The sequence below is a fragment of the Populus nigra genome, chromosome 19 (assembly GCF_951802175.1).
Source record: "Populus nigra chromosome 19, ddPopNigr1.1, whole genome shotgun sequence".
Classification (NCBI taxonomy): Eukaryota; Viridiplantae; Streptophyta; class Magnoliopsida; order Malpighiales; family Salicaceae; genus Populus; species Populus nigra.
In genome coordinates, this window is record NC_084870.1 from 13809 (window position 1) to 157987 (window position 144179).

General features: G+C 50.4%; 1 protein-coding gene across 1 annotated transcript in view; it reads right to left on the reverse strand.

Moving 5' to 3' along the window:
- LOC133679550 (uncharacterized) overlaps positions 1–1508 on the reverse strand; it is a 4505-nt gene extending 2997 nt beyond the window's left edge. Inside the window, exons 1-2 of the mRNA XM_062102172.1 lie at positions 126–1508; positions 1–27 (exon numbers count right to left, since the gene is read on the reverse strand). The exon at positions 1–27 is cut by the window's left edge and continues 36 nt beyond it. Coding sequence (XP_061958156.1) covers positions 1–27; positions 126–1508 — 1410 coding nt within the window. The remainder of the gene's footprint in view (positions 28–125) is intronic.
- Positions 1509–144179: the final 142671 nt, after the last annotated feature.

A 144179-nucleotide genomic window follows, 5' to 3' on the forward strand; every position in this document is an offset into this window, starting at 1 on the left:
GTTTTTTGCCCATGCATGGGCAGTTTTCTGTTTATTGAGGCCATTAAGACCCCATATGTTCCAACTTCCAACTATGAACATTTATTCTGATGATATATACAGCAAGCAAATTAATGGCCCTTGGCCTCCTTGCGCTTCCGCCCTCCCTTCTTTTTCCTAACTGTCTTAGGAGATGGAGAAGGAGATTGAGACACAATGGCAGTGCGGGGTGCAGAAGTTGGTGAATTGCCTCCCAATACTTCTAAAGCAGTAGAGGATGTGTCACTAAGGGTTCGTAAGGAATCCATTTTGCTCTCAACACATGCATCAGTATTGAGGTGGTGATTATCAAATGCAGAAAAGTCATGATCTGCAGCTTGGCTAGATTCACAGTCGTCCACTGATACTTGTGGAACTGGCAGGGGATCATGAGTGGTGTGTGGATGAGGTGGTGATGGTAAGGGTAGTGGGGTTGGGAGAAGGGGTATTGTGGGCAGGGTGTATGGTGTTGGTGATATTTGTGGTATGATGGCAGTGTTGGAGGGGGGTAATGTGGGTTGGATGTGGGGAGCTGGTATCGTTTGTGGTATTGTATCCATATTTGAAGTGGCCATTTTGGGAGACTGGTCAATAATTAGAGGATCATGTAATGGGAGAGGCTGAGCATTCATAGCTAGAATGGGGGACAATGTTGTAGGTGTTGGGATCGGCTTAGAAAGTGAAGGATGAACATTCGTGGCTGGTGAAGAGGGTGGGTTTGGGATTAATGTAGGAGGACAAGAGTGCCCAAAAAGTTGGCATTTTTCACAGCGAGATGGCTTCCACTCATATTCCACAGTAACAGTGATAGGCTCAGTAGATAAAGGACAATCAATCTCAAAACTATGAGTAAATGGCAGTGCAGCATCAATTTCAACACACAGTCTTGCATATTCTAACCTGGTGCAGCTATAAGTGAGTTCATCACAAGAAAGTGAGCGGCCAACCATGATTGCCGCTAAGCTTAATCCTTGTTTGGACCAAAGAGGAAAAGGCAGTCCATGGAGACGGATCCACACTGGTAAAGTGGATATTTTCCTTTTGTCAAACTTGAAACGTGGGTGCCATTGTTGAAGGATAATGTTCTTGCCTCCAAACATCCATGGTCCCTTCTCAAGGACAGCATGCAATTCTTCTTTCGTTTTAAACCGAAATAACATGAAGCCATTGGTTGTTGTCATTACATTCTCAAGTCCATATGGACGCCAAACCCTAGATGCAATTGTATTCACGGCATGAAAAGGCATTTTAAAACCTGGAAAGAAACCAACCATACATCTCGTCCATTGTGATGTATTCTCCAATAACATTTGCTCTGTGATCTTAAGGCAATGCCCCACCGGTTGTCGAGGGATGGGATCTAAAATGAATCTAGTGCTAGAGTCTGAAACCCGAACTCTATCAGCCCATGAAGTCTGGATGGCAGTGGGTGCAGGTTTGATGGCATGGTTCTTGTTGTTTTGGTTTTTTGTGGTTGTGGTGTTCAACATGGTGGAGAGGATTGAGATCCTGGGGAATGGTTGTGAAAGATGGTGGTTCTGAGGGAAAAGAAAAAAAACGGAGGGATCGGTGAAAGATAGTATGGAGGCTGTTTTATGTGAAGATGGTCGGTCAAGGGATAAGGCAGTGGTGGTAGAGTGTTTTGGCAGAGGGATCAGTGCAGATGAAGCTCACCGGCGATCAGGCTAGAGGCAACAGTCTTCTTCTTCGCAGTCGCTCGCAGTCGCTTTCCTCTCACCAATTTTTTTTCCCTAAACCCTAAACCCTTCCTCCCTAAACCCTAAACCCTAAACCCTTCCTCCCTAAACCCTAAACCCTAAACCCAGTTCGAAAGGGCCATAACTTTAAATCCGACCGTTGGATCGCGATCAAACTTTTGCTGGAGTTTCCAGAGCCTCTTTTCCATGGACTGCATGTGGAATCCATACTCGGTGAGTTGGTGGTCTGGTAGCGACAGGCTTGAGTAACAGTTCGAAAGGGCCATAACTTTTGATCCGACCGTTGGATCGCGATCAAACTTTTACTGGAGTTTCTGGAGGCCCTTTTCCATGGAGTGCATGTGGAATCCATACTTGGTGAGGTGGACGTGTGGTAGCGCCAGGCTTCAGAAACAGTTCGAAAGGGCCATAACTTTTGATCCGACCGTTGGATCGCGATCAAACTTTTGCTGGACTTTCCGGACGCCCTTTTTCCATGGAGTGTATGTGGAATCCATACACGATGAGGTGGAGGTCTGGTAGCGCCAGGCTTGAGTAACAGTTCGAAAGGGCCATAACTTTTGATCCAACCGTTGGATCGCGATCAAACTTTTGTTGTAGTTTTCGGAGGCCCTTTTCCATGGAGTGCATGCGGAATCCATACACGGTGAGGTGGAGGTCTGTGAACGCCAAGCGTGAGTAACGGTTCGAAAGGGCCATAACTTTGAATCCGACCGATGGATCGCGATCAAACTTTTGCTGGAGTTTCCGGAGGCCTTTTTTCCATGGAGTGCATGTGGAATCCATACACGGTGACGTGGGGAGGTCCGAGAGTGCCAGGCTTGAGTAAGGGTTCGAAAGGGCCATAACTTTGGATCCGACCGTTGGATCGCGATCAAACTTTTACTGGAGTTTCAGGGGGCCCTTTTCCGTGAAGTGCATATGGAGTCCATACTCGGTGAGGTGGAGGTCTGGTAGCGCCAGGCTAGAGTAACGGTTCAAAAGGGCCATAACTTTTGATCCCACCGTTGGATCGCGATCAAACTTTTGCTGGACTTTCCGGACGCCCTTTTCCATGGAGTGTATGTGGAATCCATACACGGTGAGGTGGAGGTCTGGTAGCGCCAAGCTTGAGTAACAGTTCGAAAGGGCCATAACTTTGAATCCGACCGTTGGATCGCGATCAAACTTTTGCTGGAGTTTCCGGAGCCTCTTTTCCATGGACTGCATGTGGAATCCATACTCGGTGAGTTGGTGGTCTGGTAGCGACAGGCTTGAGTAACAGTTCGAAAGGGCCATAACTTTTGATCCGACCGTTGGATCGCGATCAAACTTTTACTGGAGTTTCCGGAGGCCCTTTTCCATGGAGTGCATGTGGAATCCATACTTGGTGAGGTGGACGTGTGGTAGCGCCAGGCTTCAGTAACAGTTCGAAAGGGCCATAACTTTTGATCCCACCGTTGGATCGCGATCAAACTTTTGCTGGACTTCCGGACGCCCTTTTCCATGGAGTGAATGTGGAATCCATACACGGTGAGGTGGAGGTCTGGTAGCGCCAGGCTTGAGTAACAGTTCGAAAGGGCCATAACTTTTGATCCGACCGTTGGATCGCGATCAAACTTTTGCTGGAGTTTTCGGAGGCCCTTTTCCATGGAGTGCATGCGGAATCCATACACGGTGAGGTGGAGGTCTGTGAGCGCCACGCGTGAGTAACGGTTCGAAAGGGCCATAACTTTGAATCCGACTGATGGATCGCGATCAAACTTTTGCTGGAGTTTCCGGAGGCCCTTTTCCATGGAGTGCATGTGGAATCCATACACGGTGACGTGGGGAGGTCTGGTAGTGCCAGGCTTGAGTAAGGGTTCGAAAGGGCCATAACTTTGGATCCGACCGTTGGATCGCGATCAAACTTTTACTGGAGTTTCAGGGGGCCCTTTTCCGTGAAGTGCATGTGGAGTCCATACTCGATGAGGTAGAGGTCTGGTAGCGCCAGGCTTGAGTAACGGTTCTAAAGGGCCATAACTTTTGATCCGACCGTTGGATCACGATCAAACTTTTACCGGAGTTTCCGGAGGCCCTTTTCCATGGAGTGCATGTGGAATCCATACTTGGTGAGGTGGACGTGTGGTAGCGCCAGGCTTCAGTAACAGTTCGAAATGGCCATAACTTTTGATCCGACCGTTGGATGACGATCAAACTTCTTCTGGAGTTTCCAAAGGCTCTTTTCCATTGAGTGCATGTGGAATCCATACTCGGTGAGGTGGAGAGGTCTCGCAGCGCCAGGCTAGAGTAACGGCTCGAAAGGGCAATAACTTTTGATCCCACCATTGGATCGCGATCAAACTTTTACTGGAGTTTCCGGACGCCTTTTTCCATGGAGTGCATGTGGAATCCATACACGGTGAGGTGGAGGTCTGGTAGCGCAAGGCTTGAGTAACGGTTCGAAAGGGCCATAACTTTGAATCCGACCGTTGGATCGCGATCAAACTTTTGCTGGAGTTTCCGGACGCCCTTTTCCATGGCGTGCATGTGGAATTCATACACGGTGAGGTGGGGAGGTATGGTAGTGCCAGGCTTGAGTAACGGTTCGAAAGGGCCATAACTTTGGATCCGACCGTTGGATCGCGATCAAACTTTTACTGGAGTTTCCGGAGGCCCTTGTCCATGGAGTGCATGTGGAATCCCTACTTGGTGAGGTGGAGATCTGGGAGCGCAAGGCTAGAGTAACGGTTCGAAAGGGCCATAACTTTTGATCCCATCGATGGATCGCGATGAAACTTCTACTGCAGTTTCCAAAGGCTCTTTTCCATGGAGTGCATGTGGAATCCATACTCGGTGAGGTGGAGAGGTCTCGCAGCGCCAGGCTAGAGTAACGGCTCGAAAGGGCAATAACTTTTGATCCCACCGTTGGATCGCGATCAAACTTTTGCTGGAGTTTCTAGAGGCCCTTTTCCATGAACTGCAGGTGGAATCCATACTTGGTGAGGTGGAGATCTGGTAGCGCCAGGCTTGAGTGACGGTTCGAAAGGGCCATAACTTTTGATCCGACCGTTGGATCCCGATCAAACTTTTACTAGAGTTTCCGGAGGCCCTTTTCCATGGATTGCATGTGGAATCCATACTTGGTGAGGTGGACGTGTGGTAGCGCCAAGCTTCAGTAACAGTTCGAAATGGCCATAAGTTTTAATCCGACCGTTGGATCACGATCAAACTTCTACTGGAGTTTCCAAAGGCTCTTTTCCATGGAGTGCATGTGGAATCCATACTCGGTGAGGTGGAGAGGTCTCGCAGCGCCAGGCTAGAGTAACGGCTCGAAAGGGCAATAACTTTTGATCCCACCGTTGGATCGCGATCAAACTTTTGCTGGAGTTTCCAGAGGCCCTTTTCCATGAACTGCAGGTGGAATCCATACTCGGTGAGGTGGAGATCTGGTAGCGCCAGGCTAGAGTAATGGTTCGAAAGAGCCATAACTTTGGATCCAACCGTTGGATCGCGATCAAACTTTTGCTGGAGTTTCCGGAGCCTCTTTTCCACGGACTGCATGTGGAATCCATTCTCGGTGAGTTGGTGATCTGGTAGCGACAGGCTTGAGTAACGGTTCGAAAGGGCCATAACTTTTGATCCGACCGTTGGATCACGATCAAACTTTTACTGGAGTTTCCGGAGGCCCTTTTCCATGGAGTGCATGTGGAATCCATACTTGGTGAGGTGGACGTGTGGTAGCGCCAGGCTTCAGTAACAGTTCGAAATGACCATAACTTTTGATCCGACCGTTGGATGACGATCAAACTTCTACTGGATTTTCCAAAGGCTCTTTTCCATGGAGTGCATGTGGAATCCATACTCGGTGAGGTGGAGAGGTCTCGCAGCGCTAGGCTAGAGTAACGGCTCGAAAGGTCAATAACTTTTGATCCCCCCGTTGGATCGCGATCAAACTTTTGCTGGAGTTTCCGGACGCCCTTTTCCATGGAGTGCATGTGGAATCCATACACGGTGAGGTGGAGGTCTGGTAGCGCAAGGCTTGAGTAATGGTTCGAAAGGGCCATAACTTTGAATCCGACCGTTGGATCGCGATCAAACATTTGCTGGAGTTTCCGGACGCCTTTTTCCATGGAGTGCATGTGGAATCCATACACGGTGAGGTGGGGAGGTCTGGTAGTGCCAGGCTTGAGTAACGGTTCGAAAGGGCCATAACTTTGGATCCGACCGTTGGATCGCGATCAAACTTTTACTGGAGTTTCCGGAGGCCCTTGTCCATGGAGTGGATGTGGAATCCCTACTTGGTGAGGTGGAGGTCTGGGAGCGCAAGGCTAGAGTAACGGTTCGAAAGGGCCATAACTTTTGATCCCATCGATGGATCGCGATGAAACTTCTACTGGAGTTTCCAAAGGCTCTTTTCCATGGAGTGCATGTGGAATCCATACTCGGTGAGGTGGAGAGGTCTCGCAGCGTCAGGCTAGAGTAACGGCTCGAAATGGCAATAAGTTTTGATCCCACCGTTGGATCGCGATCAAACTTTTGCTGGAGTTTCCAGAGGCCCTTTTCCATGAACTACAGGTGGAATCTATACTCGGTGAGGTGGAGATCTGGTAGCGCCAGCCTAGAGTAACGGTTCGAAAGAGCCATAACTTTCGATCCGACCGTTGGATCGCGATCAAACTTTTACTGGAGTTTCAGGAGGCCTTTTTCCGTGAAGTGCATGTGGAATCCATACTCGGTGAGGTGGAGGTTTGGTAGCGCCAGGCTAGAGTAACGGTTCGAAAGAGCCATACCTTTTGATCCCACCGTTGGATCGCGATCAAACTTTTTGCTGGAGTTTCCGGACGCTCTTTTCAATGGAGTGCATGTGGAATCCATACACGGTAAGGTGGTGGTCTGGTAGCGCCAGGCGTGAGTCACGGTTCGAAAGGGCCATAACTTTGAATCCGACCGTTGGATCGCGATCAAACTTTTGCTGGAGTTTCCGGAGCCTCTTTTCCATGGACTGCATGTGGAATCCATACTCGGTGAGTTGGTGGTCTAGTAGCTCCAGGCGAGACGAACGGTTCGAAAGGGCCATAACTTTGGATCCGATCGTTGGATCGCGATCAAACTTTTACTGGAGTTTCTGGAGGCCCTTTTCCATGGAGTGCATGTGGAATCCATACTTGGTGAGGTGGACGTGTGGTAGCGTCAGGCTTCAGTAACAGTTCGAAAGGGCCATAACTTTTGATCCGACCGTTGGATCGCGATCAAACTTTTGCTGGACTTTCCGGACGCCCTTTTCCATGGAGTGTATGTGGAATCCATACTCGGTGAGGTGGAGGTCTGGTAGCTCCAGGCGAGATGAACGGTTCGAAAGGGCCATAACTTTGGATCCGATCGTTGGATCGCGATCAAACTTTTGCTGGAGTTTCCGGAGGCTCTTTTCCATGGACTGCATGTGGAATCCATACTCGGTGAGGTGGAGGTCTGGTAGTGCCTGGCTTGACTAACGGTTCGAAAGGCCCATAACTTTGAATTCGACCGTTGGATCGCAATCAAACTTTTGCTGGTGTTTCGGGAGGCTCTTTTCCATGGACTGCATGTGGAATCCATACTCGGTGAGGTGGAGGTCTCGTAGCGCCAGGCGTGAGTAACGGTTCGAAAGGGCCATAACTTTTGATCCCATTCGATGGATCGCGATGAAACTTCTACTGGAGTTTCCAAAGGCTCTTTTCCATGGAGTGCATGTGGAATCCATACACGGTGAGGTGGGGACGTCTGGTAGAGCCAGGCTTGAGTAACGGTTCAAAAGGGCCATAACTTTGAATCCGACCGTTGGATCGCGATCAAACTTTTGCTGGAGTTTTCGGAGCCTCTTTTCCATGGACTGCATGTGGAATCCATACTCGGTGATTTGGTGGTCTGGTAGCGACAGGCTTGAGTAATGGTTCGAAAGCGCCATAACTTTTGATCCGACCGTTGGATAGCGATCCGACCGTTGGATAGCGATCCGACCGTTGGATAACGATCCAACTTTTACTGGAGTTTCCGGAGGCCCTTTTCCATGGAGTGCATGTGGAATCCATACTCGGTGAGGTGGAGGTCTGGTAGTGCCAGGCTTGACTAACGGTTCAAAAGGCCCATAACTTTGAATTCGACCGTTGGATCGCGATCAAACTTTTGCTGGTGTTTCGGGAGGCTATTTTCCATGGACTGCATGTGGAATCCATACTCGGTGAGGTGGAGGTCTCGTAGCGCCAGGCGTGAGTAACGGTTCGAAAGGGCCATAACTTTGAATCCGATCGTTGGATCGCGATCAAACTTTTGTTGGAGTGTCCGGAGGTCCTTTTCCATAGAGTGCATGTGGAATCCATACTTGGTGACGTGGACGTGTGGTAGCGTCAGGCTTCAGTAACAGTTCGAAAAGGCCATAACTTTTGATCCGACCGTTGGATCGTGATCAAGCTTTTGCTGGAGTTTCCGGAGGCCCTTTTCCATGGAGTGCATGTGAAATCCATACACGGTGTGGTGGAGAGGTTGGCAGCGCCAGGCTAGAGTAACGGTTCGAAAGCGCCATAACTTTTCATCCGACCGTTGGATCGCGATCAAACTTTTACTGGAGTTTCTGGAGGCCCTTTACCGTGGAGAGCAAGTGGAATCCATACTCGGCGAGGTGGAGAGGTCTCGCAGCGCCAGGCTAGAGTAACGGCTCGAAAGGGCAATAACTTTTGATCCCACCGTTGGATCGCGATCAAACTTTTGCTGGAGTTTACGGAGGCCCTTTTCCATGGAGTGCATGCGGAATCCATACACGGTGAGGTGGAGGTCTGTGAGCGCCAGGCGTGAGTAACGGTTCGAAAGGGCCATAACTTTGAATCCGACCGATGGATCGCGATCAAACTTTTGCTGGAGTTTCCGGAGGCTCTTTTCCATGGAGTGCATGTGGAATCCATACACGGTGACGTGGGGAGGTCTGGTTGTGCCAGGCTTGTGTAAGGGTTCGAAAGGGCCATAACTTTGGATCCGACCGTTGGATCGCGATCAAACTTTTGCTGGAGTTTCAGGGGGCCCTTTTCCGTGAAGTGTATGTGGAGTCCATACTCGGTGAGGTGGAGGTCTGGTAGCGCCAGGCTAGAGTAACGGTTCGAAAGGGCCATAACTTTTGATCCCACCATTGGATCGCGAACAAACTTTTGCTGGACTTTTCGGACGCCCTTTTCCATGGAGTATATGTGGAATCCATACACGGTGAGGTGGAGGTCTGGTAGCGCCAGGCTTGAGTAACAGTTCGAAAGGGCCATAACTTTGAATCCGACCGTTGGATCGCGATCAAACTTTTGCTGGAGTTTCCGGAGCCTCTTTTCCATGGACTGCATATGGAATCCATACTCGGTGAGTTGGTGGTCTGGTAGCGACAGGCTTGAGTAACGGTTCGAAAGGGCCATAACTTTTGATCCGACCGTTGGATCACGATCAAACTTTTACTGGAGTTTCCGGAAGCCCTTTTCCATGGAGTGCATGTGGAATCCATACTTGGTGAGGTGGACGTGTGGTAGCACCAGGCTTCAGTAACAGTTCGAAATGGCCATAACTTTTGATCCGACCGTTGGATCACGATCAAACTTCTACTGGAGTTTCCAAAGGCTCTTTTCCATGGAGTGCATGTGGAATCCATACTCGGTGAGGTGGAGAGATCTCGCAGCGCCAGGCTAGAGTAACGGCTCGAAAGGGCAATAACTTTTGATCCCACCGTTGGATCGCGATCAAACTTTTGCTAGAGTTTCCGGACGCCCTTTTCCATGGAGTGCATGTGGAATCCATACACGGTGAGGTGGAGGTCTGGTAGCGCCAGGCTTGAGTAACAGTTCGAAAGGGCCATAACTTTTGATCCGACCGTTGGATCGCGATCAAACTTTTGCCGGAGTTTTCGGAGGCCCTTTTCCATGGAGTGCATGCGGAATCCATACACGGTGAGGGGGGAGGTCTGTGAGCGCCAGGCGTGAGTAAGGGTTCGAAAGGGCCATAACTTTGGATCCGACCGTTGGATCGCGATCAAACTTTTGCTGGAGTTTCCGGACACCCTTTTCCATGGAGTGTATGTGGAATCTATACATGGTGAGGTGGAGGTCTGGGAGCGCCAGGCTTGAGTAACGGTTCGAAAGGGCCATAACTTTGAATCCGACCGTTGGATCGCGATCAAACTTTTGCTGGAGTTTCCGGACACCCTTTTCCATGGAGTGTATGTGGAATCCATACACGGTGAGGTGGAGGTCTGGAGCGCAAGGCTGGAGTAATGGTTCGAAAGGGCCTTAACTTTAGATCCGACCGTTGGATCGCGATCAAACTTTTGCTGGAGTTTCCGGATGCCCTTTTCCATGGAGTGCATGTGGAATCCATACACGGTGAGGTGGAGAGGTTTGGTAGTGCCAGGCTTGAGTAACGGTTCGAAAGGGCCATAACTTTGGATCCGACCGTTGGATCGCGATCAAACTTTTGCTGGAGTTTCCGGACGCCCTTTTCCATGGAGTGCATGTGGAATCCATACACGGTAAGGTGGAGGTCTGGTAGCGCAAGGCTTGAGTAACGGTTCGAAAGGGCCTTAACTTTAGATCCGACCGTTGGATCGCGATCAAACTTTTGCTGGAGTTTCCGGATGCCCTTTTCCATGGAGTGCATGTGGAATCCATACACGGTGAGGTGGAGAGGTTTGGTAGTGCCAGGCTTGAGTAACGGTTCGAAAGCGCCATAACTTTTGATCCAACCGTTGGATCGCGATCAAACCTTTATTGGAGTTTCTGGAGGCCCTTTACCATGGAGAGCAAGTGGAATCCATACTCGGCGAGGTGGAGGTGTGGTAGCGCCAGGCTAGAATAACGATTCGAAATGGCCATAACTTTTGATCCGACCGTTGGATCGCGATCAAACTTTTACTGGAGTTTCTGGAGGCCCGTGTCCAAGAAGTGCATGTGGAATCCATACTTGGTGAGGTGGAGGTCTGGGAGCGCAAGGCTTGAGTAACGGTTCGAAAAGGCCATAACTTTGAATCCGACCGTTGGATCGCGATCAAACTTTTGCTGGAGTTTCCGGACGCCCTTTTCCATGGAGTGCATGTGGAATCCATACACGGTGAGGTGGTGGTCTGGTAGCGACAAGCTAGTGTAACGGTTCGAAAGGGCCATAACTTTTGATCCGACCGTTGGATCGCGATCAAACTTTTACTGGAGTTTCCGGAGGCCCTTGTCCATAGAGTGCATGTGGAATCCATAGTTGGTGAGGTGGAGGTCTGGGAGCGCCAAGCTTGAGTAACGGTTCGAAAGGGCCATAACTTTGCATCCGACCGTTGGATCGCGATGAAACTTTTACTGGAGTTTCCGGAGGCCCTTTACCGTGGAGAGCAAGTGGAATCCATACTCGGCGAGGTGGAGGTGTGGAAGCGCCAGGCTAGAGTAACGGTTCGAAAGGGCCATAACTTTTGATCCGACCGTTGGATCGCGATCAAACTTTTACTGGAGTTTCCGGAGGCCCTTTACCATGGAGAGCAAGTGGAATCCATACTCGGCGAGGTGGAGGTGTGGTAGCGCCAGGCTAGAGTAACGGTTCGAAAGGGCCATAACTTTTGATCCCACCATTGGATCGCGATCAAACTTTTGCTGGAGTTTCCGGACACCCTTTTCCATGGAGTGTATGTGGAATCCATACACGGTGAGGTGGTGGTCTGGTAGCGACAGGCTAGTGTAACGGTTCGAAAGGGCTATAACTTTTGATCCGACCGTTGGATCGCGATCAAACTTTTACTGGAGTTTCCGGAGGCCCTTGTCCATAGAGTGCATGTGGAATCCATACTTGGTGAGGTGGAGGTCTGAGAGCGCCAGGCTTGAGTAACGGTTTGAAAGGGCCATAACTTTGCATCCGACCGTTGGATTGCGATCAAACTTTTACTGGAGTTTCCGGAGGCCCTTTACCTTGGAGAGCAAGTGGAATCCATACTCGGCGAGGTGGAGGTGTGGTAGCGCCAGGCTAGAGTAACGGTTCGAAAGGGCCATAACTTTTGATCCGACCGTTGGATCGCGATCAAACTTTTACTGGAGTTTCCGGAGGACCTTTACCATGGAGAGCAAGTGGAATCCATACTCGGCGAGGTGGAGGTGTGGTAGCGCCAGGCTAGAGTAACGGTTCGAAAGGGCCATAACTTTTGATCCCACCATTGGATCGCGATCAAACTTTTGCTGGAGTTTCCGGACACCCTTTTCCATGGAGTGGATGTGGAATCCATACACGGTGAGGTGGTGGTCTGGTAGCGATAAGCTAGTGTAACGGTTCGAAAGGGCTATAACTTTTGATCCGACCGTTGGATCGCAATCAAACTTTTACTGGAGTATCCGGAGGCCCTTGTCCATGGAGTGCATGTGGAATCTATACATGGTTAGGTGGAGGTCTGGGAGCGCCAGGCTTGAGTAACGGTTCGAAAGGGCCATAACTTTGAATCCGACCGTTGGATCGCGATCAAACTTTTGCTGGAGTTTCCGGACACCCTTTTCCATGGAGTGTATGTGGAATCCATACACGGTGAGGTGGAGGTCTAGAGCGCAAGGCTCGAGTAACGGTTCGAAAGGGCCTTAACTTTAGATCCGACCGTTGGATCGCGATCAAACTTTTGCTGGAGTTTTCGGATGCCCTTTTCCATGGAGTGCATGTGGAATCCATACACGGTGAGGTGGAGAGGTTGGTAGTGCCAGGCTTGAGTAACGGTTCGAAAGGGTCATAACTTTGGATCCGACCGTTGGATCGCGATCAAACTTTTGCTGGAGTTTCCGGACGCCCTTTTCCATGGAGTGCATGTGGAATCCATACACGGTAAGGTGGAGGTCTGGTAGCGCAAGGCTTGAGTAACGGTTCGAAAGGGCCTTAACTTTCGATCCGACCGTTGGATCGCGATCAAACTTTTGCTGGAGTTTCCGGATGCCCTTTTCCATGGAGTGCATGTGGAATCCATACACGGTGAGGTGGAGAGGTTTGGTAGTGCCAGGCTTGAGTAACGGTTCGAAAGGGCCATAACTTTTGATCCGACCATTGGATCGCGATCAAACTTTTGCTGGTGTTTCCGGAGGCCCTTTTCCATGGAGTGCATGTGGAATCCATAAACGGTGTGGTGGAGAGGTTTGGTAGTGCCAGGCTAGAGTAACGGTTCGAAAGCGCCATAACTTTTGATCCAACCGTTGGATCGGGATCAAACCTTTATTGGAGTTTCTGGAGGTCCTTTACCATGGAGAGCAAGTGGAATCCATACTCGGCGAGGTGGAGGTGTGGTAGCGCCAGGCTAGAATAACGATTCGAAATGGCCATAACTTTTGATCCGACCGTTGGATCGCGATCAAACTTTTACTGGAGTTTCTGGAGGCCCGTGTCCAAGAAGTGCATGTGGAATGCATACTTGGTGAGGTGGAGGTCTGGGAGCGCAAGGCTTGAGTAACGGTTCGAAAAGGCCATAACTTTGAATCCGACCGTTGGATCGCGATCAAACTTTTGCTGGAGTTTCCGGACGCCCTTTTCCATGGAGTGCATGTGGAATCCATACACGGTGAGGTGGTGGTCTGGTAGCGACAAGCTAGTGTAACGGTTCGAAAGCGCCATAACTTTTGATCCGACCGTTGGATCGCGATCAAACTTTTACTGGAGTTTCCGGAGGCCCTTGTCCATAGAGTGCATGTGGAATCCATAGTTGGTGAGGTGGAGGTCTGGGAGCGCCAGGCTTGAGTAACGGTTCGAAAGGGTCATAACTTTGCATCCGACCGTTGGATCGCGATGAAACTTTTACTGGAGTTTCCGGAGGCCCTTTACCGTGGAGAGCAAGTGGAATCCATACTCGGCGAGGTGGAGGTGTGGTAGCGCCAGGCTAGAGTAACGGTTCGAAAGGGCCATAACTTTTGATCCGACCGTTGGATCGCGATCAAACTTTTACTGGAGTTTCCGGAGGCCCTTTACCATGGAGAGCAAGTGGAATCCATACTCGGCGAGGTGGAGGTGTGGTAGCGCCAGGCTAGAGTAACGTTTCGAAAGGGCCATAACTTTTGATCCCACCATTGGATCGCGATCAAACTTTTGCTGGAGTTTCCGGACACCCTTTTCCATGGAGTGTATGTGGAATCCATACACGGTGAGGTGGTGGTCTGGTAGCGACAAGCTAGTGTAACGGTTCGAAAGGGCTATAACTTTTGATCCGACCGTTGGATCGCCATCAAACTTTTACTGGAGTTTCCGGAGGCCCTTGTCCATGGAGTGCATGTGGAATCTATACATGGTGAGGTGGAGGTCTGGGAGCGCCAGGCTTGAGTAACGGTTTGAAAGGGCCATAACTTTGCATCCGACCGTTGGATCGCGATCAAACATTTCCTGGAGTTTCCGGAGGCCCTTTACCTTGGAGAGCAAGTGGAATCCATACTCGGCGAGGTGGAGGTGTGGTAGCGCCAGGCTAGAGTAACGGTTCGAAAGGGCCATAACTTTTGATCCGACCGTTGGATCGCAATCAAACTTTTACTGGAGTTTCCGGAGGCCCTTGTCCATGGAGTGCATGTGGAATCTATACATGGTGAGGTGGAGGTCTGGGAGCGCCAGGCTTGAGTAACGGTTCGAAAGGGCCATAACTTTGAATCCGACCGTTGGATCGCGATCAAACTTTTGCTGGAGTTTCCGGACACCTTTTTCCATGGAGTGTATGTGGAATCCATACACGGTGAGGTGGAGGTCTGGAGCGCAAGGCTTGAGTAACGGTTCGAAAGGGCCTTAACTTTAGATCCGACCGTTGGATCGCCATCAAACTTTTGCTGGAGTTTCCGGATGCCCTTTTCCATGGAGTGCATGTGGAATCCATACACGGTGAGGTGGAGAGGTTGGTAGTGCCAGGCTTGAGTAACGGTTCGAAAGGGTTATAACTTTGGATCCGACCGTTGGATCGCGATCAAACTTTTGCTGGAGTTTCCGGACGCCCTTTTCCATGGAGTGCATGTGGAATCCATACACGGTAAGGTGGAGGTCTGGTAGCGCAAGGCTTGAGTAACGGTTCGAAAGGGCCTTAACTTTAGATCCGACCGTTGGATCGCGATCAAACTTTTGCTGGAGTTTCCGGATGCCCTTTTCCATGGAGTGCATGTGGAATCCATACACGGTGAGGTGGAGAGGTTTGGTAGTGCCAGGCTTGAGTAACGGTTTGAAAGGGCCTTAACTTTAGATCCGACCGTTGGATCGCGATCAAACTTTTGCTGGAGTTTCCGGATGCCCTTTTCCATGGAGTGCATGTGGAATCCATACACGGTGAGGTGGAGAGGTTTGGCAGTGCCAGGCTAGAGTAACGGTTCGAAAGCGCCATAACTTTTAATCCAACCGTTGGATCGCGATCAAACTTTTGCTGGAGTTTCCGGATGCCCTTTTCCATGGAGTGCATGTGGAATCCATACACGGTGAGGTGGAGAGGTTTGGTAGGGCCAGGCTTGAGTAACGGTTCGAAAGGGCCACAACTTTGGATCCGACCGTTGGATCGCGATCAAACTTTTGCTGGAGTTTCCGGATGCCCTTTTCCATGGAGTGCATGTGGAATCCATACAGGTGAGGTGGAGAGGTTGGTAGTGCCAGGCTTGAGTAACGGTTCGAAAGGGTCATAACTTTGGATCCGACCGTTGGATCGCGATCAAACTTTTGCTGGAGTTTCCGGACGCCCTTTTCCATGGAGTGCATGTGGAATCCATACACGGTAAGGTAGAGGTCTGGTAGCGCAAGGCTTGAGTAACGGTTCGAAAGGGCCTTAACTTTAGATCCGACCGTTGGATCGCAATCAAACTTTTGCTGGAGTTTCCGGATGCCCTTTTCCATGGAGTGCATGTGGAATCCATACACGGTGAGGTGGAGAGGTTGGTAGTGCCAGGCTTGAGTAACGGTTCGAAAGGGTCATAACTTTGGATCCGACCGTTGGATCGCGATCAAACTTTTGCTGGAGTTTCCGGACGCCCTTTTCCATGGAGTGCATGTGGAATCCATACACGGTAAGGTGGAGGTCTGGTAGCGCAAGGCTTGAGTAACGGTTCGAAAGGGCCTTAACTTTAGATCCGACCGTTGGATCGCGATCAAACTTTTGCTGGAGTTTCCGAATGCCCTTTTCCATGGAGTGCATGTGGAATCCATACACGGTGAGGTGGAGAGGTTTGGTAGTGCCAGGCTTGAGTAACGGTTCGAAAGGGCCTTAACTTTAGATCCGACCGTTGGATCGCGATCAAACTTTTGCTGGAGTTTCCGGATGCCCTTTTCCATGGAGTGCATGTGGAATCCATACACGGTGAGGTGGAGAGGTGTGGCAGTGCCAGGCTAGAGTAACGGTTCGAAAGCGCCATAACTTTTAATCCAACCGTTGGATCGCGATCAAACTTTTGCTGGAGTTTCCGGATGCCCTTTTCCATGGAGTGCATGTGGAATCCATACACGGTGAGGTGGAGAGGTTTGGTAGTGCCAGGCTTGAGTAACGGTTCGAAAGGGCCTTAACTTTAGATCCGACCGTTGGATCGCGATCAAACTTTTGCTGGAGTTTCCGGATGCCCTTTTCCATGGAGTGCATGTGGAATCCATACACGGTGAGGTGGAGAGGTGTGGCAGTGCCAGGCTAGAGTAACGGTTCGAAAGCGCCATAACTTTTAATCCAACCGTTGGATCGCGATCAAACTTTTGCTGGAGTTTCCGGATGCCCTTTTCCATGGAGTGCATGTGGAATCCATACACGGTGAGGTGGAGAGGTTTGGTAGTGCCAGGCTTGAGTAACGGTTCGAAAGGGCCTTAACTTTAGATCCGACCGTTGGATCGCGATCAAACTTTTGCTGGAGTTTCCGGATGCCCTTTTCCATGGAGTGCATGTGGAATCCATACACGGTGAGGTGGAGAGGTGTGGCAGTGCCAGGCTAGAGTAACGGTTCGAAAGCGCCATAACTTTTAATCCAACCGTTGGATCGCGATCAAACTTTTGCTGGAGTTTCCGGATGCCCTTTTCCATGGAGTGCATGTGGAATCCATACACGGTGAGGTGGAGAGGTGTGGTAGTGCCCTGCTTGAGTAACGGTTCGAAAGGGCCATAACTTTGGATCCGACCATTGGATCGCGATCAAACTTTTGCTGGAGTTTCCGGAGGCCCTTGTCCATGGAGTGCATGTGGAATCTATACATGGTGAGGTGGAGGTCTGGGAGCGCCAGGCTTGAGTAACGGTTTGAAAGGGCCATAACTTTGCATCCGACCGTTGGATCGCGATCAAACTTTTACTGGAGTTTCCGGAGGCCCTTTACCTTGGAGAGCAAGTGGAATCCATACTCGGCGAGGTGGAGGTGTGGTAGCGCCAGGCTAGAGTAACGGTTCGAAAGGGCCATAACTTTTGATCCGACCGTTGGATCGCAATCAAAATTTTACTGGAGTTTCCGGAGGCCCTTGTCCATGGAGTGCATGTGGAATCTATACATGGTGAGGTGGAGGTCTGGGAGCGCCAGGCTCGAAAGGGCCATAACTTTGCATCCGATCGTTGGATCGCGATCAAACTTTTGCTGGAGTTTCTGGACGCCCTTTTCCATGGAGTGCATGTGGAATCCATACACGGTGAGGTGGAGAGGTGTGGTAGTGCCCTGCTAGAGTAACGGTTCGAAAGGGCCATAACTTTGGATCCGACCATTGGATCGCGATCAAACTTTTGCTGGAGTTTCCGGAGGCCCTTGTCCATGAAGTGCATGTGGAATCTATACATGGTGAGGTGGAGGTCTGGGAGCGCCAGGCTTGAGTAACGGTTTGAAAGGGCCATAACTTTGCATCCGACCGTTGGATCGCGATCAAACTTTTACTGGAGTTTCCGGAGGCCCTTTACCTTGGAGAGCAAGTGGAATCCATACTCGGCGAGGTGGAGGTGTGGTAGCGCCAGGCTAGAGTAACGGTTCGAAAGGGCCATAACTTTTGATCCGACCGTTGGATCGCAATCAAACTTTTACTGGAGTTTCCGGAGGCCCTTGTCCATGGAGTGCATGTGGAATCTATACATGGTGAGGTGGAGGTCTGGGAGCGCCAGGCTTGAGTAACGGTTCGAAAGGGCCATAACTTTGAATCCGACCGTTGGATCGCGATCAAACTTTTGCTGGAGTTTCCGGACACCCTTTTCCATGGAGTGTATGTGGAATCCATACACGGTGAGGTAGAGGTCTGGAGCGCAAGGCTTGAGTAACGGTTCGAAAGGGCCTTAACTTTAGATCCGACCGTTGGATCGCCATCAAACTTTTGCTGGAGTTTCCGGATGCCCTTTTCCATGGAGTGCATGTGGAATCCATACACGGTGAGGTGGAGAGGTTGGTAGTGCCAGGCTTGAGTAACGGTTCGAAAGGGTCATAACTTTGGATCCGACCGTTGGATCGCGATCAAACTTTTGCTGGAGTTTCCGGACGCCCTTTTCCATGGAGTGCATGTGGAATCCATACACGGTAAGGTGGAGGTCTGGTAGCGCAAGGCTTGAGTAACGGTTCGAAAGGGCCTTAACTTTAGATCCGACCGTTGGATCGCGATCAAACTTTTGCTGGAGTTTCCGGATGCCCTTTTCCATGGAGTGCATGTGGAATCCATACACGGTGAGGTGGAGAGGTTTGGTAGTGCCAGGCTTGAGTAACGGTTTGAAAGGGCCTTAACTTTAGATCCGACCGTTGGATCGCGATCAAACTTTTGCTGGAGTTTCCGGATGCCCTTTTCCATGGAGTGCATGTGGAATCCATACACGGTGAGGTGGAGAGGTTTGGCAGTGCCAGGCTAGAGTAACGGTTCGAAAGCGCCATAACTTTTAATCCAACCGTTGGATCGCGATCAAACTTTTGCTGGAGTTTCCGGATGCCCTTTTCCATGGAGTGCATGTGGAATCCATACACGGTGAGGTGGAGAGGTTTGGTAGGGCCAGGCTTGAGTAACGGTTCGAAAGGGCCACAACTTTGGATCCGACCGTTGGATCGCGATCAAACTTTTGCTGGAGTTTCCGGATGCCCTTTTCCATGGAGTGCATGTGGAATCCATACAGGTGAGGTGGAGAGGTTGGTAGTGCCAGGCTTGAGTAACGGTTCGAAAGGGTCATAACTTTGGATCCGACCGTTGGATCGCGATCAAACTTTTGCTGGAGTTTCCGGACGCCCTTTTCCATGGAGTGCATGTGGAATCCATACACGGTAAGGTGGAGGTCTGGTAGCGCAAGGCTTGAGTAACGGTTCGAAAGGGCCTTAACTTTAGATCCGACCGTTGGATCGCGATCAAACTTTTGCTGGAGTTTCCGAATGCCCTTTTCCATGGAGTGCATGTGGAATCCATACACGGTGAGGTGGAGAGGTTTGGTAGTGCCAGGCTTGAGTAACGGTTCGAAAGGGCCTTAACTTTAGATCCGACCGTTGGATCGCGATCAAACTTTTGCTGGAGTTTCCGGATGCCCTTTTCCATGGAGTGCATGTGGAATCCATACACGGTGAGGTGGAGAGGTGTGGCAGTGCCAGGCTAGAGTAACGGTTCGAAAGCGCCATAACTTTTAATCCAACCGTTGGATCGCGATCAAACTTTTGCTGGAGTTTCCGGATGCCCTTTTCCATGGAGTGCATGTGGAATCCATACACGGTGAGGTGGAGAGGTGTGGTAGTGCCCTGCTTGAGTAACGGTTCGAAAGGGCCATAACTTTGGATCCGACCATTGGATCGCGATCAAACTTTTGCTGGAGTTTCCGGAGGCCCTTGTCCATGGAGTGCATGTGGAATCTATACATGGTGAGGTGGAGGTCTGGGAGCGCCAGGCTTGAGTAACGGTTTGAAAGGGCCATAACTTTGCATCCGACCGTTGGATCGCGATCAAACTTTTACTGGAGTTTCCGGAGGCCCTTTACCTTGGAGAGCAAGTGGAATCCATACTCGGCGAGGTGGAGGTGTGGTAGCGCCAGGCTAGAGTAACGGTTCGAAAGGGCCATAACTTTTGATCCGACCGTTGGATCGCAATCAAACTTTTACTGGAGTTTCCGGAGGCCCTTGTCCATGGAGTGCATGTGGAATCTATACATGGTGAGGTGGAGGTCTGGGAGCGCCAGGCTCGAAAGGGCCATAACTTTGCATCCGATCGTTGGATCGCGATCAAACTTTTGCTGGAGTTTCTGGACGCCCTTTTCCATGGAGTGCATGTGGAATCCATACACGGTGAGGTGGAGAGGTGTGGTAGTGCCCTGCTTGAGTAACGGTTCGAAAGGGCCATAACTTTGGATCCGACCATTGGATCGCGATCAAACTTTTGCTGGAGTTTCCGGAGGCCCTTGTCCATGGAGTGCATGTGGAATCTATACATGGTGAGGTGGAGGTCTGGGAGCGCCAGGCTTGAGTAACGGTTTGAAAGGGCCATAACTTTGCATCCGACCGTTGGATCGCGATCAAACTTTTACTGGAGTTTCCGGAGGCCCTTTACCTTGGAGAGCAAGTGGAATCCATACTCGGCGAGGTGGAGGTGTGGTAGCGCCAGGCTAGAGTAACGGTTCGAAAGGGCCATAACTTTTGATCCGACCGTTGGATCGCAATCAAACTTTTACTGGAGTTTCCGGAGGCCCTTGTCCATGGAGTGCATGTGGAATCTATACATGGTGAGGTGGAGGTCTGGGAGCGCCAGGCTCGAAAGGGCCATAACTTTGCATCCGATCGTTGGATCGCGATCAAACTTTTGCTGGAGTTTCTGGACGCCCTTTTCCATGGAGTGCATGTGGAATCCATACACGGTGAGGTGGAGAGGTGTGGTAGTGCCAGGCTTGAGTAACGGTTCCAAAGGGCCATAACTTTGGATCCGACCATTGGATCGCGATCAAACTTTTGCTGGAGTTTCCGGAGGCCCTTGTCCATGGAGTGCATGTGGAATCTATACTTGGTGAGGTGGAGGTCTGGGAGCGCCAGGCTTGAGTAACGGTTTGAAAGGGCCATAACTTTGCATCCGACCGTTGGATCGCGATCAAACTTTTACTGGAGTTTCCGGAGGCCCTTTACCTTGGAGAGCAAGTGGAATCCATACTCGGCGAGGTGGAGGTGTGGTAGCGCCAGGCTAGAGTAACGGTTCGAAAGGGCCATAACTTTTGATCCGACCGTTGGATCGCAATCAAACTTTTACTGGAGTTTCCGGAGGCCCTTGTCCATGGAGTGCATGTGGAATCTATACATGGTGAGGTGGAGGTCTGGGAGCGCCAGGCTCGAAAGGGCCATAACTTTGCATCCGATCGTTGGATCGCGATCAAACTTTTGCTGGAGTTTCTGGACGCCCTTTTCCATGGAGTGCATGTGGAATCCATACACGGTGAGGTGGAGAGGTGTGGTAGTGCCAGGCTTGAGTAACGGTTCCAAAGGGCCATAACTTTGGATCCGACCATTGGATCGCGATCAAACTTTTACTAGAGTTTCTGGGGCCCCTTTTCCGTGGACTGCATGTAGAATCCATACTCGGTGAGGTGGAGGTTTGGTAGAGCCAGACTTGAGTAACGGTTCGAAAGGGCCATAACTTTGAATCCGACCGTTGGATCGCGATCAAACTTTTGCTGGAGTTTCTGGAGGCCGTTTTCCATGGAGTGCATTAGGAATCCATACAAGGTGAGGTGGTGGTCTGGTAGCGCCAGGCTTGGGTAGCGGTTCGAAAGGGCCATAACATTGAATACGACCGTTGGATCGCGATCAAACTTTAACTAGAGTTTCAGTAGACCCTTTTCCGTGAAGTGCATGTGGAATCCATACTCGGCGAGGTGGAAGTCAGGGAGCGCTAGGCTACATTAACGGTTCGGAAGGGCAATAACTTTGCATCCGACCGTTGGATCGCGATCAAACTTTTAATGGAGTTTCCGGAGTCCCTTTACCGTGGAGAGCATGTGGAATCCATACTCGTTGAGGTGGAGGTCTGGGAGCGCTAGGCTACAGTAACGGTTCGAAAGGGACATAACTTTGGATCCGACCGTTGGATCGCGTTCAAACTTTTACAATAGTTTTCGAAGGCCCTTTTCCATGGACTGCGTGTGGAATCCGTACTCGGTGAGGTGGATGTCTGGTAGCGCCAGGCTTGAGTAACGGTTCGAAAGGGCCATAACTTTGGATCCGACCGTTGGATCGCGATCAAACTTTTGAAGGAGTTTCCGGACGCCCTTTTCCATGGAGTGCATGTGGAATCCATACACGGTGAGGTGGAGAGGTGTGGTAGTGCCAGGCTTGAGTAACGGTTCCCAAGGGCCATAACTTTGGATCCGACCATTGGATCGCGATCAAACTTTTACTGGAGTTTCCGGGGCCCCTTTTCCGTGGACTGCATGTAGAATCCATACTCGGTGAGGTGGTGGTCTGGTAGCGCCAGGCTTGGGTAGCGGTTCGAAAGGGCCATAACATTGAATACGACCGTTGGATCGCGATCAAACTTTAACTAGAGTTTCAGTAGACCCTTTTCCGTGAAGTGCATGTGGAATCCATACTCGGCGAGGTGGAAGTCAGGGAGCGCTAGGCTACATTAACGGTTCGGAAGGGCAATAACTTTGCATCCGACCGTTGGATCGCGATCAAACTTTTAATGGAGTTTCCGGAGTCCCTTTACCGTGGAGAGCATGTGGAATCCATACTCGTTGAGGTGGAGGTCTGGGAGCGCTAGGCTACAGTAACGGTTCGAAAGGGACATAACTTTGGATCTGACCGTTGGATCGCGTTCAAACTTTTACAATAGTTTTCGAAGGCCCTTTTCCATGGACTGCGTGTGGAATCCGTACTCGGTGAGGTGGATGTCTGGTAGCGCCAGGCTTGAGTAACGGTTCGAAAGGGCCATAACTTTGCATCCGACCGTTGGATCGCGATCAAACTTTTGAAGGAGTTTCCGGACGCCCTTTTCCATGGAGTGCATGTGGAATCCATACATGGTGAGGTGGAGGTCTGGGAGCGCCAGGCGTGAGTAACGGTTCGAAAGGGCCATAAGTTTGAATCCGACCGTTGGATCGCGATAAAACTTATGCTGGAGTTTCCGGAGGCCATTTTTCATGAAGTGCATGTGGAATCCATACACGGTGAGGTAGAGAGGTGTGGCAGCGACAGGCTTCAGTAACGGTTCGAAAGCACTATAAGTTTTGATCCGACCGTTGGATCGCGATCAAACTTTTACTAGAGTTTCTGGAGGCCATTTACCGTGGAGAGCATGTGGAATCCATACTCGTTGAGGTGGAGGTCTGGGAGCGCTAGGCTACAGTAACGGTTCGAAATGGACATAACTTTGGATCCGACCGTTGGATCGCGTTCAAACTTTTAGTGGAGTTTCCGGAGGCCCTTTTCCATGCACTGCTTGTGGAATCCATACTCGGTGAGGTGGAGGTTTGGTAGCGCCAGGCTTGAGTAACGGTTCGAAAGGGCCATAACTTTGAATCCGACCGTTGGATCGCGATCAAACTATTGCTGGAGTTTCCGGAGGCCCTTTTCCATGGAGTGCATTAGGAGTCCATACAAGGTGAGGTGGTGGTTGGTAGCGCCAGGCTTGAGTAACGGTTCGAAAGCGCCATAACATTGAATCCGACCGTTGGATCGCGATCAAACTTTTGCTGGAGTTTCCGGAGGCCCTTTTCCATGGAGTGCATTAGGAATCCATACAAGGTGAGGTGGTGGTCAGGGAGCGCTAGGCTACAGTAACGGTTCGGAAGGGCCATAACTTTGCATCCGACCGTTGGATCGCGATCAAACTTTTGGTGGAGTTTCCGGAGGCCTTTTTCCATGGACTGCCTGTGGAATCCATACTCGGTGAGGTGGATGTCTGGTAGCGCCAGGCTTGAGTAACGGTTCGAAAGGGCCATAACTTTGAATCAGACCGTTGGATCGCCATCAAACTTTTACAATAGTTTTCGGAGGCCCTTTTCCATGGACTGCGTGTGGAATCCATACTCGGTGAGGTGGATGTCTGGTAGCCCCAGGCTTGAGTAACGGTTCGAAAGGGCCATAACTTTGTATCCAACCGTTGGATCGCAATCAAACTTTTGCTGGAGTTTCTAGAGGCTCTTTTTTATGAAGTGCATGTGGAATCCATACACGGTGAGGTAGAGAGGTGTGGCAGCGACAAGCTTGAGTAACGGTTCGAAAGCACTATAACTTTTGATCCGACCGTTGGATCGCGATCAAACTATTACTAGAGTTTCCAGAGGCCATTTTCCATGGACTGCATGTGGAATCCATACTCGGTGACGTGGAGGTGTGGTAGCGCCAGGCTTAAGTAACGGTTCGAAAGGGCCATAACTTTGGATCCGACCGTTGGATAGCGATCCAACTTTTAGTGGAGTTTCCGGAGGCCTTTTTCCAAGGACTGCATGTGGAATCCATACTCGGTGAGGTGGATGTGTGGTAGCGCCAGGCTTGAGTAACGGTTCGAAAGGGCCATAACTTTGAATCCGACCGTTGGATCGCCATGAAACTTTTACAATAGTTTTCGGAGGCCCTTTTCCATAGACTGCGTGTGGAATCCATACTCGGTGAGGTGGATGTCCGGTAGCGCCAGGCTTGAGTAACAGTTCCAAAGGCCATAACTTTGGATCCGACCGTTGGATCGCGATCAAACTTTTGCAGGAGTTTCCGGACGCCCTTTTCCATGGAGTGCATGTGGAATCCATACACGGTGAGGTAGAGAGGTGTGGCAGCGACAGGCTTGAGTAACAGTTCGAAAGCACTATAACTTTTGATCCGACTGTTGGATCGCGATCAAACTTTTACTAGAGTTTCTGGAGGCCATTTTCCATGGACTGCATGTGGAATCCATACTCGGTGAGGTGGAGGTTTGGTAGCGCCAGGCTTGAGTAACGGTTCGAAAGGGCCATAACTTTGGATCCGACCGTTGGATCGCGATCAAACTTTTGCAGGAGTTTCCGGACGCCCTTTTCCATGGACTACATGTGGAATCCATACTCGGTGAGGTGGATGTCTGGTAACGCCAAGCTTGAGTAACGGTTCGAAAGGGCCATAACTTTGGATCCGATCGTTGGATCGCGATCGAACTTTTGCAAGAGTTTCCGGACGCCCTTTTCCATGGAGTGCATGTGGAATCCATACACGGTGAGGTGGAGGTCTGGGAGCGCCAGGCGTGAGTAACGGTTGGAAAGGGTCATAACTTTGAATCCGACCGTTGGATCGTGATCAAACTTTTGCTGGAGTTTCCGGAGGCCCTTTTCCATGGAGTGCATGTAGAATCCATACACGGTGGGGTAGAGAGGTGTGGCAGCGACAGGCTTGAGTAACGGGTCGAAAGGGCCACAACTGTGGATCCGACCGTTGGATCGCGATAAAACTTATGCTGGAGTTTCCGGAGGCCATTTTTCATGAAGTGCATGTGGAATCCATACACGGTGAGGTAGAGAGGTGTGGCAGCGACAAGCTTCAGTAACGGTTCGAAAGCACTATAACTTTTGATCCGACCGTTGGATCGCGATCAAACTTTTACTAGAGTTTCTGGAGGCCATTTTCCATGGACTGCATGTGGAATCCATACTCGGTGAGGTGGAGGTGTGGTTGCGCCAGGCTTGAGTAACGGTTCGAAAGGGCCATAACTTTGAATCCGACCGTTGGATCGCGATCAAACTTTTGCTGGAGTTTCCGGAGGCCCTTTTCCATGGAGTACATTAGGAATCCATACAAGGTGAGATGGTGGTCTGGTAGCGCCAGGCTTGAGTAACGGTTCGAAAGGGCCATAACATTGAATCCGACCGTTGGATCGCGATCAAACTTTAACTGAAGTTTCAGTAGACCCTTTTCCATGAAGTGCATGTGGAATCCATACTCGGCGAGGTGGAGGTCAGGGAGCGCTAGGCTACAGTAACGGTTCGGAAGGGCCATAACTTTGCATCCGACCGTTGGATCGCGATCAAACTTTTGGTGGAGTTTCCGGTGGCCTTTTTCCATGGACTGCATGTGGAATCCATACTCGGTGAGGTGGATATGTGGTAGCGCCAGGCTTGAGTAACGGTTCGAAAGGGCCATAACTTTGAATCCGACCGTTGGATCGCCATCAAACTTTTACAATAGTTTTCGGAGGCCCTTTTCCATGGACTGCGTGTGGAATCCATACTCGGTGAGGTGGATGTCTGGTTGCGCCAGGCTTGAGTAACGGTTCGAAAGGGCCATAACTTTGAATCCGACCGTTGGATCGCCATCAAACTTTTACAATAGTTTCCGGAGGCCCTTTTCCATGGACTGCGTGTGGAATCCATACTCGGTGAGGTGGAGGTTTGGTAGCGCCAGGCTTGAGTAACGGTTCGAAAGGGCCATAACTTTGAATCCGACCGTTGGATCGCGATCAAACTTTTGCTGCAGTTTCCAGAGGCCCTTTTCCATGGAGTGCATTAGGAATCCATACAAGGTGAGGTGGTGGTCTGGTAGCGCCAGGCTTGAGTAACGGTTCGAAAGGGCCATAACGTTGAATCCGACCGTTGGATCGCCATCAAACTTTAACTGGAGTTTCAGTAGACCCTTTTCCGTGAAGTTCATGTGGAATCCATACTCGGCGAGGTGGAGGTCAGGGAGCGCTAGGCTACAGTAACGGCTTGGAAGGGCCATAACTTTGCATCCGACCGTTGGATCGCGATCAAACTTTTAGTGGAGTTTCCGGAGGCCTTTTTCCATGGACTGCATGTGGAATCCATACTCGGTGAGGTGGATGTCTGGTAGCGCCAGGCTTGAGTAACGGTTCGAAAGGGCCATAACTTTGAATCCGACCGTTGGATCGCCATCAAACTTTTACAATAGTTTTCGGAGGCCCTTTTCCATGGACTGCGTGTGGAATCCATACTCGGTGAGGTGGATGTCTGGTAGCGCCAGGCTTGAGTAACGGTTCGAAAGGGCCATAACTTTGGATCCGACCGTTGGATCGCGATCAAACTTTTAGTGGAGTTTCCGGAGGCCTTTTTCCATGGACTGCATGTGGAATCCATACTCGGTGAGGTGGTGGTCTGGTAGCACCAGGCTTGAGTAACGGTTCAAAAGGGCCATAACATTGAATCCGACCGTTGGATCGCGATCAAACTTTAACTGAAGTTTCAGTAGACCCTTTTCCGTGAAGTGCATGTGGAATCCATACTCGGCGAGGTGGAGGTCAGGGAGCGCTAGGCTACAGTAACGGCTTGGAAGGGCCATAACTTTGCATCCGACCGTTGGATCGCGATCAAACTTTTAGTGGAGTTTCCGGAGGCCTTTTTCCATGGACTGCATGTGGAATCCATACTCGGTGAGGTGGATGTCTGGTAGCGCCAGGCTTGAGTAACGGTTCGAAAGGGCCATAACTTTGAATCCGACCGTTGGATCGCCATCAAACTTTTACAATAGTTTCCGGAGGCCCTTTTCCATGGACTGCGTGTGGAATCCATACTCGGTGAGGTGGATGTCTTGTAGCGCCAGGCTTGAGTAACGGTTCGAAAGGGCCATAACTTTGAATCCGACCGTTGGATCGCCATCAAACTTTTACAATAGTTTTCGGAGGCCCTTTTCCATGGACTGCGTGTGGAATCCATACTCGGTGAGGTGGTGGTCTGGTAGCGCCAGGCTTGAGTAACGGTTCGCTAGGGCCATAACATTGAATCCGACCGTTGGATCGCGATCAAACTTTTAGTGGAGTTTCCGGAGGCCTTTTTCCATGGACTGCATGTGGAATCCATACTCGGTGAGGTGGATGTCTTGTAGCGCCAGGCTTGAGTAACGGTTCGAAAGGGCCATAACTTTGAATCCGACCGTTGGATCGCCATCAAACTTTTACAATAGTTTGCGGAGGCCCTTTTCCATGGACTGCGTGTGGAATCCATACTCGGTGAGGTGGATGTCCGGTAGCGCCAGGCTTGAGTAACGGTTCGAAACGGCCATAACTTTGAATCCGACCGTTGGATCGCCATCAAACTTTTGCTGGAGTTTCCGGAGGCCCTCTTCCATGGACTGCGTGTGGAATCCATACTCGGTGAGGTAGAGAGGTGTGGCAGCGACAGGCTTGAGTAACGGTTCGAAAGCACTATAACTTTTGATCCGACCGTTGGATCGCGATCAAACTTTTACTAGAGTTTCTGGAGGCCATTTTCCATGGACTGCATGTGGAATCCATACTCGGTGAGGTGGAGGTTTGGTAGCGCCAGGCTTGAGTAACGGTTCGAAAGGGCCATAACTTTGGATCCGACCGTTGGATCGCGATCAAACTTTTGCAGGAGTTTCCGGACGCCCTTTTCCATGGACTGCATGTGGAATCCATACTCGGTGAGGTTGATGTCTGGTAACGCCAAGCTTGAGTAACGGTTTGAAAGGGCCATAACTTTGGATCCGACCGTTGGATCGCGATCGAACTTTTGCAGGAGTTTCCGGACGCCCTTTTCCATGGAGTGCATGTGGAATCCATACACGGTGAGGTGGAGGTCTGGGAGCGCCAGGCGTGAGTAACGGTTCGAAAGGGCCATAACTTTGAATCCGACCGTTGGATCGCCATCAAACTTTTACAATAGTTTCCGGAGGCCCTTTTCCATGGACTGCGTGTGGAATCCATACTCGGTGAGGTGGGGGTGTGGTAGCGCCAGGCTTGAGTAACGGTTCGAAAGGGCCATAACTTTGAATCCGACCGTTGGATCGCCATCAAACTTTTACAATAGTTTTCGGAGGCCCTTTTCCATGGACTGCGTGTGGAATCCATACTCGGTGAGGTGGTGGTCTGGTAGCGCCAGGCTTGAGTAACGGTTCGCTAGGGCCATAACATTGAATCCGACCGTTGGATCGCGATCAAACTTTTAGTGGAGTTTCCGGAGGCCTTTTTCCATGGACTGCATGTGGAATCCATACTCGGTGAGGTGGATGTCTTGTAGCGCCAGGCTTGAGTAACGGTTCGAAAGGGCCATAACTTTGAATCCGACCGTTGGATCGCCATCAAACTTTTACAATAGTTTGCGGAGGCCCTTTTCCATGGACTGCGTGTGGAATCCATACTCGGTGAGGTGGATGTCCGGTAGCGCCAGGCTTGAGTAACGGTTCGAAAGGGCCATAACTTTGAATCCGACCGTTGGATCGCCATCAAACTTTTGCTGGAGTTTCCGGAGGCCCTCTTCCATGGACTGCGTGTGGAATCCATACTCGGTGAGGTAGAGAGGTGTGGCAGCGACAGGCTTGAGTAACGGTTCGAAAGCACTATAACTTTTGATCCGACCGTTGGATCGCGATCAAACTTTTACTAGAGTTTCTGGAGGCCATTTTCCATGGACTGCATGTGGAATCCATACTCGGTGAGGTGGAGGTTTGGTAGCGCCAGGCTTGAGTAACGGTTCGAAAGGGCCATAACTTTGGATCCGACCGTTGGATCGCGATCAAACTTTTGCAGGAGTTTCCGGACGCCCTTTTCCATGGACTGCATGTGGAATCCATACTCGGTGAGGTTGATGTCTGGTAACGCCAAGCTTGAGTAACGGTTTGAAAGGGCCATAACTTTGGATCCGACCGTTGGATCGCGATCGAACTTTTGCAGGAGTTTCCGGACGCCCTTTTCCATGGAGTGCATGTGGAATCCATACACGGTGAGGTGGAGGTCTGGGAGCGCCAGGCGTGAGTAACGGTTCGAAAGGGCCATAACTTTGAATCCGACCGTTGGATCGTGATCAAACTTTTGCTGGAGTTTCCGGAGGCCCTTTTCCATGGACTGCGTGTGGAATCCATACTCGGTGAGGTGGAGGTTTGGTAGCGCCAGGCTTAAGTAACGGTTCGAAAGGGCCATAACTTTGAATCCGACCGTTGGATCGCCATCAAACTTTTACAATAGTTTTCGGAGGCCCTTTTCCATGGACTGCGTGTGGAATCCATACTCGGTGAGGTGGATGTCTGGTTGCGCCAGGCTTCAGTAACGGTTCGAAAGGGCCATAACTTTGAATCCGACCGTTGGATCGCCATCAAAATTTTGCTGGAGTTTCCGGAGGCCCTTTTCCATGGACTGCGTGTGGAATCCATACTCGGTGAGGTGGAGATTTGGTAGCGCCAGGCTTGAGTAACGGTTCGAAAGGGCCATAACTTTGAATCCGACCGTTGGATCGCCATCAAACTTTTACAATAGTTTTCGGAGGCCCTTTTCCATGGACTGCGTGTGGAATCCATACTCGATGAGGTGGAGGTTTGGTAGCGCCAGGCTTGAGTAACGGTTCGCAAGGGCCATAACTTTGGATCCGACCGTTGGATCGCGATCAAACTTTTACAATAGTTTGCGGAGGCCCTTTTCCATGGACTGCGTGTGGAATCCATACTCGGTGAGGTGGATGTCTGGTAGCGCCAGGCTTGAGTAACGGTTCGAAAGGGCCATAACTTTGGATCCGACCGTTGGATCGCGATCAAACTTTTACAATAGTTTCTGGAGGCCATTTTCCATGGACTGCATGTGGAATCCATACTCGGTGAGGTGGAGGTTTGGTAGCGCCAGGCTTGAGTAACGGTTCGAAAGGGCCATAACTTTGGATCCGACCGTTGGATCGCGATCAAACTTTTGCAGGAGTTTCCGGACGCCCTTTTCCATGGACTGCATGTGGAATCCATACTCGGTGAGGTTGATGTCTGGTAACGCCAAGCTTGAGTAACGGTTTGAAAGGGCCATAACTTTGGATCCGACCGTTGGATCGCGATCGAACTTTTGCAGGAGTTTCCGGACGCCCTTTTCCATGGAGTGCATGTGGAATACATACACGGTGAGGTGGAGGTCTGGGAGCGCCAGGCGTGAGTAACGGTTCGAAAGGGCCATAACTTTGAATCCGACCGTTGGATCGCCATCAAACTTTTGCTGGAGTTTCCGGAGGCCCTTTTCCATGGACTGCGTGTGGAATCCATACTCGGTGAGGTGGAGGTTTGGTAGCGCCAGGCTTGAGTAACGGTTCGAAAGGGCCATAACTTTGAATCCGACCGTTGGATCGCCATCAAACTTTTACAATAGTTTTCGGAGGCCCTTTTCCATGGACTGCGTGTGGAATCCATACTCGGTGAGGTGGATGTCTGGTTGCGCCAGGCTTGAGTAACGATTCGAAAGGGCCATAACTTTGAATCCGACCGTTGGATCGCCATCAAACTTTTACAATAGTTTCCGGAGGCCCTTTTCCATGGACTGCGTGTGGAATCCATACTCGGTGAGGTGGAGGTTTGGTAGCGCCAGGCTTGAGTAACGGTTCGAAAGGGCCATAACTTGGAATCCGACCGTTGGATCGCGATCAAACTTTTGCTGGAGTTTCCAGAGGCCCTTTTCCATGTAGTGCATTAGGAATCCATACAAGGTGAGGTGGTGGTCTGGTAGCGCCAGGCTTGAGTAACGGTTCGAAAGGGCCATAACGTTGAATCCGACCGTTGGATCGCCATCAAACTTTAACTGGAGTTTCAGTAGACCCTTTTTCGTGAAGTTCATGTGGAATCCATACTCGGCGAGGTGGAGGTCAGGGAGCGCTAGGCTACAGTAACGGCTTGGAAGGGCCATAACTTTGCATCCGACCGTTGGATCGCGATCAAACTTTTAGTGGAGTTTCCGGAGGCCTTTTTCCATGGACTGCATGTGGAATCCATACTCGGTGAGGTGGATGTCTGGTAGCGCCAGGCTTGAGTAACGGTTCGAAAGGGCCATAACTTTGAATCCGACCGTTGGATCGCCATCAAACTTTTACAATAGTTTTCGGAAGCCCTTTTCCATGGACTGCGTGTGGAATCCATACTCGGTGAGGTGGATGTCTGGTAGTGCCAGGCTTGAGTAACGGTTCGAAAGGGCCATAACTTTGGATCCGACCGTTGGATCGCGATCAAACTTTTAGTGGAGTTTCCGGAGGCCTTTTTCCATGGACTGCATGTGGAATCCATACTCGGTGAGGTGGATGTCTGGTAGCGCCAGGCTTGAGTAACGGTTCGAAAGGGCCATAACTTTGAATCCGACCGTTGGATCGCCATCAAACTTTTACAATAGTTTCCGGAGGCCCTTTTCCATGGACTGCGTGTGGAATCCATACTCGGTGAGGTGGAGGTGTGGTAGCGCCAGGCTTGAGTAACGGTTCGAAAGGGCCATAACTTTGAATCCGACCGTTGGATCGCCATCAAACTTTTACAATAGTTTTCGGAGGCCCTTTTCCATGGACTGCGTGTGGAATCCATACTCGGTGAGGTGGTGGTCTGGTAGCGCCAGGCTTGAGTAACGGTTCGCTAGGGCCATAACATTGAATCCGACCGTTGGATCGCGATCAAACTTTTAGTGGAGTTTCCGGAGGCCTTTTTCCATGGACTGCATGTGGAATCCATACTCGGTGAGGTGGATGTCTGGTAGCGCCAGGCTTGAGTAACGGTTCGAAAGGGCCATAACTTTGAATCCGACCGTTGGATCGCCATCAAACTTTTACAATAGTTTGCGGAGGCCCTTTTCCATGGACTGCGTGTGGAATCCATACTCGATGAGGTGGATGTCCGGTAGCGCCAGGCTTGAGTAACGGTTCGAAAGGGCCATAACTTTGAATCCGACCGTTGGATCGCCATCAAACTTTTGCTGGAGTTTCCGGAGGCCCTCTTCCATGGACTGCGTGTGGAATCCATACTCGGTGAGGTAGAGAGGTGTGGCAGCGACAGGCTTGAGTAACGGTTCGAAAGGGCCATAACTTTGAATCCGACCGTTGGATCGGGATCAAACTTTTGCTGGAGTTTCCGGAGGCCCTTTTCCATGGACTGCGTGTGGAATCCATACTCGGTGAGGTGGAGGTTTGGTAGCGCCAGGCTTGAGTAACGGTTCGAAAGGGCCATAACTTTGGATCCGACCGTTGGATCGCGATCAAACTTTTGCAGGAGTTTCCGGACGCCCTTTTCCATGGACTGCATGTGGAATCCATACTCGGTGAGGTGGATGTCTGGTAACGCCAAGCTTGAGTAACGGTTTGAAAGGGCCATAACTTTGGATCCGACCGTTGGATCGCGATCGAACTTTTGCAGGAGTTTCCGGACGCCCTTTTCCATGGAGTGCATGTGGAATCCATACACGGTGAGGTGGAGGTCTGGGAGCGCCAGGCGTGAGTAACGGTTCGAAAGGGCCATAACTTTGAATCCGACCGTTGGATCGTGATCAAACTTTTGCTGGAGTTTTCGGAGGCCCTTTTCCATGGACTGCGTGTGGAATCCATACTCGGTGAGGTGGAGGTTTGGTAGCGCCAGGCTTGAGTAACGGTTCGAAAGGGCCATAACTTTGAATCCGACCGTTGGATCGCCATCAAACTTTTACAATAGTTTTCGGAGGCCCTTTTCCATGGACTGCGTGTGGAATCCATACTCGGTGAGGTGGATGTCTGGTTGCGCCAGGCTTCAGTAACGGTTCGAAAGGGCCATAACTTTGAATCCGACCGTTGGATCGCCATCAAAATTTTGCTGGAGTTTCCGGAGGCCCTTTTCCATGGACTGCGTGTGGAATCCATACTCGGTGAGGTGGAGATTTGGTAGCGCCAGGCTTGAGTAACGGTTCGAAAGGGCCATAACTTTGAATCCGACCGTTGGATCGCCATCAAACTTTTACAATAGTTTTCGGAGGCCCTTTTCCATGGACTGCGTGTGGAATCCATACTCGGTGAGGTGGAGGTTTGGTAGCGCCAGGGTTGAGTAACGGTTCGAAAGGGCCATAACTTTGGATCCGACCGTTGGATCGCGATCAAACTTTTACAATAGTTTGCGGAGGCCCTTTTCCATGGACTGCGTGTGGAATCCATACTCGGTGAGGTGGATGTCCGGTAGCGCCTGGCTTGAGTAACGGTTCGAAAGGGCCATAACTTTGGATCCGACCGTTGGATCGCGATCAAACTTTTGCAGGACTTTCCGGACGCCCTTTTCCATGGACTGCATGTGGAATCCATACTCGGTGAGGTTGATGTCTGGTAACGCCAAGCTTGAGTAACGGTTTGAAAGGGCCATAACTTTGGATCCGACCGTTGGATCGCGATCAAACTTTTGCAGGAGTTTCCGGACGCCCTTTTCCATGGAGTGCATGTGGAATCCATACACGGTGAGGTGGAGGTCTGGGAGCGCCAGGCGTGAGTAACGGTTCGAAAGGGCCATAACTTTGAATCCGACCGTTGGATCGTGATCAAACTTTTGCTGGAGTTTCCGGAGGCCCTTTTCCATGGACTGCGTGTGGAATCCATACTCGGTGAGGTGGAGGTTTGGTAGCGCCAGGCTTGAGTAACGGTTCGAAAGGGCCATCACTTTGAATCCGACCGTTGGATCGCCATCAAACTTTTACAATAGTTTTCGGAGGCCCTTTTCCATGGACTGCGTGTGGAATCCATACTCGGTGAGGTGGATGTCTGGTTGCGCCAGGCTTGAGTAACGGTTCGAGAGGGCCATAACTTTGAATCCGACCGTTGGATCGCCATCAAACTTTTGCTGGAGTTTCCGGAGGCCCTTTTCCATGGACTGCGTGTGGAATCCATACTCGGTGAGGTGGAGGTGTGGTAGCGCCAGGCTTGAGTAACGGTTCGAAAGGGCCATAACTTTGAATCCGACCGTTGGATCGCGATCAAACTTTTGCTGGAGTTTCCGGAGGCCCTTTTCCATGGAGTGCATGTGGAATCCATACAAGGTGAGGTGGTGGTCTGGTAGCGCCAGACTTGAGTAACGGTTCGAAAGGGCCATAACTTTGATTCCGACCGTTGGATCGCCATCAAACTTTTACAATAGTTTTCGGAGGCCCTTTTCCATGGACTACGTGTGGAATCCATACTCGGTGAGGTGGAGGTGTGGTAGCGCCAGGCTTGAGTAACGGTTCGAAAGGGCCATAACTTTGGATCCGACCGTTGGATCGCGATCAAACTTTTACAATAGTTTGCGGAGGCCCTTTTCCATGGACTGCGTGTGGAATCCATACTCGGTGAGGTGGATGTCCGGTAGCGCCAGGCTTGAGTAACGGTTCGAAAGGGCCATAACTTTGAATCCGACCGTTGGATCGCCATCAAACTTTTGCTGGAGTTTCCGGAGGCCCTTTTCCATGGACTGCGTGTGGAATCCATACTCGGTGAGGTAGAGAGGTGTGGCAGCGACAGGCTTGAGTAACGGTTCGAAAGCACTATAACTTTTGATCCGACCGTTGGATCGCGATCAAACTTTTACTAGAGTTTCTGGAGGCCATTTTCCATGGACTGCATGTGGAATCCATACTCGGTGAGGTGGAGGTTTGGTAGCGCCAGGCTTGAGTAACGGTTCGAAAGGGCCATAACTTTGAATCCGACCGTTGGATCGCGATCAAACTTTTGCAGGAGTTTCCGGACGCCCTTTTCCATGGACTGCATGTGGAATCCATACAAGGTGAGGTGGTTGTCTGGTAGCGCCAGACTTGAGTAACGGTTCGAAAGGGCCATAACTTTGATTCCGACCGTTGGATCGCCATCAAACTTTTACAATAGTTTTCGGAGGCCCTTTTCCATGGACTACGTGTGGAATCCATACTCGGTGAGGTGGAGGTTTGGTAGCGCCAGGCTTGAGTAACGGTTCGAAAGGGCCATAACTTTGGATCCGACCGTTGGATCGCGATCAAACTTTTACAATAGTTTGCGGAGGCCCTTTTCCATGGACTGCGTGTGGAATCCATACTCGGTGAGGTGGATGTCCGGTAGCGCCAGGCTTGAGTAACGGTTCGAAAGGGCCATAACTTTGAATCCGACCGTTGGATCGCCATCAAACTTTTGCTGGAGTTTCCGGAGGCCCTTTTCCATGGACTGCGTGTGGAATCCATACTCGGTGAGGTAGAGAGGTGTGGCAGCGACAGGCTTGAGTAACGGTTCGAAAGCACTATAACTTTTGATCCGACCGTTGGATCGCGATCAAACTTTTACTAGAGTTTCTGGAGGCCATTTTCCATGGACTGCATGTGGAATCCATACTCGGTGAGGTGGAGGTTTGGTAGCGCCAGGCTTGAGTAACGGTTCGAAAGGGCCATAACTTTGGATCCGACCGTTGGATCGCGATCAAACTTTTGCAGGAGTTTCCGGACGCCCTTTTCCATGGACTGCATGTAGAATCCATACTCGGTGAGGTGGATGTCTGGTAACGCTAAGCTTGAGTAACGGTTCGAAAGGGCCATAACTTTGGATCCGACCGTTGGATCGCGATCGAACTTTTGCAGGAGTTTCCGGACGCCCTTTTCCATGGAGTGCATGTGGAATCCATACACGGTGAGGTGGAGGTCTGGGAGCGCCAGGCGTGAGTAACGGTTCGAAAGGGCCATAACTTTGAATCCGACCGTTGGATCGTGATCAAACTTTTGCTGGAGTTTCCGGAGGCCCTTTTCCATGGAGTGCATGTAGAATCCAAACACGGTGGGGTAGAGAGGTGTGGCAGCGACAGGCTTGAGTAACGGGTCGAAAGGGCCACAACTGTGGATCCGACCGTTGGATCGCGATAAAACTTATGCTGGAGTTTCCGGAGGCCGTTTTTCATGAAGTGCATGTGGAATCCATACACGGTGAGGTAGAGAGGTGTGGCAGCGACAAGCTTCAGTAACGGTTCGAAAGCACTATAACTTTTGATCCGACCGTTGGATCGCGATCAAACTTTTACTAGAGTTTCTGGAGGCCATTTTCCATGGACTGCATGTGGAATCCATACTCGATGAGGTGGAGGTTTGGTAGCGCCAGGCTTGAGTAACGGTTCGAAAGGGCCATAACTTTGGATCCGACCGTTGGATCGCGATCAAACTTTTGCAGGAGTTTCCGGACGCCCTTTTCCATGGACTGCATGTGGAATCCATACTCGGTGAGGTGGATGTCTGGTAACGCCAAGCTTGAGTAACGGTTCGAAAGGGCCATAACTTTGGATCCGACCGTTGGATCGCGATCGAACTTTTGCAGGAGTTTCCGGACGCCCTTTTCCATGGAGTGCATGTGGAATCCATACAAGGTGAGGTGGTGGTCTGGTAGCGCCAGACTTGAGTAACGGTTCGAAAGGGCCATAACTTTGATTCCGACCGTTGGATCGCCATCAAACTTTTACAATAGTTTTCGGAGGCCTTTTTCCATGGACTGCGTGTGGAATCCATACTCGGTGAGGTGGAGGTTTGGTAGCGCCAGGCTTGAGTAACGGTTCGAAAGGGCCATAACTTTGGATCCGACCGTTGGATCGCGATCAAACTTTTACAATAGTTTGCGGAGGCCCTTTTCCATGGACTGCGTGTGGAATCCATACTCGGTGAGGTGGATGTCCGGTAGCGCCAGGCTTGAGTAACGGTTCGAAAGGGCCATAACTTTGAATCCGACCGTTGGATCGCCATCAAACTTTTGCTGGAGTTTCCGGAGGCCCTTTTCCATGGACTGCGTGTGGAATCCATACTCGGTGAGGTAGAGAGGTGTGGCAGCGACAGGCTTGAGTAACGGTTCGAAAGCACTATAACTTTTGATCCGACCGTTGGATCGCGATCAAACTTTTACTAGAGTTTCTGGAGGCCATTTTCCATGGACTGCATGTGGAATCCATACTCGGTGAGGTGGAGGTTTGGTAGCGCCAGGCTTGAGTAACGGGTCGAAAGGGCCATAACTTTGGATCCGACCGTTGGATCGCGATCAAACTTTTGCAGGAGTTTCCGGACGCCCTTTTCCATGGACTGCATGTAGAATCCATACACGGTGGGGTAGAGAGGTGTGGCAGCGACAGGCTTGAGTAACGGGTCGAAAGGGCCACAACTGTGGATCCGACCGTTGGATCGCGATAAAACTTATGCTGGAGTTTCCGGAGGCCGTTTTTCATGAAGTGCATGTGGAATCCATACACGGTGAGGTAGAGAGGTGTGGCAGCGACAAGCTTCAGTAACGGTTCGAAAGCACTATAACTTTTGATCCGACCGTTGGATCGCGATCAAACTTTTACTAGAGTTTCTGGAGGCCATTTTCCATGGACTGCATGTGGAATCCATACTCGATGAGGTGGAGGTTTGGTAGCGCCAGGCTTGAGTAACGGTTCGAAAGGGCCATAACTTTGGATCCGACCGTTGGATCACGATCAAACTTTTGCAGGAGTTTCCGGACGCCCTTTTCCATGGACTGCATGTGGAATCCATACTCGGTGAGGTGGATGTCTGGTAACGCCAAGCTTGAGTAACGGTTCGAAAGGGCCATAACTTTGAATCCGACCGTTGGATCGCCATCTAACTTTTGCTGGAGTTTTCGGAGGCCCTTTTCCATGGACTGCGTGTGGAATCCATACTCGGTGAGGTGGAGGTCTGGGAGCGCCAGGCTTGAGTAACGGTTCGAAAGGGCCATAACTTTGAATCCGACCGTTGGATCGCCATCAAACTTTTACAATAGTTTTCGGAGGCCCTTTTCCATGGACTGCGTGTGGAATCCATACTCGGTGAGGTGGATGTCTGGTTGCGCCAGGCTTGAGTAACGGTTCGAAAGGGCCATAACTTTGAATCCGACCGTTGGATCGCCATCTAACTTTTGCTGGAGTTTTCGGAGGCCCTTTTCCATGGACTGCGTGTGGAATCCATACTCGGTGAGGTGGAGGTTTGGTAGCGCCAGGCTTGAGTAACGGTTCGAAAGGGCCATAACTTTGAATCCGACCGTTGGATCGCCATCAAACTTTTACAATAGTTTTCGGAGGCCATTTTCCATGGACTGCGTGTGGAATCCATACTCGATGAGGTGGAGGTTTGGTAGCGCCAGGCTTGAGTAACGGTTCGAAAGGGCCATAACTTTGGATCCGACCGTTGGATCGCGATCAAACTTTTGCAGGAGTTTCCGGACGCCCTTTCCCATGGACTGCATGTGGAATCCATACTCGGTGAGGTGGATGTCTGGTAACGCCAAGCTTGAGTAACGGTTCGAAAGGGCCATAACTTTGGATCCGACCGTTGGATAGCGATCGAACTTTTGCAGGAGTTTCCGGACGCCCTTTTCCATGGAGTGCATGTGGAATCCATACACGGTGAGGTGGAGGTCTGGGAGCGCCAGGCGTGAGTAACGGTTCGAAAGGGCCATAACTTTGAATCCGACCGTTGGATCGTGATCAAACTTTTGCTGGAGTTTCCGGAGGCCCTTTTCCATGGAGTGCATGTAGAATCCATACACGGTGGGGAAGAGAGGTGAGGCAGCAACAGGCTTGAGTAACGGGTCGAAAGGGCCACAACTGTGGATCCGACCGTTGGATCGCGACAAAACTTATGCTGGAGTTTCCGGAGGCCATTTTTCATGAAGTGCATGTGGAATCCATACACGGTGAGGTAGAGAGGTGTGGCAGCGACAAGCTTCAGTAACGGTTCGAAAGCACTATAACTATTGATCCGACCGTTGGATCGCGATCAAACTTTTACTAGAGTTTCTGGAGGCCATTTTCCATGGACTGCCTGTGGAATCCATACTCGGTGAGGTGGAGGTTTGGTTGCGCCAGGCTTGAATAACGGTTCGAAAGGGCCATAACTTTGAATCCGACCGTTGGATCGCGATCAAACTTTTGCTGGAGTTTCCGGAGGCCCTTTTCCACGGAGTGCATGTGGAATCCATACAAGGTGAGGTGGTGGTCTGGTAGCGCCAGGCTTGAGTAACGGTTCGAAAGGGCCATAACATTGAATCCGACCGTTGGATCGCGATCAAACTTTAACTGAAGTTTTAGTAGACCCTTTTCCATGAAGTGCATGTGGAATCCATACTCGGCGAGGTGGAGGTCAGGGAGCGCTAGGCTACAGTAACGGCTTGGAAGGGCCATAACTTTGCATCCGACCGTTGGATCGCGATCAAACTTTTAGTGGAGTTTCTGGAGGCCTTTTTTCATGGACTGCATGTGGAATCCATACTCGGTGAGGTGGATGTGTGGTAGCGCCAGGCTTGAGTAACGGTTCGAAAGGGCCATAACTTTGAATCCGACCGTTGGATCGCCATCAAACTTTTACAATAGTTTTCGGAGGCCCTTTTCCATGGACTGCGTGTGGAATCCATACTCGGTGAGGTGGATGTCTGGTTGCGCCAGGCTTGAGTAACGGTTCGAAAGGGCCATAACTTTGAATCCGACCGTTGGATCGCCATCAAACTTTTACAATAGTTTCCGGAGGCCCTTTTCCATGGACTGCGTGTGGAATCCATACTCGGTGAGGTGGTGGTCTGGTAGCGCCAGGCTTGAGTAACGGTTCGAAAGGGCCATAACTTTGAATCCGACCGTTGGATCGCGATCAAACTTTTGCTGGAGTTTCCAGAGGCCCTTTTCCATGGAGTGCATTAGGAATCCGTACAAGGTGAGGTGGTGGTCTGGTAGCGCCAGGCTTGAGTAACGGTTCGAAAGGGCCATAACATTGAATCCGACCGTTGGATCGCCATCAAACTTTAACTGGAGTTTCAGTAGACGCTTTTCCGTGAAGTTCATGTGGAATCCATACTCGGCGAGGTGGAGGTCAGGGAGCGCTAGGCTACAGTAAGGATTTGGAAGGGCCATAACTTTGCATCCGACCGTTGGATCGCGATCAAACTTTATGTGGAGTTTCCGGAGGCCTTTTTCCATGGACTGCATGTGGAATCCTTACTCGGTGAGGTGGATGTCTGGTAGTGCCACGCTTGAGTAACGGTTCGAAAGGGCCATAACTTTGAATCCGACCGTTGGATCGCCATCAAACTTTTACAATAGTTTTCGGAGGCCCTTTTCCATGTACTGCGTGTGGAATCCATACTCGGTGAGCTGGATGTCTGGTAGCGCCAGGCTTGAGTAACGGTTCGAAAGGGCCATAACTTTGGATCCGACCGTTGGATCGCGATCAAACTTTTAGTGGAGTTTCCGGAGGCCTTTTTCCATGGACTGCATGTGGAATCCATACTCGGTGAGGTGGTGGTGTGGTAGCGCCAGGCTTGAGTAACGGTTCAAAAGGGCCATAACATTGAATCCGACCGTTGGATCGCGATCAAACTTTAACTGAAGTTTCAGTAGACCCTTTTCCGTGAAGTGCATGTGGAATCCATACTCGGCGAGGTGGAGGTCAGGGAGCGCTAGGCTACAGTAACGGCTTGGAAGGGCCATAACTTTGCATCCGACCGTTGGATCGCGATCAAACTTTTAGTGGAGTTTCCGGAGGCCTTTTTCCATGGACTGCATGTGGAATCCATACTCGGTGAGGTGGATGTCTGGTAGCGCCAGGCTTGAGTAACGGTTCGAAAGGGCCATAACTTTGAATCCGACCGTTGGATCGCCATCAAACTTTTACAATAGTTTTCGGAGGCCCTTTTCCATGGACTGCGTGTGGAATCCATACTCGGTGAGGTGGATGTCTGGTTGCGCCAGGCTTGAGTAACGGTTCGAAAGGGCCATAACTTTGAATCCGACCGTTGGATCGCCATCAAACTTTTACAATAGTTTCCGGAGGCCCTTTTCCATGGACTGCGTGTGGAATCCATACTCGGTGAGGTGGAGGTTTGGTAGCGCCAGGCTTGAGTAACGGTTCGAAAGGGCCATAACTTTGAATCCGACCGTTGGATCGCGATCAAACTTTTGCTGGAGTTTCCAGAGGCCCTTTTCCATGGAGTGCATTAGGAATCCATACAAGGTGAGGTGGTGGTCTGGTAGCGCCAGGCTTGAGTAACGGTTCGAAAGGGCCATAACATTGAATCCGACCGTTGGATCGCCATCAAACTTTAACTGGAGTTTCAGTAGACCCTTTTCCGTGAAGTTCATGTGGAATCCATACTCGGCGAGGTGGAGGTCAGGGAGCGCTAGGCTACAGTAAGGATTTGGAAGGGCCATAACTTTGCATCCGACCGTTGGATCGCGATCAAACTTTATGTGGAGTTTCCGGAGGCCATTTTCCATGGACTGCATGTGGAATCCATACTCGGTGAGGTGGATGTCTGGTAGCGCCAGGCTTGAGTAACGGTTCGAAAGGGCCATAACTTTGAATCCGACCGTTGGATCGCCATCAAACTTTTACAATAGTTTTCGGAGGCCCTTTTCCATGTACTGCGTGTGGAATCCATACTCGGTGAGCTGGATGTCTGGTAGCGCCAGGCTTGAGTAACGGTTCGAAAGGGCCATAACTTTGAATCCGACCGTTGGATCGCGATCAAACTTTTGCTGGAGTTTCCAGAGGCCCTTTTCCATGGAGTGCATTAGGAATCCATACAAGGTGAGGTGGTGGTCTGGTAGCGCCAGGCTTGAGTAACGGTTCGAAAGGGCCATAACATTGAATCCGACCGTTGGATCGCCATCAAACTTTAACTGGAGTTTCAGTAGACCCTTTTCCGTGAAGTTCATGTGGAATCCATACTCGGCGAGGTGGAGGTCAGGGAGCGCTAGGCTACAGTAAGGATTTGGAAGGGCCATAACTTTGCATCCGACCGTTGGATCGCGATCAAACTTTATGTGGAGTTTCCGGAGGCCATTTTCCATGGACTGCATGTGGAATCCATACTCGGTGAGGTGGATGTCTGGTAGCGCCAGGCTTGAGTAACGGTTCGAAAGGGCCATAACTTTGAATCCGACCGTTGGATCGCCATCAAACTTTTACAATAGTTTTCGGAGGCCCTTTTCCATGTACTGCGTGTGGAATCCATACTCGGTGAGCTGGATGTCTGGTAGCGCCAGGCTTGAGTAACGGTTCGAAAGGGCCATAACTTTGGATCCGACCGTTGGATCGCGATCAAACTTTTAGTGGACTTTCCGGAGGCCTTTTTCAATGGACTGCATGTGGAATCCATACTCGGTGAGGTGGTGGTGTGGTAGCGCCAGGCTTGAGTAACGGTTCAAAAGGGCCATAACATTGAATCCGACCGTTGGATCGCGATCAAACTTTAACTGAAGTTTCAGTAGACCCTTTTCCGTGAAGTTCATGTGGAATCCATACTCGGCGAGGTGGAGGTCAGGGAGCGCTAGGCTACAGTAAGGATTTGGAAGGGCCATAACTTTGCATCCGACCGTTGGATCGCGATCAAACTTTATGTGGAGTTTCCGGAGGCCATTTTCCATGGACTGCATGTGGAATCCATACTCGGTGAGGTGGATGTCTGGTAGCGCCAGGCTTGAGTAACGGTTCGAAAGGGCCATAACTTTGAATCCGACCGTTGGATCGCCATCAAACTTTTACAATAGTTTTCGGAGGCCCTTTTCCATGTACTGCGTGTGGAATCCATACTCGGTGAGCTGGATGTCTGGTAGCGCCAGGCTTGAGTAACGGTTCGAAAGGGCCATAACTTTGAATCCGACCGTTGGATCGCGATCAAACTTTTGCTGGAGTTTCCAGAGGCCCTTTTCCATGGAGTGCATTAGGAATCCATACAAGGTGAGGTGGTGGTCTGGTAGCGCCAGGCTTGAGTAACGGTTCGAAAGGGCCATAACATTGAATCCGACCGTTGGATCGCCATCAAACTTTAACTGGAGTTTCAGTAGACCCTTTTCCGTGAAGTTCATGTGGAATCCATACTCGGCGAGGTGGAGGTCAGGGAGCGCTAGGCTACAGTAAGGATTTGGAAGGGCCATAACTTTGCATCCGACCGTTGGATCGCGATCAAACTTTATGTGGAGTTTCCGGAGGCCATTTTCCATGGACTGCATGTGGAATCCATACTCGGTGAGGTGGATGTCTGGTAGCGCCAGGCTTGAGTAACGGTTCGAAAGGGCCATAACTTTGAATCCGACCGTTGGATCGCCATCAAACTTTTACAATAGTTTTCGGAGGCCCTTTTCCATGTACTGCGTGTGGAATCCATACTCGGTGAGCTGGATGTCTGGTAGCGCCAGGCTTGAGTAACGGTTCGAAAGGGCCATAACTTTGGATCCGACCGTTGGATCGCGATCAAACTTTTAGTGGACTTTCCGGAGGCCTTTTTCAATGGACTGCATGTGGAATCCATACTCGGTGAGGTGGTGGTGTGGTAGCGCCAGGCTTGAGTAACGGTTCAAAAGGGCCATAACATTGAATCCGACCGTTGGATCGTGATCAAACTTTAACTGAAGTTTCAGTAGACCCTTTTCCGTGAAGTGCATGTGGAATCCATACTCGGCGAGGTGGAGGTCAGGGAGCGCTAGGCTACAGTAACGGCTTGGAAGGGCCATAACTTTGCATCCGACCGTTGGATCGCGATCAAACTTTTAGTGGAGTTTCCGGAGGCCTTTTTCCATGGACTGCATGTGGAATCCATACTCGGTGAGGTGGTGTTGTGGTAGCGCCAGGCTTGAGTAACGGTTCAAAAGGGCCATAACATTGAATCCGACCGTTGGATCGCGATCAAACTTTAACTGAAGTTTCAGTAGACCCTTTTCCGTGAAGTGCATGTGGAATCCATACTCGGCGAGGTGGAGGTGAGGGAGCGCTAGGCTACAGTAACGGCTTGGAAGGGCCATAACTTTGCATCCGACCGTTGGATCGCGATCAAACTTTTAGTGGAGTTTCCGGAGGCCTTTTTCCATGGACTGCATGTGGAATCCATACTCGGTGAGGTGGATGTCTGGTAGCGCCAGGCTTGAGTAACGGTTCGAAAGGGCCATAACTTTGAATCCGACCGTTGGATCGCCATCAAACTTTTACAATAGTTTTCGGAGGCCCTTTTCCATGGACTGCGTGTGGAATCCATACTCGGTGAGGTGGATGTCTGGTTGCGCCAGGCTTGAGTAACGGTTCGAAAGGGCCATAACTTTGAATCCGACCGTTGGATCGCCATCAAACTTTTACAATAGTTTCCGGAGGCCCTTTTCCATGGACTGCGTGTGGAATCCATACTCGGTGAGGTGGAGGTTTGGTAGCGCCAGGCTTGAGTAACGGTTCGAAAGGGCCATAACTTTGAATCCGACCGTTGGATCGCGATCAAACTTTTGCTGGAGTTTCCAGAGGCCCTTTTCCATGGAGTGCATTAGGAATCCATACAAGGTGAGGTGGTGGTCTGGTAGCGCCAGGCTTGAGTAACGGTTCGAAAGGGCCATAACATTGAATCCGACCGTTGGATCGCCATCAAACTTTAACTGGAGTTTCAGTAGACCCTTTTCCGTGAAGTTCATGTGGAATCCATACTCGGCGAGGTGGAGGTCAGGGAGCGCTAGGCTACAGTAAGGATTTGGAAGGGCCATAACTTTGCATCCGACCGTTGGATCGCGATCAAACTTTATGTGGAGTTTCCGGAGGCCATTTTCCATGGACTGCATGTGGAATCCATACTCGGTGAGGTGGATGTCTGGTAGCGCCAGGCTTGAGTAACGGTTCGAAAGGGCCATAACTTTGAATCCGACCGTTGGATCGCCATCAAACTTTTACAATAGTTTTCGGAGGCCCTTTTCCATGTACTGCGTGTGGAATCCATACTCGGTGAGCTGGATGTCTGGTAGCGCCAGGCTTGAGTAACGGTTCGAAAGGGCCATAACTTTGAATCCGACCGTTGGATCGCGATCAAACTTTTGCTGGAGTTTCCAGAGGCCCTTTTCCATGGAGTGCATTAGGAATCCATACAAGGTGAGGTGGTGGTCTGGTAGCGCCAGGCTTGAGTAACGGTTCGAAAGGGCCATAACATTGAATCCGACCGTTGGATCGCCATCAAACTTTAACTGGAGTTTCAGTAGACCCTTTTCCGTGAAGTTCATGTGGAATCCATACTCGGCGAGGTGGAGGTCAGGGAGCGCTAGGCTACAGTAAGGATTTGGAAGGGCCATAACTTTGCATCCGACCGTTGGATCGCGATCAAACTTTATGTGGAGTTTCCGGAGGCCATTTTCCATGGACTGCATGTGGAATCCATACTCGGTGAGGTGGATGTCTGGTAGCGCCAGGCTTGAGTAACGGTTCGAAAGGGCCATAACTTTGAATCCGACCGTTGGATCGCCATCAAACTTTTACAATAGTTTTCGGAGGCCCTTTTCCATGTACTGCGTGTGGAATCCATACTCGGTGAGCTGGATGTCTGGTAGCGCCAGGCTTGAGTAACGGTTCGAAAGGGCCATAACTTTGGATCCGACCGTTGGATCGCGATCAAACTTTTAGTGGACTTTCCGGAGGCCTTTTTCAATGGACTGCATGTGGAATCCATACTCGGTGAGGTGGTGGTGTGGTAGCGCCAGGCTTGAGTAACGGTTCAAAAGGGCCATAACATTGAATCCGACCGTTGGATCGCGATCAAACTTTAACTGAAGTTTCAGTAGACCCTTTTCCGTGAAGTGCATGTGGAATCCATACTCGGCGAGGTGGAGGTCAGGGAGCGCTAGGCTACAGTAACGGCTTGGAAGGGCCATAACTTTGCATCCGACCGTTGGATCGCGATCAAACTTTTAGTGGAGTTTCCGGAGGCCTTTTTCCATGGACTGCATGTGGAATCCATACTCGGTGAGGTGGATGTCTGGTAGCGCCAGGCTTGAGTAACGGTTCGAAAGGGCCATAACTTTGAATCCGACCGTTGGATCGCCATCAAACTTTTACAATAGTTTTCGGAGGCCCTTTTCCATGGACTGCGTGTGGAATCCATACTCGGTGAGGTGGATGTCTGGTTGCGCCAGGCTTGAGTAACGGTTCGAAAGGGCCATAACTTTGAATCCGACCGTTGGATCGCCATCAAACTTTTACAATAGTTTCCGGAGGCCCTTTTCCATGGACTGCGTGTGGAATCCATACTCGGTGAGGTGGAGGTTTGGTAGCGCCAGGCTTGAGTAACGGTTCGAAAGGGCCATAACTTTGAATCCGACCGTTGGATCGCGATCAAACTTTTGCTGGAGTTTCCAGAGGCCCTTTTCCATGGAGTGCATTAGGAATCCATACAAGGTGAGGTGGTGGTCTGGTAGCGCCAGGCTTGAGTAACGGTTCGAAAGGGCCATAACATTGAATCCGACCGTTGGATCGCCATCAAACTTTAACTGGAGTTTCAGTAGACCCTTTTCCGTGAAGTTCATGTGGAATCCATACTCGGCGAGGTGGAGGTCAGGGAGCGCTAGGCTACAGTAAGGATTTGGAAGGGCCATAACTTTGCATCCGACCGTTGGATCGCGATCAAACTTTATGTGGAGTTTCCGGAGGCCTTTTTCCATGGACTGCATGTGGAATCCATACTCGGTGAGGTGGATGTCTGGTAGTGCCACGCTTGAGTAACGGTTCGAAAGGGCCATAACTTTGAATCCGACCGTTGGATCGCCATCAAACTTTTACAATAGTTTTCGGAGGCCCTTTTCCATGTACTGCGTGTGGAATCCATACTCGGTGAGCTGGATGTCTGGTAGCGCCAGGCTTGAGTAACGGTTCGAAAGGGCCATAACTTTGGATCCGACCGTTGGATCGCGATCAAACTTTTAGTGGAGTTTCCGGAGGCCTTTTTCCATGGACTGCATGTGGAATCCATACTCAGTGAGGTGGTGGTGTGGTAGCGCCAGGCTTGAGTAACGGTTCAAAAGGGCCATAACATTGAATCCGACCGTTGGATCGCGATCAAACTTTAACTGAAGTTTCAGTAGACCCTTTTCCGTGAAGTGCATGTGGAATCCATACTCGGCGAGGTGGAGGTCAGGGAGCGCTAGGCTACAGTAACGGCTTGGAAGGGCCATAACTTTGCATCCGACCGTTGGATCGCGATCAAACTTTTAGTGGAGTTTCCGGAGGCCTTTTTCCATGGACTGCATGTGGAATCCATACTCGGTGAGGTGGATGTCTGGTAGCGCCAGGCTTGAGTAACGGTTCGAAAGGGCCATAACTTTGAATCCGACCGTTGGATCGCCATCAAACTTTTACAATAGTTTTCGGAGGCCCTTTTCCATGGACTGCGTGTGGAATCCATACTCGGTGAGGTGGATGTCTGGTTGCGCCAGGCTTGAGTAACGGTTCGAAAGGGCCATAACTTTGAATCCGACCGTTGGATCGCCATCAAACTTTTACAATAGTTTCCGGAGGCCCTTTTCCATGGACTGCGTGTGGAATCCATACTCGGTGAGGTGGAGGTTTGGTAGCGCCAGGCTTGAGTAACGGTTCGAAAGGGCCATAACTTTGAATCCGACCGTTGGATCGCGATCAAACTTTTGCTGGAGTTTCCAGAGGCCCTTTTCCATGGAGTGCATTAGGAATCCATACAAGGTGAGGTGGTGGTCTGGTAGCGCCAGGCTTGAGTAACGGTTCGAAAGGGCCATAACATTGAATCCGACCGTTGGATCGCCATCAAACTTTAACTGGAGTTTCAGTAGACCCTTTTCCGTGAAGTTCATGTGGAATCCATACTCGGTGAGGTGGAGGTCAGGGAGCGCTAGGCTACACTAAGGATTTGGAAGGGCCATAACTTTGCATCCGACCGTTGGATCGCGATCAAACTTTATGTGGAGTTTCCGGAGGCCTTTTTCCATGGACTGCATGTGGAATCCATACTCGGTGAGGTGGATGTCTGGTAGCGCCAGGCTTGAGTAACGGTTCGAAAGGGCCATAACTTTGAATCCGACCGTTGGATCGCCATCAAACTTTTACAATAGTTTTCGGAGGCCCTTTTCCATGTACTGCGTGTGGAATCCATACTCGGTGAGCTGGATGTCTGGTAGCGCCAGGCTTGAGTAACGGTTCGAAAGGGCCATAACTTTGGATCCGACCGTTGGATCGCGATCAAACTTTTAGTGGAGTTTCCGGAGGCCTTTTTCCATGGACTGCATGTGGAATCCATACTCGGTGAGGTGGTGGTGTGGTAGCGCCAGGCTTGAGTAACGGTTCAAAAGGGCCATAACATTGAATCCGACCGTTGGATCGCGATCAAACTTTAACTGAAGTTTCAGTAGACCCTTTTCCGTGAAGTGCATGTGGAATCCATACTCGGCGAGGTGGAGGTCAGGGAGCGCTAGGCTACAGTAACGGCTTGGAAGGGCCATAACTTTGCATCCGACCGTTGGATCGCGATCAAACTTTTAGTGGAGTTTCCGGAGGCCTTTTTCCATGGACTGCATGTGGAATCCATACTCGGTGAGGTGGATGTCTGGTAGCGCCAGGCTTGAGTAACGGTTCGAAAGGGCCATAACTTTGAATCCGACCGTTGGATCGCCATCAAACTTTTACAATAGTTTTCGGAGGCCCTTTTCCATGGACTGCGTGTGGAATCCATACTCGGTGAGGTGGATGTCTGGTTGCGCCAGGCTTGAGTAACGGTTCGAAAGGGCCATAACTTTGAATCCGACCGTTGGATCGCCATCAAACTTTTACAATAGTTTCCGGAGGCCCTTTTCCATGGACTGCGTGTGGAATCCATACTCGGTGAGGTGGAGGTTTGGTAGCGCCAGGCTTGAGTAACGGTTCGAAAGGGCCATAACTTTGAATCCGACCGTTGGATCGCGATCAAACTTTTGCTGGAGTTTCCAGAGGCCCTTTTCCATGGAGTGCATTAGGAATCCATACAAGGTGAGGTGGTGGTCTGGTAGCGCCAGGCTTGAGTAACGGTTCGAAAGGGCCATAACATTGAATCCGACCGTTGGATCGCCATCAAACTTTAACTGGAGTTTCAGTAGACCCTTTTCCGTGAAGTTCATGTGGAATCCATACTCGGTGAGGTGGAGGTCAGGGAGCGCTAGGCTACACTAAGGATTTGGAAGGGCCATAACTTTGCATCCGACCGTTGGATCGCGATCAAACTTTATGTGGAGTTTCCGGAGGCCTTTTTCCATGGACTGCATGTGGAATCCATACTCGGTGAGGTGGATGTCTGGTAGCGCCAGGCTTGAGTAACGGTTCGAAAGGGCCATAACTTTGAATCCGACCGTTGGATCGCCATCAAACTTTTACAATAGTTTTCGGAGGCCCTTTTCCATGTACTGCGTGTGGAATCCATACTCGGTGAGCTGGATGTCTGGTAGCGCCAGGCTTGAGTAACGGTTCGAAAGGGCCATAACTTTGGATCCGACCGTTGGATCGCGATCAAACTTTTAGTGGAGTTTCCGGAGGCCTTTTTCCATGGACTGCATGTGGAATCCATACTCGGTGAGGTGGTGGTGTGGTAGCGCCAGGCTTGAGTAACGGTTCAAAAGGGCCATAACATTGAATCCGACCGTTGGATCGCGATCAAACTTTAACTGAAGTTTCAGTAGACCCTTTTCCGTGAAGTGCATGTGGAATCCATACTCGGCGAGGTGGAGGTCAGGGAGCGCTAGGCTACAGTAACGGCTTGGAAGGGCCATAACTTTGCATCCGACCGTTGGATCGCGATCAAACTTTTAGTGGAGTTTCCGGAGGCCTTTTTCCATGGACTGCATGTGGAATCCATACTCGGTGAGGTGGTGGTGTGGTAGCGCCAGGCTTGAGTAACGGTTCAAAAGGGCCATAACATTGAATCCGACCGTTGGATCGCGATCAAACTTTAACTGAAGTTTCAGTAGACCCTTTTCCGTGAAGTGCATGTGGAATCCATACTCGGCGAGGTGGAGGTCAGGGAGCGCTAGGCTACAGTAACGGCTTGGAAGGGCCATAACTTTGAATCCGACCGTTGGATCGCCATCAAACTTTTACAATAGTTTTCGGAGGCCCTTTTCCATGGACTGCGTGTGGAATCCATACTCGGTGAGGTGGATGTCTGGTAGCGCCAGGCTTCAGTAACGGTTCGAAAGGGCCATAACTTTGAATCCGACCGTTGGATCGCGATCAAACTTTTACAATAGTTTTCGGAGGCCCTTTTCCATGGACTGCGTGTGGAATCCATACTCGGTGAGGTGGAGGTTTGGTAGCGCCAGGCTTGAGTAACGGTTCGAAAGGGCCATAACTTTGAATCCGACCGTTGGATCGCCATCAAACTTTTACAATAGTTTTCGGAGGCCCTTTTCCATGGACTGCGTGTGGAATCCATACTCGGTGAGGTGGAGGTTTGGTAGCGCCAGGCTTGAGTAACGGTTCGAAAGGGCCATAACTTTGGATCCGACCGTTGGATCGCGATCAAACTTTTGCAGGAGTTTCCGGACGCCCTTTTCCATAGACTGCATGTGGAATCCATACTCGGTGAGGTGGATGTCTGGTAACGCCAAGCTTGAGTAACGGTTCGAAAGGGCCATAACTTTGGATCCGACCGTTGGATCGCGATCGAACTTTTGCAGGAGTTTCCGGACGCCCTTTTCCATGGAGTGCATGTGGAATCCATACACGGTGAGGTGGAGGTCTGGGAACGCCAGGCGTGAGTAACGGTTCGGAAGGGCCATAACTTTGAATCCGACCGTTGGATCGCGATCAAACTTTAACTGAAGTTTTAGTAGACCCTTTTCCGTGAAGTGCATGTGGAATCCATACTCGGCGAGGTGGAGGTCAGGGATCGCTAGGCTACAGTAACGGCTTGGAAGGGCCATAACTTTGTATCCGACCGTTGGATCGCGATCAAACTTTTAGTGGAGTTTCTGGAGGCCTTTTTCCATGGACTGCATGTGGAATCCATACTCGGTGAGGTGGATGTCTGGTAGCGCCAGGCTTGAGTAACGGTTCGAAAGGGCCATAACTTTGAATCCGACCGTTGGATCGCCATCAAACTTTTACAATAGTTTTCGGAGGCCCTTTTCCATGGACTGCGTGTGGAACCCATACTCGGTGAGGTGGATGTCTGGTTGCGCCAGGCTTGAGTAACGGTTCGAAGGGCCATAACTTTGAATCCGACCGTTGGATCGCCATCAAACTTTTACAATAGTTTCCGGAGGCCCTTTTCCATAGACTGCGTGTGGAATCCATACTCGGTGAGGTGGAGGTGTAGTAGCGCCAGGCTTTAGTAACGGTTCGAAAGGGCCATAACTTTGAATCCGACCGTTGGATCGCGATCAAACTTTTGCTGGAGTTTCCAGAGGCCCTTTTCCATGGAGTGCATTAGGAATCCATACAAGGTGAGGTGGTGGTCTGGTAGCGCCAGGCTTGAGTAACGGTTCGAAAGGGCCATAACTTTGAATCCGACCGTTGGATCGCGATCAAACTTTTGCTGGAGTTTCCGGAGGCCATTTTTCATGAAGTGCATGTGGAATCCATACACGGTGGGGTAGAGAGGTGTGGCAGCAACAGGCTTGAGTAACGGGTCGAAAGGCCCACAATTTTGGATCCGACCGTTGGAACACGATAAAACTTATGCTGGAGTTTCCGGAGGCCATTTTTAATGAAGTGCATGTGGAATCTATACACGGTGAGGTAGAGAGGTGTGGCAGCGACAGGCTTGAGTAACGGTTCGAAAGGGCCATAACTTTGAATCCGACCGTTGGATCGCGATCAAACTTTTGCTGGAGTTTCCATAGGCCCTTTTCCATGGAGTGCATTAGGAATCCATACAAGGTGAGGTGGTGGTCTGGTAGCGCCAGGCTTGAGTAACGGTTCGAAAGGGCCATAACATTGAATCCGACAGTTGGATCGCGATCAAACTTTAACTGGAGTTTCAGTAGATCCTTTTCCGTGAAGTGCATGTGGAATCCATATTCGGCGAGGTGGAGGTCAGGGAGCGCTAGGCTACAGTAACGGTTCGGAAGGGCCATAACTTTGCATCCGACCGTTGGATCGCGATAAAACTTTTAGTGGAGTTTCCGGAGGCCTTTTTCCATGGACTGCATGTGGAATCCATACTCGGTGAGTTGGATGTCTGGTAGCGCCAGGCTTGAGTAACGGTTCGAAAGGGCCATAACTTTGAATCCGACAGTTGGATCGCCATCAAAGTTTTACAATAGTTTCCGGACGCCCTTTCCCATGGAGTGCATGTGGAATCCATACACGGTGAGGTGGAGGTCTGGGAGCGCCAGGCTTGAGTAACGGTTCGAAAGGGGCACAACTTTGGATCCGACCGTTGGATCGCGATAAAACTTATGCTGGAGTTTCCGGAGGCCATTTTTCATGAAGTGCATGTGGAATCCATACACGGTGAGGTGGAGGTCTGGGAGCGTCAGGCGTGAGTAACGGTTCGAAAGAGCCATAACTTTGCATCCGACCGTTGGATCGCGATCAAACTTTTGCTGGACTTTCCGGAGGCCCTTTTCCATGGAGTGCATGTAGAATCCATACACGATGGGGTAGAGAGCTGTGGTAGCGACAGGCTTGAGTAACGGGTCAAAAGGGCCACAACTTTTGATCCGACCGTTGGATCGCGATCAAACTTTTACTAGAGTTTCTGGAGGCCATTTTCCATGGACTGCATGTGGAATCCATACTCGGTGAGGTGGAGGTTTGGTAGCGCCAGGCTTGAGTAACGGTTCAAAAGGGCCATAACTTTGAATCCGCTCGTTGGATCACGATGAAAATTTTGCTGGAGTTTCCGGAGGCCCTTTTCCATGGACTGCATTAGGAATCCATACTCGGTGAGGTGGATGTCTGGTAGCGCCAGGCTTGAGTAACGGTTCGAAAGGGCCATAACATTGAATCCGACCGTTGGATCGCGATCAAACTTATGGTGGAGTTTCCGGAGGCCCTTTTCCATGAAGTGCATGTAAAATCCATACACGGTGGGGTAGAGAGCGGTGGCAGCGACAGGCTTGAGGAACGGGTCGAAAGGGCCACAACTTTGGATCCGACCGTTGGATCGCGATAAAACTTATGCTGGAGTTTCCGGAGGCCATTTTTCATGAAGTGCATGTGGAATCCATACATGGTGAGGTAGAGAGGTGTGGCAGCGACAGGCTTGGGTAACGGTTCGAAAGCACTATACCTTTTGATCCGACCGTTGGATCGCGATCAAACTTTTACTAGAGTTTCTGGAGGCCATTTTCCATGGACTGGATGTGGAATCCATACTCGGTGAGGTGGAGGTTTGGTAGCGCCAGGCTTGAGTAACAGTTCGGTCTGGAGGCTCTTTTGCATGAAGTGCATGTGGAATCTATACACGGTGAGGTAGAGAGGTGTGGCAGCGACAGGCTTGAGTAACGGTTCGAAAGCACTATAACTTTTGATCCGACCGTTGGATCGCGATCAAACTTTTACTAGAGTTTCCGGAGGTCAGTTTCCATGAACTGAATGTGGAATCTATACTCGGTGAGGTGGAGGTGTGGTAGCGCCAGGCTTGAGTAACGGTTCGAAAGGGCCATAACTTTGAATCCGACCGTTGGATCGCGATCAAACTTTTGCTGGAGTTTCCGGAGGCCCTTTTCCATGGAGTGCATGTAGAATCCATACACGGTGAGGTAGAGAGGTGTGGCAGCGACAGGCTTGAGTAACGGTTCGAAAGCACTATAACTTTTGATCCGACCGTTGGATCGCGATCAAACTTTTACTAGAGTTTCCGGAGGCCATTTTTCATTAAGTGCATGTTTAATCCATACACGGTGGGGTAGAGAGCGGTGGCAGCGACATGCTTGAGGAACGGGTCGAAAGGGCCACAACTTTGGATCCGACCGTTGGATCGCGATAAAACTTATACTGGAGTTTCCGGAGGCCATTTTTCATGAAGTGCATGTGGAATCCATACACGGTGAGGTGGAGGTCTGGGAGCGCCAGGCGTGAGTAACGGTTCGAAAGGGCCATAACTTTGAATCCGACCGTTGGATCGCGATCAAACTTTTGCTGTACTTTCCGGAGGCCCTTTTCCATGGAGTGCATGTCGAATCCATACACGATGGGGTAGAGAGCTGTGGTAGCGACAGGCTTGAGTAACGGGTCAAAAGGGCCACAACTTTGGATCCGACAGTTGGAACGCGATAAAACTTTTGCTGGAGTTTCCGGAGGCTCTTTTGCATGAAGTGCATGTGGAATCTATACACGGTGAGGTAGAGAGGTGTGGCAGCGACAGGCTTGAGTAACGGTTCGAAAGCACTATAACTTTTGATCCGACCGTTGGATCGCGATCAAACTTTTACTAGAGTTTCCGGAGGTCATTTTCCATGAACTGAATGTGGAATCTATACTCGGTGAGGTGGAGGTTTGGTAGCGCAAGGCTTGAGTAACAGTTCGGTCTGGAGGCTCTTTTGCATGAAGTGCATGTGGAATCTATACACGGTGAGGTAGAGAGGTGTGGCAGCGACAGGCTTGAGTAACGGTTCGAAAGCACTATAACTTTTGATCCGACCGTTGGATCGCGATCAAACTTTTACTAGAGTTTCCGGAGGTCATTTTCCATGAACTGAATGTGGAATCTATACTCGGTGAGGTGGAGGTGTGGTAGCGCCAGGCTTGAGTAACGGTTCGAAAGGGCCATAACTTTGAATCCGACCGTTGGATCGCGATCAAACTTTTGCTGGAGTTTCCGGAGGCCCTTTTCCATGAAGTGCATGTAAAATCCATACACGGTGGGGTAGAGAGCGATGGCAGCGACAGGCTTGAGGAACGGGTCGAAAGGGCCACAACTTTGGATCCGACCGTTGGATCGCGATAAAACTTATGCTGGAGTTTCCGGAGGCCATTTTTCATGAAGTGCATGTGGAATACATACATGGTGAGGTAGAGAGGTGTGGCAGCGACAGGCTTGGGTAACGGTTCGAAAGCACTATACCTTTTGATCCGACCGTTGGATTGCGATCAAACTTTTACTAGAGTTTCTGGAGGCCATTTTCCATGGACTGCATGTGGAATCCATACTCGGTGAGGTGGAGGTTTGGTAGCGCCAGGCTTGAGTAATAGTTCGGTCTGGAGGCTCTTTTGCATGAAGTGCATGTGGAATCTATACACGGTGAGGTAGAGAGGTGTGGCAGCGACAAGCTTGAGTAACGGTTCGAAAGCACTATAACTTTTGATCCGACCGTTGGATCGCGATCAAACTTTTACTAGAGTTTCTGGAGGCCATTTTCCATGGACTGCATGTGGAATCCATACTCGGTGAGGTGGAGGTTTGGTAGCGCCAGGCTTGAGTAACAGTTCGGTCTGGAGGCTCTTTTGCATGAAGTGCATGTGGAATCTAAACACGGTGAGGTAGAGAGGTGTGGCAGCGACAGGCTTGACTAACGGTTCGAAAGCACTATAACTTTTGATCCGACCGTTGGATCGCGATCAAACTTTTACTAGAGTTTCCGGAGGTCATTTTCCATGAACTGAATGTGGAATCTATACTCGGTGAGGTGGAGGTGTGGTAGCGCCAGGCTTGAGTAACGGTTCGAAAGGGCCATAACTTTGAATCCGACCGTTGGATCGCCATCAAACTTTTACAATAGTTTTTGGAGGCCCTTTTCCATGGACTGCGTGTGGAATCCATACTCGGTGAGGTGGATGTCTGGTTGCGCCAGGCTTGAGTAACAGTTCGAAAGGGCCATAACTTTGAATCCGACCGTTGCATCGCCATCAAACTTTTACAATAGTTTCTGGAGGCCCTTTTCCATGGACTGCGTGTGGAATCCATACTCGGTGAGGTGGAGGTTTGGTAGTCCATACAAGGTGAGGTGGTGGTCTGGTAGCGCCAGGCTTGAGTAACGGTTCGCAAGGCCATAACATTGAATCCGACAGTTGGATCGCGATCAAAATTTAACTGGAGTTTCAGTAGATCCTTTTCCGTGAAGTGCATGTGGAATCCATACTCGGCGAGGTGGAGGTCAGGGAGCGCTAGGCTACAGTAACGGTTCGGAAGGGCCATAACTTTGCATCCGACCGTTGGATCGCGATCAAACTTTTAGTGGAGTTTCCGGAGGCCTTTTTCCATGGACTGCATGTGGAATCCATACTCGGTGAGTTGGATGTCTGGTAGCGCCAGGCTTGAGTAACGGTTCGAAAGGGCCATAACTTTGAATCCGACCGTTGGATCGCCATCCAAGTTTTACAATAGTTTCCGGACGCCCTTTTCCATGGAGTGCATGTGGAATCCATACACGGTGAGGTGGAGGTCTGGGAGCGCCAGGCTTGAGTAACGGTTCGAAAGGGCCACAACTTTGAATCCGACCGTTGGATCGCGATCAAACTTTTGTTGGAGTTTCCAGTGGCCCTTTTCCATGGAGTGCATGTGGAATCCATACACGGTGAGGTGGAGGTCTGGGAGCGCCAGGCGTGAGTAACGGTTCGAAAGGGCCATAACTTTGAATCCGACCGTTGGATCGCGATCAAAATTTTGCTGGAGTTTCCGGAGGCCCTTTTCCATGGAGTGCATGTAGAATCCATACACGGTGAGGTAGAGAGGTGTGGCAGCGACAGGCTTGAGTAACGGTTCGAAAGCACTATAACTTTTGATCCGACCGTTGGATTGCGATCAAACTTTTACTAGAGTTTCCGGAGGGCATTTTTCATTAAGTGCATGTTTAATCCATACACGGTGGGGTAGAGAGCGGTGGCAGCGACAGGCTTGAGGAACGGGTCGAAAGGGCCACAACTTTGGATCCGACCGTTGGATCGCGATAAAACTTATGCTGGAGTTTCCGGAGGCCATTTTTCATGAAGTGCATGTGGAATCCATACACGGTGAGGTGGAGGTCTGGGAGCGCCAGGCGTGAGTAACGGTTCGAAAGGGCCATAACTTTGAATCCGACCGTTGGATCGCGATCAAACTTTTGCTGGACTTTCCGGAGGCCCTTTTCCATGGAGTGCATGTCGAATCCATACACGATGGGGTAGAGAGCTGTGGTAGCGACAGGCTTGAGTAACGGGTCAAAAGGGCCACAACTTTGGATCCGACCGTTGGAACGCGATAAAACTTTTGCTGGAGTTTCCGGAGGCTCTTTTGCATGAAGTGCATGTGGAATCTATACACGGTGAGGTAGAGAGGTGTGGCAGCGACAGGCTTGAGTAACGGTTCGAAAGCACTATAACTTTTGATCCGACCGTTGGATCGCGATCAAACTTTTACTAGAGTTTCCGGAGGTCATTTTCCATGAACTGAATGTGGAATCTATACTCGGTGAGGTGGAGGTGTGGTAGCGCCAGGCTTGAGTAACGGTTCGAAAGGGCCATAACTTTGAATCCGACCGTTGGATCGCGATCAAACTTTTGCTGGAGTTTCTGGAGGCCCTTTTCCATGAAGTGCATGTAAAATCCATACACGGTGGGGTAGAGAGCGGTGGCAGCGACAGGCTTGGGGAACGGGTCGAAAGGGCCACAACTTTGGATCCGACCGTTGGATCGCGATAAAACTTATGCTGGAGTTTCCGGAGGCCATTTTTCATGAAGTGCATGTGGAATCCATACATGGTGAGGTAGAGAGGTGTGGCAGCGACAGGCTTGGGTAACGGTTTGAAAGCACTATACCTTTTGATCCGACCGTTGGATTGCGATCAAACTTTTACTAGAGTTTCTGGAGGCCATTTTCCATGGACTGCATGTGGAATCCATACTCGGTGAGGTGGAGGTTTGGAAGCGCCAGGCTTGAGTAACGGTTCGGAAGGGCCATAACTTTGAATCCGACCGTTGGATCGCGATCAAACTTCTGCTGGAGTTTCCGGAGGCCCTTTTCCATGAAGTGCATGTAAAATCCATACACGGTGGGGTAGAGAGCGGTGGCAGCGACAGGCTTGAGGAACGGGTCGAAAGGGCCACAACTTTGGATCCGACCGTTGGATCGCGATAAAACTTATGCTGGAGTTTCCGGAGACCATTTTTCATGAAATGCATGTGGAATCCATACACGGTGAGGTAGAGAGGTGTGGCAGCGACAGGCTTGAGTAACGGTTCGAAAGCACTATAACTTTTGATCCGACCGTTGGATCGCGATCAAACTTTTGCAGGAGTTTCCGGACGCCCTTTTCCATGGAGTGCATGTGGAATCCATACTCGGTGAGGTGGAGGTTTGGTAGCGCCAGGCTTGAGTAACGGTTCGGAAGGGCCATAACTTTGAATCCGACCGTTGGATCGCGATCAAACTTTTGTTGGAGTTTTCGGAGGCCCTTTTCCATGGAGTGCATGAGGAATCCATACAAGGTGAGGTGGTGGTCTGGTAGCGCCAGGCTTGAGTAACGGTTTGAAATGGCCATAACATTGAATCCGACCGTTGGATCGCGATCAAACTTTAACTGGAGTTTCAGTAGACCCTTTTCCGTGAAGTGCATGTGGAATCCATACTCGGCGAGGTGGAGGTCATGGAGCGCTAGGCTACAGTAACGGTTCGGAAGGGCCATAACTTTGCATCCGACCGTTGGATCGCGATCAAACTTTTGGTGGAGTTTCCGGAGGCCTTTTTCCATGGACTGCATGTGGAATCCATACTCGGTGAGGTGGATGTCTGGTAGCGCCAGGCTTGAGTAACGGTTCGAAAGGGCCATAACTTTGAATCCGACCGTTGGTTCGCCATCAAACTTTTCCAATAGTTTTCGGAGGCCCTTTTCCCTGGACTGCGTGTGGAATCCATACTTGGTGAGGTGGATGTCTGGTAGCTCCAGGCTTGAGTAACGGTTCGAAAGGGCCATAACTTTGGATCCGACCGTTGGATCGCGATCAAACTTTTGCAGGAGTTTCCGGACGCCCTTTTCCATGGAGTGCATGTGGAATCCATACACGGTGAGGTGGAGGTCTTGGAGAGCCAGGCGTGAGTAACGGTTCGAAACGGCCATAACTTTGAATACGACCGTTGGATCGCGATTAAACTTTTGCTGGAATTTTCGGACGCCCTTTTCCATGGAGTGCATGTGGAATACATACACGGTGAGGTAGAGAGGTGTGGCAGCGACAGGCTTGAGTAACGGTTCGAAAGCACTATAACTTTTGATCCGACCGTTGGATCGCGATCAAACTTTTGCAGGAGTTTCCGGAGGCCCTTTTCCATGGAGTGCATGTAAAATCCATACACGGTGGGGTAGAGAGCGGTGGCAGCGACAGGCTTGGGGAACGGGTCGAAAGGGCCACAACTTTGGATCCGACCGTTGGATCGCGATAAAACTTATGCTGGAGTTTCCGGAGGCCATTTTTCATGAAGTGCATGTGGAATCCATACACGGTGAGGTAGAGAGGTGTGGCAGCGACAGGCTTGAGTAACGATTCGAAAGCACTATAACTTTTGATCCGACCGTTGGATCGCGATCAAACTTTTACTAGAGTTTCTGGAGGCCATTTTCCATGGACTGCATGTGGAATCCATACTCGGTGAGGTGGAGGTTTGGTAGCGCCAGGCTTGAGTAACGGTTCGAAAGGGCCATAACTTTGAATCCGACCGTTGGATCGCCATCAAACTTTTACAATAGTTTTCGGAGGCCCTTTTCCATGGACTGCGTGTGGAATCCATACTCGGTGAGGTAGAGAGGTGTGGCAGCGACAGGCTTGAGTAACGATTCGAAAGCACTATAACTTTTGATCCGACCGTTGGATCGCGATCAAACTTTTACTAGAGTTTCTGGAGGCCATTTTCCATGGACTGCATGTGGAATCCATACTCGGTGAGGTGGAGGTTTGGTAGCGCCAGGCTTGAGTAACGGTTCGGAAGGGCCATAACTTTGAATCCGACCGTTGGATCGCGATCAAACTTTTGCTGGAGTTTCCGGAGGCCCTTTTCCATGAAGTGCATGTAAAATCCATACACGGTCGGGTAGAGAGCGGTGGCAGCGACAGGCTTGAGGAACGGGTTCGAAAGGGCCATAACTTTGAATCCGACCGTTGGATCGCCATCAAACTTTTACAATAGTTTTCGGAGGCCCTTTTCCATGGACTGCGTGTGGAATCCATACTCGGTGTGGTGGATGTCTGGTAGCGACAGGCTTGAGTAACGGTTCGAAAGGGCCATAACTTTGAATCCGACCGTTGGATCGCCATCAAACTTTTACAATAGTTTGCGGAGGCCCTTTTCCATGGACTGCGTGTGGAATCCATACTCGGTGAGGTGGATGTCTGGTAGCGTCAGGCTTGAGTAACGGTTCGAAAGGGCCATAACTTTGGATCCGACCGTTGGATCGCGATCAAACTTTTGCAGGAGTTTCCGGACGCCCTTTTCCATGGAGTGCATGTGGAATCCATACACGGTGAGGTGGAGGTCTGGGAGCGCCAGACGTGAGTAACGGTTCGAAAGGGCCATAACTTTGAATACGACCGTTGGATCGCGATTAAACTTTTGCTGGAATTTTCGGACGCCCTTTTCCATGGAGTGCATGTGGAATACATACACGGTGAGGTAGAGAGGTGTGGCAGCGACAGGCTTGAGTAACGGTTCGAAAGCACTATAACTTTTGATCCGACCGTTGGATCGCGATCAAACTTTTACAGGAGTTTCCGGAGGCCATTTTCCATGGAGTGCATGTAAAATCCATACACGGTGGGGTAGAGAGCGGTGGCAGCGACAAGCTTGGGGAACGGGTCGAAAGGGCCACAACTTTGGATCCGACCGTTGGATCGCGATAAAACTTATGCTGGAGTTTCCGGAGGCCATTTTTCATGAAGTGCATGTGGAATCCATACACGGTGAGGTAGAGAGGTGTGGCAGCGACAGGCTTGAGTAACGATTCGAAAGCACTATAACTTTTGATCCGACCGTTGGATCGCGATCAAACTTTTACTAGAGTTTCTGGAGGCCATTTTCCATGGACTGCATGTGGAATCCATACTCGGTGAGGTGGAGGTTTGGTAGCGCCAGGCTTGAGTAACGGTTCGAAAGGGCCATAACTTTGAATCCGACCGTTGGATCGCCATCAAACTTTTACAATAGTTTTCGGAGGCCCTTTTCCATGGACTGCGTGTGGAATCCATACTCGGTGAGGTAGAGAGGTGTGGCAGCGACAGGCTTGAGTAACGATTCGAAAGCACTATAACTTTTGATCCGACCGTTGGATCGCGATCAAACTTTTACTAGAGTTTCTGGAGGCCATTTTCCATGGACTGCATGTGGAATCCATACTCGGTGAGGTGGAGGTTTGGTAGCGCCAGGCTTGAGTAACGGTTCGGAAGGGCCATAACTTTGAATCCGACCGTTGGATCGCCATCAAACTTTTACAATAGTTTTCGAAGGCCCTTTTCCATGGACTGCATGTGGAATCCATACTCGGTGTGGTGGATGTCTGGTAGCGCCAGGCTTGAGTAACGGTTCGAAAGGGCCATAACTTTGAATCCGACCGTTGGATCGCCATCAAACTTTTACAATAGTTTTCGGAGGCCCTTTTCCATGGACTGCGTGTGGAATCCATACTCGGTGTGGTGGATGTCTGGTAGCGCCAGGCTTGAGTAACGGTTCGAAAGGGCCATAACTTTGAATCCGACCGTTGGATCGCGATCAAACTTTTGCTGGAGTTTCCGGAGGCCCTTTTCCATGAAGTGCATGTAAAATCCATACACGGTGGGGTAGAGAGCGGTGGCAGCGACAGGCTTGAGGAACGGGTTCGAAAGGGCCATAACTTTGAATACGACCGTTGGATCGCCATCAAACTTTTACAATAGTTTTCGGAGGCCCTTTTCCATGGACTGCGTGTGGAATCCATACTCGGTGTGGTGGATGTCTGGTAGCGACAGGCTTGAGTAACGGTTCGAAAGGGCCATAACTTTGAATCCGACCGTTGGATCGCCATCAAACTTTTACAATAGTTTGCGGAGGCCCTTTTCCATGGACTGCGTGTGGAATCCATACTCGGTGAGGTGGATGTCTGGTAGCGTCAGGCTTGAGTAACGGTTCGAAAGGGCCATAACTTTGGATCCGACCGTTGGATCGCGATCAAACTTTTGCAGGAGTTTCCGGACGCCCTTTTCCATGGAGTGCATGTGGAATCCATACACGGTGAGGTGGAGGTCTGGGAGCGCCAGACGTGAGTAACGGTTCGAAAGGGCCATAACTTTGAATCCGACCGTTGGATCGCGATCAAACTTTTACTGGAGTTTCCGGAGGCCCTTTGCCATGGAGTGCATGTAGAATCCATACACGGTGAGGTAGAGAGGTGAGGCAGCGACAGGCTTGAGTAACGGTTCGAAAGCACTATAACTTTTGATCCGACCGTTGGATCGCGATCAAACTTTTACTAGAGTTTCCGGAGGCCATTTTTCATTAAGTGCAAGTTTAATCCATACACGGTGAGGTAGAGAGGTGTGGCAGCGACAGGCTTGAGTAACAATTCGAAAGCACTATAACTTTTGATCCGACCGTTGGATCGCGATCAAAGTTTTACTAGAGTTTCTGGAGGCCATTTTCCATGGACTGCGTGTGGAATCCATACTCGGTAAGGTGGATGTCTGGTAGCGCTAGGCTTGAGTAACGGTTCGAAAGGGCCATAACTTTGAATCCGACCGTTGGATCGCCATCAAACTTTTACAATAGTTTTCGGAGGCACTTTTCCATGGACTGCGTGTGGAACCCATACTCGGTGAGGTGGGTGTCTGGTAGCGCCAGGCTTGAGTAACGGTTCGAAAGGGCCATAACTTTGAATCCGACCGTTGGATCGCCATCAAACTTTTACAATAGTTTTCGAAGGCCCTTTTCCATGGACTGCATGTGGAATCCATACTCGGTGTGGTGGATGTCTGGTAGCGCCAGGCTTGAGTAACGGTTCGAAAGGGCCATAACTTTGAATCCGACCGTTGGATCGCCATCAAACTTTTACAATAGTTTTCGGAGGCCCTTTTCCATGGACTGCGTGTGGAATCCATACTCGGTGAGGTGGATGTCTGGTAGCGCCAGGCTTGAGAAACGGTTCGAAAGGGCCATAACTTTGGATCCGACCGTTGGATCGCGATCAAACTTTTACTGGAGTTTCCGGAGGCCCTTTACTGTGGAGAGCATGTGGAATCCATACTCGGTGAGGTGGAGGTCTGGTAGCGCCAGGCTAGAGTAACGGTTCGAAAGGGCCATAACTTTGAATCCGACTGTTGGATCGCCATCAAACTTATACAATAGTTTTCGGAGGCCCTTTTCCATGGACTGCGTGTGGAACCCATACTCGATGAGGTGGGTGTCTGGTAGCGCCAGGCTTGAGTAACGGTTCAAAAGGGCCATAACATTAGATCCGACCGTTGGATCGCGATCAAACGTTTGCTGGAGTTTCCGGAGGCCCTTTTCCATGGAGTGCATGTGGAATCCACACGCGGTGAGGTGCTGGTCTGTTGGATCGCGATCAAACTTTTGCAGGAGTTTCCGGACGCCCTTTTTCATGGAGTGCATGTGGAATCCATACACGGTGAGGTGGAGGTCTTGGAGAGCCAGGCGTGAGTAACGGTTCGAAACGACCATAACTTTGAATACGACCGTTGGATCGCGATTAAACTTTTGCTGGAGTTTCCGGAGACCCTTTTCCATGGAGTGCATGTAGAATCCATACACGGTGGGGTAGAGAGCTGTGGCAGCGACAGGCTTGAGTATCGGGTCGAAAGGGCCACAACTTTGGATCCGACCGTTGGATCGCGATAAAACTTATGCTGGAGTTTCCAGAGGCCCTTTTCCATGGAGTGCATGTGGAATCCATACACGGTGAGGTAGAGAGGTGTGGCAGCGACAGGCTTGAGTAACGGTTCGAAAGCACTATAACTTTTGATCCGACCGTTGGATCGCGATCAAACTTTTACTAGAGTTTCTGGAGGCCATTTTCCATGGACTGCATGTGGAATCCATACTCGGTGAGGTGGACGCTTGGTAGCGCCAGGCTTGAGTAACGGTTCGAAAGGGCCATAACCTTGAATCCGACCGTTGGATCACGATCAAACTTTTACTGGAGTTTCCAGAGGCCCTTTTCCATGGAGTGCATGTAGAATCCATACACGGTGAGGTAGAGAGGTGTGGCAGCGACAGGCTTGAGTAACGATTCGAAAGCACTATAACTTTTGATCCGACCGTTGGATCGCGATCAAACTTTTACTAGAGTTTCTGGAGGCCATTTTCCATGGACTGCATGTGGAATCCATACTCGGTGAGGTGGAGGTTTGGTAGCGCCAGGCTTGAGTAACGGTTTGGAAGGGCCATAACTTTGAATCCGACCATTGGATCGCGATCAAACTTTTGCTGGAGTTTCCGGAGGCCCTTTTCCATGAAGTGCATGTAAAATCCATACACGGTGGGGTAGAGAGCGGTGGCAGCGACAGGCTTGAGGAACGGGTCGAAAGGGCCACAACTTTGGATCCGACCGTTGGATCGCCATCAAACTTTTACAATAGTTTTCGGAGGCCCTTTTCCATGGACTGCGTGTGGAACCCATACTCGGTGAGGTGGGTGTCTGGTAGCGCCAGGCTTGAGTAACGGTTCGAAAGGGCCATAACTTTGAATCCGACCGTTGGATCGCCATCAAACTTTTACAATAGTTTTCGGAGGCGCTTTTCCATGGACTGCGTGTGGAATCCATACTCGGTGTGGTGGATGTCTGGTAGCGCCAGGCTTGAGTAACGGTTCGAAAGGGCCATAACTTTGAATCCGACCGTTGGATCGCCATCAAACTTTTACAATAGTTTTCGGAGGCCCTTTTCCATGGACTGCGTGTGGAATCCATACTCGGTGAGGTGGATGTCTGGTAGCGTCAGGCTTGAGTAACGGTTCGAAAGGGCCATAACTTTGGATCCGACCGTTGGATCGCGATCAAACTTTTGCAGGAGTTTCCGGACGCCCTTTTCCATGGAGTGCATGTGGAATCCATACACGGTGAGGTGGAGGTCTGGGAGCGCCAGACGTGAGTAACGGTTCGAAAGGGCCATAACTTTGAATCCGACCGTTGGATCGCGATCAAACTTTTACTGGAGTTTCCGGAGGCCCTTTTCCATGGAGTGCATGTAGAATCCATACACGGTGGGGTAGAGAGCGGTGGCAGCGACACGCTTGGGGAACGGGTCGAAAGGGCCACAACTTTGGATCCGACCGTTGGATCGCGATCAAACTTTTACTCGAGTTTCCGGAGGCCATTTTTCATTAAGTGCATGTTTAATCCATACACGGTGAGGTAGAGAGGTGTGGCAGCGATAGGCTTGAGTAACGATTCGAAAGCACTATAACTTTTGATCCGACCGTTGGATCGCGATCAAACTTTTACTAGAGTTTCTGGAGGCCATTGTCCATGGACTACATGTGGAATCCATACTCGGTGAGGTGGAGGTTTGGTAGCGCCAGGCTTGAGTAACGGTTCGGAAGGGCCATAACTTTGAATCCGACCGTTGGATCGCGATCAAACTTTTGCTGGAGTTTCCGGAGGCCCTTTTCCATGAGGTGCATGTAAAATCCATACACGGTGGGGTAGAGAGCGGTGGCAGCGACAGGCTTGAGGAACGGGTCGAAAGGGCCACAACTTTGGATCCGACCGTTGGATCGCCATCAAACTTTTACAATAGTTTTCGGAGGCCCTTTTCCATGGACTGCGTGTGGAATCCATACTCGGTGTGGTGGGTGTCTGGTAGCGCCAGGCTTGAGTAACGGTTCGAAAGGGCCATAACTTTGAATCCGACCGTTGGATCGCAATTAAACTTTTGCTGGAGTTTCCGGAGGCCCTTTTCCATGAAGTGCATGTAAAATCCATACACGGTGGGGTAGAGAGCGGTGGCAGCGACAGGCTTGAGGAACGGGTTCGAAAGGGCCATAACTTTGGATCCGACCGTTGAATCGCGATCAAACTTTTGCAGGAGTTTCCGGACGCCCTTTTCCATGGAGTGCATGTGGAATCCATACACGGTGAGGTGGAGGTCTGGGAGCGCCAGACGTGAGTAACGGTTCGAAAGGGCTATAACTTTGGATCCGACCGTTGGATCGCGATGAAACTTTTACTGGAGTTTCCGGAGGCCCTTTTCCATGGAGTGCATGTAGAATCCATACACGGTGAGGTAGAGAGGTGTGGCAGCGACAGGCTTGAGTAACGGTTCGAAAGCACTATAATTTTTGATCCGACCGTTGGATCGCGATCAAACTTTTACTAGAGTTTCCGGAGGCCATTTTTCATTAAGTGCATGTTTAATCCATACACGGTGAGGTAGAGAGGTGTGGCAGCGACAGGCTTGAGTAACGATTCGAAAGCACTATAACTTTTGATCCGACCGTTGGATCGCGATCAAACTTTTACTAGAGTTTCTGGAGGCCATTTTCCATGGACTGCGTGTGGAATCCATACTCGGTAAGGTGGATGTCTGGTAGCGCCAGGCTTGAGTAACGGTTCGAAAGGGCCATAACTTTGAATCCGACCGTTGGATCGCCATCAAACTTTTACAATAGTTTTAGGAGGCCCTTTTCCATGGACTGCGTGTGGAACCCATACTCGGTGAGGTGGGTCTCTGGTAGCGCCAGGCTTGAGTAACGGTTCGAAAGGGCCATAACTTTGAATCCGACCGTTGGATCGCCATCAAACTTTTACAATAGTTTTCGGAGGCCCTTTTCCATGGACTGCGTGTGGAATCCATACTCGGTGTGGTGGATGTCTGGTAGCGCCAGGCTTGAGTAACGGTTCGAAAGGGCCATAACTTTGAATCCGACCGTTGGATCGCGATCAAACTTTTACTGGAGTTTCCAGAGGCCCTTTTCCATGGAGTGCATGTAGAATCCATACACGGTGAGGTACAGAGGTGTGGCAGCGACAGGGTTGAGTAACGGTTCGAAAGCACTATAACTTTTGATCCGACCGTTGGATCGCGATCAAACTTTTACTAGAGTTTCCGGAGGCCATTTTTCATTAAGTGCATGTTTAATCCATACACGGTGAGGTAGAGAGGTGTGGCAGCGACAGGCTTGAGTAACGGTTCGAAAGCACTATAACTTTTGATCCGACCGTTGGATCGCGATCAAACTTTTACTAGAGTTTCTGGAGGCCATTTTCCATGGACTGCATGTGGAATCCATACTCGGTGAGGTGGAGGTTTGGTAGCGCCAGGCTTGAGTAACGGTTCGAAAGGGCCATAACTTTGAATCCGACCGTTGGATCGCCATCAAACTTTTACAATAGTTTTCGGAGGCCCTTTTCCATGGACTGCGTGTGGAACCCATACTCGGTGAGGTGGGTGTCTGGTAGCACCAGGCTTGAGTAACGGTTCGAAAGGGCCATAACTTTGGATCCGACCGTTGGATCGCGATCAAACTTTTACTGGAGTTTCCGGAGGCCTTTTACTGTGGAGAGCATGTGGAATCCATACTCGGTGAGGTGGAGGTTTGGTAGCGCCAGGCTAGAGTAACGGTTCGAAAGGGCCATAACTTTGAATCCGACCGTTGGATCGCCATCAAACTTTTACAATAGTTTTCGGAGGCCCTTTTCCATGGACTGCGTGTGGAACCCAAACTCGGTGAGGTGGGTGTCTGATAGCGCCAGGCTTGAGTAACGGTTCAAAAGGGCCATAACATTAGATCCGACCGTTGGATCGCGATCAAACTTTTGCAGGAGTTTCCGGACGCCCTTTTTCATGGAGTGCATGTGGAATCCATACACGGTGAGGTGGAGGTCTTGGAGAGCCAGTCGTGAGTAACGGGTCGAAACGACCATAACTTTGAATACGACCGTTGGATCGCGATTAAACTTTTGCTGGAGTTTCCGGAGACCCTTTTCCATGGAGTGCATATAGAATCCATACACGGTGGGGTAGAGAGCTGTGGCAGCGACAGGCTTGAGTAACGGGTCGAAAGGGCCACAACTTTGGATCCGACCGTTGGATCGCGATAAAACTTATGCTGGAGTTTCCAGAGGCCCTTTTCCATGGAGTGCATGTGGAATCCATACACGGTGAGGTAGAGAGGTGTGGCAGCGACAGGCTTGTGTAACGGTTCAAAAGCACTATAACTTTTGATCCGACCGTTGGATCGCGATCAAACTTTTACTAGAGTTTCTGGAGGCCATTTTCCATGGACTGCATGTGGAATCCATACTCGGTGAGGTGGAGGTTTGGTAGCGCCAGGCTTGAGTAACGGTTCGAAAGGCCCATAACTTTAAATCCGACCGTTGGATCACGAAGAAACTTTTGCTGGAGTTTCCGGAGGCCCTTTTCCATGGACTGCATTAGGAATCCATACAAAGTGAGGTAGTGATCTGATAGGGCCAGGCTTGAGTAACGGTTCGAAAGGGCCATAACATTGAATCCGACCGTTGGATCGCGATCAAACTTTAACTGGAGTTTCAGTAGACCCTTTTCCGTGAAATGCATGTGGAATCCATACTCGGCGAGGTGGAGGTCAGGGAGCGCTAGGCTACAGTAACGGTTCGGAAGGGCCATAACTTTGCATCCGACCGTTGGATCGTGATCAAACTTTTAGTGGAGTTTCCGGAGGCCTTTTTCCATGGACTGCATGTGGAATCCATACTCGGTGAGGTGGATGTCTGGTAGCGCCAGGCTTGAGTAACGGTTCGAAAGGGCCATAACTTTGAATCAGGCCGTTGGATCGCCATCAAACTTTTACAATAGTTTTCGGAGGCCCTTTTCCATGGACTGCGTGTGGAATCCATAATCGGTGTGGTGGATGTCTGGTAGCGCCAGGCTTGAGTAACGGTTTGAAAGGGCCATAACTTTGAATCCGACCGTTGGATCGCCATCAAACTTTTACAATAGTTTTCGGAGGCCCTTTTCCATGGACTGCGTGTGGAATCCATACTCGGTGAGGTGGATGTCTGGTAGCGTCAGGCTTGAGTAACGGTTCGAAAGGGCCATAACTTTGGATCCGACCGTTGGATCGCGATCAAACTTTTGCAGGAGTTTCCGGACGCCCTTTTCCATGGAGTGCATGTGGAATCCATACACGGTGAGGTGGAGGTCTGGGAGCGCCAGACATGAGTAACGGTTCGAAAGGGCCACAACTTTGGATCCGACCGTTGGATCGCGATAAAACTTATGCTGGAGTTTCCGGAGGCCCTTTTCCATGGAGTGCATGTAGAATCCATACACGGTGAGGTAGAGAGGTGTGGCAGCGACAGGCTTGAGTAACGGTTCGAAAGCACTATAACTTTTGATCCGACCGTTGGATCGCGATCAAACTTTTACTAGAGTTTCTGGAGGCCATTTTTCATTAAGTGCATGTTTAATCCATACACGGTGAGGTAGAGAGGTGTGGCAGCGACAGGCTTGAGTAACGATTCGAAAGCACTATAACTTTTGATCCGACCGTTGGATCGCGATCAAACTTTTACTAGAGTTTCTGGAGGCCATTTTCCATGGACTGCGTGTGGATTCCATACTCGGTAAGGTGGATGTCTGGTACCGCCAGGCTTGAGTAACGGTTCGAAAGGGCCATAACTTTGGATCCGACCGTTGGATCGCGATCAAACTTTTACTGGTGTTTCCGGAGGCCCTTTACTGTGGAGAGCATGTGGAATCCATACTCGGTGAGGTGGAGGTCTGGTAGCGCCAGGTTAGAGTAACGGTTCGAAAGGGCCATAACTTTGAATCCGACCGTTGGATCGCCATCAAACTTTTACAATAGTTTTCGGAGGCCCTTTTCTATGGACTGCGTGTGGAACCCATACTCGGTGAGGTGGGTGTCTGATAGCGCCAGGCTTGAGTAACGGTTCAAAAGGGCCATAACATTAGATCCGACCGTTGGATCGCGATCAAACGTTTGCTGGAGTTTCCGGAGGCCCTTTTCCATGGAGTGCATGTGGAATCCACACGCGGTGAGGTGGTGGTCTGTTGGATCGCGATCAAACTTTTGCTTGAGTAACGGTTCGAAAGGGCCATAACTTTGAATCCGACCGTTGGATTGCCATCAAACTTTTCCGATAGTTTTCGGAGGCCCTTTTCCATGGACTGCGTGTGGAATCCATACTCGGTGAGGTGGATGTCTGGTAGCTCCAGGCTTGAGTAACAGTTCGAAAGGGCCATAACTTTGGATCCGACCGTTGGATCGCGATCAAACTTTTGCAGGAGTTTCCGGACGCCCTTTTTCATGGAGTGCATGTGGAATCCATACACGGTGAGGTGGAGGTCTTGGAGAGCCAGTCGTGAGTAACGGGTCGAAACGACCATAACTTTGAATACGACCGTTGGATCGCGATTAAACTTTTGCCGGAGTTTCCGGAGACCCTTTTCCATGGAGTGCATGTAGAATCCATACACGGTGGGGTAGAGAGGTGTGGCAGCGACAGGCTTGAGTAACGGGTCGAAAGGGCCACAACTTTGGATCCGACCGTTGGATCGCGATAAAACTTATGCTGGAGTTTCCGGAGGCCCTTTTCCATGGAGTGCATGTGGAATCCATACACGGTGAGGTAGAGAGGTGTGGCAGCGACAGGCTTGAGTAACGGTTCGAAAGCACTATAACTTTTGATCCGACCGTTGGATCGCGATCAAACTTTTACTAGAGTTTCTGGAGGCCATTTTCCATGGACTGCATGTGGAATCCATACTCGGTGAGGTGGAGGTTTGGTAGCGCCAGGCTTGAGTAACGGTTCGAAAGGCCCATAACTTTGAATCCGACCGTTGGATCACGAAGAAACTTTTGCTGGAGTTTCCGGAGGCCCTTTTCCATGGACTGCATTAGGAATCCATACAAAGTGAGGTAGTGATCTGATAGCGCCAGGCTTGAGTAACGGTTTGAAAGGGCCATAACATTGAATCCGACCGTTGGATCGCGATCAAACTTTAACTGGAGTTTCAGTAGACCCTTTTCCGTGAAATGCATGTGGAATCCATACTCGGCGAGGTGGAGGTCAGGGAGCGCTAGGCTACAGTAACGGTTCGGAAGGGCCATAACTTTGCATCCGACCGTTGGATCGTGATCAAACTTTTAGTGGAGTTTCCAGAGGCCTTTTTCCATGGACTGCATGTGGAATCCATACTCGGTGAGGTGGATGTCTGGTAGCGCCAGGCTTGAGTAACGGTTCGAAAGGGCCATAACTTTGAATCAGGCCGTTGGATCGCCATCAAACTTTTACAATAGTTTTCGGAGGCCCTTTTCAATGGACTGCATGTGGAATCCATAATCGGTGTGGTAGATGTCTTGTAGCGCCAGGCTTGAGTAACGGTTCGAAAGGGCCATAACTTTGAATCCGACCGTTGGATCGCCATCAAACTTTTACAATAGTTTTCGGAGGCCCTTTTCCATGGACTGCGTGTGGAATCCATACTCGGTGAGGTGGGTGTCTGGTAGCGTTAGGCTTGAGTAACGGTTCGAAAGGGCCATAACTTTGGATCCGACCGTTGGATCGCGATCAAACTTTTGCAGGAGTTTCCGGACGCCCTTTTCCATGGAGTGCATGTGGAATCCATACACGGTGAGGTGGAGGTCTGGGAGCGCCAGACGTGAGTAACGGTTCGAAAGGGCCATAACTTTGAATCCGACCGTTGGATCGCGATCAAACTTTTACTGGAGTTTCCGGAGGCCCTTTTCCATGGAGTGCATGTAGAATCCATACACGGTGAGGTAGAGAGGTGTGGCAGCGACAGGCTTGAGTAACGATTCGAAAGCACTATAACTTTTGATCCGACCGTTGGATCGCGATCAAACTTTTACTAGAGTTTCTGGAGGCCATTTTCCATGGACTGCATGTGGAATCCATACTCGATGAGGTGGAGGTTTGGTAGCGCCAGGCTTGAGTAACTGTTCGGAAGGGCCATAACTTTGGATCCGACCGTTGGATCGCGATCAAACTTTTGGTGGAGTTTTCGGAGGCCCTTTTCCATGGAGTGCATGAGGAATCCATAGAAGGTGAGGTGGTGGTCTGGTAGCGCCAGGCTTGAGTAACGGTTCGAAATGGCCATAACATTGAATCCGATCGTTGGATCGCGATCAAACTTTAACTGGAGTTTCAGTAGACCCTTTTCCGTGAAGTGCATGTGGAATCCATACTCGGCGAGGTGGAGGTCAGGGAGCGCTAGACTACAGTAACGATTCGGAAGGGCCATAACTTTGCATCCGACCGTTGGATCGCGATCAAACTTTTGGTGGAGTTTCCGGAGGCCTTTTTCCATGGACTGCATGTGGAATCCATACTCGGTGAGGTGGATGTCTGGTAGCGCCAGGCTTGAGTAACGGTTCGAAAGGGCCATAACTTTGGATCCGACCGTCGGATCGCGATCAAACTTTTGCAGGAGTTTCCGGACGCCCTTTTCCATGGAGTGCATGTGGAATCCATACACGGTGAGGTGGAGGTCTTGGAGAGCCAGGCGTGAGTAACGGTTCGAAACGGCCATAACTTTGAATACGACCGTTGGATCGCGATTAAACTTTTGCTGGAGTTTTCGGAGACCCTTTTCCATGGAGTGCATGTAGAATCCATACACGGTGGGGTAGAGAGCTGTGGCAGCGACAGGCTTGAGGAACGGGTCGAAAGGGCCACAACTTTGGATCCGACCGTTGGATCGCGATAAAACTTATGCTGGAGTTTCCGGAGGCCCTTTTCCATGGAGTGCATGTGGAATCCATACACGGTGAGGTAGAGAGGTGTGGCAGCGACAGGCTTGAGTAACGGTTCGAAAGCACTATAACTTTTGATCCGATCGTTGGATCGAGATCAAACTTTTACTAGAGTTTCTGAAGGCCATTTTCCATGGACTGCATGTGGAATCCATACTCGGTAGGGTGGAGGTTTGGTAGCGCCAGCCTTGAGTAACGGTTCGAAAGGGCCATAACTTTGAATCCGACCGTTGGATCACGAAGAAACTTTTGCTGGAGTTTCCGGAGGCCCTTTTCCATGGACTTCATTAGGAATCCATACAAAGTGAGGTAGTGGTCTGATAGCGCCAGGCTTGAGTAACGGTTCGAAAGGCCCATAACATTGAATCCGACCGTTGGATCGCGATCAAACTTTAACTGGAGTTTCAGTAGACCCTTTACCGTGAAATGCATGTGGAATCCATACTCGGCGAGGTGGAGGTCAGGGACCGCTAGGCTACAGTAACGGTTCGGAAGGGCCATAACTTTGCATCCGACCGTTGGATCGTGATCAAACTTTTAGTGGAGTTTTCGGAGGCCTTTTTTCATGGACTGCATGTGCAATCCATACTCGGTGAGGTGGATGTCTGGTAGCGCCAGGCTTGAGTAACGGTTCGAAAGGGCCATAACTTTGAATCCGACCGTTGGATCGCCATCAAACTTTTACAATAGTTTTCGGAGGCCTTTTTCCATGGACTGCGTGTGGAATCCATACTCGGTGTGGTGGATGTCTGGTAGCGCCAGGCTTGAGTAACGGTTCGAAAGGTCCATAACTTTGAATCCGACCGTTGGATCGCTATCAAACTTTTACAATAGTTTTCGGAGGCCCTTTTCCATGGACTGCGTGTGGAATCCATACTCGGTGTGGTGGATGTCTGGTAGCGCCAGGCTTGAGTAACGGTTTGAAAGGGCCATAACTTTGAATCCGACCGTTGGATCGCCATCAAACTTTTACAATAGTTTTCGGAGGCCCTTTTCCATGGATTGCGTGTGGAATCCATACTCGGTAAGGTGGATGTCTGGTAGCGCCAGGCTTGAGTAACGGTTCGAAAGGGCCATAACTTTGAATCCGACCGTTGGATCGCCATCAAACTTTTACAATAGTTTTCGGAGGCCCTTTTCCATGGACTGCGTGTGGAACCCATACTCGGTGAGGTGGGTGTCTGGTAGCGCCAGCCTTGAGTAACGGTTCGAAAGGGCCATAACTTTGAATCCGACCGTTGGATCGCCATCAAACTTTTACAATAGTTTTCGGAGGCCCTTTTCCATGGACTGCGTGTGGAATCCATACTCGGTGTGGTGGATGTCTGGTAGCGCCAGGCTTGAGTAACAGTTCGAAAGGGCCATAACTTTGAATCCGACCGTTGGATCGCGAACAAACTTTTACAATAGTTTTCGGAGGCCCTTTTCCATGGACTGCGTGTGGAATCCATACTCGGTGAGGTGGGTGTCTGGTAGCGTTAGGCTTGAGTAACGGTTCGAAAGGGCCATAACTTTGGATCCGACCGTTGGATCGCGATCAAACTTTTGCAGGAGTTTCCGGACGCCTTTTTCCATGGAGTGCATGTGGAATCCATACACGGTGAGGTGGAGGTCTCGGAGCGCCAGACGTGAGTAACGGTTCGAAAGGGCCATAACTTTGAATCCGACCGTTGGATCGCGATCAAACATTTACTGGAGTTTCCGGAGGCCCTTTTCCATGGAGTGGATGTAGAATCCATACACGGTGAGGTAGAGAGGTGTGGCAGCGACAGGCTTGAGTAACTGTTCGAAAGCACTATAACTTTTGATTCGACCGTTGGATCGCGATCAAACTTTTACTAGAGTTTCCGGAGGCCATTTTTCATTAAGTGCATGTTTAATCCATACACGGTAAGGTAGAGAGGTGTGGCAGCGACAGGCTTGAGTAACGATTCGAAAGCACTATAACTTTGAATCCGACCGTTGGATCGCCATCAAACTTTTACAATAGTTTTCGGAGGCCCTTTTCCATGAACTGCGTGTGGAATCCATACTCGGTGAGGTGGATGTCTGGTAGCGCCAGGCTTGAGTAACGGTTCAAAAGGGCCATAACTTTGAATCCGACCGTTGGATCACGAAGAAACTTTTGCTGGAGTTTCCGGAGGCCCTTTTCCATGGACTGCATTAGGAATCCATACAAAGTGAGGTAGTGGTCTGATAGCGCCAGGCTTGAGTAACGGTTCAAAAGGGCCATAACATTGAATCCGACCGTTGGATCGCGATCAAACTTTAACTGGAGTTTCAGTAGACCCTTTTCCGTGAAATGCATGTGGAATCCATACTCGGCGAGGTGGACGTCAGGGAGCGCTAGGCTACAGTAATGGTTCGGAAGGGCCATAACTTTGCATCCGACCGTTGGATCGTGATCAAACTTTTAGTGGAGTTTCCGGAGGCCTTTTTCCATGGACTGCATGTGCAATCCATACTCGGTGAGGTGGATGTCTGGTAGCGCCAGGCTTGAGTAACGGTTCGAAAGGGCCATAACTTTGAATCCGACCGTTGGATCGCCATCAAACTTTTACAATAGTTTTCGGAGGCTCTTTTCCATGGACTGCGTGTGGAATCCATACTCGGTGTGGTGGATGTCTGGTAGCGCCAGGCTTGAGTAACGGTTCGAAAGGGCCATAACTTTGAATCCGACCGTTGGATCGCCATCAAACTTTTACAATAGTTTTCGGAGGCCCTTTTCCATGGACTGCGTGTGGAATCCATACTCGGTGAGGTGGGTGTCTGGTAGCGTTAGGCTTGAGTAACGGTTCGAAAGGGCCATAACTTTGGATCCGACCGTTGGATCACGATCAAACTTTTACTGGAGTTTCCGGAGTCCCTTCTCCATGGACTGCGTGTGGAATCCATACTCGGTGTGGTGGATGTCTGGTAGCGCCAGGCTTGAGTAACGGTTCGAAAGGGCCATAACTTTGAATCCGACCGTTGGATCGCGATCAAACTTTTATTGGAGTTTCCGGAGGCCCTTTTCCATGGAGTGCATGTAGAATCCATACACGGTGAGGTAGAGAGGTGTGGCAGCGACAGGCTTGAGTAACGATTCGAAAGCACTATAACTTTTGATCCGACCGTTGGATCGCGATCAAACTTTTACTAGAGTTTCTGGAGGCCATTTTCCATGGACTGCATGTGGAATCCATACTCGGTGAGGTGGAGGTTTGGTAGCGCCAGGCTTGAGTAACGGTTCAAAAGGCCCATAACTTTGAATCCGACCGTTGGATCACGAAGAAACTTTTGCTGGAGTTTCCGGAGGCCCTTTTCCATGGACTGCATTAGGAATCCATACAAAGTGAGGTAGTGGTCTGATAGCGCCAGGCTTGAGTAACGGTTCGAAATGGCCATAACATTGAATCCGACCGTTGGATCGCGATCAAACTTTAACTGGAGTTTCAGTAGACCCTTTTCCGTGAAGTGCATGTGGAATCCATACTCGGCGAGGTGGAGGTCAGGGAGCGCTAGGCTACAGTAACGGTTCGAAAGGGCCATAACTTTGCTTCCGACCGTTGGATCGCGATCAAACTTTTACTAGAGTTTCCAGAGGCACTTCTCCATGGAGTGCAAATGGAATCCATACACGGTGAAGTGGAGGTGTGGTAGCCATAGGCTTGAGTAACGGTTCGAAAGGGCCATAACTTTGCATCCGACCGTTGGATCGCGATCAAACTTTAACTGGAGTTTCAGTAGACCCTTTTCCGTGAAGTGCATGTGGAATCCATACTCGGCGAGGTGGAGGTCAGGGAGCGCTAGGCTACAGTAACGGTTCGAAAGGGCCATAACTTTGCTTCCGACCGTTGGATCGTGATCAAACTTTTAGTGGAGTTTCCGGAGGCCTTTTTCCATGGACTGCATGTGGAATCCATACTCGGTGAGGTGGATGTCTGGTAGCGCCAGGCTTGAGTAACGGTTCGAAAGGGCCATAACTTTGAATCAGGCCGTTGGATCGCCATCAAACTTTTACAATAGTTTTCGGAGGCCCTTTTCCATGGAGTGCATGTAGAATCCATACACGGTGAGGTAGAGAGGTGTGGCAGCGACAGGCTTGAGTAACGATTCGAAAGCACTATAACTTTTGATCCGACCGTTGGATCGCGATCAAACTTTTACTAGAGTTTCTGGAGGCCATTTTCCATGGACTGCATGTGGAATCCATACTCGGTGAGGTGGAGGTTTGGTAGCGCCAGGCTTGAGTAACGGTTCAAAAGGCCCATAACTTTGAATCCGACCGTTGGATCACGAAGAAACTTTTGCTGGAGTTTCCGGAGGCCCTTTTCCATGGACTGCATTAGGAATCCATACAAAGTGAGGTAGTGGTCTGATAGCGCCAGGCTTGAGTAACGGTTCGAAATGGCCATAACATTGAATCCGACCGTTGGATCGCGATCAAACTTTAACTGGAGTTTCAGTAGACCCTTTTCCGTGAAGTGCATGTGGAATCCATACTCGGCGAGGTGGAGGTCAGGGAGCGCTAGGCTACAGTAACGGTTCGAAAGGGCCATAACTTTGCTTCCGACCGTTGGATCGCGATCAAACTTTTACTAGAGTTTCCAGAGGCACTTCTCCATGGAGTGCAAATGGAATCCATACACGGTGAAGTGGAGGTGTGGTAGCCATAGGCTTGAGTAACGGTTCGAAAGGGCCATAACTTTGCATCCGACCGTTGGATCGCGATCAAACTTTAACTGGAGTTTCAGTAGACCCTTTTCCGTGAAGTGCATGTGGAATCCATACTCGGCGAGGTGGAGGTCAGGGAGCGCTAGGCTACAGTAATGGTTCGAAAGGGCCATAACTTTGCTTCCGACCGTTGGATCGCGATCAAACTTTTACTAGAGTTTCCAGAGGCACTTCTCCATGGAGTGCAAATGGAATCCATACACGGTGAAGTGGAGGTTTGGTAGCCATAGGCTTGAGTAACGGTTCGAAAGGGCCATAACTTTGCATCCGACCGTTGGATCGCGATCAAACTTTTGGTGGAGTTTCCGGAGGCCTTTTTCCATGGACTGCATGTGGAATCCATACTCGGTGAGGTGGATGTCTGGTAGCGCCAGGCTTGAGTAACGGTTCGAAAGGGCCATAACTTTGAATCCGACCGTTGGATCGCCATCAAACTTTTACAATAGTTTGCGGAGGCCCTTTTCCATGGACTGCGTGTGGAGTCCATACTCGGTGAGGTGGATGTCTGGTAGCGCCAGGCTTGAGTAACGGTTCGAAAGGGCCATAACTTTGAATCCGACCGTTGGATCGCCATCAAACTTTTACAATAGTTTTCGGAGGCCCTTTTCCATGGACTGCGTGTGGAATCCATACTCGGTGTGGTGGATGTCTGGTAGCGCCAGGCTTGAGTAACGGTTCGAAAGGGCCATAACTTTGAATCCGACCGTTGGATCGCGATCAAACTTTTACAATAGTTTTCGGAGGCCCTTTTCCATGGATTGCGTGTGAAAGCCATACTCGGTGAGGTGGGTGTCTGGTAGCGCCAGGCTTGAGTAACGGTTCGAAAGGGCCATAACTTTGGATCCGACCGTTGGATCGCGATCAAACTTTTACTGGAGTTTCCGGAGGCGCTTTTCCATGGAGTGCATGAGGAATCCACAAGCGGTGAGGTGCTGGTCTGTTGGATCGCGATCAAACTTTTGCTTGAGTAACGGTTCGAAAGGGCCATAACTTTGAATCCGACCGTTGGATCGCAATCAAACTTTTGCTGGAGTTTTCAGACGCCCTTTTCCATGGAGTGCTTGTGGAATCCATACACGATGAGGTGGGGAGGTCTGGTAGCGTCAGGCTTGAGTAACGGTTCGAAAGGGCCATAACTTTGGATCCGACCGTTGGATCGCGATCAAACTTTTGCAGGAGTTTCCGGACGCCCTTTTCCATGGAGTGCATGTGGAATCCATACACGGTGAGGTGGAGGTCTGGGAGCGCCAGACGTGAGTAACGGTTCGAAAGGGCCATAACTTTGGATCCGACCGTTGGATCGCGATCAAACGTTTGCTGGAGTATCCGGAGGCCCTTTACTGTGGAGAGCGTGTGGAATCCATACACGGTGAGGTGGGGAGGTCTGGTAGTGCCAGGCTTGAGTAACGGTTCGAAAGGGCCATAACTTTTGATCCGACCGTTGGATCGCGATCAAACTTTTAGTGGAGTTTCCGGAGGCTCTTTTCCATGGAGTGCATGTGGAATCCATACTCGGTGAGGTGGAGGTGTGGTAGCGCCAGGCTTGAGTAACAGTTCGAAAGGGCCATAACTTTGGATCCGACCGTTGGATCGCGATCAAACTTTTGCTGGAGTTTTCGGAGGCCCTTGTCCTTGGAGTGGATGTGGAATCTATACACGGTGAGGTGGAGGTCTGGGAGCGCCAGGCGTGAGTAACGGTTTGAAAGTGCCATAACTTTGGATCCGACCGTTGGATCGCGATCAAACTTTTACAATAGTTTTCGGAGGCCCTTTTCCATGGACTGCGTGTGGCATCCATACTCGGTGAGGTGGATGTCTTGTAGCGCCAGGCTTGAGTAACGGTTCGAAAGGGCCATAACTTTGGATCCAACTGTTGGATCGCGATCAAACTTTTACTGGAGTTTCCGGATGCCCTTTACCGTGGAGAGCATGTGGAATCCATTCTCGTTGAGGTGGAGGTCTGGGAGCGCTAGGGTACAGTAACGGTTCGAAAGGGACATAACTTTGGATCCGACAGTTGGATCCGATCAAACTTTTAGTGGAGTTTCCGGAGGCCCTTTTCCATGCACTGCATGTGGAATCCGTACTCGGTGAGGTGGATGTCTGGTAGCGCCAGAATTGAGCAACAGTTCGAAACAGCCATAACTTTGGATTCGACCGTTGGATCGCGATCAAACATTTACTGGAGTTTCCGAAGGCCCTTTACCGTGGAGAGCTTGTGGAATCCATACTCGGTGAGGTGGAGGTCTGGGAGCGCCAGGCTATAGTAACGGTTCGAAAGGGCCATAACTTTGGATCCGACAGGTGGATCGCAATCAAACTTTTGCTGGAGTTTCCGGAGGCCCTTTTCCATGGAGTGCATGTGGAATCCATACACGGTGAGGTGGAGAGGTCTGGCAGTGCCATGCTAGAGTAACGGTTCGAAAGCGCTATAACTTTTGATCCGACCGTTGGATCGCGATCAAACTTTTACTAGAGTTTCCGGAGGCCATTTTCCATGGACTGCATATGGAATCCATACTCGGTGAGGTGGAGGTTTGGTAGCGCCAGGCTTGAGTAACGGTTTGAAAGGGCCATAACTTTGAATCCGACCGTTGGATCGTGATCAAACTTTTGCTGGAGTTTCCGGAGGCCCTTTTCCATGGACTGCATGTGGAATCCATACACGGTGAGGTGGTGGTCTGGTAGCGACAGACTTGAGTAACGGTTCGAAAGGGCCATAACTTTGAATCCGAACGTTGGATCGCGATCAAACTTTTGCCGGAGTTTCCGGAGCCCTTTTCCATAGAGTGCATGTGGAATCCATACGCGGTGAGGTGGTGGTCTGTTGGATCGCGATCAAACTTTTGCTAGAGTTTCCGGAGGCCCTTTTCCATGGAGTGCATGTAGAATCCATACACGGTGGGGTAGAGAGCTGTGGCAGTGACAGGCTTGAGTAACGGGTCGAAAGGGCCTCAACTTTGGATCCGACCGTTGGATCGCGATAAAACTTTTGCTGGAGTTTCCGGAGGCCCTTTTTCATGAAGTGCATGTGGAATCCATACACGGTGAGGTAGAGAGTTGTGGCAGCGACAAGCTTGAGTAACGGTTCGAAAGCACTATAACTTTTGATCCGACCGTTGGATCGCGATCAAACTTTTACTAGAGTTTCCAGAGGCCATTTTCCATGGACTGCATGTGGAATCCATGCTCGGTGAGGTGGAGGTGTGGTAGCGCCAGGCTTGAGTAACGGTTCGAAAAGGCCATAACTTTGAATTCGACCGTTGGATCGCGATCAAACTTTTGCTGGACTTTCCGGAGGCCCTTTTCCATGGAGTGCATGTGGAATCCATACAAGGTGAGGTGGTGGTCAGGTAGCGCCACGCTTGAGTAACGGTTCGAAAGAGCCATAACTTTCAATTCGACTGTTGGATCGCGATCAAACTTTTACTAGAGTTTCCGGAGGCCATTTTCCATGAACTGCATGTGGAATCCATACTCGGTGAGGTGGAGGTTTGGTTGCGCCAGGCTTGAGTAACGGTTCGGAAGGGCCATAACTTTGGATCCGACCGTTGGATCGCGATCAAACATTTAATGGAGTTTCCGGAGGCCCTTTACCGTGGAGAGCATGTGGATTCCATACTCGGTGAGGTGGTGGTCTGTTGGATCGCGATCAAACTTTTGCTAGAGTTTCCGGAGGCCCTTTTCCATAAAGTGCATGTGGAATCCATACACGGTGAGTTGGAGGTCTGAGAGCGCCAGGCGTGAGTAACGGTTCGAAAGGGCCATAACTTTGAATCCGACCGTTGGATCGCGATCACACTTTTACTAGAGTTTCCAGAGGCACTTCACCATGGAGTGCAAGTGGAATCCATACACGGTGAAGTGGAGGTGTGGTAGCCACAGGCTTGAGTAACGGTTCGAAAGGGCCTTAACTTTGGATCCGACCCTTGGATCGCGATCAAACTTTTACTAGAGTTTCCGGAGGCCCTTTTCCATGGAGTGCATGTGGAATCCATACACGGTGAGGTGGAGAGGTCTAGCAGCGCCATGCTAGAGTAACGGTTCGAAAACGCTATAACTTTTGATCCGACCGTTGGATCGCGATCAAACTTTTACTCGAGTTTCCGGAGGCCATTTTTTCCATGGACTGCATGTGGAATCCATGCTCGGTGAGGTGGAGGTGTGGTAGCGCCAGGCTTGAGTAACGGTTCGAAAAGGCCATAACTTTGAATTCGACCGTTGGATCGCGATCAAACTTTTGCTGGACTTTCCGGAGGCCCTTTTCCATGGAGTGCATGTGGAATCCATACAAGGTGAGGTGGTGGTCAGGTAGCCCCACGCTTGAGTAACGGTTCGAAAGAGCCATAACTTTCAATTCGACTGTTGGATCGCGATCAAACTTTTACTAGAGTTTCCGGAGGCCATTTTCCATGAACTGCATGTGGAATCCATACTCGGTGAGGTGGAGGTTTGGTTGCGCCAGGCTTGAGTAACGGTTCGGAAGGGCCATAACTTTGGATCCGACCGTTGGATCGCGATCAAACATTTAATGGAGTTTCCGGAGGCCCTTTACCGTGGAGAGCATGTGGATTCCATACTCGGTGAGGTGGTGGTCTGTTGGATCGCGATCAAACTTTTGCTGGAGTTTCCGGAGGCCCTTTTCCATAAAGTGCATGTGGAATCCATACACGGTGAGTTGGAGGTCTGAGAGCGCCAGGCGTGAGTAACGGTTCGAAAGGGCCATAACTTTGAATCCGACCGTTGGATCGCGATCACACTTTTACTAGAGTTTCCAGAGGCACTTCACCATGGAGTGCAAGTGGAATCCATACACGGTGAAGTGGAGGTGTGGTAGCCACAGGCTTGAGTAACGGTTCGAAAGGGCCTTAACTTTGGATCCGACCCTTGGATCGCGATCAAACTTTTACTAGAGTTTCCGGAGGCCCTTTTCCATGGAGTGCATGTGGAATCCATACACGGTGAGGTGGAGAGGTCTAGCAGCGCCATGCTAGAGTAACGGTTCGAAAACGCTATAACTTTTGATACGACCGTTGGATCGCGATCAAACTTTTACTCGAGTTTCCGGAGGCCATTTTCCATGGACTGCATATGGAATCCATACTCGGTGAGGTGGAGGTTTGGTTGCGCCAGGCTTGAGTAACGATTCGGAAGGGCCATAACTTTGGATCCGACCGTTGGATCGCGATCAAACATTTAATGGAGTTTCCGGAGGCCCTTTACCGTGGAGAGCATGTGGATTCCATACTCGGTGAGGTGGTGGTCTGTTGGATCACGATCAAACTTTTGCTGGAGTTTCCGGAGGCCCTTTTCCAAGAAGTGCATGTGGAATCCATACACGGTGAGTTGGAGGTCTAGGAGCGCCAGGCGTGAGTAACGGTTCAAAAGGGCCATAACTTTGAATCCGACCGTTGGATCGCGAACAAACTTTTGCTGGAGTTTCCGGAGGCCCTTTTCCATGGAGTGCATGTAGAATCCATACACGGTGGGGTAGAGAGCTGTGGGAGCGACAGGCTTGAGTAACGGGTCGAAAGGGCCACAACTTTGGATCCGACCGTTGGATCGCGATAAAACTTTTTCTGGAGTTTCTAGAGGCCCTTTTTCATGCAGTGCATGTGGAATCCATACATGGTGAGGTAGAGAGCTGTGGCAGCGACAGGCTTGAGTAACGGTTCGAAAGCACTATAACTTTTGATCCGACCGTTGGATCGCGATCAAACTTTTACTAGAGTTTCCGGAGGCCATTTTCCATGGACTGCATGTGGACTCCATACTCGGTGAGGTGGAGGTGTGGTAGCGTCAGGCTTGAGTAACGGGTCGAAAGGGCCACAACTTTGGATCCGACCATTGGATCGCGATCATACTTTTGCTGGAGTTTCCGGAGGCCCTTTTCCATGGTGTGCATATGGAATCCATACACGGTGAGGCGGGGAGCTCTGGCAGTGCCACGCTAGAGTAACGGTTTGAAAGCGCTATAACTTTTGATCCGACCGTTGGATCGGGATCAAACTTTTACTAGATTTTCCGGAGGCCATTTTCCATGAAGTGCAAGTGGAATCCATACACGGTGAAGTGGAGGTGTGGTAGCCACAGGCTTGAGTAACGGTTCGAAAGGGCCTTAACTTTGGATCCGACCCTTGGATCGCAATCAAACTTTTACTAGAGTTTCCGGAGGCCCTTTTCCATGGAGTGCATGTGGAATCCATACACGGTGAGGTGGAGAGGTCTAGCAGCGCCATGCTAGAGTAACGGTTCGAAAACGCTATAACTTTTGATCCGACCGTTGGATCGCGATCAAACTTTTACTCGAGTTTCCGGAGGCCATTTTCCATGGACTGCATATGGAATCCATACTCGGTGAGGTGGAGGTTTGGTTGCGCCAGGCTTGAGTAACGGTTCGGAAGGGCCATAACTTTGGATTCGACCGTTGGATCGCGATCAAACATTTAATGGAGTTTCCGGAGGCCCTTTATCGTGGAGAGCATGTGGATTCCATACTCGGTGAGGTGGTGGTCTGTTGGATCACGATCAAACTTTTGCTGGACTTTCCGGAGGCCCTTTTCCATGAAGTGCATGTGGAATCCATACACGGTGAGGCGGAGAGGTCTGGCAGTGCCACGCTAGAGTAACGGTTCGAAAGCGCGATAACTTTTGATCCGACCGTTGGATCGGGATCAAACTTTTACTAGAGTTTCCGGAGGCCATTTTCCATGGAGTGCAAGTGGAATCCATACACGGTGAAGTGGAGGTGTGGTAGCCACAGGCTTGAGTAACGGTTCGAAAGGGCCTTAACTTTGGATCCGACCCTTGGATCGCGATCAAACTTTTACTGGAGTTTCCGGAGGCCCTTTTCCATGGAGTGCATGTGGAATCCATACACGGTGAGGTGGAGAGGTCTAGCAGCGCCATGCTAGAGTAACGGTTCGAAAACGCTATAACTTTTGATCCAACCGTTGGATCGCGATCAAACTTTTACTAGAGTTTCTGGAGGCCATTTTCCATGGACTGCATATGGAATCCATACTCGGTGAAGTGGAGGTTTGGTTGCGCCAGGCTTGAGTAACAGTTCGGAAGGGCCATAACTTTGGATCCGACCGTTGGATCGCGATCAAACATTTAATGGAGTTTCCGGAGGCCCTTTACCGTGGAGAGCATGTGGATTCCATACTCGGTGAGGTGGTGGTCTGTTGGATCACGATCAAACTTTTGCTGGAGTTTCCGGAGGCCCTTTTCCAAGAAGTGCATGTGGAATCCATACACGGTGAGTTGGAGGTCTAGGAGCGCCAGGCGTGAGTAACGGTTCCAAAGGGCCATAACTTTGAATCCGACCGTTGGATCGCGATCAAACTTTTGCTGGAGTTTCCGGAGGCCCTTTTCCATGGAGTGCATGTAGAATCCATACACGGTGGGGTAGAGAGCTGTGGGAGCGACAGGCTTGAGTAACGGGTCGAAAGGGCCACAACTTTGGATCCGACCGTTGGATCGCGATAAAACTTTTTCTGGAGTTTCTAGAGGCCCTTTTTCATGCAGTGCATGTGGAATCCGTACATGGTGAGGTAGAGAGCTGTGGCAGCGACAGGCTTGAGTAACGGTTCGAAAGCACTATAACTTTTGATCCGACCGTTGGATCGCGATCAAACTTTTACTAGAGTTTCCGGAGGCCATTTTCCATGGACTGCATGTGGACTCCATACTCGGTGAGGTGGAGGTGTGGTAGCGCCAGGCTTGAGTAACGGGTCGAAAGGGCCACAACTTTGGATCCGACCATTGGATCTCGATCATACTTTTGCTGGAGTTTCCGGAGGCCCTTTTCCATGGTGTGCATGTGGAATCCATACACGGTGAGGCGGAGAGGTCTGGCAGTGCCACGCTAGAGTAACGGTTCGAAAGCGCTATAACTTTTGATCCGACCGTTGGATCGGGATCAAACTTTTACTAGAGTTTCCGGAGGCCATTTTCCATGGAGTGCAAGTGGAATCCATACACGGTGAAGTGGAGGTGTGGTAGCCACAGGCTTGAGTAACGGTTCGAAAGGGCCTTAACTTTGGATCCGACCCTTGGATCGCAATCAAACTTTTACTAGAGTTTCCGGAGGCCCTTTTCCATGGAGTGCATGTGGAATCCATACACGGTGAGGTGGAGAGGTCTAGCAGCGCCATGCTAGAGTAACGGTTCGAAAACGCTATAACTTTTGATCCGACCGTTGGATCGCGATCAAACTTTTACTCGAGTTTCCGGAGGCCATTTTCCATGGACTGCATATGGAATCCATACTCGGTGAGGTGGAGGTTTGGTTGCGTCAGGCTTGAGTAACGGTTCGGAAGGGCCATAACTTTGGATTCGACCGTTGGATCGCGATCAAACATTTAATGGAGTTTCCGGAGGCCCTTTATCGTGGAGAGCATGTGGATTCCATACTCGGTGAGGTGGTGGTCTGTTGGATCACGATCAAACTTTTGCTGGACTTTCCGGAGGCCCTTTTCCATGAAGTGCATGTGGAATCCATACACGGTGAGGCGGAGAGGTCTGGCAGTGCCACGCTAGAGTAACGGTTCGAAAGCGCGATAACTTTTGATCCGACCGTTGGATCGGGATCAAACTTTTACTAGAGTTTCCGGAGGCCATTTTCCATGGAGTGCAAGTGGAATCCATACACGGTGAAGTGGAGGTGTGGTAGCCACAGGCTTGAGTAACGGTTCGAAAGGGCCTTAACTTTGGATCCGACCCTTGGATCGCGATCAAACTTTTACTGGAGTTTCCGGAGGCCCTTTTCCATGGAGTGCATGTGGAATCCATACACGGTGAGGTGGAGAGGTCTAGCAGCGCCATGCTAGAGTAACGGTTCGAAAACGCTATAACTTTTGATCCAACCGTTGGATCGCGATCAAACTTTTACTAGAGTTTCTGGAGGCCATTTTCCATGGACTGCATATGGAATCCATACTCGGTGAAGTGGAGGTTTGGTTGCGCCAGGCTTGAGTAACAGTTCGGAAGGGCCATAACTTTGGATCCGACCGTTGGATCGCGATCAAACATTTAATGGAGTTTCCGGAGGCCCTTTACCGTGGAGAGCATGTGGATTCCATACTCGGTGAGGTGGTGGTCTGTTGGATCACGATCAAACTTTTGCTGGAGTTTCCGGAGGCCCTTTTCCAAGAAGTGCATGTGGAATCCATACACGGTGAGTTGGAGGTCTAGGAGCGCCAGGCGTGAGTAACGGTTCCAAAGGGCCATAACTTTGAATCCGACCGTTGGATCGCGATCAAACTTTTGCTGGAGTTTCCGGAGGCCCTTTTCCATGGAGTGCATGTAGAATCCATACACGGTGGGGTAGAGAGCTGTGGGAGCGACAGGCTTGAGTAACGGGTCGAAAGGGCCACAACTTTGGATCCGACCGTTGGATCGCGATAAAACTTTTTCTGGAGTTTCTAGAGGCCCTTTTTCATGCAGTGCATGTGGAATCCGTACATGGTGAGGTAGAGAGCTGTGGCAGCGACAGGCTTGAGTAACGGTTCGAAAGCACTATAACTTTTGATCCGACCGTTGGATCGCGATCAAACTTTTACTAGAGTTTCCGGAGGCCATTTTCCATGGACTGCATGTGGACTCCATACTCGGTGAGGTGGAGGTGTGGTAGCGCCAGGCTTGAGTAACGGGTCGAAAGGGCCACAACTTTGGATCCGACCATTGGATCTCGATCATACTTTTGCTGGAGTTTCCGGAGGCCCTTTTCCATGGTGTGCATGTGGAATCCATACACGGTGAGGCGGAGAGGTCTGGCAGTGCCACGCTAGAGTAACGGTTCGAAAGCGCTATAACTTTTGATCCGACCGTTGGATCGGGATCAAACTTTTACTAGAGTTTCCGGAGGCCATTTTCCATGGAGTGCAAGTGGAATCCATACACGGTGAAGTGGAGGTGTGGTAGCCACAGGCTTGAGTAACGGTTCGAAAGGGCCTTAACTTTGGATCCGACCCTTGGATCGCAATCAAACTTTTACTAGAGTTTCCGGAGGCCCTTTTCCATGGAGTGCATGTGGAATCCATACACGGTGAGGTGGAGAGGTCTAGCAGCGCCATGCTAGAGTAACGGTTCGAAAACGCTATAACTTTTGATCCGACCGTTGGATCGCGATCAAACTTTTACTCGAGTTTCCGGAGGCCATTTTCCATGGACTGCATATGGAATCCATACTCGGTGAGGTGGAGGTTTGGTTGCGCCAGGCTTGAGTAACGGTTCGGAAGGGCCATAACTTTGGATCCGACCGTTGGATCGCGATCAAACATTTAATGGAGTTTCTGGAGGCCCTTTACCGTGGAGAGCATGTGGATTCCATACTCGGTGAGGTGGTGGTCTGTTGGATCACGATCAAACTTTTGCTGGAGTTTCCGGAGGCCCTTTTCCATGGAGTGCATGTAGAATCCATACACGGTGGGGTAGAGAGCTGTGGGAGCGACAGGCTTGAGTAACGGGTCGAAAGGGCCACAACTTTGGATCCGACCGTTGGATCGCGATAAAACTTTTTCTGGAGTTTCTAGAGGCCCTTTTTCATGCAGTGCATGTGGAATCCATAAATGGTGAGGTAGAGAGCTGTGGCAGCGACAGGCTTGAGTAACGGTTTGAAAGCACTATAACTTTTGATCCGACCGTTGGATCGCGATCAAACTTTTACTAGAGTTTCCGGAGGTCATTTTCCATGGACTGCATGTGGACTCCATACTCGGTGAGGTGGAGGTGTGGTAGCGCCAGGCTTGAGTAACGGTTCGAAAGGGCCACAACTTTGGATCCGACCGTTGGATCGCGATCAAACATTTAATGGAGTTTCCGGAGGCCCTTTACCGTCGAGAGCATGTGGATTCCATACTCGGTGAGGTGGTGGTCTGTTGGATCACGATCAAACTTTTGCTAGAGTTTCCGGAGGCCCTTTTCCATGAAGTTCATGTGGAATCCATACACGGTGAGTTGGAGGTCTGGGAGTTCCAGGCGTGACTAACGGTTCAAAAGGGCCATAACTTTGAATCCGACCGTTGGATCGCGATCAAACTTTTGCTGGAGTTTCCGGAGGCCCTTTTCCATGGAGTGCATGTAGAATCCATACACGGTGGGGTAGAGAGCTGTGGGAGCGACAGGCTTGAGTAACGGGTCGAAAGGGCCACAACTTTGGATCCGACCGTTGGATCGCGATAAAACTTTTTCTGGAGTTTCTAGAGGCCCTTTTTCATGCAGTGCATGTGGAATCCATACATGGTGAGGTAGAGAGCTGTGGCAGCGACAGGCTTGAGTAACGGTTCGAAAGCACTATAACTTTTGATCCGACCGTTGGATCGCGATCAAACTTTTACTAGAGTTTCCGGAGGCCATTTTCCATGGACTGCATGTGGACTCCATACTCGGTGAGGTGGAGGTGTGGTAGCGTCAGGCTTGAGTAACGGGTCGAAAGGGCCACAACTTTGGATCCGACCATTGGATCGCGATCATACTTTTGCTGGAGTTTCCGGAGGCCCTTTTCCATGGTGTGCATATGGAATCCATACACGGTGAGGCGGGGAGCTCTGGCAGTGCCACGCTAGAGTAACGGTTTGAAAGCGCTATAACTTTTGATCCGACCGTTGGATCGGGATCAAACTTTTACTAGATTTTCCGGAGGCCATTTTCCATGGAGTGCATGTGGACTCCATACTCGGTGAGGTGGAGGTGTGGTAGCGCCAGGCTTGAGTAACGGTTCGAAAGGGTCATAACTTTGGATCCGACCGTTGGATCGCGATCAAACATTTAATGGAGTTTCCAGAGGCCCTTTACCGTAGAAAGCATGTGGATTCCATACTCGGTGAGGTGGTGGTCTGTTGGATCACGATCAAACTTTTGCTAGAGTTTCCGGAGGCCCTTTTCCATGAAGTGCATGTGGAATCCATACACGGTGAGTTGGAGGTCTGGGAGTTCCAGGCGTGAGTAACGGTTCAAAAGGGCCATAACTTTGAATCCAACCGTTCGATCGCGATCAAACTTTTGCTGGAGTTTCCGGAGGCCCTTTTCCATGGAGTGCATGTCGAATCCATACACGGTGGGGTAGAGAGCTATGGCAGCGACAGGCTTTAGTAACGGGTCGAAAGGGCCACAACTTTGGATCCGACCGTTGGATCGCGATAAAACTTTTGCTGGAGTTTCCGGAGGCCCTTTTTCATGAAGTGCATGTGGAATCCATACACGGTGAGGTAGAGAGCTGTGGCAGCGACAGGCTTGAGTAACGGTTCGAAAGCACTATAACTTTTGATCCAACCGTTGGATCGCGATCAAACTTTTACTAGAGTTTTCGGAGGCCATTTTCCATGGACTGCATGTGGAATCCATACTCGGTGAGGTGGAGGTGTGGTAGCGCCAGGCTTGAGTTACAGTTCGAAAGGGCCATAACTTTGAATCCGACCGTTGGATCGCGATCAAACTTTTGCTGGAGTTTCCGGAGGCCCTTTTCCATGGAGTGCATGTGGAATCCATACAAGGTCAGGTGGTGGTCTGGTAACGCCAGGCTTGACTAACGGTTCGAAAGAGCCATAACTTTGAATCCGACCGTTGGATCGCGATCAAACTTTTGCTGGAGTTTCCGGAGGCCCTTTTCCATGGAGTGCGAGTGGAATACATACACGGTGGGGTAGAGAGGTATGGCAACGACAAACTTGAGTAACGGTTCGAAAGCGCTATAACTTTTGATCCGACCGTTGGATCGCGATCAAACTTTTATTAGAGATTTCGAAGGCCATTTTCCATGGACTACATGTGGAATCCATACTCGGTGAGGTGGAGGTTTGGTAGCGCCAGGCTTGAGTAACGGTTTGAAAGGGCCATAACTTTGAATCCGACCGTTGGATCGCGATCAAACTTTTACTAGAGTTTCCAGAGGCACTTCTCCATGGAGTGCAAATGGAATCCATACACGGTGAAGTGGAGGTGTGGTAGCCATAGGCTTGAGTAACGGTTCGAAAGGGCCTTAACTTTGCATCCGACCCTTGGATCGCGATCAAACTTTTACTGGAGTTTCCGAAGGCCCTTTTCCATGGAGTGCATGTGGAATCCATACACGGTGAGGTGGTGGTCTGGTAGCGACAAGCTTGAGTAACGGTTCGAAAGGGCCATAACTTTTGATCCGACCGTTGGATCGCGATCAAACTTTTGCTGGAGTTTTTGGAGGCCCTTTTCCATGGAGTGCATGTGGAATCCATACACGGTGAGGTGGAGGTCTGGGAGCGCCAGGCGTGAGTAACGGTTCGAAAGGGCCATAACTTTGAATCCGACCGTTGGATCGCGATCAAACTTTTGCTGGAGTCTCCGGAGGCCCTCTTCCATGGAGTACATGTGGAATCCATACACGGTGGGGTAGAGAGGTGTGGCAGCGACAGGATTGAGTAACGGGTCGAAAGGGCCACAACTTTGGATCCGACCGTTGGATCGCGATAAAACTTTTTCTGGAGTTTCTAGAGGCCCTTTTTCATGCAGTGCATGTGGAATCCATACACGGTGGGGTAGAGAGCTGTGGGAGCGACAGACTTGAGTAACGGGTCGAAAGGGCCACAACTTTGGATCCGACCGTTGGATCGCGATAAAACTTTTTCTGGAGTTTCTAGAGGCCCTTTTTCACGCAGTGCATGTGGAATCCATACAGGGTGAGGTAGAGAGCTGTGGCAGCGACAGGCTTGAGTAACGGTTCGAAAGCACTATAACTTTTGATCCGACCGTTGGATCGCGATCAAACTTTTACTAGAGTTTCCGGAGGCCATTTTCCATGGACTGCATGTGGACTCCATACTCGGTGAGGTGGAGGTGTGGTAGCGCCAGGCTTGAGTAACGGTTCGAAAGGGTCATAACTTTGGATCCGACCGTTGGATCGCGATCAAACATTTAATGGAGTTTCCAGAGGCCCTTTACCGTAGAAAGCATGTGGATTCCATACTCGGTGAGGTGGTGGTCTGTTGGATCACGATCAAACTTTTGCTAGAGTTTCCGGAGGCCCTTTTCCATGAAGTGCATGTGGAATCCATACACGGTGAGTTGGAGGTCTGGGAGTTCCAGGCGTGAGTAACGGTTCAAAAGGGCCATAACTTTGAATCCAACCGTTCGATCGCGATCAAACTTTTGCTGGAGTTTCCGGAGGCCCTTTTCCATGGAGTGCATGTCGAATCCATACACGGTGGGGTAGAGAGCTGTGGCAGCGACAGGCTTGAGTAACGGGTCGAAAGGGCCACAACTTTGGATCCGACCGTTGGATCGCGATAAAACTTTTGCTGGAGTTTCCGGAGGCCCTTTTTCATGAAGTGCATGTGGAATCCATACACGGTGAGGTAGAGAGGTGTGGCAGCGACAGGCTTGAGTAACGGTTTGAAAGCGCTATAACTTTTGATCCGACCGTTGGATCGTAATCAAACTTTTACTAGACTTTCACAAGGCCATTTTCCATGGACTGCATGTGGAATCCATACTCGGTGAGGTGGAGGTTTGGTAGCGCCAGGCTTGAGTAACGGTTCGAAAGGGCCATAACTTTGAATCCGACCGTTGGATCGCCATCAAACTTTTGCTGGAGTTTCCGGAGGCTCTTTTCTATGGAGTGAATGTGGAATCCATACACGGTGAGGTGGAGGTCTGGGAGCGCCAGGCTTGAGTAACGGTTCGAAAGGGCCATAACTTTGAATCCGACCGTTGGATCGCCATCAAACTTTTGCTGGAGTTTCCGGAGGCCCTTTTCCATGGAGTGCATGTGGAATCCATACACGGTGGGGTAGAGAGGTGTGGCAGCGACAAGATTGAGTAACGGGTCGAAAGGGCCACAACTTTGGATCCAACCGTTGGATTGCGATCAAACTTTTGCTGGAGTTTCCGGAGACCCCTTTTCATTAAGTGCCTCTGGAATCCATACACGGTGAGGTAGAGAGGTGTGGCAGCGACAGGCTTGAGTAACGGTTCGAAAGCGCTATAACTTTTGATCCGACCTTTGGATCGCGATCAAACTTTTGCGGGAGTTTCCGGAGGCCGTTTTCCATGAAGTGCATGTGGAATCCATACACGATGAGGTGGAGGTCTGGTTGCGCCTGGCTTGAGTAACGGTTCGAAAGGGCCATAGCTTTGAATCCGACCGTTGGATCGCGATCAAACTTTTACTGGAGTTTCTGGAGGCCCTTTACCGTGGAGAGCATGTGGAATCCATACTCGTTGAGGTGGAGGTCTGGGAGTGATAGGCTATAGTAGCGGTTCGAAAGGGCCACTCTCGGTGAGGTGGCGGTCTGGTAGCGCCACGCTTCAGTAACGGTTCGAAAGGGCCATATCTTTGGATCCAACCGTTGGATCGCGATCAAACTTTTACTGGAATTTCCGGAGGCCCTTTTCTATGGAGTGCATGTGGAATCCATACTTGGTGAGGTGGAAGTCTGGTAGCGCCAAGCTAGTGTAACGGTTCGAAAGGGCCACAACTTTTGATCCGACCGTTGGATCGCGATCAAACTTTTATTGGAGTTTTTGGATGCTTTTTTCCATGGAGTGCAAGTGGAATCCATACACGGTGAGGTGGAGGTGTGGTAGCGCCAATCTAGAGTAAAGGCTCGAAAGGGTCATAACTTTGGATCCGACCGTTGGATGGCAATCAAACTTTTACTGGACTTTCCGGAGGCCCTTCTCCATGGAGTGCATGTGGAATCCATACTCGGTGAGGTAGAAGTCTGGTAGCGCCAGGCTTCAGTAACGGTTCGAAACGGCCATATCTGGAGTGCATGTGGAATCCATACTGGGTGAGGTGGAAGTCTGGTGGCGCCAGGCTTCAGTAACGGTTCGAAAGGGCCATCTCTTTGGATCCAACCGTTGGATCACGATCAAACTTTTACTGGAGTTTTTGGAGCCCCTTTTCCATGGAGTGCATGTGGAATCCATACTCGGTGAGGTGGAGGTCTGGTAGCGCCAAGCTTCAGTTACGGTTTGAATGGGCCATATCTTTGGATCCAACCGTTGGATCGCGATCAAACTTTTACTGGAGTTTCCGGAGGCCCTCTTCTATGATTGCATGTGGAATCCATACTTGGTGAGGTGGAAGTCTGGCAGCGCCAAGCTAGAGTAAAAAGTTCGAAAGGGCCACAACTTTTGATCCGACCGTTGGATCGCGATCAAACTTTTACAGCATTTTCCGGAGGCCCTTCTCCATGGAGTGCAAGTGGAATCCATACACGGTGAGGTGGAGGTCTGGTAGCGCCAGGCTAGAGTAACGGTTCGAAAGGGCCAAAACTTTGGATCCGACCGTTGGATGGAGATCGAATTTTTACTGGAGTTTGCAGAGGCACTTCTCCATGGAGTGCAAGTGGAATCCATACACGGTGAGGTGGAGGTGTGGTAGCCCCCACCTTGAGTAACGGTTCGAAAGGGCCATAACTTTGGATCCGACCATTGGATCGCGATCAAACTTTTACTGGAGTTTTCGAAGGCACTTCTCCATGTAGTGCAAGTGGAATCCATACACGGTGAGGTGGAGGTGTGGTAGCCACAGGCTTGAGTAACGGTTCGAAAGGGCATAACTTTCGATCCCACCGTTGGATCGCGATCAAACTTTTACTGGAGTTTCCGGAGGCCCTTTTCCAGGGAGTGCTTGTGGTATCCATACTCGGTGAGGTGGAGGTTTGGTAGCGCCAGGATAGAGTAACAGTTCGAAAGAGCCATCACTTTGGATCCAACCGTTGCATTGTGATCAAACTTTTACTGGAGTTTGCGGAGGTCCTTTTCCATGGAGTGTATGTGGAATCCATACACAGTGAGGTGGAGGTTTGGTAGCGCCACGCTTCGGTAACGGTTCCAAAGGGCCATAACTTTGGATCCGACCGTTGGATGGCGATCAAACTTTTACTGGAGTTTCCGGAGGCACTTCTCCATGGAGTGCAAGTGGAATCCATACACGATGAGGTTGAGGTGTGGTAGCCACAGGCTCGAGTAACAGTTCAAAAGGGCCACAACTTTGGATCCCACCATTGGATCGCGATCAAACTTTTACTAGTGTTTCCGGAGGCCCTTTTCCATGGTAAGCATATGGAATCCATACTCAATGAGGTGGCGGTCTGGTAGCGCCAAGCTTCAGTATGGGTTCGAAAGGGCCATAACTTTGGATCCCACCGTTGGATCGCGATCAAACTTTTACTGGAGTTTCCGGAGTCCCTTTTCCAGGGAGTGCATGTGGAATCCATACACGGTGAGGTGGAGGTGTGGTAGCCACCACCTTGAGTAACGGTTCGAAAGGGCCATAACTTTGGATCCCACCGTTGGATCGCGATCAAACTTTTACTGGAGTTTCCGGAGGCCCTTTTCCAGGGAGTGCATGTGGAATCCATACACGATGAGGTGGAGGTGTGGTAGCCACAGGATTGAGTAACGGTTTGAAAGGGCCATAACTTTGGATCCGACCATTGGATCGCGATCAAACTTTTATAGGAGTTTCCGGAGTCCTTTTACCATGAAATGCATGTGGAATCCATACTCGGTGAGGTGGCGGTCTGGTAGCGCCAGGCTTCAGTAACGGTTCGAAAGGGCCATATCTTTGGATCCAACCGTTGGATCGCGATCAAACTTTTACTGGAGTTTCCGAAGTCCCTTCTCCATGGAGTGCATGTGGAATCCATACACGGTGAGGTGGAGGTGTGGTAGCCACAGGCTTGAGTAACGGTTCGAAAGGGCCATAACTTTGGATCCGACCGTTGGATCGCGATCAAACTTTTACTGGAGTTTCCGGAAGACCTTCTCCATCGAGTGCAAGTGGAATCCATACACGGTGAGGTGGAGGTCTGGTAGGGCCAAGCTAGAGAAACGGTTTGAAAGGGCCATAAATTTGGATCCGACCGTTGATCGCGATCAAACTTTTACTAGAGTTCCCGGAGGCCCTTTTCCATGGAGTGCATGTGGAATCCATACTTGGTGAGGTGGAAGTCTGGTAGCGCCAAGCTAGTGTAACGGTTCGAAAGAGCCACAACTTTTGATCCGACCGTTGGATCGCGATCAAACTTTTACTGGAGTTTTCGGAGGCTTTTTTCCATGGAGTGCAAGTGGAATCCATACACGGTGAGGTGGAGGTGTGGTAGCGCCAATCTAGAGTAACGGCTCGAAAGGGCATAACTTTGGATCCGACCGTTGGATGGCAATCAAACTTTTACTGGAGTTTCCGGAGGCCCTTTTCCATGGAGTGCATGTGGAATCCATACTCGGTGAGGTGGAAGTCTGGTAGCGCCAGGCTTCAGTAACGGTTCGAAACGGCCATATCTGGAGTGCATGTGGAATCCATACTGGGTGAGGTGGAAGTCTGGTAGCGCCAGGCTTCAGTAACGGTTCGAAAGGGTCATATCTTTGGATCCAACCGTTGGATCGCTATCAAACTTTTACTGGAGTTTTTGGAGGCCCTTTTCCATGGAGTGCATGTGGAATCCATACTTGGTGAGGTGGAGGTCTAGTAACACCAGGCTTCAGTTATGGTTCGAATGGGCCATATCTTTGGATCCAACCGTTGGATCGCGATCAAACTTTTACTGGAGTTTTCGGAGGCTTTTTTCCATGGAGTGCAAGTGGAATCCATACACGGTGATGTGGCGGTCTGGTAGCGCCAATCTAGAGTAACGGCTCGAAAGGGCCACAACTTTTGATCAGACAGTTGGATCGCGATCAAACTTTTACTGGAGTTTCCGGAGGCACTTCTCCATGGAGTGCAAGTGGAATCCATACACGGTGAGGTGGAGGTGTGGTAGCCACAGGCTTGAGTAACGGTTCGAAAGGGCCATAACTTTGGATCCGACCATTGGATCGCGATCAAACCTTTACTGGAGTTTTCGAAGGCACTTCTCCATGTAGTGCAAGTGGAATCCATACACGGTGAGGTGGAGGTGTGGTAGCCAAAGGCTTGAGTAACGGTTCGAAAGGGCCATAACTTTGGATCCCACCGTTGGATCGCGATCAAACTTTTACTGGAGTTTCCGGAGGCCCTTTTCCAGGGAGTGCATGTGGTATCCATACTCGGTGAGGTGGAGGTTTGGTAGCGCCAGGATAGAGTAACAGTTCGAAAGAGCCATCACTTTGGATCCAACCGTTGCATCGTGATCAAACTTTTACTGGAGTTTGCGGAGGCCCTTTTCCATGGAGTGTATGTGGAATCCATACACAGTGAGGTGGAGGTTTGGTAGCGCCACGCTTCGGTAACGGTTCCAAAGGGCCATAACTTTGGATCCGACCGTTGGATGGCGATCAAACTTTTACTGGAGTTTCCGGAGGCCCTTTTCTATGGAGTGCATGTGGAATCCATACACGGTGAGGTGGAGGTCTGGTAGCCACAAGCTTGAGTAACGGTTTGAAAGGGCCAGAACTTTGGATCCGACCATTGGATCGCGATCAAACTTTTACTGGAGTTTTCGGAGGCTTTTTTCCATGGAGTGCAAGTGGAATCCATACACGGTGATGTGGCGGTCTGGTAGCGCCAATCTAGAGTAACGGCTCGAAAGGGCCACAACTTTTGATCCGACAGTTGGATCGCGATCAAACTTTTACTGGAGTTTCCGGAGGCACTTCTCCATGGAGTGCAAGTGGAATCCATACACGGTGAGGTGGAGGTGTGGTAGCCACAGGCTTGAGTAACGGTTCGAAAGGGCCATAACTTTGGATCCCACCATTGGATCGTGATCAAACTTTTACTGGAGTTTCCGGAGGCCCTTTTCCAGGGAGTGCTTGTGGAATCCATACACGGTGAGGTGGAGGTTTGGTAGCGCCAGGATAGAGTAACGGTTCGAAAGGGCCATAACTTTGGATCCCACCGTTGGATCGCGATCAAACTTTTACTGGAGTTTCCGGAGGCCCTTTTCCAGGGAGTGCATGTGGAATCCATACACGATGAGGTGGAGGTGTGGTAGCCACAGGCTTGAGTAACGGTTTGAAAGGGCCATAACTTTGGATCCGACCATTGGATCGCGATCAAACTTTTACAGGAGTTTCCGGAGCCCTTTTACCATGAAATGCACGTGGAATCCATACTCGGTGAGGTGGCGATCTGGTAGCGCCAGGCTTCATTTACGGTTCGAAAGGGCCATATCTTTGGATCCAACCGTTGGATCGCGATCAAACTTTTACTCGAGTTTCCGGAGGCCCTTTTCCATGGAGTGCATGTGGAATCCATACTTGGTGAGGTGGAAGTCTGGTAGCGCCAAGCTAGAGTAACGGTTCGAAAGGGCCACAACTTTTGATCCGACCGTTGGATCGCGATCAAACTTTTACTGGAGTTTTCGGAGGCTTTTTTCCATGGAGTGCAAGTGGAATCCATACACGGTGAGGTGGAGGTGTGGTAACGCCAATCTAGAGTAACGGCTCGAAAGGGCCATAACTTTGGATCCGACCGTTGGATGGCAATCAAACTTTTACTGGAGTTTCCGGAGGCCCTTTTCCATGGAGTTACGTGGAATCCATACTCGGTGAGGTGGAAGTCTGGTAGCGCCAGGCTTCAGTAACAGTTCAAAACGGCCATATCTGGACTGCATGTGGAATCCATACTGGGTGAGGTGGAAGTCTGGTAGCGCCAGGCTTTAGTAACGGTTCGAAAGGGCCATATCTTTGGATCCAACCGTTGGATCGCGATCAAACTTTTACTGGAGTTTTTGGAGGCCCTTTTCCATGGAGTGCATGTGGAATCCATACTCGGTGAGGTGGAGGTCTGGTAGCGCCAGGCTTCAGTTACGGTTCGAATGGGCCATATCTTTGGATCCAACTGTTGGATCGCGATCAAACTTTTACTGGAGTTTTCGGAGGCCCTTTTCTATGGAGTGCATGTGGAATCCATACTTGGTGAGGTGGAAGTCTGGGAGCGCCAAGATAGAGTAACGGTTGGAAAGGGCCACAACTGTTGATCCGACCGTTGGATCGCGATCAAACTTTTACTGGAGTTTTCGAAGGCTTTTTGCCATGGAGTGCAAGTCGAATCCATACACGGTGAGGTGGAGGTGTGGTAGCCGCAGGCTGGAGTAACGGTTCGAAAGGGCCACAACTTTGGATCCAACCGTTGGATCGCAATCAAACTTTTACTAGAGTTTCCGGAGGCCCTTTTCCAGGGAGTGCATGTGGAATCCATACACGGTGAGGTGGAGGTGTGGTAGTCACCACCTTGAGTAACGGTTTGAAAGGGCCATAACTTTGGATCCCCCCGTTGGATCTTGATCAAACTTTTACTGGAGTTTCCGGAGGCCGTTCTCCATGGAGTGCATGTGGAATCCATACACGGTGAGGTGGAGGTGTTGTAGGTATAGGATTTCGTAATGGTTCGAAAGGGCCTTAACTTTGGATCCGACCGTTGGATCACGATCAAACTTTTACTGGAGTTTCCGGAGTCCCTTCTCCATGGAGTGCATGTGGAATCCATACACGGTGAGGTGGAGGTGTGGTAGCCACAGGCTTGAGTAACGGTTCGAAAGGGCCATAACTTTGGATCCGACCGTTGGATCGCGATCAAACTTTTACTGGAGTTTCCGGAAGCCCTTCTCCATCGAGTGCAAGTGGAATCCATACACGGTGAGGTGGAGGTCTGGTAGGGCCAAGCTAGAGAAACGGTTTGAAAGGGCCATAAATTTGGATCCGACCGTTGATCGCGATCAAACTTTTACTAGAGTTCCCGGAGGCCCTTTTCCATGGAGTGCATGTGGAATCCATACACGGTGAGGTGGAGGTCTGGTAGGGCCAAGCTAGAGAAACGGTTTGAAAGGGCCATAAATTTGGATCCGACCGTTGGATCGCGATCAAACTTTTACTAGGGTTCCCGGAGGACCTTTTCCATGGGGTGCATGTGGAATCCATACACGGTGACGTGGCGGTCTGGTAGCGCCAGGCTTCAGTAACGGTTCAAAAGAGCCATAACTATGGATTCGATCGTTGGATCGCGATCAAACTATTACTGAGTTTTCGGAGGCCCTTTTCCGTGGTATGCATGTGGAATCTATACTCTGTGAGGTGGCGGTCTGGTAGTGCCAGGCTTCAGTAACGGTTCAAAAGGGCCATAACTTTGGATTTGACCATTGGATTGCGATCAAACTTTTACTGGAGTTTCCGGACGCCCTTTTCCATGGAGGGCAAGTGGAATCCATACACAGTGAGGTGGACGTCTGGTAGCGCCAGGCTTTAGTAACGGTTCGAAAGGGCCATAACTTTGCATCCAACCGTTGTATCGCGATCAAACTTTTACTGGAGTTTCTAGAGGCCCTTTTCCATGAAGTGCATGTGGAATCCATACACGGTGAGGTGGAGGTGTGGTAGGCACAGGCTTTAGTAATGGTTCGAAAGGGTCATAACTTTGGATCCGACCTTTGGATCGCTATCAAACTTTTGCTGGAGTTTCCGGAGGCCCGTTTCCATGGAGTCCATATGGAATCCATACTCGGTGAGGTGGAGGTCTAGTAGTGCCAGGCTAGACTAACGGTTCCGAAGGGCTATAACTTTTGATCCCACCGCTGGATCTCGATCAAACTTTTACTGGAGTTTCTGGTGGCCCGTTTCCATGGAGTGCATGTGGAATCCATACTCAGTGAGGTGGAGGTCTCGTAGTTCCAGGCTAGAGTAACGGTTCCGAAGGGCTATAACTTTTGATCCCACCGTTGGATCGCGATCAAACTTTTACTGGAGTTTCCGAAGGCCCTTTTCCATGGAGTGCAAGTGGAATCCATACACGGTGAGGTGGAGGTCTGGTAGCGCCAGGCTTTAGTAACGGTTCGAAAGGGCCATAAATTTTGATCCGACCGTTGTATCGCGATCAAACTTTTACTAGAGTTTCTAGAGGCCCTTTTCCATGAAGTGCATGTACAATCCATACACGGTGAGGTGGAGGTGTGGTAGGCACAAGCTTTAGTAATGGTTCGAAAGGGCCATAACTTTGGATCCGACCATTGGATCGCGATCAAACTTTTCCTGGAGTTTCCGGAGGCCTGTTTCCATGGAGTGCATATTGAATCCATACTCGATGAGGTAGAGGTCTAGTAGTGCCAAGCTAGAGTAACGGTTCCGAAGGGCTATAACTTTTGATCCCACCGCTGGATCTCGATCAAACTTTTACTGGAGTTTCCGGTGGCCCGTTTCCATGGAGTGCATGTGGAATCCATACTCGGTGAGGTGGAGGTGAGGTAGCCACCGCCTTGAGTAACGGTTCGAAAGGGCCATCACTTTGGATCCGACCGTTGGATCGCAATGAAACTTTTACTGGAGTTTCCGAAGGCCCTTCTCCATGGAGTGCAAGTGGAATCCATACACGGTGAGGTGGAGATCTGGTACCGCCAGGCTAGAGTAACGGTTCGAAAGGGCTATAACTTTGGATCGCGATCAAACTTTTACTGGAGTTTCCGGAGCCCCTTCTCCATGGAGTGCAAGTGGAATCCATACACCGTGAGGTGGAGGTCTGGTAGCGCCAGGCTAGAGTAACGGTTCGAAAGGGCCATAACTTTGGATGCGACCGTTGGATGGCGATCAAACTTTTACAGGAGTTTCCGGAAGCCTTTTTCCATCGAGTGCAAGTGGAATCCATACATGGTGAGGTGGAGGTGTGGTAGCGTCAGGCTTGAGTAACGGTTCGAAAGGGCCATAACTTTGGATCTGACCGTTGGATCGCAATCAAACGTTTACTGGAGTTCCCGGAGGCCCTTTTCCATGGAGTGCATGTGGAATCCATACACGGTGAGGTGGAGGTGTGGTAGCCACCGCCTTGAGTAACAGTTCAAAAGGGCCATCACTTTGGATCCGACCGTTGGATCGCGATCAAACTTTTACTGGAGTTTCCGAAGGCCCTTCTCCATGGAGTGCAAGTGGAATCCATACACGGTGAGGTGGAGGTCTGGTACCGCCAGGCTAGAGTAACGGTTCGAAAGGGCTATAACTTTGGATCGCGATCAAACTTTTACTGGAGTTTCCGGAGCCCCTTCTCCATGGAGTGCAAGTGGAATCCATACACCGTGAGGTGGAGGTCTGGTAGCGCCAGGCTAGAGTAACGGTTCGAAAGGGCCATAACTTTGGATGCGACCGTTGGATGGCGATCAAACTTTTACAGGAGTTTCCGGAAGCCTTTTTCCATCGAGTGCAAGTGGAATCCATACATGGTGAGGTGGAGGTGTGGTAGCGTCAGGCTTGAGTAATGGTTCGAAAGGGCCATAACTTTGGATCGGACCGTTGGATCGCAATCAAACATTTACTGGAGTTCCCGGAGGCCCTCTTCCATGGAGTGCATGTGGAATCCATACACGGTGAGGTGGAGGTGTGGTAGCCACCGCCTTGAGTAACAGTTCAAAAGGGCCATCACTTTGGATCCGACCGTTGGATGGCGATCAAACTTTTACTGGAGTTTCCGGAGACCCTTTTCCATGGAGTGCATGTTGAATCCATACACGGTAAGGTGGAGGTGTGGTAGCCACGAGCTTGAGTAACGGTTCGAAAGGGCTATAACTTTGGATCCGACCGTTGCATCGCGATCAATTTTAATTTTTTTTTATCAAATGTAAGAATATATTAAGATCAAAAGTAACCAGGCCACAAAAGCAGCCAAAACAAAATATATACAGAATAGGAGGGTAACAGATACCCTAAACTAAAAAAAAAAGGGAACAAGCTCCCCAGAAATTATCTTTAATAAAACAACCCCAAGGCCAACAGCAGCCACACATAGTATTATAAAGAGAACCCAAAATTGCTCCCTTCCAGCCAAGAGAAGCTGCAACACAACATGATCATCGCGATCAAACTTTTACTGGAGTTTCCGGAGGCCCTTCTCTATGGAGTGGAATCCACACACCGTGAGGTGGAGGTGTGGTAGCCACAGGCTGGAGTAACGGTTCGAGAGGGCCATAACTTTGGATCCAACCGTTGGATCATGATCAAACTTTTACTGGAGTTTGCGGAGGCCCTTTTCCATGGAGTGCATGTGGAATCCATACACAGTGAGGTAGAGGTGTGGTAGCCATAAGCTTGAGTAACGGTTTAAAAGGGCCATAACTTTGGATCCAACCGTTAGATCGCGATTAAACTTTTACTGGAGTTTTCGGAGACCCTTTTCCATGGAGTGCATGTGGAATCCATACACGGTAAGGTTGAGGTGTGGTAGCCACTAGTGAATAACGGTTGGAAAGGGCCAAAAGTTTGGATCTGACCGTTGGATCGCAATCAAACATTTACTGGAGTTCCCAGAGGACCTTTTCCATGTAGTGCATGTGGAATCGAAACACGGTGAACGGAGGTGTGGTAGCCACCGGCTTGAGTACGGTTCGAAAGGGCCATCACTTTGGATTCAACCGTTGGATCGCGATCAAACTTTAACAGGAGTTTCCGGAGGCACTTCGAACCGTTACTCTATCCTGGCGCTACCAGACCTCCACCTCACCGAGTATGGATACCACATGCACTCCATGGAAAAGGGCCTCCGAAAACTCTAGTAAAAGTTTGATCGCGATCCAATGGTCGGATCCAAAGTTATGGCCCTTTCAAATTGTTACTCAAGCCTGTGGCTACCACACCTCCACCTCACTGTGTATGGATTCTACATGCACTCCATGGAAAAGGGCCTCCGAAAGCTTCAGTAAAAGTTTGATCGCGATCCAACGATCGGATCCAAAGTTATGGCCCTTTCGAACCGTTACTCAAGCCCGTGGCTACCACACCTCCACCTCACTGTGTTTGGATTCAACATGTACTCCATGGAAAAGGGCCTACGGAAAGTCCAGTAAAAGTTTGATCGCGATCCAACGGTGGGATCCAAGGTTATGCCCCTTTCGAACCGTTACTCAAGCCTGTGGCTACCACACCTCCACCTCACTGTGTATGGATTCTACATGCACTCCATGGAAAAGGGCCTCCGGAAACTTCAGTAAAAGTTTGATCGCGATCCAACGGTCGGATCCAAGGTTATGCCCCTTTCGAACCGTTACTCAAGCCTGTGGCTACCACACATCCACCTCACTGTGTCTGGATTCCTCATGCACTCCATGAAAAAGGGCCTCCGGAAAGTCCTGTAAAAGTTTGATCGCGATCCAACGGTAGGATCCAAAGTTATGGCCCTTTCGAACCGTTACTCAAGCCTGTGGCTACCACACATCCACCTCACTGTGTCTGGATTCCTCATGCACTCCATGGAAAAGGGCCTCCGGAAAGTCCTGTAAAAGTTTGATCGCGATCCAACGGTCGGATCCAAAGTTATGGCACTTTCCAATCGTTACTCTAGCTTGGCCCTACCAGACCTCCACCTCACCGTGTATGGATTCCACTTGCACTCCATGGAGAAGGGCCTCCGGAAACTCTAGTAAAAGTTTGGTCGCGATCCAACGGTCGGATCAAAAGTTATGACCCTTTCGAACCGTTACTCTATCCTGGCGCTACCAGACCTCCACCTCACCGAGTATGGAAACCACATGCACTCCATGGAAAAGGGCCTCCGGAAACTCTAGTAAAAGTTTGATCGCGATCCAACGGTCGGTTGCAAAGTGATGGCCCTTTCGAACCGTTACTCAAGCCGGTAGCTACCACACCTCCACCTCAGCGTGTATAGATTCCACATGCACTACATGGAAAAGGGCCTCCAGGAACACTAGTAAATGTTTGATTGCGATCCAACGGTCGGATCCAAAGTTCTGGCCCTTTCCAACCGTTACTCAAGCCTGTGGCTACCACACCTCCACCTCACTGTGTATGGATTCTACGTGCACACCATGGAAAAGGGCCTCCGGAAACTTCAGTAAAAGTTTGATCGCGATCTAACGGTCGGATCCAAGGTTATGCCCCTTTCGAACCGTTACTCAAGCCTGTGGCTACCACACATCCACCTCACTGTGTATGCATTCCTCATGCACTCCATGGAAAAGGGCCTCCGGAAACTCTAGTAAAAGTTTGATCGCGATCCAACGGTCGGTTGCAAAGTGATGGCCCTTTCGAACCGTTACTCAAGCCGGTGGCTACCACACCTCCACCTCACAGTGTATAGATTCCACATGCACTACATGGAAAAGGGCCCCCAGGAACTCCAGTAAATGTTTGATTGCGATCCAACGGTCGGATCCAAAGTTCTGGCCCTTTCAAACCGTTACTCAAGCATGTGGCTACCACACCTCAACCTCATCGTGTATGGATTCCACATGCATTCCATGGAAAAGGGACTCCGGAAACTCCAGTAAAAGTTTGATCACGATCCAACGGTAGGATCCAAAGTTATGGCCCTTTCGAACCGTTACTCAAGCCTGTGGCTACCACACATCCACCTCACTGTGTCTGGATTCCTCATGCACTCCATGGAAAAGGGCCTCCGGAAAGTCCTGTAAAAGTTTGATCGCGATCCAACGGTCGGATCCAAAGTTATGGCCCTTTCAAACCGTTACTCTAGCTTGGCCCTACCAGACCTCCACCTCACCGTGTATGGATTCCACTTGCACTCCATGGAAAAGGGCCTCCGGAAACTCTAGTAAAAGTTTGGTCGCGATCCAACGGTCGGATCAAAAGTTATCACCCTTTCGAACCGTTACTCTATCCTGGCGCTACCAGACCTCCACCTCACCGAGTATGGATACCACATGCACTCCATGGAAAAGGGCCTCCGGAAACTCTAGTAAAAGTTTGATCGCGATCCAATGGTCAGATCCAAAGTTATGGCCCTTTCAAATTGTTACTCAATCCTGTGGCTACCACACCTCCACCTCACCGTGTATGGATTCCACATGCACTACATGGAAAAGGGACTCCGGAAACTCCAGTAAAAGTTTGATCGCCATCCAACGGTAGGATCCAAAGTTATGGCCCTTTTGAACCGTTACTCAAGCCTGTGGCTACCACACATCCACCTCACTATGTATGGATTCCTCATGCACTCCATGGAAAAGGGCCTCCGGAAACTCTAGTAAAAGTTTGGTCGCGATCCAACGGTCGGATCAAAAGTTATGACCCTTTCGAACCGTTACTCTATCCTGGCGCTACCAGACCTCCACCTCACCGAGTATGGATACCACATGCACTCCATGGAAAAGGGCCTCCGGAAACTCTAGTAAAAGTTTGATCGCGATCCAATGGTCGGATCCAAAGTTATGGCCCTTTCAAATTGTTACTCAATCCTGTGGCTACCACACCTCCACCTCACCGTGTATGGATTCCACATGCACTACATGGAAAAGGGCCTCCGGGAACTCCAGTAAACGTTTGATTGCGATCCAACGGTCGGATCCAAAGTTCTGGCCCTTTCCAATCGTTACTCAAGCCTGTGGCTACCACACCTCAACCTCACCGTGTATGGATTCCACATGCATTCCATGGAAAAGGGACTCCGGAAACTCGAGAAAAAGTTTGATCGCGATCCAACGATAGGATCCAAAGTTATGGCCCTTTCGAACCGTTACTCAAGCCTGTGGCTACCACACATCCACCTCACTGTGTATGGATTCCTCATGCACTCCATGGAAAAGGGCCTCCGGAAAGTCCTGTAAAAGTTTGATCGCGATCCAACGGTCGGATCCAAAGTGATGCCCTTTCAAACCGTTACTCAAGCCGGTGGCTACCACACCTCCACCTCACCATGTATGGATTCCACATGCACTACATGGAAAAGGGCCTCCGGAAACTACATGGAAAGTTTGAACGCGATCCAACGGTCGGATCAAAAGTTATGGCCCTTCCGAACTGTTACTCAAGCCTGGCGCTACCAGACCTCCACCTCACCGAGTATGGATTCCACATGCACACCATGGAAAAGGGCCTCCAGAAACTCTAGTAAAAGTTTGATCGCGATGCAACGGTCGGATCCAAAGTCATGTCCCTTTCGAATCGTTACTTAAGCCTGACGCTACCAGACCGCCACCTCACCGAGTATGGATTCCACATGCATTCCATGGAAAAGGGCCTCCGGAAACTCCAGTAAATGTTTGATCGCGATCCGACGGTCGGATCCAAAGTGATTGCCCTTTCGAACCGTTACTCAATGAGGTGCATATGGAATGCATGTGGAATCCAAACACCGTTGGATCGCGATCAAACTTTTATTGGACTTTCCGTAGGCCCTTTTCCATGGAGTACATGTTGAATCCAAACACAGTGAGGTGGAGGTGTGGTAGCCACGGGTTTGAGTAATGGTTCGAAAGGGCCATAACTTTGGATCCGACCGTTGGATCGCGATCAAACTTTTACTAAAGCTTCCGGAGGCCCTTTTCCATGGAGTGCATGTAGAATCCATACACAGTGAGGTGGATGGTAGCCACAGGCTTGAGTAACAATTTCAAAGGGCCATAACTTTGGATCCGACCATTGGATCGCGATCAAACTTTTACTAGAGTTTCCGGAGGCCCTTTTCCATGGAGTGCATGTGGTATCCATACTTGGTGAGGTGGACGTCTGGTAGCGCCAGGATAGAGTAACGGTTCGAAAGGGTCATAACTTTTGATCCGACCGTTGGATCGCGACCAAACTTTTACTAGAGTTTCAGGAGGCCCTTCTCCATGGAATGCAAGTGGAATCCATACACGGTGAGGTGGAGGTCTGGTAGGGCCAAGCTAGAGTAACGGTTTGAAAGGGCCAGAACTTTGGATCCGACCGTTGGATCGCAATCAAACGTTTACTGGAGTTCTCGGAGGCCCTTTTCCATGTAGTGCATGTGGAATCCATACACGGTGAGGTGGATGTGTGGTAGCCATAGGCTTGAGTAACGGTTCGAAAGGGCCATAACTTTGGATCCCATCGTTGGATCGCGATCAAACTTTTACTGGAGTTTCCGGAGTCCCTTTTCCATGGAGTGCAAGTGGAATCCATACCCGGTGAGGTGGAGGTCTGGGAGGGCCAAGCTAGAGTAATGGTTTGAAAGGGCCATAACTTTGGATCCGACCGTTGGATCGCGATCAAACTTTTACTAGAGTTTCCGGAGGCCCTTTTCCATGGAGTGCATGAGGAATCCATACACAGTGAGGTGGATGTGTGGTAGCCACAGGCTTTAGTAACAGTTTGAAAGGGCCATAACTTTGGATCCTATTGTTGGATCGCGATCAAACTTTTACTGGAGTTTCCGGAGTCCATTTTCCATGGAATGCATGTGGAATCCATACACGGTGATGTTGAGGTGTGGTAGCCACAGGCTTGAGTAACGATTGAAAAGGGCCAGAACTTTGGATCCGACCGTTGAATCGCAATCAAACGTTTACTGGAGTTCCCGGAGGCCCTTTTCCATGTAGTGCATGTGGAATCCATACACGGTGAGGTGGAGGTGTGGTAGCCACAAGATTGAGTAACAATTTGAAAGGGCCATAACTTTGGATCCGACCATTGGATCGCGATCAAACTTTTACTAGAGTTTCCGGAGGCCCTTTTCCATGGGGTGCATGAGGAATGCATACACAGTGAGGTGGATGTGTGGTAGCCACAGGCTTGAGTAACGGTTCGATAGGGGCATAACCTTGGATCCCACCGTTGGATCGCGATCAAACTTTTACTGGACTTTCCGTAGGCCCTTTTCCATGGAGTACATGTTGCATCCAAACACAGTGAGGTGGAGGTGTGGTAGCCACGGGCTTGAGTAACGGTTCGAAAGGGCCATAACTTTGGATCCGACCGTTGGATCGCGATCAAACTTTTACCAAAGCATCCGGAGGCCCTTTTCCATGGAGTGCATGTAGAATCCATACACAGTGAGGTGGAGGTGTGGTAGCCACAGGCTTGAGTAACAATTTGAAAGGGCCATAACTTTGGATCCGACCCTTGGATCGCGATCAAAGTTTTACTAGAGTTTCCGGAGGCCCTTTTCCATGGAGTGCATGTGGTATCCATACTCGGTGAGGTGGACGTCTGGTAGTGCCAGGATAGAGTAACGGTTCGAAAGGGTCATAACTTTTGATCCGACCGTTGGATCGCGACCAAACTTTTACTAGAGTTTCCGGAGGCCCTTTTCCATGGAATGCATGTGGAATCCATACACGGTGAGGTTGAGGTGTGGTAGCCACAGGCTTGAGTAACGGTTCGAAAAGGCCATAACTTTGGATCCCACAGTTGGATCGCGATCAAACTTTTACTCGAGTTTCTGGAGGCCCTTTTCCATGGAGTGCATTAGGAATCCATACACAGTGAGGTGGATGTGTGGTAGCCACAGGCTTGAGTAACGGTTCGAAAGGGCCATAACTTTGGATCCCACCGTTGGATCGCGATCAAACTTTTACTGGAGTTTCCGGAGTCCCTTTTCCATGGAATGCATGTGGAATCCATACACGGTGAGGTTGAGGTGTGGTAGCCACATGCTTGAGTAACGGTTGGAAAGGGCCAGAACTTTGGATTCGACTGTTGGATCGCAATCAAACGTTTACTGGAGTTCCCGGAGGCCCTTTTCCATGTAGTGCATGTGGAATCCATACACGGTGAGGTGGATGTGTTGTAGCCACAGGCTTGAGTAACTGTTCCAAAGGGCCATAACTTTGGATCCCATCGTTGGATCGCGATCAAACTTTTACTGGAGTTTCCGGAGTCCCTTTTCCATGGAGTGCAAGTGGAATCCATACACGGTGAGGTGGAGGTCTGGGAGGGCCAAGCTAGAGTAACGGTTTGAAGGGCCATAACTTTGGATCCGACCGTTGGATCACGATCAAACTTTTACTAGAGTTTCTGGAGGCCCTTTTGCATGGAGTGCATGAGGAATCCATACACAGTGAGGTGGATGTGTGGTAGCCACAGGCTTGAGTAACGGTTCGAAAGGGCCATAACTTTGGATCCCACCGTTGGATCGCGATCACACTTTTACTGGAGTTTCCGAAGTCCCTTTTCCATGGAATGCATGTGGAATCCATACACGGTGAGGTTGAGGTGTGGTAGCCACAGGCTTGAGTAACGGTTCGAAAGGGTCATAACTTTTGATCCGACCGTTGGATCGCGACCAAACATTTACTGGAGTTCCCGGAGGCCCTTTTCCATGTAGTGCATGTGGAATCCATACACGGTGAGGTGGAGGTGAGGTAGCCACAAGATTGAGTAACAATTTGAAAGGGCCATAACTTTGGATCCGACCATTGGATTGCGATCAAACTTTTACTAGAGTTTTCGGAGGCCCTTTTCCATGGAGTGCATGAGGAATGCATACACAGTGAGGTAGATGTGTGGTAGCCACAGGCTTGAGTAACGGTTCGAAAGGGGCATAACCTTGGATCCCACCGTTGGATCGGTATCAAACTTTTACTGGACTTTCCGTAGGCCCTTTTCCATGGAGTCCATGTTGAATCCAAACACAGTGAGGTGGAGGTGTGGTAGCCACGGGCTTGAGTAACGGTTCGAAAGGGCCATAACATTGGATCCGACCGTTGGATCGCGATCAAACTTTTACTGAAGCATCCGGAGGCCCTTTTCCATGGAGTGCATGTAGAATGCATACACAATGAGGTGGAGGTGTGGTAGCCACAGGCTTGAGTAACAATTTGAAAGGGCCATAACTTTGGATCCAACCCTTGGATCGCGATCAAAGTTTTACTAGAGTTTCCGGAGGCCCTTTTCCATGGAGTGCATATGGTATCCATACTCGTTGAGGTGGACGTCTGGTAGTGCCAGGATAGAGTAACGGTTCGAAAGGGTCATAACTTTTTATCCGACCGTTGGATCGCGACCAAACTTTTACTAGAGTTTCCGGAGGCCCTTTTCCATGGAGTGCATGTGGAATCCATACACGGTGAGGTGGAGGTGTGGTAGCCACAAGATTGAGTAACAATTTGAAAGGGCCATAACTTTGGATCCGACCATTGGATCGCGATCAAACTTTTACTAGAGTTTCCGGAGGCCCTTTTCCATGGAGTGCATGAGGAATCCATACACAGTGAGGTGGATGTGTGGTAGCCACAGGATTGAGTAACGGTTCAAAAGGGCCATAACTTTGGATCCTACCGTTGGATCGCGATCAAACTTTTACTGGAGTTTCCGGAGTCCCTTTTCCATGTAGTGCATGTGGAATCCATACACGGTGAGGTGGAGGTGTGGTAGCCACAGGATTGAGTAATAATTTGAAAGGGCCATAACTTTGGATCCCACCGTTGGATCGCGATCAAACTTTTACTGGAGTTTCCGGAGGCCCTTTTCCATGGAGTGCATGTGGAATCCATACTCGGTCAGGTGGAGGTCTGGTAGCGCCAGGATAGAGAAACGGTATGAAAGGGTCATAACTTTTGATCCGACTGTTGGATCGCGATCAAACTTTTACAGGATTTCCGGAGGCCCTTTTCCATGGAGTGCATGTGGAATCCATACTCGATGAGGTGGCGGTCTGGTAGCGCCTGTCTTCAGGAACGGTTTGAAAGGGACATGACTTTGGATCTGACCGTTGCATCGCGATCAAACTTCTACTAGAGTTTCCGGAGGCCCTTTTCCATGTAGTGCATGTGGAATCCATACTCGGTGAGGTGGAGGTCTGGTAGCGCCAGGCTAGAGTAACGGTTCATAAGGGCCATCACTTTGGATCCGACCGTCGGATCGCAATCAAACTTTTACTGGAGTTTCCAGGGGCCCTTTTCCATGGAATGCATGTGGAATCCATACTCGGTGAGGTGGCGGTCTGGTAGCGTCAGGCTTCAGTAACGGTTCGAAAGGGACATGACTTTGGATCCGACAGTTGCATCGCGATCAAACTTTTACTAGAGTTTCCGGAGGCCCATTTCCATGGTGTGCATGTGGAATCCATACTCGATGAGGTGGAGGTCTGGTAGCGCCAGGCTTAAGTAACGGTTCGTAAGGGCCATAACTTTTGATCCGACCGTTGGATCGCGTTCAAACTTTCCATGTAGTTTCTGGAGGCCCTTTTCCATGGAGGGCTTGTGGAATCCATACTCGATGAGGTGGCGGTCTGGTAGCGCCTGTCTTCAGGAACGGTTTGAAAGGGACATGACTTTGGATCCGACCGTTGCATCGCGATCAAACTTTAGTTGGAGTTTCCGGAGGCCCTTTTCCATGGAGTGCATGTGGAATCCATACTCGGTGAGGTGGAGGTCTGGTAGCGCCAGGCTAGAGTAACGGTTCGAAAGGGCCATCACTTTGGATCCGACCGTCGGATCGCGATCAAACTTTTACTGGAGTTTCCGGAGGCCCTTTTCCATGGAATGCATGTGGAATCCATACTCGGTGAGGTGGAGGTGTGGTAGCCACGGCCTTGTGTAACGGCTCGAAAGGGCCATCACTTTGGATCCGACCGTTGGATCGTGATCAAACTTGTACTCGAGTTTCCGGAGGCCCTTTTCCATGGTATGCATGTGGAATCCATACTCGGTGAGGTGGCGGTCTGGTAGCGTCAAGCTTCAGTAACGGTTCGAAAGGGACATGACTTTGGATCCGACCGTTGAATCGCGATCAAACTTTTACTAGAGTTTCCGGAGGCCCTTTTCCATGGTGTGCATATGGAATCCATACTCGGTGAGGTGGAGGTCTGGTAGCGCCAGGCTTGACTAACGGTTCGGAAGGGCCATAACTTTTGATCCGACCGTTGGATCGCGTCCAAACTTTCCATATAGTTTCCGGAGGCCCTTTTCCATGTAGTGCATGTGGAATCCATACATGGTGAGGTGGAGGTGTGGTAGCCACCGGCTTGAGTAACGGTTTGAAAGGGCATCACTTTGGATCCGACCGTTGGATCGCGATCAAACTTTTAGTGGAGTTTCCGGAGGCCCTTTTCCATGGAGTGCATGTGGAATCCATACTCGGTGAGGTGGAGGTCTGGTAGCGCCAGGATAGAGTAACGGTACAAAAGGGTCATAACTTTTGATCCGACTGTTGGATCGCGATCAAACTTTTACAGGATTTCCGCAGGCCCTTTTCCATGGAGTGCATGTGGAATCCATACTCGATGAGGTGGAGGTCTGGTAGCGCCTGTCTTCAGGAACGGTTTGAAAGGGACATGACTTTGGATCCGACCGTTGCATCGCGATCAAACTTTTACTAGAGTTTCCGGAGGCCCTTTTCCATGGAGTGCATGTGGAATCCATACTCGATGAGGTGGCGGTCTGGTAGCGCCTGTCTTCAGGAACGGTTTGAAAGGGACATGACTTTGGATCCGACCGTTGCATCGCGATCAAACTTCTACTAGAGTTTCCGGAGGCCCTTTTCCATGGAGTGCATGTGGAATCCATACTCGGTGAGGTAGAGGTCTGGTAGCGCCTGTCTTCAGGAACGGTTTGAAAGGGACATGACTTTGGATCCGACCGTTGCATCGCGATCAAACTTCTACTAGAGTTTCCGGAGGCCCTTTTCCATGGAGTGCATGTGGAATCCATACTCGGTGAGGTGGAGGTCTGGTAGCGCCAGGCTAGAGTAACGGTTCGAAAGGGCCATCACTTTGGATCCGACCGTCGGATCACAATCAAACTTTTACTGGAGTTTCCGGGGGCCCTTTTCCATGGAATGCATGTGGAATCCATACTCGGTGAGGTGGCGGTCTGGTAGCGTCAGGCTTCAGTAACGGTTCGAAAGGGACATGACTTTGGATCCGACCGTTGCATCGCGATCAAACTTTTACTAGAGTTTCCGGAGGCCCTTTTCCATGGAGTGCATGTGGAATCCATACTCGATGAGGTGGTGGTCTGGTAGCGCCTGTCTTCAGGAACGGTTTGAAAGGGACATGACTTTGGATCCGACCGTTGCATCGCGATCAAACGTCTACTAGAGTTTCCGGAGGCCCTTTTCCATGGAGTGCATGTGGAATCCATACTCGGTGAGGTGGAGGTCTGGTAGCGCCAGGCTAGAGTAACGGTTCGAAAGGGCCATCACTTTGGATCCGACCGTCGAATCGCAATCAAACTTTTACTGGAGTTTCCGGGGGCCCTTTTCCATGGAATGCATGTGGAATCCATACTCGGTGAGGTGGAGGTCTGGTAGCGCCAGGATAGAGTAACGGTACAAAAGGGTCATAACTTTTGATCCGACTGTTGGATCGCGATCAAACTTTTACAGGATTTCCGCAGGCCCTTTTCCATGGAGTGCATGTGGAATCCATACTCGATGAGGTGGCGGTCTGGGAGCGCCTGTCTTCAGGAACGGTATGAAAGGGACATGACTTTGGATCCGACCGTTGCATCACGATCAAACTTTTACTAGAGTTTTCGGAGGTCCTTTTCCATGGAGTGCATGTGGAATACATACTCGATGAGGTGGCGGTCTGGTAGCGCCTGTCTTCAGGAACGGTTTGAAAGGGACATGACTTTGGATCCGACCGTTGCATCGCGATGAAACTTTTACTAGAGTTTCCGGAGGCCCTTTTCCATGTAGTGCATTTGGAATCCTTACTCGGTGAGGTGGAGGTCTGGTAGCGCCAGGCTAGACTAACGGTTCGAAAGGGCCATCACTTTGGATCCGACCGTCTGATCGCGATCAAACTTTTACTGGAGTTTCCAGGGGCCCTTTTCCATGGAATGCATGTGGAATCCATACTCGGTGAGGTGGCGGTCTGGTAGCGTCAGGCTTCAGTAATGGTTCGAAAGGGAAATGACTTTGGATCCGACCGTTGCATCGCGATCAAACTTTTACTAGAGTTTCTGGAGGCCCTTTTCCATGGTGTGCAAGTGGAATCCATACTCGATGAGGTGGAGGTCTGGTAGCGCCAGGCTTGAGTAACGGTTCGTAAGGGCCATCACTTTTGATCCGACCATTGGATCGCGTTCAAACTTTCCATGTAGTTTCCGGAGGCCCTTTTCCATGTAGTGCATGTGGAATCCATACATGGTGAGGTGGAGGTGTGGTAGCCACCAGCTTGAGTAACGGTTTGAAAGGGCATCACTTTGGATCCGACCGTTGGATCGCGATCAAACTTTTACTAGAGTTTCCGGAGGCCCTTTTGCATGGAGTGCATGTGGAATCCATACTCGGTGAGGTGGAGGTCTGGTAGCGCCAGGATAGAGTAATGGTACAAAAGGGTCATAACTTTTGATCCGACCGTTGGATCGCGATCAAACTTTTACAGGATTTCCGCAGGCCCTTTTCCATGGAGTGCATGTGGAATCCATACTCGATGAGGTGGCGGTCTGGTAGCGCCTGTCTTCAGGAACGGTTTGAAAGGGACATGACTTTGGATCCGACCGTTGCATCGCGATCAAACTTCTACTAGAGTTTCCGGAGGCCCTTTTCCATGGAGTGCATGTGGAATCCATACTCGGTGAGGTGGCGGTCTGGTAGCGCCAGGCTAGAGTAACGGTTCGAAAGGGCCATCATGACTTTGGATCCGACCGTTGCATCGCGATCAAAATTTTACTAGAGTTTCCGGAGGCCCTTTTCCATGGTGTGCATGTGGAATCCATACTCGATGAGGTGGAGGTCTGGTAGCGCCAGGCTTGAGTAACGGTTCGTAAGGGCCATAACTTTTGATCCGACCGTTGGATCGCGTTCAAACTTTCCATGTAGTTTCCGGAGGCCCTTTTCCATGTAGTGCATGTGGAATCCATACATGGTGAGGTGGAGGTGTGGTACCCACCGGCTTGAGTAACGGTTTGAAAGGGCATCACTTTGGATCCGACCGTTGGATCGCGATCAAACTTTTACTGGAGTTTCCGGAGGCCCTTTTGCATGGAGTGCATGTGGAATCCATACTCGGTGAGGTGGAGGTCTGGTAGCGCCAGGATAGAGTAACGGTACAAAAGGGTCATAACTTTTGATCCGACTGTTGGATCGCGATCAAACTTTTACAGGATTTCCGCAGGCCCTTTTCCATGGAGTGCATGTGGAATCCATACTCGATGAGGTGGCGGTCTGGTAGCGCCTGTCTTCAGGAACGGTTTGAAAGGGACATGACTTTGGATCCGACCGTTGCATCGCGATCAAACTTTTACTAGAGTTTTCGGAGGCCCTTTTCCATGGAGTGCATGTGGAATCCATACTCGATGAGGTGGCGGTCTGGTAGCGCCTGTCTTCAGGAACGGTTTGAAAGGGACATGACTTTGGATCCGACCGTTGCATCGCGATCAAACTTCTACTAGAGTTTCCGGAGGCCCTTTTCCATGGAGTGCATGTGGAATCCATACTCGGTGAGGTGGAGGTCTGGTAGCGCCAGGCTAGAGTAACGGTTCGAAAGGGCCATCACTTTGGATCCGACCGTCGGATCACAATCAAACTTTTACTGGAGTTTCCGGGGGCCCTTTTCCATGGAAGGCATGTGGAATCCATACTCGGTGAGGTGGCGGTCTGGTAGCGTCAGGCTTCAGTAACGGTTCGAAAGGGACATGACTTTGGATCCGACCGTTGCATCGCGATCAAACTTTTACTAGAGTTTCCGGAGGCCCTTTTCCATGGTGTGCAAGTGGAATCCATACTCGATGAGGTGGAGGTCTGGTAGCGCCAGGCTTGAGTAACGGTTTGTAAAGGCCATAACTTTTGATCCGACCGTTGGATCGCATTCAAACTTTCCATGTAGTTTTCGGAGGCCCTTTTCCATGTAGTGCATGTGGAATCCATACATGGTGAGGTGGAGGTGTGGTACCCACCGGCTTGAGTAACGGTTTGAAAGGGCATCACTTTGGATCCGACCGTTGGATCGCGATCAAACTTTTACTGGAGTTTGCGGAGGCCCTTTTGCATGGAGTGCATGTGGAATCCATACTCGGTGAGGTGGAGGTCTGGTAGCGCCAGGATAGAGTAACGGTACAAAAGGGTCATAACTTTTGATACGACTGTTGGATCGCGATCAAACTTTTACAGGATTTCCGCAGGCCCTTTTCCATGGAGTGCATGTGGAATCCATACTCGATGAGGTGGCGGTCTGGTAGCGCCTGTCTTCAGGAACGGTTTGAAAGGGACATGACTTTGGATCTGACCGTTGCATCGCGATCAAACCTTTACTAGAGTTTTCGGAGGCCCTTTTCCATGGAGTGCATGTGGAATCCATACTCGATGAGGTGGCGGTCTGGTAGCGCCTGTCTTCAGGAACGGTTTGAAAGGGACATGACTTTGGATCCGACCGTTGCATCGCGATCAAACTTCTACTAGAGTTTCCGGAGGCCCTTTTCCATGGAGTGCAAGTGGAATCCATACTCGGTGAGGTGGAGGTCTGGTAGCGCCAGGCTAGAGTAACGGTTCGAAAGGGCCATCACTTTGGATCCGACCGTCGGATCGCAATCAAACTTTTACTGGAGTTTCCGGGGGACCTTTTCCATGGAATGCATGTGGAATCCATACTCGGTGAGGTGGCGGTCTGGTAGCGTCAGGTTTCAGTAACGGTTCGAAAGGGACATGACTTTGGATCCAACCGTTGCATCGCGATCAAACTTTTACTAGAGTTTCCGGAGGCCCTTTTGCATGGAGTGCATGTGGAATCCATACTCGGTGAGGTGGAGGTCTGGTAGCGCCAGGATAGAGTAACGGTACAAAAGGGTCAAAACTTTTGATACGACTGTTGGATCGCGATCAAACTTTTACAGGATTTCCGCAGGCCCTTTTCCATGGAGTGCATGTGGAATCCATACTCGATGAGGTGGCGGTCTGGTAGCGCCTGTCTTCAGGAACGGTTTGAAAGGGACATGACTTTGGATCCGACCGTTGCATCGCGATCAAACTTTTACTAGAGTTTTCGGGGGCCCTTTTCCATGGAATGCATGTGGAATCCATACTCGGTGAGGTGGAGGTCTGGTAGCGCCAGGATAGAGTAACGGTACAAAAGGGTCATAACTTTTGATCCGACTGTTGGATCGCGATCAAACTTTTACAGGATTTCCGCAGGCCCTTTTCCATGGAGTGCATGTGGAATCCATACTCGATGAGGTGGCGGTCTGGGAGCGCCTGTCTTCAGGAACGGTATGAAAGGGACATGACTTTGGATCCGACCGTTGCATCGCGATCAAACTTTTACTAGAGTTTTCGGAGGTCCTTTTCCATGGAGTGCATGTGGAATACATACTCGATGAGGTGGCGGTCTGGTAGCGCCTGTCTTCAGGAACGGTTTGAAAGGGACATGACTTTGGATCCGACCGTTGCATCGCGATGAAACTTTTACTAGAGTTTCCGGAGGCCCTTTTCCATGTAGTGCATTTGGAATCCTTACTCGGTGAGGTGGAGGTCTGGTAGCGCCAGGCTAGACTAACGGTTCGAAAGGGCCATCACTTTGGATCCGACCGTCTGATCGCGATCAAACTTTTACTGGAGTTTCCAGGGGCCCTTTTCCATGGAATGCATGTGGAATCCATACTCGGTGAGGTGGCGGTCTGGTAGCGTCAGGCTTCAGTAATGGTTCGAAAGGGAAATGACTTTGGATCCGACCGTTGCATCGCGATCAAACTTTTACTAGAGTTTCTGGAGGCCCTTTTCCATGGTGTGCAAGTGGAATCCATACTCGATGAGGTGGAGGTCTGGTAGCGCCAGGCTTGAGTAACGGTTCGTAAGGGCCATCACTTTTGATCCGACCGTTGGATCGCGTTCAAACTTTCCATGTAGTTTCCGGAGGCCCTTTTCCATGTAGTGCATGTGGAATCCATACATGGTGAGGTGGAGGTGTGGTAGCCACCAGCTTGAGTAACGGTTTGAAAGGGCGTCACTTTGGATCCGACTGTTGGATCGCGATCAAACTTTTACTAGAGTTTCCGGAGGCCCTTTTGCATGGAGTGCATGTGGAATCCATACTCGGTGAGGTGGAGGTCTGGTAGCGCCAGGATAGAGTAATGGTACAAAAGGGTCATAACTTTTGATCCGACCGTTGGATCGCGATCAAACTTTTACAGGATTTCCGCAGGCCCTTTTCCATGGAGTGCATGTGGAATCCATACTCGATGAGGTGGCGGTCTGGTAGCGCCTGTCTTCAGGAACGGTTTGAAAGGGACATGACTTTGGATCCGACCGTTGCATCGCGATCAAACTTCTACTAGAGTTTCCGGAGGCCCTTTTCCATGGAGTGCATGTGGAATCCATACTCGGTGAGGTGGCGGTCTGGTAGCGCCAGGCTAGAGTAACGGTTCGAAAGGGCCATCATGACTTTGGATCCGACCGTTGCATCGCGATCAAAATTTTACTAGAGTTTCCGGAGGCCCTTTTCCATGGTGTGCATGTGGAATCCATACTCGATGAGGTGGAGGTCTGGTAGCGCCAGGCTTGAGTAACGGTTCGTAAGGGCCATAACTTTTGATCCGACCGTTGGATCGCGTTCAAACTTTCCATGTAGTTTCCGGAGGCCCTTTTCCATGTAGTGCATGTGGAATCCATACATGGTGAGGTGGAGGTGTGGTAGCCACCGGCTTGAGTAACGGTTTGAAAGGGCATCACTTTGGATCCGACCGTTGGATCGCGATCAAACTTTTACTGGAGTTTCCGGAGGCCCTTTTGCATGGAGTGCATGTGGAATCCATACTCGGTGAGGTGGAGGTCTGGTAGCGCCAGGATAGAGTAACGGTACAAAAGGGTCATAACTTTTGATCCGACTGTTGGATCGCGATCAAACTTTTACAGGATTTCCGCAGGCCCTTTTCCATGGAGTGCATGTGGAATCCATACTCGATGAGGTGGCGGTCTGGTAGCGCCTGTCTTCAGGAACGGTTTGAAAGGGACATGACTTTGGATCCGACCGTTGCATCGCGATCAAACTTTTACTAGAGTTTTCGGAGGCCCTTTTCCATGGAGTGCATGTGGAATCCATACTCGATGAGGTGGCGGTCTGGTAGCGCCTGTCTTCAGGAACGGTTTGAAAGGGACATGACTTTGGATCCGACCGTTGCATCGCGATCAAACTTCTACTAGAGTTTCTGGAGGCCCTTTTCCATGGAGTGCATGTGGAATCCATACTCGGTGAGGTGGAGGTCTGGTAGCGCCAGGCTAGAGTAACGGTTCGAAAGGGCCATCACTTTGGATCCGACCGTCGGATCACAATCAAACTTTTACTGGAGTTTCCGGGGGCCCTTTTCCATGGAAGGCATGTGGAATCCATACTCGGTGAGGTGGCGGTCTGGTAGCGTCAGGCTTCAGTAACGGTTCGAAAGGGACATGACTTTGGATCCGACCGTTGCATCGCGATCAAACTTTTACTAGAGTTTCCGGAGGCCCTTTTCCATGGTGTGCAAGTGGAATCCATACTCGATGAGGTGGAGGTCTGGTAGCGCCAGGCTTGAGTAACGGTTTGTAAAGGCCATAACTTTTGATCCGACCGTTGGATCGCATTCAAACTTTCCATGTAGTTTTCGGAGGCCCTTTTCCATGTAGTGCATGTGGAATCCATACATGGTGAGGTGGAGGTGTGGTACCCACCGGCTTGAGTAACGGTTTGAAAGGGCATCACTTTGGATCCGACCGTTGGATCGCGATCAAACTTTTACTGGAGTTTGCGGAGGCCCTTTTGCATGGAGTGCATGTGGAATCCATACTCGGTGAGGTGGAGGTCTGGTAGCGCCAGGATAGAGTAACGGTACAAAAGGGTCATAACTTTTGATACGACTGTTGGATCGCGATCAAACTTTTACAGGATTTCCGCAGGCCCTTTTCCATGGAGTGCATGTGGAATCCATACTCGATGAGGTGGCGGTCTGGTAGCGCCTGTCTTCAGGAACGGTTTGAAAGGGACATGACTTTGGATCCGACCGTTGCATCGCGATCAAACCTTTACTAGAGTTTTCGGAGGCCCTTTTCCATGGAGTGCATGTGGAATCCATACTCGATGAGGTGGCGGTCTGGTAGCGCCTGTCTTCAGGAACGGTTTGAAAGGGACATGACTTTGGATCCGACCGTTGCATCGCGATCAAACTTCTACTAGAGTTTCCGGAGGCCCTTTTCCATGGAGTGCAAGTGGAATCCATACTCGGTGAGGTGGAGGTCTGGTAGCGCCAGGCTAGAGTAACGGTTCGAAAGGGCCATCACTTTGGATCCGACCGTCGGATCGCAATCAAACTTTTACTGGAGTTTCCGGGGGACCTTTTCCATGGAATGCATGTGGAATCCATACTCGGTGAGGTGGCGGTCTGGTAGCGTCAGGTTTCAGTAACGGTTCGAAAGGGACATGACTTTGGATCCAACCGTTGCATCGCGATCAAACTTTTACTAGAGTTTCCGGAGGCCCTTTTGCATGGAGTGCATGTGGAATCCATACTCGGTGAGGTGGAGGTCTGGTAGCGCCAGGATAGAGTAACGGTACAAAAGGGTCATAACTTTTGATACGACTGTTGGATCGCGATCAAACTTTTACAGGATTTCCGCAGGCCCTTTTCCATGGAGTGCATGTGGAATCCATACTCGATGAGGTGGCGGTCTGGTAGCGCCTGTCTTCAGGAACGGTTTGAAAGGGACATGACTTTGGATCCGACCGTTGCATCGCGATCAAACTTTTACTAGAGTTTTCGGAGGCCCTTTTCCATGGAGTGCATGTGGAATCCATACTCGATGAAGTGGCGGTCTGGTAGCGCCTGTCTTCAGGAACGGTTTGAAAGGGACATGACTTTGGATCCGACCGTTGCATCGCGATCAAACTTCTACTAGAGTTTCCGGAGGCCCTTTTACATTGAGTGCATGTGGAATCCATACTCGTTGAGGTGGAGGTCTGCTAGCGCCAGCCTAGAGTAACGGTTCGAAAGGGCCATATCTTTGGATCGGACAGTTGGATCGCGATCAAACTTTTACTGGAGTTTCTGGAAGCCCTTTTCCATGGTATGCATGTGGAATTCATACTCGATGAGGTGGAGGTCTGGTAGCACCAGGCTAGAGTAACGGTTCGAAAGGGCCATAACTTTGGATCTGACCGTTGGATCGCGATCAAACTTTTACAGTATTTTCCAGAGGCCCTTTTCCATGGAGTGCATGTGGAATCCATACTCAGTGACGGTCTGGTAGCGCCTGTCTTCAGTAACGGTTTGAAAGGGACATGATTTTGGATCCGACCGTTGCTTCGCAATCAAACTTTTACTGGAGTTTCTGAAGGCCCTTTTCCATGGAGTGCATGTGGAATCCATACTCGGTGAGGTGGAGGTCTGGTAGCGCCAGGCTAGAGTAACGGTTCCAAAGGGCCATAACTTTTGATCCGATCGTTGGATCGCGATCAAACTTTTACTGGAGTTTCCGGAAGCCCTTCTCCATGGAATGCATGTGAAATCCATACACTATAAGGTGGAGGTGTGCTAGCCCAGGCTTGAGGAACTGTTCGCAAGGGCCATCACTTTGGATCCGACCGTTGGATCGCGATCAAACTTTTACAAGAGTTTCCGGAGGCCCTTTTCCATGGAGTGCATGTGGTATCCATGCTCGGTGAGGTGGAGGTCTGGTAACGCCAGGATAGAGTAACAGTTCGAAAGGGCCATAACTTTTGATCCGACCTTTGGATCGCGTTCAACCTTTTACTGGAGTTTCCGGAGGCCTTTTTCCATGGTATGCATGTGGAATCCATACTCGGTCTGGTAGCGCCAGGCTTGAGTAACGATTTCAAAGGGCTATAACTTTGGATCCGACCGTTGGATCGCGATCAAAGTTTTACAGGAGTTTCCGGAGGCCCTTTTCCATTGAGTGCATGTGGAATCCATACTCGATGAGGTGGAGGTCTGCTAGCGCCAGCCTAGAGTAACGGTTCGAAAGGGCCATATCTTTGGATCGGACAGTTGGATCGCGATCAAACTTTTACTGGAGTTTCTAGAGGCCCTTTTCCATGGTATGCATGTGGAATCCATACTCGGTGAGGTGGAGGTCTGGTAGCGCCAGGCTAGAGTAACGGTTGGAAAGGGCCATCACTTTGGATCCGACCGTTGGATTGCGATCAAGCTTTTACTGGAGTTTTCGCAGGCCCTTTTCCATGGGGTGCATGTGGAATCCATACTTGGTGAGGTGGAGGTTTGGTAGCACCAGCCTAGAGTAACGGTTCGAGAGGGCCACATCTTTGGATCCGACCGTTTGATCGCGATCAAATTTTTATAGTAGTTCCCGGAGGCCTTTTTCCATAGAGTGCATGTGGAATCCATACTTGGTGTGGTGGCATTCTGGTAGTGCCAGGCCTCAGTAACGGTTCGAAAGGGCCATAACTTTTGATCCGACCGTTGGATCGCCATCAAACTTTTACAGGAGTTTCCGGAGGCCCTTTTCCGTTGAGTGCATGTGGAATCCATACTCAGTGAGGTGGCGGCCTGGTAGCGTGAGGCTTCAGTAACGGTTCGAAAGGGCCATAAGTTTGGATCCGACCGTTGGATAGCAATCAAATTTTTACTGGAGTTTCCGGAGGCCCTTTTCCATGGAGTGCATGTGGAATCCATACTCAGTGAGGTGAAGGTCTGGTAGCGCCAGGCTAGAGTAACGGTTTGAAAGGGACTTGACTTTGGATCCAACCGTTGCATCGCGATCAAACTTTTACTAGAGTTTCTGGAGGCCCTTTTCCATGGAGTGCATGTGGAATCTATACTCGGTGAGGTGGCGGTCTGGTAGCGCGAGGCTTCAGTAACGATTCGAAAGGGCCATAACTTTGGACTGAACCGTTGGATCGCGATCAAACTTTTACACGAGTTCTCGGAGGCCCTTTTCCATGGAGTGCATGTGGAATCCATACACGATGAGGTGGAGGTGTGGTAGCCAAGGGCGTGAGTAACCGTTCGAAAGGGCCATAACTTTGGATCCGACCGTTGGATCGCGATCAATCTTTTACAGTATTTTCCAGAGGCCCTTTTCCATGGAGTGCATGTGGAAGCCATACTTGGTGTGGTGGCGTTCTGGTAGCGCCAGGATTCAGTAGCAGTTCGAAAGGGCCATGACTTTGGATCCGACCATTGGATAGCGATCAACCTTTTCCTGGAGTTCCCGGAGGCCCTTTTCCATGGATTGCATATGGAATCCATACACGGTGAGGTGGAGGTGTGGTAGTCACGGGCTTAAGTAACGGTTCGAAAGGGCCATAACATTGGATCCGACCATTGGATCGCGATCAAACTTGTACTGGAGTTTCTGGAGGCCCTCCTCCATGGAGAGCAAGTGGAATCCATACACGGTGAGGTGGAGGTGTGGTAGCCACGGGCTTGAGTAACGGTTCGAAAGGGCCATAACTTTGGATCCGACCGTTGGATCGCGATCAAACTTGTAGTCAAGTTTCCGGAGGCCCTTTTCCATGGTATGCATGTGGAATCCATTCTCGGTGACGTGGCGTTCTGGTAGCGCCAGGCTTCAGTAACGGTTCGAAAGGGCCATGACTTTGGATCCGACCGTTGGATAGCGATCAACCTTTTACTGGAGTGTCCAGAGGCCCTTTTCCATGGAGTGCATGTGGAATCCATACTCGGTGAGGTGGAGGTCTGGTAGCGCCAGCCTAGAGTAACGGTTCGAAAGGGCCATAACTTTTGATCCGACCGTTGGATCGCGATCAAACTTGTACTGGAGTTTCTGGAGGCCCTCCTCCATGGAGAGCAAGTGGAATCCATACACGGTGAGGTGGAGGTGTGGTAGCCACGGGTTTGAGTAACGGTTCGAAAGGGCCATAACTTTGGATCCAACCGTTGGATCGCGATCAAACTTGTAGTCGAGTTTCCGGAGGCCCTTTTCCATGGTATGCATGTGGAATCCATGCTCGGTGACGTGGCGTTCTGGTAGCGCCAGGCTTCAGTAACGGTTCGAAAGGGCCATGACTTTGGATCCGACCGTTGGATAGCGATCAACCTTTTACTGGAGTGTCCGGAGGCCCTTTTCCATGGAGTGCATGTGGAATCCATACTCGGTGAGGTGGAGGTCTGGTAGCGCCAGCCTAAAGTAACGGTTCGAAAGGGCCATATCTTTGGATCGGACAGTTGGATCGCGATCAAACTTTTACTGGAGTTTCTGGAGGCCCTTTTCCATGGTATGCATGTGGAATCCATACTCGGTGAGGTGGAGGTCTGGTAGTGCCAGTCTAGAGTAACGGTTCGAAAGGGCCATAACTTTTGATCCGACCGTTGGATCGCCATCAAACTTTTACAGGAGTTTCCGGAGGCCCTTTTCCATTGAGTGCATGTGGAATCCATACTCGGTGAGGTAGCGGTCTGGTAGTGCCAGGCTTCTGGAACGGTTTGAAAGGGACATGACTTTGGATCCGACCATTGCATCGCGATCAAACTTTTACTAGAGTTTCCGAAGGCCTTTTTCCATGGAGTGCATGTGGAATCCATACACGATGAGGTGGAGGTGTGGTAGCCACGGGCGTGAGTAACCATTCGAAAGGGCCATAACTTTGGATCCGATCGTTGGATCGCGATTAAACTTTTACAGTATTTTCCAGAGGCCCTTTTCCATGGAGTGCATGTGGAAGCCATACTTGGTGTGGTGGCGTTCTGGTAGCGCCAAGATTCAGTAACGGTTCGAAAGGGCCATAACTTTGGATCCCACCGTTGGATCGTGATAAAACTTTTACACGAGTTCCCGGAGGCCCTTTTCCATGGATTGCATATGGAATCCATACACGGTGAGGTGGAGGTGTGGTAGTCACGGGCTTAAGTAACCGTTTGAAAGGGCTATAACTTTGGATCCGACGGTTGGATCGCGATCAAACTATTACAGTATTTTCCAGAGGCCCTTTTCCATGGAGTGCATGTGGAATCCATACTCGGCGAGGTGGAGGTCTGGTAGCGCCAGGCTAGAGTAACGGTTCGAAAGGGCCATAACTTTTGATCCGACTGTTGGATCGCCATCAAACTATTACAGGAGTTTCTGGAGGCCCTTTTCCATGGTATGCATGTGGAATCTATACTCGGTGAGGTGGAGGTCTGGTAGCGCCAGCCTAGAGTAACAGTTCGAAAGGGCCATAACTTTTGATCCGACCGTTGGATCACGATCAAACTTTTACTGGAGTTTCCAGAGGCCCTTTTCCATGGTATGCATGTGGAATCCATGCTCGGTGAGGTGGCGGTCTGGTAGCGCCATGCTTCAGTAACGGTTCGAAAGGGCCATAACTTTGGATTCGTCCGTTGGATTGTGATCAAACTTTTACACGAGTTCCTGGAGGCCCTTTTCCATGGATTGCATATGGAATCCATACACGGTGAGGTGGAGGTGTGGTAGCCACGGGATTGAGTAACGGTTCGAAAGGGCCATAACTTTGGATCCGACCGTTGGATCGCCATCAAACTTTTACTGGAGTTTCCGAAGGCCCTTTTCCATGAAGTGCATGTGGAATCCATACTCGGTGAGGTGGAGGTCTGGTAGCGCCAGCCTAGAGTAACAGTTCGAAAGGGCCATAACTTTTGATCTGATCGTTGGATCGCGTTCAACCTTTTACTGGAGTTTCCGAAGGCCCTTTTCCATGGAGTCCTTGTGAAATCCATACTCGGTGAGGTGGTGGTCTCGTAGCGCCAGGCTTCAGTAACGGTTCGAAAGGGCCATAACTTTGGATCCGACCGTTCGATCGCGATCAAACTTTTACTGGAGTTTCCGGAGGCCCTTTTCCATGAATTGCATGTGGAATCCATACACGGTGAGGTGGAGGTGTGGTAGCCACGAGCTTGAGTAACGGTTCGAAAGAGCCATAACTTTGGATCCGACCGTTTGATCGCGATCAAACTTTTGTAGTAGTTTCTAGAGGCCCTTTTCCATGGAGTGCATGTGGAATCCATACTTGGTGTGGTGGCGTTCTGGTTGCGCCAGGCTTGAGTAACGGTTCGAAAGGGCCATCACTTTGGATCCGACCGTTGGATCGTGATCAAACTTTTACTGGAGTTTCTGGACGCCCTTTTTCCATGGAGTGCTTGTGGACTACATACTCGGTGAGGTGGAGGTCTGGGAGCGCCATCCTAGAGTAACGGTTCGAAAGGGCCATAACTTTTAATCCGACCGTTGGATCTCGATCAAACTTTTACTCGAGTTTCCGGAGGCCCTTTTCCCTGGTATGCATGTGGAATCCATGCTCGGTGAGGTGGCGGTCTGGTAGCACCAGGCTTCAGTAACGGTTCGAAAGGGCCATAACTTTGGATCCGACCGTTGGATCGTGATCAAACTTTTACACGAGTTCCCGAAGGCCCTTCTCCGTGAAGTGCAAGTGGAATCCATACACGGTGAGGTCGAGGTGTGGTAGCCACACGCTTGAGTAACGGTTCGAAAGGGCCATCACTTTGGATCCGACCGGTGGATCGCGATCAAACTTTTACTAGAGTTTCTGGAGGCCCTTTTCCATGGAATGCATGTGGAATCCATACTCGAGGAGGTGGCGGTCAGGTAGCGCCAGACTTCAATAACGGTTCGAAAGGGACATGACTTTGGATCCGACCGTTGCATCACCATCAAACTTTTACTAGAGTTTCCGGAGGCCCTTTTCCATGGAGTGCATGTGGAATCCATACTCGGTGAGGTGGCGGTCTGGTAGCGCCAGTCTTCAGTAACGGTTCGAAACGGCCATAACTTTGGATCCGACCGTTGGATCGCCATCAAACTTTGACTGGAGTTTCCGGAGGCCCTTTTCCATAGAGTGCATGTGGAATCCATACTTGGTGTGGTGGCCTTCTGGTAGCGCCAGGCCTAAGTAACTGTTTGAAAGGGCCATGACTTTGGATCCGACAGTTGGATAACGATCAAACTTTTACTGGAGTTTCCGGAGGCCCTTTTCCATGGAGTGCATGTGGAATCCATACTCGGTGAGGTGGAGGTCTGGTAGCGCCAGCCTAGAGTAACGGTTCGAAATGGCCATGACTTTGGATCCGACCGTTGGATAACGATCAAACTTTTACTAGAGTTTCCGGAGGCCCTTTTCCATGGAGTGCATGTGGAATCCATACTTGGTGTGGTGGCCTTCTGGTAGCGCCAGGCCTAAGTAACTGTTTGAAAGGGCCATGACTTTGGATCCGACAGTTGGATAACGATCAAACTTTTACTGGAGTTTCCGGAGGCCCTTTTCCATGGAGTGCATGTGGAATCCATACTCGGTGAGGTGGAGGTCTGGTAGCGCCAGCCTAGAGTAACGGTTCGAAATGGCCATGACTTTGGATCCGACCGTTGGATAACGATCAAACTTTTACTAGAGTTTCCGGAGGCCCTTTTCCATGGAGTGCATGTGGAATCCATACTTGGTGAGGTGGCGGTCTGGTAGCGACAGTCTTCAGTAACGGTTCGAAACGGCCATAACTTTGGATCCGACCGTTGGATCGCCATCAAACTTTGACTGAAGTTTCCGGAGGCCCTTTTCCATAGAGTGCATGTGGAATCCATACTTGGTGTGGTGGCCTTCTGGTAGCGCCAGGCCTAAGTAACTGTTTGAAAGGGCTATGACTTTGGATCCGACCGTTGGATAACGATCAAACTTTTACTGGGGTTTCCGGAGGCTCTTTTCCATGGAGTGCATGTGGAATCCATACTCGGTGAGGTGGAGATCTGGTAGCGCCAGCCTAGAGTAACGGTTCGAAAGGGCCATGACTTTGGATCCGACCGTTGGATAACGATCAAACTTTTACTGGAGTTTCCATAGGCCCTTTTCCATGGAGTGCATGTGGAATCCATACTCGGTGATGTGGAGGTCTGGTAGCGCCAGCCTAGAGTAACGGTTCGAAAAGGCCATATCTTTGGATCGGACCGTTGGATCGCGATCAAACTTTTACTGGAGTTTCCGGAGGCCCTTTTCCATGGAGTTCATGGGGAATTCATACACCGTGAGGTGGATGTGTGGTAGCCACAGGCTTGAGTAACGATTCGAAAGGACCATAACCTTGGATCCTACCGTTGGATCGTGATCAAACTTTTACTGGAGTTTCCGGAGTCCCTTTTGCATGGAGTGCATGTGGAATCCATACACGGTGAGGTTGAGGTGTGGTAGCCATAGGCTTGAGTAATGGTTGGAAAGGGCCATAACTTTAGATCCGCTCCTTGGATCGCGATCAAACTTTTACTGGAGTTTCTGGAGGCCCTTCTCCATGGAGTGCAAGTGGAATCCATACACGGTGAGGTGGAGGTATGGTAACCACAGGCTTGAGTAACGGGTCGAAAGGGCCATAACTTTGCATCCGACCGTTGGATCGCGATCAAACTTTTACAGGAGTTTCCGGAGGCCCTTTTCCATGGAGTGCATGTGGAATGCATACTCGGTGAGATGGCAGTCTGGTAGTGCCAGGCTTCAGTAACAATTCAAAAGGGCCATAACCTTGGATCCCATCGTTGGATCGTGATCAAACTTTTGTAAGAGTTTCTGGAGTCCCTTTTGCATGGAGTGCATGTCTAATCCATACACGGTGAGGTTGAGGTGTGGTAGCCACAAGGTTAAGTAACGGTTGGAAAGGGTTATAACTTTGGATCCGACCGTTGGATCGCCATCAAACTTTTACTGGAGTTTCCGGAGGCCCTTTTCCAGGGAGTGCATGGGGAATTCATACACAGTGAGGTGGATGTGTGGTAGCCACAGGCTTGAGTAACAATTCAAAAGGGCCACAACCTTGGATCCCACCGTTGGATCGTGATCAAACTTTTACAAGAGTTTCTGGAGTCCCTTTTGCATGGAGTGCATGTCTAATCCATACACGGTGAGGTTGAGGTGTGGTAGCCACAAGGTTAAGTAACGGTTGGAAAGGGCCATAACTTTTGATCCGCCCGTTGGATCGCGATCAAACTTTTACTGGAGTTTTCCGGATGCCCTTCTCCATGGAATGCAAGTGGAATCCATACACGGTGAGGTGGAGGTGTGGTAGCCAAGGCTTGAGTAACGGTTCGAAAGGGCCATAACTTTGCATCCGACCGCTGGATAGCGAACAAACTTTTACTGGAGTTTCCAGAGGCCCTTTTCTATGGAGTGCGTGTGGAAGCCACACTCGGTGAGGTGGCGGTCTGGTAGCGCCAAGCTTCAGTAACGGTTCGAAAGGGCCATAACTTTGGATCCGACCGTTGGATCGGGATCAAACTTTTACTGGAGTTTCCGGAGGCCCTTCTCCATGGAGTGCAAGTGGAGTCCATACACGGTGAGGTGGAGGTGTGGTAGCCACAAGCTTGAGTAACGGGTCGAAAGGGTCATAACTTTGGATCCGACCGTTGGATCGCCATCAAACTTTTACTGGAGTTTCCGAAGGCCCTTTTCTATGGAGTGCATGTGGAATCCATACTCGGTGAGGTGGAGGTCTGGTAGCGCCAGCCTAGAGTAACGGTTCGAAAGGGCCATATCTTTGGATCCGACCATTGGATAGCGATCAAACTTTTACTGGAGTTTCCGGAGGCCCTTTTCCGTGGAGTGCATGTGGAAGCCACACTCGGTGAGGTGGCGGTGTGGTAGCGCCATGCTTCAGTAACGGTTTGAAAGGGCCATAACTTTGCATCCGACCATTGGATAGCGATCAAACTTTTACTGGAGTTTCCGAAGGCCCTTTTCCATGAAGTGCATGTGGAATCCATACTCGGTGAGGTGGAGGTCTGGCAGCGCCAGCCTAGAGTAACGGTTCGAAAGGGCCATATCTTTGGATTCGACCATTGGATAGCGATCAAACTTTTACTGGAGTTTCCGGAGGCCCTTTTCCGTGGACTGCATGTGGAAGCCACACTCGGTGAGGTGGCGGTCTGGTAGCGCCATGCTTCAGTAACGGTTCGAAAGGGTCATAACTTTGCATCCGACCATTGGATAACGATCAAACTTTTACTGGAGTTTTCAGAGGCCCTTTTCCATGGAGTGCATGTGGAATCCATACTCGGTGAGGTGGAGGTCTGGTAGCGCCAGGATAGAGCAACGGTTCGAAAAGGCTATAACTTTTGATCCGACCGTTGGATCGCGATCAAACTTTTACTGGAGTTTCCGAAGGCCCTTTACCATGGAGTGCATGTGGAATGCATACTCGGTGAGGTGGCGGTTTGGTAGCGCCAGTTTAGAGTAACGGTTCGAAAGGCCATATCTTTGGATCTGACCGTTGGATCGCGATCAAACTTTTACTGGAGTTTCCGGAGGCCCTTTTCCATGGAGTGCATGGGGAATTCATACACAGTGAGGTGGATGTGTGGTAGCCACAGGCTTGAGTAACAATTCAAAAGGGCCATAACCTTGGATCCCACCGTTGGATCGTGATCAAACTTTTACAAGAGTTTCTGGAATCCCTTTTGCATGGATTGCACGTGGAATCCATACACGGTGAGGTTGAGCTGTGGTAGCCACAAGGTTGAGTAACGGTTGGAAAGGGCCATAACTTTTGATCCGCCCGATTGATCGCGATCAAACTTTTACTAGAGTTTCCGGAGGCCCTTCTCCATGGAGTGCAAGTGGAATCCATACACGGTGAGGTGGAGGTGTGGTAGCCACAGGCTTGAGTAACGGTTCGAAAGGGCCATAACTTTGCATCCGACCACTGGATAACGATCAAACTTTTACTGGAGTTTCCAGAGGCCCTTTTCCATGGAGTGCATGTAGAATCCATATTCGGTGAGGTGGAGGTCTGGTAGCGTCAGGATAGAGCAACGGTTCGAAAAGGCTATAACTTTTGATCCGACCGTTGGATCGCGATCAAACTTTTACTAGAGTTTCCGAAGGCCCTTTTCCATAAAGTACATGTGGAATCCATACTCGGTGAGGTGGTGGTCTGGTAGCACCAGCCTAGAGTAACGGTTCGAAAGGGCCATATCTTTGGATCCGACCGATGGATCGCGATCAAACTTTGACTGGAGTTTCCGGAGGCCCTTTTCCATAGAGTGCATGTGGAATCCATACTTGGTGTGGTGGCCTTCTGGTATCGCCAGGCCTAAGTAACTGTTTGAAAGGGCCATCACTTTGTATCTGATCGTTGGATAACGATCAAACTTTTACTGGAGTTTCCGGAGGCCCTTTTCCATAGAGTGCATGTGGAATCCATACTCGGTGAGGTGGAGGTCTGGTAGCGCCAGCCTAAAGTAACGGTTCGAAAGGGCCATGACTTTGGATCCGACCGTTGGATAACGATCAAACTTTTACTGGAGTTTCCGTAGGCCCTTTTCCATGGAGTGCATGTGGAATCCATACTCGGTGAGGTGGAGGTCTGGTAGCGCCAGCCTAGAGTAATGGTTCGAAAGGGCCATATCTTTGGATCGGACCGTTGGATCGCGATCAAACTTTTACTGGAGTTTCCGGAGGCCCTTTTCCATGGAGTGCATGGGGAATTCATACACCGTGAGGTGGATGTGTGGTAGCCACAGGCTTGAGTAACGATTCGAAAGGGCCATAACCTTCGATCCCACCGTTGGATCGTGTTCAAACTTTTACTGGAGTTTCCGGAGTCCCTTTTGCATGGAGTGCATGTGGAATCCATACACGGTGAGGTTGAGGTGTGGTAGCCATAGGCTTGAGTAACGGTTGGAAAGGGCCATAACTTTAGATCCGCTCGTTGGATCGCGATCAAACTTTTACTGGAGTTTCTGGAGGCCCTTCTCCATGGAGTGCAAGTGGAATCCATACACGGTGAGGTGGAGGTATGGTAACCACAGGCTTGAGTAACGGGTCGAAAGGGCCATAACTTTGCATCCGACCGTTGGAACGCGATCAAACTTTTACAGGAGTTTCCGGAGGCCCTTTTCCATGGAGTGCATGTGGAATCCATACTCGGTGAGATGGCAGTCTGGTAGTGCCAGGCTTCAGTAACAATTCAAAAGGGCCATAACCTTGGATCCCATCATTGGATCGTGATCAAACTTTTACAAGAGTTTCTGGAGTCCCTTTTGCATGGAGGGCATGTCTAATCCATACACGGTGAGGTTGAGGTGTGGTAGCCACAAGGTTAAGTAACGGTTGGAAAGGGCTATAACTTTTGATCCGCCCGTTGGATCGCGATCAAACTTTTACTGGAGTTTTCCGGATGCCCTTCTCCATGGAATGCAAGTGGAATCCATACACGGTGAGGTGGAGGTGTGGTAGCCAAGGCTTGAGTAACGGTTCGAAAGGGCCATAACTTTGCATCCGACCGCTGGATAGCGAACAAACTTTTACTGGAGTTTCCAGAGGCCCTTTTCCTTGGAGTGCGTGTGGAAGCCACACTCGGTGAGGTGGCGGTCTGGTAGCGCCAAGCTTCAGTAACGGTTCGAAAGGGCCATAACTTTGGATCCGACCGTTGGATCGGGATCAAACTTTTACTGGAGTTTCCGGAGGCCCTTCTCCATGGAGTGCAAGTGGAGTCCATACACGGTGAGGTGGAGGTGTGGTAGCCACAAGCTTGAGTAACGGGTCGAAAGTGTCATAACTTTGGATCCGACCGTTGGATCGCCATCAAACTTTTACTGGAGTTTCCGAAGGCCCTTTCCATGGAGTGCATGTGGAATCCATACTCGGTGAGGTGGAGGTCTGGTAGCGCCAGCCTAGAGTAACGTTTCGAAAGGGCCATATCTTTGGATCCGACCATTGGATAGCGATCAAACTTTTACTGGAGTTTCCGGAGGCCCTTTTCCGTGGAGTGCATGTGGAAGCCACACTCGGTGAGGTGGCGGTGTGGTAGCGCCATGCTTCAGTAACGGTTTGAAAGGGCCATAACTTTGCATCCGACCATTGGATAGCGATCAAACTTTTACTGGAGTTTCCGAAGGCCCTTTTCCATGGAGTGCATGTGGAATCCATACTCGGTGAGGTGGAGGTCTGGCAGCGCCAGCCTAGAGTAACGGTTCGAAAGGGCCATATCTTTGGATCCGACCGTTGGATCGCGATCAAACTTTGACTGGAGTTTCCGGAGGCCCTTTTCCATAGAGTGCATGTGGAATCCATACTTGGTGTGGTGGCCTTCTGGTAGCGCCAGGCCTAAGTAACTGTTTGAAAGGGCCATGACTTTGGATCCGACCGTTGGATAACGATCAAACTTTTACTAGAGTTTCCGGAGGCCCTTTTCCATGGAGTGCATGTGGAATCCATACTCGGTGAGGTGGAGGTCTGGTAGCACCAGCCTAGAGTAACGGTTCGAAACGGCCATAACTTTGGATGTGACCGTTGGATCGCCATCAAACTTTGACTGGAGTTTCCGGAGGCCCTTTTCCATAGAGTGCATGTGGAATCCATACTTGGTGTGGTGGCCTTCTGGTAGAGCCAGGCCTAAGTAACTGTTTGAAAGGGCCATGACTTTGGATCCGACCGTTGGATAATGATCAAACTTTTACTGTAGTTTCCGGAGGCCCTTTTCCATGGAGTGTATGTGGAATCCATACTCGGTGAGGTGGAGGTCTGGTAGCGCCAGCCTAGAGTAACGGTTCGAAAGGGCCATGACTTTGGATCCGACCGTTGGATAACGATCAAACTTTTACTGGAGTTTCCGTAGGCCCTTTTCCATGGAGTGCATGTGGAATCCATACTCGATGAGGTGGAGGTCTGGTAGCGCCAGCCTAGAGTAACGGTTCGAAAGGGCTATATCTTTGGATCGGACCGTTGGATCGCGATCAAACTTTTACTAGAGTTTCCGGAGGCCCTTTTCCATGGAGTGCATGGGGAATTCATACACCGTGAGGTGGATGTGTGGTAGCCACAGGCTTGAGTAACGATTCGAAAGGGCCATAACCTTGGATCCCACCGTTGGATCGTGTTCAAACTTTTACTGGAGTTTCCGGAGTCCCTTTTGCATGGAGTGCATGTGGAATCCATACACGGTGAGGTTGAGGTGTGGTAGCCATAGGCTTGAGTAACGGTTGGAAAGGGCCATAACTTTAGATCCGCTCGTTGGATCGCGATCAAACTTTTACTGGAGTTTCTGGAGGCCCTTCTCCATGGAGTGCAAGTGGAATCCATACACGGTGAGGTGGAGGTATGGTAACCACAGGCTTGAGTAACGGGTCGAAAGGGCCATAACTTTGCATCCGACCGTTGGAACGCGATCAAACTTTTACAGGAGTTTCCGGAGGCCCTTTTCCATGGAGTGCATGTGGAATCCATACTCGGTGAGATGGCAGTCTGGTAGTGCCAGGCTTCAGTAACAATTCAAAAGGGCCATAACCTTGGATCCCATCATTGGATCGTGATCAAACTTTTACAAGAGTTTCTGGAGTCCCTTTTGCATGGAGTGCATGTCTAATCCATACACGGTGAGGTGGAGGTATGGTAACCACAGGCTTGAGTAACGGGTCGAAAGGGCCATAACTTTGGATCCGACCGTTGGATAGCGATCAAACTTTTACAGGAGTTTCCGGAGGCCCTTTTCCATGGAGTGCATGTGGAATCCATACTCGGTGAGATGGCAGTCTGGTAGTGCCAGGCTTCAGTAACAATTCAAAAGGGCCATAACCTTGGATCCCACCGTTGGATCGTGATCAAACTTTTACAAGAGTTTCTGGAGTCCCTTTCGCATGGAGTGCATGTGTTATCCATACACGGTGAGGTTGAGGTGTGGTAGCCACAAGGTTGAGTAACGGTTGGAAAGGGCCATAACTTTGCATCCGACCGCTGGATCACGATCAAACTTTTACTAGAGTTTCCGGAGGCCCTTTTCCATGGAGTGCATGTGGAATCCATACTCGGTGAGGTGGAGGTCTGGTAGCGCCAGGATAGAGTAACGGTGCAAAAGGGTCATAAGTTTTGATCCGACTGTTGGATCGCGATCAAACTTTTACAGGATTTCCGGAGGCCCTTTTCCATGGAGTGCATGTGGAATCCATACTCGATGAGGTGGCGGTCTGGTAGCGCCTGTCTTCAGGAACAGTTTGAAAGGGACATGACTTTGGATCCGACCGTTGCATCGCGATCAAACTTTCACTAGAGTTTCCGGAGGCCCTTTTCCATGGACTGCATGTGGAATCCATACTCGGTGAGGTGGAGGTCTGGTAGCGCCAGGCTAGAGTAACGGTTCAAAAGGGCCATCACTTTGCATCCGACCGTCGGATCGCGATCAAACTTTTACTGGAGTTTCCGGAGGCCCTTTTCCATTGAGTGCATGTGGAATCTATACTCGGTGAGGTGGAGGTCAGGTAGCGCCAGGCTTGAGTAACGGTTCGAAATGGCCACAACTTTTGATCCGACCGTTGTATCGCGATCAAACTTTTACTAGAGTTTCCGGAGGCCCTTTTCCATGGAGTGCATGTAGAATCCATACTCGGTGAGGTAGAGGTCTGGTAGCGCCAGGCTTCAGTAACGGTTCGGAAGGGCCACAACTTTTGATCCGACCGTTGGATCGCGTTCAAACTTTCCATGTAGTTTCCGGCGGCCCTTTTCCATGTAGTGCATGTGGAATCCATACATGGTGAGGTGGAGGTGTGGTAGCCACCGGCTTGAGTAACGGTTTGAAAGGGCATCACTTTGGATCCGACCGTTGGATCGCGATCAAACTTTTACTGAAGTTTTCGCCAGCCCTTTGCCATGGAGTGCATGTGGAATCCATACTCGGTGAGGTGGAGGTCTGGTAGCGCCAGGCTAGAGTAACAGTTCGAAAGGGCCATTACTTTGGATCCGACCGTCGGATCGCGATCAAACTTTTCCTAGAGTTTCCGGAGGGCCTTTTCCATGGAATGCATGTGGAATCCATACTCGGCGAGGTGGCGGTCTGGTAGCGCCAGGCTTCAGTAACGGTTCGAAAGGGACATGACTTTAGATCCGACCGTTGCATCGCGATCAAACTTTTACTAGAGTTTCCGGAGGCCCTTTTCCATGGAGTGCATGTGGAATCCATACTCGGTGAGGTGGAGATCTGGTAGCGCCAGGTTTCAGGAACAGTTCGAAAGGGACATGACTTTGGATCCAACCGTTGCATCGCGATCAAACTTTCACTAGAGTTTCCGGAGGCCCTTTTCCATGGAGTGCATGTAGAATCCATACTCGGTGAGTGGAGGTCTGGTAGCGCCAGGCTAGAGTAACGGTTCGAAAGGGCCATCACTTTGGATCCGACCGTCGGATCGCGATCAAACTTTTACTGGAGTTTCTGAAGGCCCTTTCCATGGAGTGCATGTGGAATCCATACTCGGTGAAGTGGAGATCTGGTAGCGCCAGGCTAGAGTAACGGTTCGAAAGGGCCATCACTTTGGATCCGACCGTCGGATCGCGATCAAACTTTTACTGGAGTTTCCGGAGGCCCTTTTCCATGGAATGCATGTGGAATCCATACTTGGGGAGGTGGCGGTCTGGTAGCGCCAGGCTTCAGTAACGGTTCGAAAGGGACATGACTTTGTATCCGACCGTTGCATCGTGATCAAAATTTTACTAGAGTTTCCGGAGGCCCTTTTCCATGGAGTGCATGTGGAATCCATACTCGGTGAGGTGGAGGTCTGGTAGCGCCAGCCTAGAGTAACGATTCGAAAGGGCCATAACTTTTGATCCGACCGTTGTATCGCGATCAAACTTTAGCTAGAGTTTCCGGAGGCCCTTTTCCATGGAGTGCATGTGGAATCCATACTCGGTGAGGTGGAGGTCTGGTAGCGCCAGGATAGAGTAACGGTACGAAAGGGTCATAACTTTTGATCCGACTGTTGGATCGCGATCAAACTTTTACAGGATTTCCGGAGGCCCTTTTCCATGGAGTGCATGTGGAATCCATACTCGATGAGGTGGCGGTCTGGTAGAGCCTGTCTTCAGGAACGGTTTGAAAGGGACATGACTTTGGATCCGACCGTTGCATCGGGATCAAACTTTTACTCGAGTTTTCGGAGGCCCTTTTCCATGGAGTGCATGTGGAATCCATACTCGGTGAGGTGCAGGTCTGGTAGCGCCAGGCTAGAGTAACGGTTCGAAAGGGCCATCACTTTGGATCCGACCGTCGGATCGCGATCAAACTTTTACTGGAGTTTTCGGAGGCCCTTTTCCATGGAATGCATGTGGAATCCATACTTGGGGAGGTGGCGATCTGGTAGCGCCAGGCTTCAGTAACGATTCGAAAGGGACATGACTTTGGATCCGACCGTTGCATCGCGATCAAACTTTTACTAGAGTTTCCGGAGGCCCTTTTCCATGGAGTGCATGTGGAATCCATACTCGGTAAGGTGGAGGTCTAGTAGTGCCAGCCTAGAGTAACGGTTCGAAAGGGCCATAACTTTTGATCCGACCGTTGTATCGCGATCAAACTTTAGCTAGAGTTTCCGGAGGCCCTTTTCCATGGAGAGCTTGTGGAATCCATACTCGGTGAGGTGGAGGTCTGGTAGCGCCAGCCTTGAGTAACGGTTCGGAAGGGCCATAACTTTTGATCCGACCGTTGGATCGCGTTCAAACTTTCCAAGTAGTTTCCGGAGGCCCTTTTCCATGTAGTGCATGTGGAATCCATACATGGTGAGGTGGAGGTGTGGTAGCCACCGGCTTGAGTAACAGTTTGAAAGGGCATCACTTTGGATCCGACCGTTGGATCACGATCAAACTTTTACTGGAGTTTCCGGAGGTCGGGTAGCGCCAGGCTTGAGTAACAGTTCGGAAGGGCCATAATTTTTTATCCGACCGTTGGATCGCGTTCAAACTTTCCTTGTAGTTTCCGGAGGCCCTTTTCCATGTAGTGCATGTGGAATCCATACATGGTGAGGTGGAGGTGTGGTAACCACCGGCTTGAGTAACGGTTTGAAAGGGCATCACTTTGGATCCGACCGTTGGATCACGATCAAACTTTTACTGGAGTTTCCGGAGGCCCTTTTCCATGGAGTGCATGTGGAATCCATACACGGTGAGGTGGAGGTGTGGTAGCCACGGGCTTGAGTAATGATTCGAAAGGGTCATCACTTTGGATCTGACCGTAGGATCACGATCAAACTTTTACTGGAGTTTTCGAAGGCCCTTTTCAATGAAGTGCATGTGGAATCCATACTCGTTGAGGTGGAGGTCTGTTAGCGCCAGGCCAGAGTCGCGGTTCGAAAGTGCCATAACTTTGGATCCGACCGTCGGATCGCGATTAAACTTTTACTGGAGTTTCCAGAAGCCCTTTTCCATGGAATGCATCTGGAATCCATACTCGGTGAGATGGCATTCTGGTAGCTCCCGGCTAGAGGAACGGTTCGAAAGGGCCATAACTTTTGATCCGAACATTGGATCGTGATCAAACTTTTACAGGTGTTTCCGGAGGCCCTTGTCCATAGAGTGCAAGTGGAATCCATACACGGTGAGGTGGAGGTGTGGTAGCCACGGCCTTGAGAAACGGTTCGAGAGGGCCATCACTTTGGATCCGACCGTGGGATCGCGATCAAACTTTTATTGGAGTTTCCGGAGGCCCTTTTCCATGGTGTGCATGTGGAATCCATACTCGGTGAGGTGGAGGTCTAGTAGCGCCAGGATAGAGTAACGGTACGAAAGGGTCATAACTTTTGATCCGACTGTTGGATCGCGATCAAACTTTTACAGGATTTCCGGAGGCCCTTTTCCATGGAGTGCATGTGTAATCCATGCTCGATGAGGTGGCGGTCTCGTAGAGCCTGTCTTCAGGAATGGTTTGAAAGGGACATGACTATGGATCCGATCGTTGCATCGCGATCAAACTTTTACTAGAGTTTCCGGAGGCCCTTTTCCATGAAGTGCATGTGGAATCCATACTCGGTGAGGTGGAGGTCTTGTAGCGCCAGGCTAGAGTAACGGTTCGAAAGGGCCATCACTTTGGATCCGACCGTTGGATCGCGATCAAACTTTTACTGGAGTTTCCAGAGGCCCTTTTCCATGGAATGCATGTGGAATCCATACTTGGGGAGGTGGCGGTCTGGTAGCGCCAAGCTTCATTAACGGTTCGAAATAGACATGACTTTGGATCCGACCGTTGCATCGCGATCAAACTTTTACTAGAGTTTCCGGAGGCCCTTTTCCATGGACTGCATGTGGAATCCATACTCGGTGAGGTGGCGGTCTGGTAGCGTCAGGCTTCAGTAACGGTTCGAAAGGGACATGACTTTGGATCCGACCGTTGCATCGCGATCAAACTTTTACTAGAGTTTCCGGAGGCCCTTTTCCATGGTGTGCAAGTGGAATCCATACTCGATGAGGTGGAGGTCTGGTAGCGCCAGGCTTGAGTAACGGTTCGGAAGGACCATAATTTTTGATCCGACCGTTGGATCGCGTTCAAACTTTCCTTGTAGTTTCCGGAGGCCCTTTTCCATGTAGTGCATGTGGAATCCATACATGGTGAGGTGGAGGTGTGGTAACCACCGGCTTGAGTAACGGTTTGAAAGGGCATCACTTTGGATCCGACCGTTGGATCACGATCAAACTTTTACTGGAGTTTCCGGAGGACCTTTTCCATGGAGTGCATGTGGAATCCATACACGGTGAGGTGGAGGTGTGGTAGCCACGGGCTTGAGTAATTATTCGAAAGGGTCATCACTTTGGATCTGACCGTAGGATCACGATCAAACTTTTACTGGAGTTTTCGGATGCCCTTTTCAATGAAGTGCATGTGGAATCCATACTCGTTGAGGTGGAGGTCTGTTAGCGCCAGGCCAGAGTAGCGGTTCGAAAGTGCCATAACTTTGGATCCGACCGTCGGATCGCGATCAAACTTTTACAGCATTTCCGGAGGCCCTTTTCCGTGGAGTGCATGTGGAATCCATACTCGATGAGGTGGCGGTCTGGTAGGGCCTGTCTTCAGGAACGGTTTGAAAGAGACATGACTTTGGATCCGACCGTTGCATCGCGATCAAACTTTCACTAGAGTTTCCGGAGGCCCTTTTCCATGGACTGCATGTGGAATCCATACTCGGTGAGGTGGAGGTCTGGTAGCGTCAGGCTAGAGTAACGGTTCAAAAGGGCCATCACTTTGGATCCGACCGTCGGATCGCGATCAAACTTTTACTGGAGTTTCCGGAGGCCCTTTTCCATTGAGTGCATGTGGAATCTATACTCGGTGAGGTGGAGGTCTGGTAGCGCCAGGCTTGAGTAACGGTTTGAAAGTGCCATAACTTTGGATCCGACCGTCGGATCGCGATCAAACTTTTACAGGATTTCCGGAGGCCCTTTTCCGTGGAGTGCATGTGGAATCCATACTCGATGAGGTGGCGGTCTGGTAGCGCCTGTCTTCAGTAACGGTTTGAAAGGGACATGACTTTGGATCCGACCGTTGCATCGCGATCAAACTTTTACTAGAGTTTCCGGAGGCCCTTTTCCATGGAGTGCATGTGGAATCCATACTCGGTTAGGTGGAGGTCTGGTAGCGCCAGGATAGAGTAACGGTTCAAAAGGGCCATCACTTTGGATCCGACCGTCGGATCGCGACCAAACTTTTACAGTAGTTTCCGGAGGCCCTTTTCCATGGACTGCATGCGGAATCCATACTTGGTGAGGTGGAGGTCTGGTAGCGCCAGGCTTGAGTAACGGTTCGGAAGGGCCATAACTTTTGATCCGACCGTTGAATCGCGTTCAAACTTTTACAGGAGTTTCCGGAGGCCCTTGTCCATAGAGTGCAAGTGGAATCCTTACACGGTGAGGTGGAGGTGTGGTAGCCACGACCTTGAGTAATGGTTCGAAAGGGCCATCACTTTGGATCCGACCGTTGGATCGTGATCAAACTTTTAGTGGAGTTTCCAGAGGCCCTTTTCCATGGAGTGCATGTGGAATCCATACTCGTTGAGGTGGAGGTCTGTTAGCGCCGGGCTAGAGTAGCGGTTTGAAAGTGCCATAACTTTGGATCTGACCGTCAGATCGCTATCAAACTTTTACAGGATTTCCGGAGGCCCTTTTCCGTGAAGTGCATGTGGAATCCATACTCGATGAGGTGGCGGTCTGGTAGCGCCTGTCTTCAGGAACGGTTTGAAAGGGACATGACTTTGGATCCGACCGTTGCATCGCGATCAAACTTTTACTAGAGTTTCCGGAGGCCTTTTTCCAAGGAGTGCATGTGGAATCCATACTCGGTGAGGTGGAGGTCTGGTAGCGCCAGGATAGAGTAACGGTTCGAAAGGGCCATCACTTTGGATCCGACCGTCGGATCGCGATCAAACTTTTACAATAGTTTCCGGAGGCCTTTTTCCATGGACTGCATGTGGAATCCATACTCGTTGAGGTGGAGGTCTGGTAGCGCCAGGCTTGAGTAACGGTTCGGAAGGGCCATAACTTTTGATCCGACCGTTGGATCGCGTTCGAACTTTCCTTGTAGTTTCCGGAGGCCCTTTTCCATGTAGTGCATGTGGAATCCATACATGGTGAGGTGGAGGTGTGGTAACCACCGGCTTGAGTAACGGTTTGAAAGGGCATCACTTTGGATCCGACCGTTGGATCGCGATCAAGCTTTTACTGGAGTTTCCGGAGGCCCTTCTCCATGGAGTGCAAGTGGAATCCATACACGTTGAGGTGGAGGTGTGGTAGCCACAAGCTTGAGTAACGGGTCGAAAGGGTTATAACTTTGGATCCGACCGTTGGATCGCCATCAAACTTTTACTAGAGTTTCCGAAGGCCCTTTTCCATGGAGTGCATGTGGTATCCATACTCGGTGAGGTGGAGGTCTGGTAGCGCCAAGCTAGAGTAACAGTTCGAAAGGGCCATCACTTTGGATCCGACCGTTGGATCGCGATCAAACTTTTACAGTAGTTTCCGGAGGCCCATTTCCATGGAGTGCGTGTGGAATCCATACTTGGTGTGGTGGCGTTCTGATAGCCCCATGCTTGAGTAACAGTTCGAAAGGGCCATAACTTTGGATTCGACCGTTGGATGGTGATCAAACTTGTACTAGAGTTTCCGGAGGCCCTTTTCCATGTAGTGCATGTGGAATCCATACTCGGTGAGGTGGAGGTCTGGTAGCGCCATGCTAGAGTAACAGTTCGAAAGGGCTATAACTTTTGATCCAACCGTTGGATTGCCATCAAACTTTTACTGGAGTTTCCGAAGGCCCTTTTTCCATGGAGTGCAAGTGGAATCCATACTCGGTGAGGTGGCAGTCTGGTAGTGCCAGCCTAGAGTAACGGTTCGAAAGGGCCACATCTTTGGATCTGACTGTTGGATCGCGATCAAAGTTTTACTAGAGTTTCCGGAGGCCCTTTTCCATGGTATGCACGTGGAATCCATACTCAGTGAGGTGACGGTCTGGTAGCGCCAGGGTTGAGTAACGGTTCGAGAGGGCCATCACTTTGGATCCGACCGTTGGATCGCGATCAAATTTTTTCTGGCGTTTTCGGAGGCCCTCTTCCATGGAGTGCATGTGGAATCCAAACTCCGTGAGATGGACATCTGGTAGCACCTGCCTAGAGTAACGGTTCGAAAGTGCCATAACTTTTGATCCGCCCGTTGTATCGCGATCAAAGTTTTACTGGAGTTTCCGGAGGCCCTTTTCCATGGAGTGCAAGTGGAATCCATACACAGTGAGGTGGAGGTGTGGTAGCCACGGGCTTGAGTAACGGGGCGAAAGGGTCATAACTTTGGATCCGACCGCTGGATCGCCATCAAACTTTTACTGGAGTTTCCGAAGGCCGTTTTCTATGGAGTGCATGTGGAATCTATACTCGGTGAGGTGGAGGTCTGGTAGCGCCAGCCTAGAGTAACGGTTCAAAAGGGCCATATCTTTGGATCTGACTGTTGGATCGCGATCAAAGTTTTACTGGTGTTTCTAGAGGCCCTTTTCCATGGTATGCATGTGGAATCCATACTCGGTGAGGTGACGGTCTGGTAGCGCCAGGCTTTAGTAACGGTTCGAAAGGGCCATAACTATGGATCCGACCGTTGGATCGTCATCAAGCTTTTACAAGAGTTCCCGGAGGCCATTATCCATGGAGTGCATGTGGAATCCATACACGGTGAGGTGGAGGTGTGGTAGCCACGGGCTTGAGTAACGGTTCGAAAGGTCCATAACTTTGGATCCGACCGGTGGATCGCGATCAAACTTTTACAGTAGTTTCGAGAGGCCCTTTTCCATGGAGTACATGTGGAATCCATACTCGGTGAGGTGGAGGTCTGGTAGCGCCAGGCTAGAGTAACGGTTCGAAAGGGCTATAACTTTGGATCCGACCGTTGGATCGCGATCAAACTTTTACTGGAGTTCCCGGAGGCCCTTTTCCATATAGTGTACTTGGAATCCATACTCGATGAGGTGGAGGTCTGGTAGCGCCAGCCTAGAGTAACGGTTCGAAAGGGCCATAACTTTGGATCCTACCGTTGGATAGCGATCAACCTTTTACTGGTGTTTCTGGAGGCCCTTTTCCATGGAGTGCATGTTGAATCCATACTCGGTGAGGTGACAGTCTGGTAGCGCCAGGCTTTAGTAACGGTTCGTAAGGGCCATCATTTTGGATCCGACCGTTGGATCGCGATCAAATTTTTACTGGAGTTTTCGGAGGCCCTCTTCCATGGAGTGCATGTGGAATCCAAACTCCGTGAGATGGAGATATTGTAGCGCCTGCCTAGAGTAACGGTTCGAAAGGGCCATAACTTTTGATCCGCTCGTTGGATCGCAATCAAACTTTTACTGGAGTTTCCGGAGGCCCTTCTCCATGGAGTGCAAGTGGAATCCATACATAGTGAGGTGGAGGTGTGGTAGCCACAAGCTTGAGTAACAGGGCGAAAGGGCCATAACTTTGGATCCGACCGTTGGATCGCGATCAAACTTTTACTGGAGTTTCCGAAGGCCGTTTTCCATGGGGTGCATGTGGAATCTATACTCGGTGAGGTGGAGGTCTGGTAGCGCCAGCCTAGAGTAGCGGTTCAAAAGGGCCATATCTTTGGATCTGACTGTTGGATCGCGATCAAAGTTTTACTGGTGTTTCTAGAGGCCCTTTTCCATGGTATGCATGTGGAATCCATACTCGGTGAGGTGACGGTCTGGTAGCGCCAGGCTTCAGTAACGGTTCGAAAGGGCCATAACTATGGATCCGACCGTTGGATCGTCATCAAGCTTTTACAAGAGTTCCCGGAGGCCATTATCCATGGAGTGCAAGTGGAATCCATACATAGTGAGGTGGAGATGTGGTAGCCACGGGCTTGAGTAACGGTTCGAAAGGTCCATAACTTTGGATCCGACCAGCGGATCGCGATCAAACTTTTACAGTAGTTTCCAGAGGCCCTTTTCCATGGAGTACATGTGGAATCCATACTTGGTATGGTGGTGTTCTGGTAGCGCCAGGCTTCAGTAACGGTTCGAAAGGGCCATAACTTTGGATCCGACCGTTGGATGGCGATCAAACTTTTACTGGAGTTTCCGGAGGCCCTTTTCCATAAAGTGCATCTGGAATCCATACTCGATGAGGT